Below are 144,179 nucleotides of genomic sequence, written 5' to 3'. Positions count from 1 at the left end.
ATTAATCAAACTGTTAAAGTTAAACACAAAGAAAACATATTAAAAGCAACAAGGGAAAAACAGCAAATAACACACAAGGGAATCCCCATGAGGTTAACAGCTGATCTTTCAGCAGAAACTCTACAAGCCAGAAGGGAGAGGCAGGACATATTTAAAGTGATGAAGGAGAAAAACCTGCAACCAAGATTACTCTACCCAGCAAGGATCTCATTCAGATTTGATGGAGAAATGAAAACCTTTACAGCCAAGCAAAAGCTGAGAGAGTTCAGCACCACCAAACCAGCTTTACAACAAATGCTAAAGGAACTTCTCTAGGCAAGAAACACAACAGAAGGAAAAGACCTACAATAACGAACCCAAAACAACTAAGGAAATGGGAATAGGAACATACATATCAATAATTACCTTAAATGTAAATGGGCTAAATGCTCCCACCAAAAGACACAGATTGGCTGAATGGATACAAAAACAAGACCCATATATATGCTGTCTACAAGAGACCCACTTCAGACCTAGAGACACATACAGACTGAAAGTAAGGGGATGGTAAAAGATATTCCATGGAAAGGGGAATCAAAAGAAAGCTGGAGTAGCAATTTTCATATCAGACAAAATAGAGAGGTTAGAAATAAACTACAAGAAAAAAACTATAAAAAACACAAACACGTGGAGGCTAAACAATATGCTACTAAACAACCAATGGATCACTGAAGAAATCAAAGAGGAAATCAAAAAATACCTAGAGACAAATGAAAATGAAAGCACAGTGATACAAAACCTATGGGATGCAGCAAAAGCAGTTCTAAGAGGGAAGTCTATAGCCATACAATCTTACCTCAGGAAACAAGGAAAATCTCAAGTAAATGACCTAGCCTTACAACTAAAGCAACTAGAGAAAGAAGAACAAACAAAACTCAAAGTTAGTAGAAAGAAAGAAATCATAAAGATAGAAAAGACATAAATAAAATAGAGACTAAGAAAACAATAGCAAGGATCAATGAAACTAAAAGCTTGTTCTTTTAAAAGGTAAACAAAATTGATAAACCTTTAGCCAGACTCATCAATAAAAACAGGGAGAGGACTTAAATATATAAAATTAGATGTGAAAAAGGAGAAGTTACAACTGACACCACAGAAATACAAAGGATCATAAGAGACTACTACGAGCAACTGTATGCCAATAAAATGGACAAGCTGGAAGAAATGGACAAATTCTTAGAAAGGTAGTCTCCCAAGACTGAACCAGGAAGAAATATAAAGTATGAGCAGACCAATCAGAAGCACTGAAATTGAAACTGTGATTAAAAAACTCCCAACAAACAAAAGTCCAGGACCTGGTGGCTTCACAGGCAAATTCTATCAAACATTTAAAGAAGAGCTAACGCCTATCCTTCTGAAACTGTTCCAAAAAATTACAGAGGAAAGGAGACTCCCAAACTCATTCTATGAGGCCACCATCACCCTGATACCAAAACCAGACAAAGATGCCACAAAGAAAGAAAATTACATGTCAATATCTCTGATGAACATAGACACAAAAATCCTCAACAAAATACTAGCAAACAGAATCCAAAAACACATTAAAAGGTTCAGATACCATGATCAAGTGGGATTTATCCCAGGGATGCAAGGATTTTTCTGTATCCACAAATCAATCAATGTGATACACCAGATCAACAAATTGAAGAATAGAAACCATAGGTTCATCTCAATAGATGCAGAAAATCTTTTGACAAAATTCAGCACGCATTTATGAAAAAACTCTCCAGTGAGTGGTCATTGAGGGAATATACCTCAACATAATAAGGGCCACATACAACAAACTTACAGCTGACATCATACTCAATGATGGAAAGCTGAAAACATTTCCTCTAAAATCAGGAACAAGACAAGGATGTCCACTCCAGCCATTTTTATTCAACATAGTTTTGGAAGTCCTAGGTATGGCAATAAGAGAAGAAAAAGAAATAAAAGGAATCCAAATTGGAAAAGAAGAAGTTAAACAATCACTGTTTGCAGATGACATGACACTATCCATAGAAGCTCCTAAAGACACTACCAGAAAGATACTAGAGCTCGTCAATGAATTTGTTAAAGTTGTGGGTTTCAAATTTAACACAGAGAAATCTGTTGCATTTCTATACACTAACAACAAAAGATCAGAAAGAGAAATTCAAGACACAATCCCATTTACCATTGCATCAAAAAGAATAAAATATCTAGGGATATACCTGCCTAGGAGACAAAAGACCTGTACTCCAAAAACTATAAGACGCTGATGAAAGAAATTGAAGAAGACACTAACAGATGGAAAGATATACCATGTTCGTGGATTGGAAGAATCGATATTGTCAAAATAACTGTACTACCCAAGGTGATCTACAGATTCAATGCAATCCCCATCAAATGACCAATGGCATTTTTCACAGAACTAGAACAAAAAAATCTTAAAATTTGTATGGAGAGACAAAAGACCTCAAATACTCAAAGCAATCTTGAGAAAGAAAAATGAAGCTGGAGTAATCAGACTTCCTGACTTCAAACTACACTACAAAGCTATAGCCATCAAAACTGTATGGTACTGGCAAAAAATAGAAATATAGATCAATGGAACAGGAGAGAAAGCCCAGAAATATGCCCTCTTGCACTGTTGGTAGTAATGTAAATTGATACAGCCACTATGGATAACAGTATGGAGGTTCCCAAAAACACTAAAAATAGAACTACCATACAACCCAGAAATCCCACTACTGGGCATATACCCTGAGAAAATCATAATTCAGAAAGAGTCATGAACCACAATGTTTATTGCAGCTCTATTTACAATAGCCAGGACATGGAAACAACCTAAGTGTCCATCAACAGATGAATGGATAAAGAAGATGTGGCACATATATACAATGGAATATTACTCAGCCATAAAAAGAAATGAAACTGAGTTATTTGTAGTGAGGTGGATGGACCTAGAGACTGTCATACAGAGGGAAGTAAATCAGAAAGAGAAAAACAAATACCATATGCTAACACACACACACACACACACACACACACACACACACACACATATATATGGAATCTAAAAAAAAAAGGTGGTTCTGAAGAACTTAGGGGCAGGACAGGAATAAAGACTCAGACATAGAGAATGGACTTGAGGACACAGGGAGGGGGAAGGGTAAGCTGAGAAGAAGTGAGAGAGTGGTGTGGACTTATATACACTACCAAATGTAAAATAGATAGCTACTGGTAAGCAGCTGCATAGCACAGGGAGATCAGCTCAGTGTTTTGTGTCCACATAGAGGGGTGGAATAGGGAGGATGGGAAGGTGATGAAAGAGGGAGGAGATATGGGGATATATGTATATGTATAGCTGATTTACTTTGTTATACAGCAGAAACTAACACACCATTGTAAAGCAATTATACTCCAATAAAGATGTTTAAACAAATAAAAATAGGGACTTCCCTGGTGGCACAGTGGTTAAGAATCTGCCTGCCAATGCAGGGGACATGGGTTCGAGCCCTGGTCCGGGAAGATTCTACATGCTGCAGAGCAGCTAAGCCCATGTGCCACAACTACCGAGCCTGCACTCTAGAGCCCACGAGCCACAACTACTGAGCCCGCGTGCCACAACTACTGAAGCCTGTATGCCTAGAGCCTGTGCTCTGCAACAAGAAGACACTGCAACAAGAAGCCCATGCACTGCAACAAATAGTAGCCCCCGTTCACCACAACTAGATAAAGCCTGAGCACAGCAATGAAGACTCAACACTGCCAAAATAAATAAATAAATAAATTAATTTAAAAAAATTTAAATAAAAATAAGAATAAAAATTAAAAAAGAAAAAAAAGAAAACCCAGAAATAAACCCACACACCTACAGTCAATTAATCTACAACGAAGGAGGCATGACTACCCAACGGTGGAAAGACAACCTCTTCAACAAATGGTGCTGGGAAAACTCACCAGGTACATGTAAAAAAAAGAAATTTGATCATTCTTTAACACCATACAGAAAAATAAGCTCAAAATGGATTAAAGACCTGAATGTCAGACTGGATACTATAAAACTACTAGAGGAAATCCTAGGCAGAACACTCTCTGACATTAATCGCAGCAATATCTTTTTTGATCCATCTCCCAGAATAATGGAAACAAAGACAATAATAAGCAAATTGGACCTAATTAAACTCAAAAGCTTTTGCACAGCAAGGGAAACCATAAACAAAACGTGAAGACAACCCACAGATTGGGAGAAAATATTTGCAAATGATGTGACTGTCAAGGGATTAGTCTCCAAAATTTACGAACAGCTCATGAGGCTTAATATCAAAACAAACAACCCAGTCAAAAAATGGACAGAAGACCTAAATATACATTTCTCCAAAGAACTCATACAGATGGCCAATAGGCACATGAAAAGATGTTCAATGTTGCTAATTATTAGAGAAATGCAAATCAAAACTGCAATGGGATATCACCTCACACCAGTCAAAATGGCTATTATTAAAAAATCCACAAAAAATAAATGCTGGAGAGGGTGTGGAGAGAAGGCAACACTCCTATACTGTTGGTGGGAATGTAAACTGGTACAGGTACCATGGAGAACAGTATGGAAGTTCCTTAAAAAACTAAAAATAGAGCTATTGTATGACCCTGCAATACCATTCCTTGGCGTATATCTGGAGAAAAACATGTTCGGAAAGGACACATGCATCCCAGTGTCCATTGCAGCACTGTTTACAGTAGCCAAGACATGGAAGCAATGTAAATGTCCATCGACAGAGGAATGGATAAAGAAGATGTTGTGTGTGTGTGTGTGTATATATATATATATATATATATATATATATATATATATATATATATATATATATAATGGAATATTACTCAGCCATTAAAAAGAATGAAATAATGCCATTTGCAGCACCATGGATGGACCTCGAGATTGTCATAATGAGTGAAGTAAGTCAAAGAGAAATATCGTATGATATCCCTTCTATGCAGAATCTAAAAAGAAATGATACAAATGAACTTATTTACAAAACAGAAACAGATTTACAGACTTAGAGAATGAACTTATGGTTACCAGGTGGGGAGGAAGGGGGAAAGAGGGAGTTTGGGATCGACATGTACACACTGCTATATTTAAAATAGATAACCAACAAGGACCTACTGTGTAACACGGGGAACGCTGTTCAACATTATGTGGCAGTCTGGATGGGAGGGGAGTTTGGGAGAGAATGGATACATGTATATGTATGGCTGAGTCCCTTTGCTGTGAACCTGAAACTATCACAACATTGTTAAACAGCTATACTCCAACATAAAAATTTAAAAAAAGAAAAGAAAAGAAAAAGAGACTAGCTGGTTTAGGACTTTTTTTTTTTTTTTCTGGCCACACCGCATGGCATGTGGGATCTTACTTCCCTGAACAGGGATTGAACCCGTGCCCCCTACAGTGGAAGCATGAGTCTTAACCACTGGACCAGCAGGGAAGTCCCAAGACTGGCTGTTTTAGGGAATCAAAAAGCAAATGGGCTAGTGTGGATAAGGGGCAGGACATTTGAGGGGAAAGGGGCAGGGATGGATGGATTGAGAGAGGAAGCTGCTGCTGCTACACTTCCCACTTGTAAAGTGCTCAAGTTATTTTCTGCCCTCTTTGGCTGAGGTAAGAATTCGGCTTTGTAGAACTAAGGCCTGATACGGCTGTGTTTGTCACCACCACCTTTCCTCCCTCCATTCTCACCATGAAATCCACTGTGGTGACCCTCCCTCACAGCATCCCCACAGTTAGGCAGTGACCGAGAGGGAGGAGGGGAGCCATGTCTTGAAACTCTCAATCCAACAAGGCCCTGGCTCTGAGGGATGGGCTGAAAAGCAAGAGTTGGAGAGGGTGTTGGATTGTGGTAAGAATCTTCATTCCTCCTGGGAATTTCTGTCTAGTGATGGGAAAGAGGCATGGAGGCTGGGCCAAAGGGTGGGAGTGAGGGCTATCTTGGAATTTAGGATCATCTGGGTGCTCCACTGGCAAACTCTCATCAGCAGCAAAAGAGGAGACTGGCCCAATTCCCAGGAAGGATTCCTGGAGGCAGAGATTGTGGGAGAGGGGGGAGGAGATGTGGCTTGTCCCAGGGGGCTGGAGCCTCTGCCAATCCTGGCATAGGCCATGGACAAGCAAGCTCCTCTCTGAGGTGGCTTGCTCCCCTGCCCTTCCCCTTCACCCATTCCTACCCCAATCCTTGGCACCAGGGTGTCTGGAGAAAAGGGAAGAAAAATGAGTGGGCAGAAACAGCTGGATATAGCCAGGAACACATCTGGCCTCCCAGGCTGTCTTCTGGTTCTCACTTCTTCCTCCTCCCACACCCCTTTCTCCTTTGCAGACTTCTGATAGGATAACTGTTATGGAGATGGGGCAGGGGGAGGGGAAGAGAAAGTTTTCAAAATATTAAAGCGGGGCTGGGTTGGTTGGAATTGGGGGAGAGAGTTGTTGAAATATTAACTGGATTAACTGGTCTTGTGAGGTGGCCTCTTGCCTGGAGCCTGACCACCTAACTTCCTGTTTTCCCTCCAGCTGCCTCCTCCCCTCCCTCTGCTCTGGGCTGGAACTGTGCCCGGGGGAGGAAGGAGGAGCAGCAAAGTTGGCCCGAGTCTCTTGTCTGATTCCCTGCAGGCTGGAGGCCAGGACAGCCTCCCTAAGCAAGCAGGCAGGAACACATACAGTCTTGAATCAGATCGTTTCCTCTCAGTGCTTGCTCCTCTGGCCACAGCAGTAGCAAGAGGCTCCTGGAAAACCCCATCTCCTTGCCAGCTCTTCCATGAACACACCCTGGTCCTGGGGCCTCTCCATGCAGGAGCAGTCACAAACTCCAGAGGTGGCAGCAATGCTGGCTACACCACCCGTCCCAGTGTCACTGGCCCCAACGCCCAGCCAGCCGCCCGTCCCTTCACTGCCAGTATTCGTGGACCACGCAAAACAACCAAGTGAGTGAGCAAGTGCTGACCAAGGAGTGGGGGCAGTTCGGGGTAGGGGGTTTGAGGTTCCCAAACTGGAGGTGGCTCTCTGTGCCCTCTTCCTTTTTAGCCTTCAGGTACAAACACAGGAGGCCCCAGCAGGCTGCCTGTCAGTGGGTAGGGAACACTGAAATGTTGATCTGTGTAGGTGTTTTGACTCCTTTGGTTTGCTTTTCTGTGCTCCTCCCACCCTCTGTCTCTTTTCTCTCCCCCACCCCAACTCTGTTCTTACTCCTTTCTGTTCCCAGGCAAGGAACTCATTAAGCCCAAAGCAATTTTAGGGCGCCCAGTATAGAGTGCCCAGTAGAAAGATCCACAGAGGCTGCTGCTTCTCCTGCTAGTGCTGGTGGTGCTGGTAGTGCTGCCGAGGAGTGCCCAGGGCTGGGTGCCAGGGGAGTCGGAGTCAAAAAAAATTCATTTTATATCTGGAAATCCAAGACGCAAACCCAGAGTTAAAATAAGAAGCCTAAGAACACTTCACAAAATATTTGTTTGACCTTTTTTTTTAATGTGAAAGAAAAATTAAACTGACACAATTAATTGTTCATTAAATAGTTTACTAATGTTTTTCAAATATACAAATTTCCAAATATGATTAGAACTCACATTTTACCCTTTCATCTTTACTGACAGCCTTTTAAATTAAAAATATAATTTTAAAGCAAAAAAAAAAAAAAAAAACAACATCGCTGTCAGGTCTGCCGACCCCCCAGCCAGTTTCTCAAGTCAGGCACTTCCTACTCCCTGTGGAGGCCTAGGGATCTCTAAGGCCCTCCAACTTCCACTGTCATCCCTATCTTCACTCCCCATTCCCTGCCCTTAGCCTCCCTCAGCACCCCTTTTTTTATTCCCTCCCTCACCCCACCCCATCACTGTCCCAAGTTTTAAAGTGAGGGACAGAGGATTGAGAGACATCCCTGTCCCCATCTTGGCCATTTAGTCTGTGTTTGCCTGTCTGTGACTTACCCTGCTGTATACCGTGGCACAATTGTTCTCTCAGAGTCACCAGGCCAGGTGTCTCCCAAGAGCCTCTGAAAGACATCTGTTTCCATGCTAGGCTGGTTTTTCTCTTAGAATTGCTGGGCCCAGGAGAGATTCTGGTTAGCCACTGTGACCATACCTGAGAGCTGGCTCTCCTCCTGATTCCCGAAGACCCAGAAGGAAGAGACATCCCCAGCTCCATGCCTGGGGTAGCTTCTCTTGGGTGCCTGGGCTACCACATCACTTTTGTTGCCCTCAGCCCCTTCCCTGCTCTGTCCAAGCCTGGGATGGGAGAGGAAGGCAAGAGGACCCCGTCATAACCCGTCATCCCTCCTCTTGCTAGCAGATCCGAGCCAGCCGAGAAGCAGGCTCACGGTTGGTCATGGAGGGCTCGGACGATAAACTGATCCTGAACATGGCGGGCACGTGCCATGAGACCTACAACAGCACCTTGTGGGCCTTTCCAGGCACCTGCGTCTACAAGTTGACCGAGCCACCCCAACCTGGCACCCCAGCTGCTTAGGGTCCACCAATTCAAGAGTTTTTCTTTGACCCAAATCCTGAGCTCTTTGGCTATGTGCTGCCTATGGTACTCAGCAGCTGCACTTCCCTGCCAATGTTTGTCGGGATGTCCTAGAGGAGGGGCCTGGTGGAAGCACTGCTGGCACCTTGCTGCTGGCTTAAGCTGAGTGGCGAGGACACCCAAACCCAGGACTTCCTATCTTGGGAAGCCTGTGAGAATGCCCACGTGGATGAGTGCCTTCAGTGGAACTCCATTGAAGACCAGAGACTGCAGAATACTTGGAAGCTTGGACTGCAGAATACTCTGGGTGCTTCTTGAGCAAACCCAGTCTAGGGGCCAAGGTAACTCACTAACATTGTGCCGTTCCATGCTAGACATTTGTACTCCCAAAGGACCCTGCCAAGTTTCCACAATGGCTACTACACACTTGGCATGGTGTTTGGGACCTGAATCTGAACAGATGCCCAGGACAATTTGAGGGAATCTCCAAAAAGGGGGGAGGGAAGAGGGGTGGGAGTCTAGTTAGAGAGGTGGGATGGCTGGTAAATGGGGGTACTTCTGACATGCCTCTTTTTCCCCAGTGCTTTTCTATGATCTCCACACTCTTTGCCGTGTGTGCTCTGGTCACCTTCTTCCAGGAGACAGAGGTCCAGCTGGATTACCTCTCTGCCAACTTCCCTCCTATGGGACATAGGGTGAGGGCAGGGGAAAAAACAGCAGCAGAAGCAGCAGCAGCAGCAGCAGCAGCAGAACAACGGTCTCATTTACCACTGTGCCCCCGACCTGCTCTACGTGGAACTACTCTGTGCCCTTTGGTTTGGAGCTGAGCTCTTTGCCTGTGCCATTTCCTGCCCTGATAACGTGCGCTTCCTGTGTAGCCCTCTCAGTCTAGCCTACATCTTCTGTCTGTTCCCTGTGCTGGTGGAACGGGTAGTGGGTGACAAGGCTGAATGGCAACCCTGTCTCAGCCTAATGCTCAGGGCCATTCGTTCTCTCTATGTCCTCTGTGTGCCTTTCTCCTGATTTGGGTGGCTGAGATCTTATTCTTTGGCTTGCTCTTCCTCTATGGGGAGCTCTTGAGTATGTCCACCCGAGGTCAGGGTGAGCCTCACTTTGGAGACATTTCTACATGTCTCTGGTGGACTATCATAACTCTCACCGCTGTCGGCTATGGAGATGTCTACCCTCTCTCTGCTCTGCGCCAGCTCACTGCTGCTGTCACAGCCACTGTGGGCTTGTGCACCAGTGTCTTGCTGGTGCCTGTGCTTCTAGTCTGCTTCCAGTGCTATTATGCTGTAGCCCTGGCTCGCCAGAAACCAAAGCCCCCTGGGATCCTGTGATGGGACCAGTGGCCTAGATGGGTGTATCCCACCTTCCCTTCCTTCCTCTTGTCAGTTTTTGGTTACAGATAAGGATTTCTGGCTTTGGATTTGGCAAAGAATCTTTCAAGAGTAGTCCCAGGTCATGGCAATCCCTGCTAGTCAGGATCACCTAACCACGGCCTGAAAGGTAGACTCCTTCCCATCATCAGGGAGGCACCCTGAAGGAGGCAGCTTAGGGACAAGGCCAGCTAGGCTTCAGCTTCCCCCTGCCCCACCCTAGACTTTTCTCTTAATCCTAGAGTGACCAGGAGGGATAGAAGATAGTTCTTCCTGGACTGGTGCTATATCCCCCTCTCAACAAGTTCTCCCTTCCCATTACCTAATCCCAGTCCCCCAACTAGACTGTAGTCTAGATGGGGGAATTTTGAGTGATGGTAGCAATAGAATATTAACATCAGTCACCTATGGATATCATTGGTGATTGGCTGTGGATATCTGATTGGTTATGGGTATTGATGGTGAATGGTACCAGCAGTGTCCAGGCATAGCCACATTGTAACATTGCTCCCTGTACTGCTCCTGACACACGTGCTCCTTAGAATCATAAAGGGGCCTTTGAAGATTCTCAGAGACATTAAACAGATGAGAGTCAGTCAGGTCTGAACCCAGAGTAGCACTCTAACTCTATAACCTCCTCTTCATCCCATTTTGTCCTTCCCCACTCCTCCCCTCTCCTTCCCAACTCTGATTTTTAATAATGTTTTAGATATAGTATTCACCATCATTAGCCATGATACATTAGTCATTATTAGCCACGCTATTTCAGCTACAATAACCGTATATAGTCACTAATAGACACGAAATGTTATCATTGCATATTAAATAGATGGGAAGGAGGAAATTAGATTTGTTGTCAAGAATAAGCAAGTGATTTCCTCTTCAAGATTTTTTACATATTTTTGGATTTTTACTCATTTACAATTCTTCTTTTTTAAAATTTCTTCTAAACACTTTTCAGTACCCACAGCGGGTCTACCTCCAATCCTTACCGCTACTGAATATTCCCACCTTCCTAACTTTTCTTCTCCTCCCTCTCCTTTCCCCCTCCTCTTTCTACTACCTGCATGCTCTTCCCTCCTGGCTTTTCCTGTGGTGCCCACACCAATGCACCTCTCTTTGAACTGGCTTCCAGGAAGGAGAGAAGGGACCTACTCAGGTCTGACTTCAAGTCAGGTCACTGGGGTGTCTGAGGAAGTGCCCCAGGCAACTAGGCTGAGCTGGGAGGTTGAATTGAACTCTCACTGTTGCTGAAGCTGTGAGCGTAATTCTGTTTACAAAACTTTTAAATAAAATAGCCTTTGAAGTCTCCATTCCAGGGTCCATCCGTGGTTCCTCTGACAGTAGATTATGGGCACCAGCAGGGATACGGGTGGTGTAATAAACTAATGGCAAGATGTGTGGACAGATTATTTGATAGGGTAAAAAGCAGTTTCTATCTTTATTGTATGTGTTCCTCACAATAAACTAGTATTACTCAGAGACACCTTGACTAGGAAAGAAGAACTTTTTGTTTCTGGTGGGAACAGGGTTGGGAGAGGAAGGAGACAGGTCCAGGAGTTGAGGAAGTGTAATGGAAGGCTGGCTTTCCTGTTTAGGGCATGGTGGTGGAAACCCTTATCATAGGTGGGGAGGTTGAGGAAGGAGAGGTTTCCATTTAAGAAGCACTGAAAGAAGATCAAGAGTATGACAAAACATCAAAGACAATCTCTATCTTCTCATTACCTAGTAGTGAAAGATGTTGGAACAGTTAGCTGCTTTCAGAGACCATTCTAGTCCACTGCCCTTAAGTTAAAAATGGGAAAAATGAGGTGTAGCGAAGGGAGAGGATTTTCCCAAGGGCACGCAGAAGTACTGGCAGAGCTGGGAGTTCTGTCACTTCAGAGGAATACTGTATCAATCTTTGTTAACGCGCCAGCATCAGAATTGGATGATTAGAATTTCCAACCAAAAGTAGAGAAGACTGTATCCCATTGTAGGCAGCAGCAATGGTAGCAGTGGGATGAGGGGGTGGAGGTGGGGTTAGGATGTCAGGTAGAGCCTTGGAAGACCTCAGGGAAAGGCTGGGCCCTCTTTGGGTAGGAAAAGAATGTAACAGAACATTATAAAGAGAATGAGGTAAAATGTCAGGGCTGGGAGAAAACTGAGAGCTCATCAAGTCCAACACCCTCCTGTTTCAGGTGGGGAAACTGAGACCCAGAAACAGGCTGGGACTTGACCTGGAGCAGAACTAGAGCTGCAACCACCTCTGTCACATGAGAACACTGTCTTCCTTTGTGTTCCCCCCGTGCATTTGCATCGGATGGTCAGGCTTTTTAACCAAGAAGGAGGATGGGGGAGTATATGGTTTCATGACTTGCCTAGTACTTCTATAATGGAACATAGAATGACAGCAATAAAAGGCTTAGTCTGTGCCTATTTCTGTAACAGAACCGTATATCTGAATTCATCCTAGGCCTCCAGCACATAATGACCTGCAAGAATGAGTCCACAGATTGTCCCAAATGCAGTGAAACTCTAAGACTAAGCCCACAAATCCCTTGAACCTTAGGGCCTTCTCCAAATATTGAGCATTTTCCAGTATTTATTCTCCTTATGATTTAGGTTCTCATTTTTGTACTAAGGTCATACTGGGTCTTCTGCAAAGGCATGAACTGTTTCTATTCTGAGAAGGGCAAGAAGTAGATGGGGATGCTAAACACTTTAATGTGAGCATATGGTAGATACGTGTGTCTCACATGTGAAAACTTCTCAGTCACAGATTAACTTATACTCATCCTCACAGCACAGTCACACTCCACCCCCAAATACTGAGCCACATCACCCCAAATCTACATATTTTACCCATGACAGAGACCCCACTGGCCATGGCCTCTGTACAGCACTGGAAAGCCTCCTGCTACTGCTGGCTGGGAAAGAAGGTACAATCTCCCAGCACACACTTCTGTCTGGATCCCTCTCATTAGGGAGGGGCCAGAAAGTCTGCTGGCCAACCCTAGTTTATGTGTCTGGCTTTTTCTGGGGAAGCATCTTGTTGTCTTCTGTGTTCCACTCCTGCCTCTGCTCTTTTGGCAGAGTTGACCTCAGCAGGTCAAGTCCAGTTTGGCCTGTGCTTTCAGGTCTGACCTCTAGAGGGCAACCACTGCTAGTTTATGAGAAATTATTCAGGGTGTGGTCTCCCCCTCCCTTCACTTCATTTTTAGCCTTTGTAAAATTCTAGAACCACAGGTTATCAGAATCAGAGTGTATGGGACTTCTCTGGTGGTCCAGTGGTTAAGACTCCATGCTTCCACTGAAGGGGGGAAGGGTTCAATCCCTGGACAGGGAACTAAGATCCCACATGCCATGTGGCATGGCCAAAAATAAAAAACTTTAAAAAAAGAACTAGAGGGTGTGTTTTAGACAACTTATATTTGGATCCCTTTATGATATAGATAGGAGAAATTGAGGCCCAGAGAAGGGGTGAGACCAGTCTAAACTCATACAATGATTCAGTCTGGCAGTTAGAGCTAGAACTCAGATTTCCCAAATCTCAGTCCAGAACTCTTGAAACACAGCACTAAGCCTCTAATCCAAATGCCTCATTTTATAGTTTCAGAAACTGAGGCTCAGGAATGAGTTTGTCTAAAGTCATACAGTTGTTGTGACAAAGCTAGGACTGGAACCCAGATATTCTAAATTCTAGTCCAGGACTCTTGAAAGATAATGTTAGGCATCTAGATTACCCTGTACATTATAGATGGAAAGGGCTCAGAGAGGGAATGCAATCTTCCTGAAATCACAGAATAAATTAATTACAGAACCCAAGGCTGGCTGTAGAATAGAGACTGAAGAAAAATTGGGAATTCTGACTTTTAGTGCCTCAGAAGCTCCAGTGGCTTGGGGACTTGGTATCTCTGAATTAAATAGCAGATACTTGCAGTCCTTGCTTAAGCTGGACATTTAGTCCCTAAGAGGTTGGAATCTGGGGCACAGTGTGTATGTGTGTGTGTGTGGGGGGCTGTCCACCCCTGTTCCGGCCCCCCTTCATGGAAAAAACTCCTAACCAAAGGCTCACCTCATTTCTCCCCTTTCAAGGCCTCTGGTTTGAGAGTGAGAGGATGACTCATTCAGCGCCCACAGTTGCCCCTGCTGAGAACATAATTGCTAGCTAGGATATCACCATAGCACCCAGCCATCACATTTGCAGAGTGCTGTCTTGTTTTTGTCAAGGTTCTTTCCTATATTTTTCTTTCATTGCAACTGCTCCAAGCCCCAGGGAGCCAGATGAGGCAGATATCATTACTCCTTTTACAAAGAGAAACTGATTTATGGGGGCTGGTGAGGGGGGAAGTCTTGACTGAACAAGTTTAGAACAGACTGATCCCTTGATCCCTTGATTTCCAAGTTCCTTGATCAAAGAATCCCTTGATCCTTTGATTTCCAAGTTTCTGGAGTTTTCCACATAAACACCCAGAGCCCCAGAGGAAGCATCAGTGTCCCCCAACTGCCCTGATGGCAGCTCCCTCCCTCATTTATTCATCAGTGTCAGACACTATATTGAACTTTCACTGGAGACGAAGAAGATCTAGACCCTGTTTTTGAATATTCACAATCTGGGTATCTATCAAGTCTCTACCCGACCCATCACTATCCTCAGCCTTCTCTTCTCCTAGCAAAATGCTCTGAAAAGTGCCTTTCAACGGATGGTGTTAAATCAATATTATAATCTTTTCACAGTGCTTGATTAGGAGTCAGGAGACCAGCATTCTAGTTTAGTTCTTCCATTACTTCACTGTGGAGTGGTGGGTCATTCCTTTCCTGTTGTCTGTTTCACAACTGTAAAATGATAGGGCTGGGGAGTGGGAAGATGGAGCATTTGGGTGTTAAGAACCTCCGGCTCAGATCATCTAGGAGATGGAGATCCTTTGTGGTCTGTGAGCAATGCCCTCTCTTTGGGTGAAAAGCTGGAGGGTAGGAGCCAGCTGACTCTGCCATGAGACCCTTCATCCTGCTGCCTTCCTCCTTAGCTCTGTGAGCCCTTTTCAAGGGGAGGGGTGAGGGATTTGAGCTTCCTGAGGCCCTCAGAGGGACCTCATTTCTACCTCTGCTCACCAACAACACTCAGGAAGCATCAGAGCTGCTTTGAGTTAGAAGCTATTCAGCCAGATTCACCCCCTGGGGTTGAGGATGGGGCAGAGGCAGAGATAGAATCAGAAACAAAGAGACATAGAAGAGAGAGAGGCAGAAAGGAAGAGGCAGAGAAACAAATAAAGAGGGAGCAGAGAGAGAAGGGCAGAGAGGGAGAAGAGGAAGAGAGAGAAGAAAAAGAGACAGAAAGGTAGAAGGGGAGAGAGAGGGAGAGGAAGGGAGAGGGGAGGGAGGGAGAAAGCCAGTGAGAGAGAGAGAGAGAGAGAGAGAGAGAGAGAGAAGTGAGAGGGAGAGGGAGAGAGGCAGGAAGAGACAAAAAGAGACAGAGAAGGAGGAGAGAAGGAAAGAGAAAACAGTGAGGAGAGAGACAGGCAGGGGGAGGTGGCAGAGAAAGAGAGAGAGAGAATAATAGAGACAGTTGACATATCTAGTCCTTGATGTCCTCATGGGAGTAGCTGCATAAAATCCTGCATCTTGCAATAATGGAATCCAGAACTGGAAGTATCCTTGAAAGAATTGAGGCTGGAGAGGAGTTGAGACTTGCTTGTAGTCACACAGCAAGCTAGTGGCAATGTCAAGACTCAAACTCATGACTAGGATAAGGTAACTCAAAAAGAGGCTGGAGTGAGATTCCAGATGCCTGGGCTTTGTCAGTCTGTCTTTGCTGGACTGTGGGCAATGCAGTAACACAAGAAGAGTGCCAGCACATTGACTGCCCCAGAGGAGGCAGTAGCATGAGGGGATTTCGTCCTTTTCCCCCATCAGCTCTCCTCTGAGGACCAAGACACACAAAGATGTGAAGGCTAAATGGGGTAAGTTCTGTTCTCTTATGCAGTGCTTTTGGGAGCTTTTAGAGGTAGACTTCATGGAAGAGGTTACCTTGGGGTTGGGCCTTAAAGGATGAAAACATTAAAAAAATTTTAATGGCAAAGATGGAGTCATCCTTCTGAAAAATTCAAACAACCCAGGAAAATCTAACATGGGTAAGATTTTGATAAGTGCAGACGCAGTGGTTCTAGTCCAAGTGAATAGCACAAGGGTCAGGAGAGCTTGGGGTGAGCATGTGTAAGGGGCTGGGCAAGGTGCCATGTGCTTTCTGGAGAGCAGAGGGCATGAACAGAGGCAAGGAGCTCCAGGTTTTGGTCACCCCATGAATGTCAGGTGTCCAGGTTTGCTTGTGCTGACAGCGGAGAGAACAGGAAGGATTTTTGAGGAGAGATGAGGCAAGAACAGGGCTGAGCTGTAGAAAGATTCCCTCTGGCAGGCAGCCTGCCTCAGGGAAAGTGTATTAGTGGAAAGATACGCACATCAGGAAACCCTGATGGAAGATCTTTTCTGTTGTCTGGTGATAGACGGGTCTGATGCAGTGGAGTGGGAGTGGGTATGGATGTGGTGAGGAGAGGATGGCTTTCTAAGGCTTCTTTGGAAAAAATACTCTATAGGATTTGAATTAGGATGATTGTTGGGGGAGGAAGCAGAACAGGGGTTCAGGAAGTAGTCCCCCAGAACTCCCAGACAGCCAACATTTTTTGTAGCTTCCCATTGGAGCATGTGTGTGTGTGTGTGCACGCACGCATCTTTTTTTTTTTTCTGTGTGTTTGCTGCTCTGAGAGTGTATGTTTCTTTGTGTCTCCCAATGCTCACGTGCAGCTTCCTGCATCTGTGCATGGATGTGTGTCTCCAAGTGTCTAAATGAGTCTATATTTTCTGTGTGTTTCATTTAATCTATGCTGTGGTTAAATTGTTGGCTAACAGAATGACTTCACACTGTCTTATGCATTTGGGGGTGCAGGAATAGTCATACTTTTCCCTAAATGTGTTTCTGAATTCTACTTGCTAATCTAGGCTGTGATGAACTTGATTGATTAAAAGAACTATTTCAAATTGCCTGTGCTCCATGGCACAGCTACAGCTTGAAATCCAATTATTGCTGGCTGTAGGAACTACAATAATGTGTTTGGCTTGAGTTCTAGACAATAATTTAGGACCTCACTACCTCTCTATGCAAATGTACCCAGCTAAATGAGACCAGAATGAGAGAGTTTTTTGCAAACGGAACTCTGGCTCAATGAGAGCTCTCTGCTGCCTTGTGAATGAAGTGGGGAGGGTGCTGCAGCCCTGAAGGACCCCAGACACCTGATTATGGTTTGATTCTGCCTAGAGACAGAAGCATGGAGTCCACACAGGATTTAGGTCACTTACAGAGTTTAGACCATCCACTTCATTTTCTTTCCATTTCAACCTGGGAAATGGGGAGTCTTCTCATCATGCTTTCTTCTCTTCCCCAGGAGCCAGCAGTTCTACCAGGCACAGTAGACTGTCAATAAGTATGTGTTGCCTTGAATTGAATTATGGCTGTCTAGGCCAAGGCTCAAAGAAAAAAATAAATTTATCTAATCTCTCATAGAGGAATTACAACTTGAACCCTGGTTTCTGAATTTCCTGTCAAGAGCTCTTGTAACTATATCATCCCACTCAGGCTTGAGATAGCTCAAGTTCAGACCACTGGAGTGGATGGCTTATACTGCACTGACCAACGGTGCAACTGGGACCAGTTCCTTTTCCCTCTCTGGGCCTTAGTGCTGTCCTCTACACCAGGGAAAGTTTAGACTATGAGGTCTTGAAAGGGCCCTTAAAGTTCTGTTTCTAGGAATTTGTGACCAACACTGAGAAATAAACTTGTATGCCCCTGGGTGAGGTAGAGAGGGGAGGAAGCAGTTAAGGCCTGTCTCAGAGTCTATGTGTCATACCTTTCTCCCCTTCTCCTGACTCCGAATCTCCATTAAAAGAAGTAAAATAACTTTCCCGGTTTAGGAAATCTTGCTCTGACCCATAAGCCACTGGGCCTCTGGGAAGTGGGACAGCACGTCCGGTCTGTAGCCTCCAAAACCTTATAGGGCTAGAAAGGCCTAAGTGGCTGACCAGGCAGGTGGGGAATGGTTGGCCCAGAGAAGTTCTTCAGTTCCGGAGGATCTAACTCTGGTGGGGAAGGGGGGCGACTGCCACTTAGCCCTGGGCCAAGCCAGTGTGTTCTGGAAAGGCCAGGAATGATGTCATGGGACGCTTTGGGCTGCAACAACAGGAAACCACTGAGTGTTTACATTGGCTTGTAGAGCCCAGGCAGCCTGTTTTTTCTTCACTTCCTCAGTCTATCTGTTTCCTCTGATTCAAATACTATGAAGTGAGACTCACTGCCCAGGCCAGGAAAAGCGGAAGGGAGGACCTCAGGAGAAACAGCCCCCTTCCCAGCCCAGAGTGCTAGATGATTGGGAGGGAAGGTTAGCATTACTCTAGCTGGGGCCCTGCCAAGGACAGACCTTAGGATAGGGGAAGCAAGGTAGTTAGGACATGCTCTGAGTGGTCTACAACCATAATGCCTCCTCCATAATTATACTGAAGTGACTCTGACCCACCTCTCCAGCCCCACTATCTTTCACCAAGCTCCTAGGCAGTATGACAGGGTGGTTAGGAATGTGGTCTTGGTGTCAGGCGGACCTGGGTTTGACGGTCTATCTTACCACTCACTGAGAGTGAGTGTACAGTGGCTTTGCTTTTCCAAACCCTTACTTCTCTAGCCTCAGTTTCTCCATTGGCCAAATGAGGATAGCCACTACCTCACAGGGCAGTTCTGAGAATTAAATGAAATAATGTATGGTATGTATGGTGTCCAGCACAGAGTTAGCACTTGATAAATATCAGCTTTAATTACTATTCCTCAGACGTGCCAAGTTTTTTAAAATCTATCATAACTCCTTTATGCCATCTGAAATAAGATCCTTTCCCTTAAAGTGTGCTTCACCTGGTAGGGCAGAGACGCCATCTAGAACAGTGCAATCACCCCACTGAGGCCAGTGAAGGGGAAACAGTTTTCCCAAGGTTACACAGAAAATGAATTCTATAGCCATGGCTAGAACTACTACTAGAACTAAAACTTGGATTCTCCAGAACCGTAGCTCAGCTATGGTTCCAGTGCACCATGCTGAACTCAAAAAGCACTGACTGCTAGACCAAACCCTTAGTAGCCCTTATGATTCATCAACTGGTAATACTACTTTTCTCCAAGAGGATGTGTGTATTTGTGTGTGTGTGTGTGTGTGTGTGTGTGTGTAGTATGGCTACTGCTAAACTACAATACTAAAATTTATTGAGTATTATTATGAACACTTTATAAGTATCAACTCATTTCATCCTCACAACAACCCTTTAAGGTAGGTACTATTATTATTAGACCCATTTAATAGATGAAAATATAGGCTCTGATAGGTTATGTGATTTGCCCAAGGTCACACAGCTGGAAATGACAGGTCCAGGATGTAAATCTAAGTAGTCTGACTCCAAGTTGATAAGCACCTGAAATGTGGTTACTCTTATTAAGGAACTTAATTTTTAATATAATTTTATTTCAATAAATCTAAAGTTAAAGTTTAATAGCCACTTGAAGCTAGTGGCTACCATGTTGGACAGAGCAGGTGGAGGCAATACTGCTTCTCCAGACTCCAGAAGGATAGAAATCATATCTAATAAACTTTTGTGTCATGACAGTGCCCTGCACAGTGCATGGCAGCTCTGTTATGTTCATCTATTTAGCGAAGTTAGGAGGATTTTGTGATTCAGGCAAGAAGGGAGTCTATACTACAGCAGTCACAGTCAGGAGGGATATTTGAGAAATCATTGTTATCAACACTATTATCATAGGTAGCTAACAGGTATTAAATACTTACTATGTGCTAGGCAACTGTTCTAAGTGCTCTACCTGGATTAATTCACAACCTTATGAAGTAGGTATCAGTACTGTTATCATCATTTCCATTTTGCAGGTGAAGGCACTGAGGCACAGAAAATTTAAGTGACTAGTAAGTTGCAGAGCCAGCATATAAGCCAAGGAAAGCTGGCATTAGAACCCAATCTCAGCAATGACTCTGTACTGTGAAGAAGAAGATAGTATCTGTGGGACTCAGTGTTGGGTTAGATGTGGGGACTAAGAGCAGTCAAAGATGACTTACATGGTCTTTGGTCAGGGAATTCTGGGTAACCAGTAGGATATTTATGCATCTAGGGGACACTGGGGAAAAGGAAGAGATGTGCGGGGAGCAATATGAAGACTTTGGTTTGGTTCATAGTAGGGTTGTGTTGCATGTGGGATGTCCAAGGGAAGATATCCAGTAGATGGGTGGCCATGTGGGTTTGGAGCTCAGAGAAGTGTGCAGATCTATAGAGAGAATACTGGAAGTCATCAGAATAATAATGGTAATTGAAGTCACAGGAGTAGATGTGATCTCCCAGGGATAATTTGTACTGTTAACAGAGGCCAGAAAACACTACGTATCAACATGAAGGAAAGATTCTCTGATAGTGGAATTTTATGTAGAATGTATGGACTCCTTTTGAAGCTTGTTGTAAATAAGCAAGAAAAAGTAAAAGGAACAAGGAGGCCAGGGAGAGAAACTGAACATTTTCCCCTGTAGGGGAATTTTCTCTTCTTCCCCCAGTGGGAATGTCTTTCCCCCAAACCTATTCTTATCCACTAGTCTCTAGCTCAGACTTTGGCTCCATCATGAACACAATTGGGCAAACCCCAAACCTGGGGGTCATCTTTGACATTTCCATCTCCTTCACTTATCATATCCAATCTATTATCAAGGACTATTGGCTCTGTTTCTGTTTGTTTTTTTTTTTGCAGTATGCCGGCCCCTCACTGTTGTGACCGCTCCCATTGCAGAGCACAGGCTCTGGACGCGCAGGCTCAGAGGCCATGGCTCATGGGCCCAGTCACTCCACGGCATGTGGGATCTTCCTGGACAGGGGCACGAACCTGTGTCCCCTGCATCAGCAGGCAGACTCTCAACCAATGCACCACCAGGGAAGCCCCTGTTGGCTCTTTTTCCAAACTTGACCTCTTTCCCCAATCTCCGTTTCCCTGGTCCAGGCTACCATCAATTTCTGCCCATATGACTGAAATAGCCTCCTTCTTGGTCTTACTTACATTCTTGCCTCCTTACAGTCAGTTCTCAACCCAACGTCCAGAATGATAATGTTAAAACAAAAGTTAGTTCATGTTGCTCCTCTGCTCACAACTGCCCCATGGCTCCCCCAGCACACTCAAGACTTATAATTCTATTAAAGATGCCCAGCCTCTATCTTGGGCTCCAGACTCATGTTTAACACCTCCATTTGCATGTCTTGCTGGTAAACCAAAGAAGACTTTGGTTTACAACAGAACTTCTGTTTCCCTCCACCTCAAAGCCTGTCCTTCCACAGTCTTCCCTATCAAAGAAAGATGGCATCACTATACCCAGGTGTCATGTCAGAAATCTGAGTTATTTTTGTCTCCTCTTCCTCTATCACCCCCTCATTATTCAGTCTATCAGCAAGTCTTGCTATACTCAGAATATATCCCTAATATATCCACCTCTCTCCTCATTTACTTCCAACCGTTGGGTCTTAGTCCCCATCATCTCTCACCTGGACAACTGCCGTAGCCTCCTAACAGGTCTCCTTGTTTTCACCCTTGCCCCCTACAAACCATTCTCCACAAAGAACCCAGAAGAATCTTTGTAAAACATAGATTATGCCTTTTCCCTGCTCAAAACCCTCCAGTGTCTTCCTATCAAGTGAGAACCACAAGCCAAATTCTTCACCATGGTCCAAAGGTCCTACATAATCTGGCCTCTTCCAGGCTCTCCAATCCTACCTCCTGCTACTCATTCCCTTTCTCACCACAATCCAGCCCATGCTGACCATTTTCTGATCATTGAATGGTCCAAGCTCATTGTCATCTTCTCTTCCTTACTTGTCATCTGATTCACTCCTTCTTCAGGTTCAGATGGTCAGCGGCTCTGGGAGATTCCCTCTCACCTACCAGACTAGGAAATTCCTTTTGTGTTTCACTCTCACAGCATCCTCCCCTCTTCTTTCACAGTATTTACCCCAGGTTCAATTATTGGTGTGGTTATCAATTTAATGACTAGATTGTAAACTCTATGAGGACAGGTATTGTCTGTCTTAGAACTCTGTCCCACATGCCTAACACAGTGCCTGGAATATAGTATTCATTCATTTGCTCATTCATTCATTGTAGAAATATTTATAAGCACTTATTTTTTCCAGGCCCTGTTCTAGAAGCTTGGGGTACAAAACAGACATAAAGCCTCTGCCCTCATGGAGCTTGCATTCCAGTGGCACACACAGTGAGTGGCAGGTATTATATTTGGTATTTACCGGGTCTGTGATCCTGAGCCTGAGAAGAAACTGTATTACTTAGTTTATTCATTTATTCAACAAACACCTACTGATTATTTTCAATGAACCAGGAACTTGCATCCTTTCATTTTAATCCTCAAAACAACACTATGAAAGAGATACCATCATGAACCCCATTTCTAGGACAGAGTAACAGAGGTCAGAATGATTTAGCAACTCACCTTAGGGTCAAATAACTACTAAAGAGTCAAGTACAGGCAGTTTGGCCACAAGGCCTGCTAGCTTACATATCGCAGTATAGCACGCTACTTTATTTTTTAACATCTTTATTGGAGTGTAATTGCTTTATAATGGTGTGTTAATTTCTGCCTTATAACAAAGTGAATCAGCTATACATATATATATATATCCCAATATCTCCTCCCTCTTGAGTCACCCTCCCACCCTCCGTATCCCACCTCTCTAGGTGGTCACAAAGCACTGAGCTGATCTCCCTGTGCTATGCTGCTGCTTCCCACTAGCTATCTATTTATTTGGTAGTGTACATATGTCCATGCCTCTCTCACTTCCTCCCAGCTTACCCTTTCCAGTCCCCATGTCCTCAAGCCCATTCTCTATGTCTGCGTCTTTATTCCTGTCCTGCCCATAGGTTCTTCAGAACCTTTTTTTTTTCTTTTAGATTCCATATATATGTGTTATCATACAGTATTTGTTTTTCTCTTTTTGACTTACTTCACTCTGTATGACAGACTCTAGGTCCATCCACCTCACTACAAGTAACTCAATTTCATTTCTTTTTATGGCTGAGTAATATTACACTATATATATGTGCCACATCTTTTTTATCCATTCATCTGTCGATGGACACTTAAGTTGTTTCCATGTCCTGATTATTGTAAATAGAGCTGCAATGAACATTGTGGTACATGATTCTTTTTGAATTATGGTTTTCTCAGGGTATATACCCAGTAGTGGAATTGCTGTGTCCTATGGGAGTTCTATTTTTAGTTTTTTAAGGAACCTCCATACTGTTATCCATAGTGGCTGTATCAGTTTACATTCCCACCAACGGTGCAAGAGGGTTCCCTTTTCTCCACACCCTCTCCAGCATTTATTGTTTGTAGATTTTTTGATGATGGCCATTCTGACTGGTGTGAGATGATACCTCATTGTAGTTTTGATTTGTATTTCTCTAATGATGAGTGATGCTGAGCATCCTTTCATGTGTTTGTTGGCAGTCTGTATATCTTCTTTGGAGAAATGTCTATTTAGGTCTACTGCCCATTTTTGGATTGGGCTGTTTTTTTTTTTTTTATATTGAGCTGCATGAGCTGCTTGTAAATTTTGGAGATTAATGCTTTGTCAGTTGCTTCATTTGCAAATATTTTCTCCCATTCTGAGGGTTGTCTTTTTGTCTTGTTTATGTTTTCCCTTGTTGTGCAAAAGCTTTTAAGTTTCATTAGGTCCCTTTGTTTATTTTTGTTTTTATTTCCATTTCTCTAGGTGGTGGGTCAAAAAGGATCTTGCTGTGATTTATGTCATAGAGTGTTCTGCCTATGTTTTCCTCTAAGAGTTTGATAGTTTCTGGCCTTACATTTAGGTCTTTAATCCATTTTGAGTTTATTTTTGTGTATAGTGTTAGGGAGTGTTCTAATTTCATTCTTTTACATGAAGCTGTCTGGTTTTCCCAGCACCATGTATTAAAGAGGCCGTCTTTTCTCCATTGTATATTCTTGCCTCCTTTATCAAAGATAAGATGACCATATGTTCATGGGTTTATCTCTGGGCTTTCTATCCTGTTCCATTGATATATATTTCTGTTTTTGAGCCAGTACCATACTGCCTTGATTACTGTAGCTTTGTAGTGTAGTCTGAAGTCTGGAAGCCTGATTCCTCCAGCTCCGTTTTTCTTTCTCAAGATTAGCACGCTACTTTTGACACATCAGTTCTGGGCCTAAAATGATATGTGAGAACCCTTGCAAGGCTGCTGATACAGAGGGAGACCTTGAGAAAAGGCAGCAATGCAGAAAACTTCCAGCCTAGACCAGGCCTGATATGGCTCCTTTTGCATTCTCCACCTCTCATAGTGATAGGGTAGACCTCATAATTGGTTTCTATTTGACAGATGGGGGAAATAGAGACAGGACCAGGGAAAGGGTCACCTAAAGGCATATTGACTGTGAAGAAAGACACTGGCATCCTTTTATTTAAGGGCCCATAGGACAGGGCATTGAGGGTTAACTCCAGGAAGGGGGAAGGCAGTGGTAGCTATAGAACAAGCACTTGATTGTCACTCTAAAACCTGAACTCCTAGGGAAAACCGCACTTCCATGCCTTTATATGAGCATTGATCTCCAATTCCTCCTTACCTTTGGCCAAGTATCTGGAAGATAAGAGCCAGAGGAAATGGTTCAATGGTTCATCTTCCACTATAAAGGCAGATATAGGGAAAAGACTCCAACACTGAAAGAGGGATAAAGTGCAAGGACAGGTAGAAGGGGGCATAGCCCTATCAGACTGGTCTTCCCTGAAGTCTGTGGCAGAGCTCTGTTGCATAGCCACCTTCTGCTAAGTGACTCCCAATCCACAGTGTCGGGAAAACAAACAAAGGAAGTAGGGGAAGAGTTGGCAGTTCCTGGGTGTGGCCTGGGCTGTGCCTATCAGTGAGTATGAGCCTGTGCGTGGAGTCTGTTTGTGGGTAAAATGAAGACCGCTTGACGTGGAGATAGAGCAGGTCTGGGAAGGGAGGAGATTCAAAGGGGGATGTGGCAGAATAAGTGAAGAATCTCTGTGCCTAGTTTTGTTACCAGAACACAGTGGGTGGGAAGGCTTATTATTTATTTGTTTGTTTGTTTGTTTATTTTTGGCTGCGTTGGGTCTTCGTTGCTGCATGCAGTCTTTCTCTAGTTGTGGTGAGCAGGGGCTACTCTTCATTGCGCTGTGTGGTGGCTTCTCTTGTTGCGGAGCACAGGCTCTAGGCAGTGGCTTCTCCTATTGCGGAGCACGGGCTCCAGGCGTGCAGGCTTCAGTAGTTGTGGCACAGAGGCTCAGTAGTTGTGGCTCTCGCGCTCTAGAGTGCAGGTTCAGTAGTTGCGGTGCACGGGCTTAGTTGCTCCACGGCCTGTGGGATCTTCCCGGACCCGGGCTTGAACCCATGTTCCCTGCATTGGCAGGTGGATTCTTAACCACTGTGCCACAAGGGAAGCCCAGGGCCTATTATTTGCATGGCCTGTGCAAACATATGTGTATGTGTGTAAAGTGCCAGGGGAAGAGGAGTTGTACCAGTGTCTCTGTAAAGTCTGTCTGTATGGATGTGCATGTCAGCTTCTGTGTGGTATTCAAGAAACACTGGATACAGACAGTATGTCTAAGAGATGTTACATGCGAGGTGTACAAGAGAAACATGGGTGAAGTGAGCAGTGTGTGGTGTGGATTGTAGTGGTACATTGAAAAGTGAGGTCTTGGCAGAGAGCATGGTGCACTGGCTATGTGGTGTATACATGAGCTGTGGAGTGGTCTAGGTGCATCAGGCCCCTCAGTGGTCTTAGCCATGTCTTTTTTTTTTTTTTTTTTTTGCAGTACGCAGGCCTCTCACTGTTGTGGCCTCTCCCTTTGCGGAGCACAGGCTCCGGACATGCAGGCTCAGTGGTCATGGCTCATAGGCCCAGCCGCTCCACAGCATGTGGGATCTTCACAGACTGGGGCATGAACCCGTGTCCCCTGCATCGGCAGGCGGACTCTCAACCACTGTGCCACCAGGGAAGCCCTAGCCATGTCTTTTTGAACCTCAGCTTCTCTGCTGAAAAATGGGGATAATCCCCACCCCTACACAGGGTTGTATGAAAAGTCAGTGAGTTAATCCATGAGACGTGTCCAGCACATGATAGGTGCTCAAGAAATGGTTATCACCATTATTCTGGCTGCAAAGTGAAGTTGCTAACATCTGGATCAGAGCAGGGGCTCTTTAAATATTTGCCAAATTGAGGAATGAATGACTTTGTTTTGGTTTTGCCTGTTTGACATGAAATAGTCAATAACTAAATTAAGCCTTGAATTGGCCCATTATTTTGTCTATGTTGAGAGCCCTGAAGCTGGAGCCCTGGACTTTCAAAGTCCGTGGTGGGTGAGATGGGGAAGGGAGGAGATGGCTGAAGTCAGTCAGCCAGGCCTGGACAAAAACCAGGGAACGGACAGTGCTAGGAGCTGTCCAGGCACTCAAGGAACTGATTCCAGGAGAGGTGAAGGCTGTGAGGTGCCAGCACACAAGGGAATATTGTGAAGGGTGAGACACATCTAAATTCTCCATGCCTGGCCTGGATTCTGTTATTCCAAGGCAGCTCTTGAGTTTGAGGCTCAAGCCTATCGAGGACAAGGCAAAATTGGCCACCTAGAGAGCAGAGGGAAGGGAGAGGCAAAAACTGCTTGCAGAGTAACTACTCATTGCCATGAACTTGACCATATGTAAAGCATAGTTCTACAACCTAGGTCTCTAGGGTCTGGCCCAAGGCAGGGGCTCATGAAGTGGTCATGGAGAACAGAAACCACATAGTGCCAGAGTTACAACAGTGCTGGGCTATAAATTAGGTTTCCTGATTCCTTACTTGTTTGCCTATCATCTGTCTTTTCTCACAGTTCTTCATGACTGTTTCCCCAGTACCTAAAATAGTACCTGGCATGGAGGAGGTACTTTACAAATGGTTACACTAGATCACAGAAGTAAGAGTAGTACTTGTAGCTGTTATTTTCACTTTTCCCCTCTTTTTTGGATATTTTTTAATTGTGATAAAATGTGTATAACACTTGCCAATTTAACCATTTTTAAGTGTACACAGTGACACCATTACATTCAGTGCTGTGCAACCATTGCCACTTATCTATTTCTGAAAATTTTCCTTTAACCCAAACAGAGATTCTGTAACCTTTAAGCAAAAATTCTTTCTTCTCCCCCTCCCCCCAGCCCCCAGTAACCCATAATTTACTTTCTGTCTATGAATTTTCCTATTCTGGATATTTCATGTAAGTGGAAGCATACAATATTTGTCCTTTAATTTCTGACTTATTTCACTTAGCATAATGTTTTCAAGGCTCATCCATGTAACTGTGGCCTATATCAGATTTCATTCCTTTTAGTGGCTGAATAAGATTCCATTGTATGTATATACCCACTTTATTTATCAATTCATTTGTTCATGGACACTTGGAGTGTTTCTGCATTTCCCTATTGTGGATAATACTACAATGAACATTAGGATACAAATATATATTTTGAGTCCCTGTTTTCAATTCTTTGGAGTATATACATCAGAGTGGAATTGCTGGATCATATGTAATTCAATGTTTAGCTTTTAGAGGAACTGCCAAATTGTTTTCTGCAGAGACTGCACTATTTAACATTCCCACAGCAATGTAGGAGTGTCCAAATTTCTCCACAACTTTGCCGACCCTTACTTTCCATTCTTTTTTTAAAGCTTTTGATATTTATTTATTTACTTTATTTTTAATTCTGGTAAAATATATAAAACAATGTTTATAGTCTTAGCAATCTTTAAGTGTTCAGTAGTGTTAACTACATTCACATTGTTGTGCAAACTATCTACACAACTCTTCATCTTGCAGAACTGAAACTCTATACCCATTTAACAATAATTTCTTATTTGCACTTTCCTCCAGTCCCTGGCAAGCACCATTTTATTTTCTGTCTCAATGAATTTGACTACTCCAGATACCTCATATATGTGAAATCATACACTATTTCTCTTATTGTGACTAACTTATTTCATTTAGCATAATGTCCTCAAGTTTCATCCGTGCTGTAGCATATGTCAGAATTTCCTTCTTTTTGTAAAGCTGAATAATATTCCATTGTGTACATAGTGCACATTTAAAAAAATTGTTTGTATGTAGTTCATTTATTTTCCAAATTGAGGTATAATTGAGTTGTAAGATTATATTAGTTTCAGGTGTACAACATAGTGACTCAAAATTTATATAAATTATACTCCATTTATAGTTATTATAAAATAGTGGCTATATTCCCTGTGCTTTACAATATATCCTTGCAGCTTACTTATTTTATGCATAGTAATTTGTACCTCTATCTTGCCCCTTCCCCCACCATATCTCGCCCCTTCCCCCTACCATATCCCCTATCTTGCCCCTTCCCCCTACCGTATCCCCACTGGTAACCAGTAGTTTATTCTCTATATCTGTAAGTCTGTCTCTTTTTGGTTACATTGACTAGTTTTATTTATTTATTTTTAATATAAGTACTTTATTTTATTTATTTTTAAAAAAATTTTATTGGAGTATAGTTGATTTACAATGTTGTGTTAGTTTCAGGTGTACAGCAAAGTGAATCAGTTATACATATACATATATCCACTCTTCTTTAGATTCTTTTCCCATATAGGTCATTACAGACTATTGAGTAGAGTTCCCTGTGCTATACAGTAAGTCCTTATTAGTTATCTACTTTATATATAGTAGTGTGTATATGTCAATACCAATTTCCTAATTTATCCCTCTCCCACTCCCCTTTGGTAAGCATGTTTGTTTTCTATGTCTGTGAGTTTATTTCTGTTTTGTATATAAGTTCATTTGTATCATTTTTTTTAGATTCCATATATAAGTGATATCATATGATATCTGTCTTTCCCTGTCTGACATACTTCACTCAGTATGACAATCTCTAGGTCCATCCATGTTTCTGTAAATGGCATTATTTCATTCCTTTTTACGGCTGAGTAATATTCCATTGTATATATATACCATGTCGTCTTTATCTATTCCTCTGTTGATGGACATTTAGGCCGCTTCCATGTCCTGGCAATCGTAAATAGTGCTGCAATGAACGCTTGGGTGCATGTATCTTTTTGAATTATGGTTTTCTCCAGATATCTGCTCAGGAGTGGGATTGCTGGATGATATGGTAGCTCTACTTTTACTTTTTAAGGAACTTCCATACTGTTCTCCATAGTGGCTGTACCAATTTACATTCCCACCAACAGTGTAGGAAGGTTCCCTTTTCTCCAAACCCTCTCCAGCATTTATTGTTTGTAGATTTTTGATGATGACCATTCTGACCCGTGTGAGGTGATACCTCACTATAGTTTTGATTTACATTTCTCTAATAATTAGCAATGTTAAGCATCTTTTCATGTGTTTTTTTAGCCATCTGTATGTCTTCTTTGAAGAATTGTCTATTTAGATCTTCCATCCATTTTTTTGATTTGTTTGTTTGTTTGTTTTGATATCGAGCTGCTTGAGCTATTTGTATATTTTGGAAATTATTCCCTTGTTGATTCCTTCGTTTGCAAATATTTTCTCCCATTCTAAGAGTTGTCTATTCTGTGGGAGAAAATATTTGCAAACGACGTGACTCACAAAAGATTAATCTGTAAAATATACACAACAGCCCATATAGCCCAATATCACAAAAAGAAAACCCAACCAAAAAATGGGCAGAAGATCTAAATAGGCATTTCTCCAAAGAAGACATAGAGATGGCCAAAAGGCACATGAAAAGATGTTCAACATTGCTAATTATTAGAGAAACACAAGTCAAAACTACAGTGAGGTGTCACCTCACAGCAGTCAGAATGGCCAACATCAAAATCTCTACAAATAATAAATGTTGGAGAAGGTGTGGAGAAAAAGGAACCCTCCTACACTGTTGGTGGGAATGTAAATTGGTACAACCACTATGAAGGACAGTACGGAGGTTCCTTAAAAAACTAAAAATAGAGCTAACATATAAACCTGCAATCCACTCCTGGGCATATATCTGGAGAAAAACATAATTCAAAAGTTACATGCAGCCCAGTGTTCATAGCAGCACAATTTACAATAGCCTAGACATGGAAGCAACCTAAGTGTCCATTGACAGATGAATGGATAAAGAAAATGTGAGATATATATATATATATATATATATATATATATATATATATATATTGCAATATTACTCAGCCATTTAAAAAAATGAAATAATGCCATTTACAGCAACATGGATGGACCTAGAGATTATCATACTAAGTGAAGTAAACCAGACAGAGAGAAACAAATATTGTATGATTTTGCTTATATGTGGAATCTAAAAAAATGATACAAATTAACTTATATAAAAAACAGAAATAGACACACAGACATAGAAAACAAACATGGTTACCAAAAGGGAGTGGGGGAGGGATAAATTAGGAGTTTGGGATTAAAATATTCATACTACTATATGTAAAATACATAACCAACAAGGACCTACTGTATAGCACAAGGAACTATACTCAATATCTTATAATAACCTATAATGGAAAATAATGTAAAAAATTAATATATATATTATATATATGTATAACTGAATCACTAACAAAACACTGTAAGTCAACTATATTTCAATAAATTTTTTTTTAAAAAGAAAATTGTCTATTCTGGTCTTCTGCCTTTTTTTTTTTTTTTTTTTTTTGCAGTACACAGGCCTCTCACTGTTGTGGTCTCTCCCACTGTGGAGCTCAGGCTCCAGACGCGCAGGCTCAGCAGCCATGGCTCACGGGCCCAGCCACTCCACAGCATGTGGGATCTTCCTGGACTGGGGCATGAACCCATGTCCCCTGCATTGGCAGGTGTACTCTCAAACACTGCACCACCAGGGAAGCCCTTCTGCCCATTTTTTAATCAGGGTTTTTTTGACATTGAGTATTGTATTAGCTGTATATTTATTTTGGATATCAACCCCTTATTGGTCGTAACATTTGCAAATATTTTCTCCCATTCTGTGGGTTGTCTTTTCATTTTGTTGATGGTTTTCTTTGCTGTGCAAAAGCTTTTAAGTTTAATTGGTTCCATTTGTTTATTTTTGCATTTGTATCCTTTGCCTTAAGAGATAGCTTCCACCAAATTGCTACAATTTATGTCAAAGAATTTTCTGTCTATGTTTTCTTCTAGGAGTTTTATGGCTTCTGGTCTTACACTTAAGTCTTTAATCCATTTTGAGTTTCATTGATTTTTTTCTATTGTTTTTATAGTCTCTAATTAATTTATTTATACTCTGACCTTTATGATTTCTTTCCTTCTAAAACTTTAGATTTTGTTTTTTCTTCTAGTTCCTTTAGATATAAGGTTATGTTGTTTATTTGAGATTTTTCTTTTCTCCTGAGGTAAGCTTGTATCACTGTAATCTTCCCTCTTAGAACTGCTTTTCCTGCATCCCATAGACTTTTGGATCATTGTGTTTTTCTTTTTCATTTGTCCCCAGGTATTTTTTTAAAATTTCTTTAGTGATCCACTGGTTGTTTAAAGCAGTATCTTGTTTAGCATCCATGTGTTTGTTTTTTGTGTTTTTTTTCTTGTAGTTGATTTCCAGTCTCATAGTGTTGCAATCAGAAAAGATGCTTCATATGTATTCAATTTTCTTAAATTTACTGAGGCTTGTTTTGTTGACTAGCATGTGATCTATAGTGGAGAATGTTCCATGTATGCTTGAAAAGAATATGTATTCTGCTGCTTTTGGATAGAATGTTCTATATATACCTATTAAGTGCACCTGGTCTAATGTGTCATTTAAGGCCAGTTTTTCCTTATTGATTTTCTGTTTGGATGATCCATCCATTGATTTAAGTGGGGTGTTAAAGTTCCCTACTGTTATTGTGTTAATGTCAATTTCCTCTTCATGTCTCTTAATACATGCTTTATATATTTAGGTGGTCCTATGTTGTGTGTGTGTGTGTGTGTGTATATATATATATATATATATGTAATTATTATATTTTCTTGGATTGATCCCTTGATCTTTATGTAATGTCCTTTGTCTCTATTCAAATCTTTTGCTCATTTTTAAAATTGGACTTTTTGTATTTTTGTTGTTGACTTGTATGAGTTTTTGATATATTCTGGATATTAAGCCCTTAACACATATATGATTTGCAAATGTTTTCTCTTATTATGTAGGTTGTCTTTTCAGTTTATAGATAATGTCTTTTGATACACAAAAGTTTTTAATTTTCATTAAGTCCAAATTATCTATTTTTTTTCTTTTTTGGTTTTGGTGTCATATCTAAGAATGCCAATGGTGGTAATTCTTATTTAACTATTTGGTAGAATTCATCAATGACGCTACCTGGTCCTGGATTTTCCTTTGGGAGGTTTTTGACTACTGATTTAATCCCTTTATTTGTTATAAGTCTGTTAAGGTTTTCTATTTCTTCTTGAGTCAGGTAATTTGTATGTTTCTAGGAATTTTTCCAATTCATCTAAGTTATCTAATTTGTTGTTATATAATTTTTCATAATATTCTCTTATAATCCTTTTTATTTCTGTAAAGTCAGTAGCAATGTCCCCACTGTCATTTCTGCTTCTGGTTTCATGTGCATTCTCTCTCTTTTTCTTTGCCATTCTAGTTAAGGTTTGTTAGTTTTGTTGATCTTTTCAAAGAACCAACTTCTTGTTTCAGTAATTCTCTCTATTGGTTTTCTTTATTTTTTTTAAACAAATTTTATTTATTTATTTATTAAAATTTTTTTTTTTTTTTGCATTACACGGGCCTCTCACTGTTGTGGCCTCTCCCGTTGCAGAGCACAGGCTCTGGATGCGCAGGCTCAGTGGCCATGGCTTACAGGCCCAGCTGCTCCGCAGCACGTTGGATCCTCCCAGACCAGGGCACAAACCTGCATCCCCTGCATCAGCAGGCGGACTCTCAATCACTGCACCACCAGGAAGTCCTATTTATTTATTTTTGGCTGCATTGGGTCTTCATTGCTACACATGGGCTTCTCTCTAATTGTGGAGAGTGGAGGCTTCTCACTGTCGTGGCTTCTCTTGTGGAGCACAGGCTCTAGGTGTGCAGACTCAGTAGTTGTGGCACACGGGCTTAGTTGCTCCGTGGCATGTGGAATCTTCCTGGACCAGGGCTCGAACCTGTGTCCCCTGCATTGGCAGGTGGATTCTTAACCACTGTGCCACCAGGGAAGCCCTCTATTGGTTTTCTTTTCTCTATTTTTCTTGTCTCAATTCTAATCTTTCTTGTTCTTTCCTTCTGCTACCTTTGGGTTTTTTTATAGTTCCTCAAGGTGTAAAGTTAGGGTATTGATTATAGATTTCTCTTCTTTTTAATGTAGGTATTGACAGCTATAAATTTCCTTCTGATAATTGTCTTCACTTCATCTCAATAATTTGGGTATGTTGTGCTTTTATTTTAATTTATATTTAAATAGGTTCTAATTTTCCCTGTGATTTATTCTTTGATCCATTTGTCATTTAAGAGTATGATGTTTAATTTCCATATATTTACATCATTTCCATTTTCCTTTTGTTATTGTCTTCTAGCTTCATTCCATTGTGGTTGGAGAAGACACTTTGCATGATTTCAGTTTTTTTTTTAAATTTATTGGGGCTTGTTTTGTGACTTAACATATGGTTTATCCTGGAGAATGCATCACCATGCACTTGAAAAGAATGCATTCAGCCATTGTTGTGTAGTGTTCTATATATGTCTGTTAGGTCTAGTTGGTTTACAGTGCTACTTAAGTCTTCTGTTTTCTTGTTTATCTTCTGTCTAGATGTGCTATTTATTATTGAAAGTGGGTTATTGAGTTTTCCACTATTTTTGTACAATTATCTATTTCTCCTTCAATTTTGTCAATATTTGCTTTATGTTTTGGGCACTCAATTGTTTGGTGCATATACGTTTCTAATTATTATATATTCTGGTTGCATTGACACTTTACCAATATATAATTTCCTTTTTTGTGTCTTGTAATATTGTGACTTAAATTTTATTTTATCTGGTATTTATATAGCTACCCAGTTACTTTTGGTTACTATTTGCAATGGATAATATTTTTCCATCCTTTCACTTTCAATCTATTTGTATTTTTTGGATACAAAGTGAGTCTCTTGTAGACAGTATATAGTTGGGTCATGTTTTTTAACCACTTCATCAATCTCTGCCTCTTGATTAGTTAGTTTAATCCATTTACATTTAAGGAAATTACTGATAAGTAAGGGCTTACTTACCCTTTTGCTATTTGTATTCTTTTTTTGTCCCTCATTTTCTCCATTACTGCCTACTTTTGTGTTTATTTTTTTTTCATGGGGAACCATTTTGAGTCCCTTCTCTTTTCCTTATGTGTACATACTTTAGATTTTTTTTGTGGTTACCATAGGGATTATGTTTAACATATTTATATGTTAATAACATATTATGTGTTTATAACAATCTAAATTGAATTATTAACAGCTTAACTTCAATAGCATACAAAAACTCTGCTACTATACAGCTCAGTCCTTTTGTGTTACTGTTTCACAAATTACAACTTTATATGTTTTGTGCCCAATAACATATTATAATTATTTTTATAATTATTTTTATATGTCTTTTAAATAATGTAGGAAATAAAAATTGGAGTTAAAAGTATTAGCCTTGATGTTTACCTATCTATGGACCTTTATCAGAGATCTTTATTTCTTCATATGACTTCTAGTTACTGTCTAGTGTCCCTTCATTTCAACCTAAGAGACTTGCTTTAGCATTTATCTTTCAGGGCAGGTCCTGTGTTAACAAATTTCCTCAGCTATTGTTTATCTAGAAATGCCTCAATTTTGCCCTTGTTTTTGAAGAAGAGTTTTGCCAGGTACAGAATTCTTGGTTGAGAGGGCTTTTTTCCTCTCAGCATTCTAAATATATCATCACTATATCTTCTATCCTCAATGGTTTTTGATGACAAATCGGCTGTTAATCTTCTTCAGAATCCCTTGTATTTATTTACATGATGAATCACTTTTCTCTCTTACTGCTTTCAAGATACTGTCTTTTGACAGTTTGATCATGTGTCTCTGTGTGGATATCTTTGAATTTACTCTAGTTGGAATTTGTTAAGGTTCTTGATTTGTAAATTCATGTCTTGCATTAGATTTGGGAAGTTTTTGAACATTATTTCTTCCAGGATTCTTTCTTCCCCTTTGTCTCTCATTTCTCCCTCTGAGATTTCCATAATATGTATGTTACTCCACTTGATTTACTTCAGGTCCCTTAGGTTCTATTCACTTTTCATTATTCTTTTTTCTTTCTACTTGATAAATTTCACACTTCATAAATTTCAATTGTCCTACCTTCAAGTTCACTGATTCTTATTTCTCCCTGATTAAATATGCTGTTAAATCCCTCTGTTGAATTTTTTCAGTTACTATACTTTTTAGCTCCAGAATTTCCATTTGGTTCTTTTTTATAATTTCTATCTCTTTATTGATGTTCAAAACTTTTTGATACATCTTTCTTCTGATTTTCTTTATTTTTTTCTTCATGTTTTCCTTTAGCACTTTGAACATATTTAATACAGTTGTTTTGAAGTCTTTGTCTAGTAAGTCTTATGTCTGAACTTCATTAGGGATAGTTTCTGTCCATTAATTTTATTCCTTTTGAATGGGCCATACTTTCCAATTTCTTTGCATATTTTGTGATTTTTTTTTGTTGAAAACAGGACATTTGAATATTATAGTGTTATAACTCTGGAAATCAGATTCTCCTCCTTTCCCAGGGTTTGCTGTTTTGTTGATTGTTGAAAGGCTGGAGTAGTCTGTATGTTTAGTGAGTACTCCAAACTATTTTTGAAAGGATTGTATTCCTTGTCATGAATGGTCTCTGAAGTCTCTATTCCTTTAGCTCACGTTTGGCTAGTGTTTTGATAGAGATTTCTCTGAATGCCAGGAGCTAAAAACAAAATCAAATAACAACAATAAAAGAAAAGCACCCTCCCTCAGAAAAACCTGAAACACCTCTCCCAGTCTTTACAGACTGGTTCTGTGCTGGGGCAATCTAACACTTAGTCAGGTTTGCACTGAGCTGGGGTGAAAGTTAGTGTGGTCTGAATTCTAAGTTAGGCAAAGTAGAGACAAGTTCCTTGCATTAGTCCTTCAAGTGGACCTCATGAAACTTAGAACAAACATATACAATACTTTGCAAATAAGGTCTTCTCTGCTCCCTCTGGAACCAGGGACCAGGGTCCCACACTGGAAGCATGGGCTTTTACCACATTAAGACTGCTACCATACTGAGGAAGGGGTGGAGCAAGGGCATGCAAATGCCCCACAAATCTCTCCTACCATTTCCGGTTGCCTTTTTCTTGATTTAGTGTTCACTTGATTGCTAGAAACATTTGACTGCTTTTCAGAGTTCTAACAAAGTTGGTTCTAACAGTTTCTGCTTATTTGTTGATGTCTCTGTGGAGAAATGAGAGCTTAGAATTTCCTACTTTGCTATTTTGCTACATGATCTATAATTTTTTAAATAATAGCTTTATTGAGATATAATTCATATATCATAAACTTTACCTTTTAAAGTGTACAATTCAGTGGGCTTTAGTAATCACAGAGTTTTGCAAACACCACCATTATCTTAATTTTGAACATTCTCATCACCATAAAAAGTGACTTTATCAGTCACTTCCCATTTTCCACCTCCTCCAGCTCTAGGCAACCACTAGTCCAATTTCTGTCTCTAGGGATTTGTCTTTTCTTAATATTTCATATAAATAGAACGATGCATTATGTGGTCTCTTGTTACTGACTTCTTTCACTTAGTATAATTTTTACATAGTTCATCCATGTCATGACATGTATCAGTACTCTATTCCTTTTTTAAAAATTAACTCTTAATTTTGAGATAGTAGTAGATTCACATGCAGTTGTAGGAACTAAGACAGGGAGATCCTCTGCAGTTTTTTTTTTTTTTTTCAGTTACCGACAACTATAGTACAATATCACAACCAGGATGTTGACATTGAAACAGTCAAAATACAGAACATTTCCATTACTACAAGGATCCCTCATGTTTTCCTATTATAGCCACATTCACCACTCTCCTACCTCCACCCTCTTCTTTATCCCTGGCAGTCTCTTATCTGTTTTCCATATATATAATTTTTGTCATTTCAGGAATGTTAAGTGACTATAATTTTACAATATGTAGCTTTGGGAATTGACTTTTTTCACTCAGCATAATCTTTTGAGGTCCGTACATATTGTATGTTTTAATTGTTTATTCCCTTTTTACTGCTGAGTGTTATTCCATGTTATGGATGTACCATGTTATGAATGTTTGTTCAAACATTCACCCACTGAAGGACATTTAGGTAGTTTCCGATTTGGGGCTATTATGAATAAAGCTGTTATGAACTGTCGTGTGCAGGTTTTTGTGTGAACAGAAATTCCCACTTATCTGGGATAAATGCCCAAGAGTGCAATTGCTGGGTCATATGGTAGTTACATTTTTAGTTTTATAAGAAACTGCCAGAAATTGGGTCATCTGTAGAGACGTGGATGGACCTAGAGACTGTCATACAGAGTGAAGTAAGTCAGAAAGAGAAAAACAAGTATCATGTATTAATGCATATATGTGGAATCTAGAAAAATGGTACAGATGAACTGGTTTGCAAGGCAGAAATAGAGACACAGAGGTAGAGAATAAATATATGAACACCAACGGGGGAAAGTAGTGGTGGGATGAATTGGGAGATTGGGATTGACATATATATACTAATATGTAGAAAATAGATAACTAATAAGAACCTGCTGTATAAAAAATAAATAAAATAAAATTCAAAAAAAAGAAAAAAGAAAAAGAAACTGCCAGGACTCCCCTGGTGGTGCAGTGGTTAAGAATCTGCCTGCCAATGCAGGGGACATGGGTTCGATCCCTGGTCCAGGAAGATCCCACATGCCGTGGAGCAACTAAGCCTGTGTGCCACAACTACTGACCCTGAGCTCTAGAGCCCACAAGCCACAACTACTGAGCCCACGTGCCACAACTACTGAAGCCCACATGCCTAGAGCCCATGCTCCACAACAAAGAGAAGCCACCACAATGAGAAACCCGTGCACCACAATGAAGAATAGCCCCCATTCACCACAACTACAGAAAGCCCACGTGCAGCAATGAAGACCCAATGCAGCCAAAAATAAATAAATAAATAAATTAATTAATTAAAAAAAGAAAAGAAACTGCCAAACTGTATTTCAGAGCTACACTATTTTGCATTCCCAGCAGCAAGTGTATGAGTGAATCAGTTTCTTCATATCATTATCAGCATTTGGTGTTGTCACTGTATTTTTTTATTTTAGACATTTTGATGGGTTTATAGTGATATCTCATTGTATGACCTGAGCTATTTTATAGTGTCCACCTCAATGGGGTTCATGTGAGAGTTCATGTGTGTTAAGTGTCTGGCATAGCTAGGTAAATGCTAGCTATAATTATTATTACAAAAATGTCAATGATATAGTCCCCACCTTCAAAATAGTCATTATATTATGGAAGAAAATGACATGGACACAAATAATGTCAACCCAGATTGCTAAATGGAGGAAGCATGAACCAGAAATTAAGAGATCCCAGACTGGGGATGGAAGATGGTTGGGCAAGATTTCCTAGGAAAGGTGATTTTTAGCTAAGCTTTGAAGAACAAGTTAGTTTAGCTAAGCAAAGGGAGGAGTGACATGGATGCATTTCAGGCAGAGAGTACATATAGGGGATGGTGGCCAGAAGTTTAAAATGGCTGTGTGACAGGGAGATTGGGGTGGAGAAAAGCCTCCCCAACCAAAAGGTTGGGGAGGAGACAGTGAGGGATCGAGCAGGGACTTACTACAAAATGGAGTTTAGAATTAACCTCATAGGTACTGGGGAGCCATGGAATCTCCAGGAGTGACATTTGGCCAGGTTGGAGACTTTTATGGTGCCCCTTATCTCCTGAGGCTTCTTTCTCAGACTCCTGATGTCAAGGAGCTGGCTACTTTCTGGGTCTCCGATGGGCTGGCCATGCTCCTTTTTCAATGGTTTGTTATAAAAAGCTCTCTACATATTAGACATATTTATAATTCCTCCCTAACCCATCACCAAACAAAGCCCAAACATGGCCATAGACATGTAATTAATCACATCTCAGTTCTTATTAAGACAATAAACTCCGATTTCCATTTTTTAACCCCCTGCTCCTGTTTCCCCTGTTTTCCCCCAGGCCTCTTTCAGGCTTTCTTGCTTTCTCTTCCTGTTCCTGCCCTAGTGAAATTCAGAGAGCCTGGGTTGCCTCATTTTTACCAGGAAGTGTGTTTGCTTTAATGGTCTGACATTCCTTAAAGCTATTTGTAATAATAGGAACTCTTCTCACACTTGTAGTTTCTAATAGCTTATTCTCTTGTTAACCTCATGAGAACTCTGGCAAGATAGGTATTCTGTTTTATTAAAAAGGAGGCTGAATTTCAGAAGGATGAAGTCACATGCCCAAGTTTACAATGTTTCTGAGGCAGAGTTGGGCCTTAAACCTATGTGGTCCAATGCCTTAATAGATTAGACACCGCTTCTTCACCTTCTTGGCCAAATCTCTTTGCTTTCTCCCCACTGGTCCTTACAACCCCCAAAGGACAGGTTTTGGCTTGAAAGTTTCTACTTCTTATCCAAGGACTCTGACAAAATGACTGAGAAGGGGCAGTCAGAGAGGTATCCAAACAGGTCCAGAAGGGAAGCACATCCTTTCATCACTGTACACTAACACCCAGAGCCATGGTGGCACATCAGGTGAAAACCTTTAAAGGTCCCAGATGATGAACAGATTGTGGTGGCCCTGCTAATATGTAATTCAAAATAAAAAAAAAAATAAGCCATTGAAATCAGTGTAAAGAAGTTCATTAATATTCTGATATCTCATGATAACTAATTTGAAGTGTTTTTAAATATCAAATAGGAAAATGTTCTCACTTTAGAGGTCATTTTTTTGTGCACTGGCTTTGAGGGTGACTATTTATTGGCCCATCTGCAGTACATGGTGGGTGTGAGTGCCTGATGAGGGCTGCTTGTGCTGACGGCCATGCTTGCCTTGGTCTCTCTGTCTGTCATGGTCTCTGGGGGGCCCTCTCAGCTCCCACCCCTGAGGAACTGGGTTTTGTAGGGACTGCCTCAAGGGCTCAGTTCAGGCCTCTAGCTACAAGTTGTTGGCTTGATGAAGGAGTTTAGGACAGGACAAGGAACTGAGGCTCCCTCTTTTCTCTGGCTCCCACTCTCCCTTTTTCTCTGCCTGTCTCTGACTATATATATCTTTTTCCCTCTTTCTCTTTGCTTTTTTCTTGCCCTCTCTATTCAGTTATATCTCTGAGTCTTTCTCTTTCTTTGCCCTAGTCTCTCAGACTCAGTTTCTCCTTTATTTTATCCTTTCTATTTCTCTCCTTGTCATTCTGTCTTTCCTTCCCTATTTTCCTCATATTCCAGTGTTTCTTCCTTTGCTTCTTGACCTCTGTGGATGTGTGTCTTGGTCTCATCATCTCCCTATCTTTGTCTTATTTTCTTTCCCATCACAGAGCCCACAGGGACTTTTAAAGAGGTTAAGTTGCTATACCCTGGGCTTTTTCTCCAGAGGAGTTAGCGATGGAGACTTAAGGCTAAATTTGAACTTTTCAGGCTTGGGTGGGGCCCTCCAAGGAGAAAACTAAAGCAGGAGGGAAAACTGGCTTACTCAGTAATAGGATGGAGGCTGGGGTGGGAACTTGGCAAAAACTGTGAGTTCCAGTGTTCAGTCAGTGTCCTGGCCCTGTGCTCTCTAACTGAGGCCTTGAGGCTATTTTTGGAAGCTTTCAAAATATCCCAGAAGACTCCTACCCCCTCCATTCAGCCTGGGTTGTCAGAGGATTCATTGATGATAGAAGAACTAAGGCCTGCCTTCTATCCTTCCTGAGCTCTCACCGGGCCTGAGAAAACAATAGTAACACTGCCCCAGAGTGGAGTGTCATGGAGAGAGAGGGGAGTAGTCGCAACACATGATGAGACACTCAGGGAGCACAATGGAGGTGAATAAAGCACCTCAAACCCCAAGATGCCAAAGTATCCTATCTGGAAGGTATCCTAGAAGTCAGCTGGTCTTGCTCCCTCAATATGTATATATGGGGAAGACTGGAGAGGGCACTATTGATATTTCTCAAAAAGGAAGGGAGAAAAAATCTCTTAGATCCATTTCCATCACCTGTGCCCTAGTTTACTATATCTGTCATGGATTGTTGCAATAGCTTGTTTTTGTGGCTTCTAGACTCTCTCTGGGCAATCTAGCCTCCATACTGGCCAGAGAAACCTATCGTAATTTGGGGTTGGGGTGGGATTGCAGGAGTGTGTCACACCTGCTTAAAGCCTTCACTAGCTCCCCAGTACCTATTGGATAAAATCCAAAATCCATTAGTTTGACATGTAAGCCTAAGCCTGTTTGTTAGTCCCCACTTACCTTTCTAAATTATTCTCTTACTTGCCATGTTTCCCTTTGGAATGTTCAAACTCCCTGCCACTCTCTATATTCTCACAACCTGACATTCTCTCTTTCCCCTCTCCCAACATCTGTCCCCCCCTCAAAAAAAAAAACATTAACACATGCCTACAGGTAGAAATTAAAACAGCTTATTGAGCATCTACTATCTGTCAGGTACTGTGCTGGGTGCTGGGAGTGTACAGTGAATGAGACCAGAGGGGGAGGACACAGAGGGCAAACAGGCGATAAACATAAAGAACACATGGTAGTCTTCTCATTTTATGGATGCGGAAACTGGGTCTCAGAGAGAGAATATGATTTGGCCACAACATACAGCTAGTGCTGAGATCCCAAATGCAGATTTGTCTAACTTTAAACTTGGTATTATTTCCACTATTTCCACTACATACCTCCCTGAACCTGCTGCCTTCAAATCATTTCCTTCACCTACCTGTCTTAGTTCTCAAAATTACTCCATTAGAATGGTATTTTTGTGGGGTAGCACTTGCTTCCAAGAATTCCCTATCAACATGTTAGGACAGTATACCTGGGAGCCTGAGAACACATAGGCGGCTATTAGCATTTCTCAGTTTACTAGGTTTAATCTCTAGCAGGAAGCAAAGGAAAGCAGGTGCCAGATGCTGAGTTCTGATGGAAGGCAGAAGAACGGTATAGTAGCCAGAATGAGGGCTTAAATGTATTGGAAGTAAATATGGATTAATATTTTTATAAACTTGGCAGGACAAGACAGAAATAACAAAACAAATATTGATAAGGTTGACAACAGAAAAAAAAATTGCGTTGTGAAAAATTAAAGTCAAAAGACAAAGGAAAAACTGATGACATATTTGAAAGATATTTGACATATAAGGGGGTGATATCCTTAATTATAAGGAAATTTTCTAAATCAATGATGAAAAGAGAACACCTCAGGAAAAATTGAACAAAGGATATGAGTCAATTCACAAAATAAGAAATATATGACTAACTTAACATGAAAAGATGCTCAACCTCACTAGTAATTATATAAATGAAGATAAAGATGAAGGAATTTTCTTTTTGCCTAGCATATTGGCAAAGATTAAAATGATTGATACCCAGTGTTGGTGGGCATGTGGGGATAAAAGTACTTGCATGCACTGCTCATGGAAATGAAAGTTAGAACAATCTCTCTGAAGATTATTTGGCAACATGTATCAAAATTTAAAATTTGCTTACCCTTTGACTCACTGAGAAATAAATGTGGACCAGTGTGTAGAGATATATGCATAAGTTTATTCATTACAATGTTGTTTGATAATACAAAATTAAAAATAACCCAAGTGTCCTTAGATAGCAGAATGCTTAAATAAACTATGGTACATCCATGCAATGAAACACTATGCAGCCACTTAAAATAGTGAAATAGATTTATATTAGTTGACATAAAAGGATGCCCATGAAATACTTTTGAGTGAAAAAAAGCAAATTATAAATCATCATGTAGAGAGTGTAAATTATAGTTGGTGTGTGTGTGTGTGTGTGTGTGTGTGTGTACACACACACACACACATATATTAGCTTTAAAAGTAGTTTATTTCCTTCTTCAGAAACACATGAGCCTTCTGACCATTGTGCAAGACAACACAAATATATATATATATATCCTGGACTATATTAAGAGAAATATCATTTCTAGAAGAAGTTCAGCTACACCTTGGGCAGAGTCCTCCAGGCTCCAGCTTTGGGCATGGTTTGTTAACAGGCACACAGACAAATGATAAATGACAAATTGAGGTCTATCCAGAGGGAAGTAAGTAGGTTAGAAGGGACCCAACTCAGGGAAATAAGTGAAGGTGCTGGAGCCAGAGAGGATAAAAATTCCAGGGAAACTGATTCTGGCTTAAATAAAATAAACTTTTTAAATGCTCTAATTCTCTTGTGATTGAGTAGGCTGTCCAGCTAGGTATGGGAAGTGAGCTTCTCACCACTGGAGGTAAGAAGAGGGTCAGGGAGTCAGTTAGGTGGTTTCCAAGTCAGTTCCCCTCTAGTTTTTGAGTCTCACACTTGACAAATGTGGACCTGCATTGCCTGCCTGAGACGGATGGGTAAGGCAAGGGCAGGAGCCCCTGGGAATAAAGACTGGTGGGACCTGCGTTGAGTTAGAGCAAAGACCACAGTCAGCCTGGCTTCCCACCCCCAGTCCCTTGGAGAGATCTCCCCTTACCTCTCCTGGTCTCTCTTCCCCATTAGCCCTTTCCTTCTCCTACAGCATCTGACCTGTGGAGACTACAGGGCTTCCAGCAAGGAGATTGGAACTCCTACAGCCCTTCCCTCCTTCTGGGTCAGAGAGTTTAAATTGGTTCCATTGTTAGGCTGAATAGGTAGGCGGTTACCTAGGTGGTGTGATTCCAAGGGCACTAGGCGGATCCCCTTGTTTTAAGAGACCTCCCCAATGTCTGATTTTTCACCATAGTGCTTTGTCCTTTGAATCTTGAATGCTTTCCAAAGTTCCTTTGCAAAAATGCCAATAATTCCGGGAAGGGGATCACCTTAAGCTGCCAGGAAAAGGGGAGGGGTAGGGAAGGGCTTCTGCATTCTGCAGAAAGCCTCTTCTGAGAGTATCTAGAGAAGTTTTGTACGCTGGGAAGCTAAGTAAGGCAGAAGAGGGGAGGAGGCCTTTGGGGAGGAATTTTTCTATCCAGGGGCCCAATCTACAGTGTAGTTAAAGCTTAGAACAGCTAGACTCAGTAGCTTCTAGGCCTGGCTGCACGTTAGAATCACCCAGAGAGTTTTTAAAAATACTGATGCCCAGATTTCACTCAAGCCAGAAGATTCTGATTTAATTGGTCTAGGGTGGGGTTCAAACATAGTTATTTTTGCAAGTCTTCCCAAGTGATTCTAATGTGCAGCCAGGGCTGTGAACCAAGTTAAGAGAAGCCCAGTCAGATATAATCTAGTTTGGGGGAGAACAGACAGGGCTAGATCAGCCTTCTGGTTCTCAGTAGTGCAGAATCATGTGGAAGGGACAGTACTACCCCTCTGCCCCCCAGCTACAGCCCCTTGCCTCAAGGGTGATTAAAGGCAGGAGGGCTAGTTACTTGTGTAGATGACCAAACTTTCTGGTTTTCCTGGGACTTTTCTGATTTTAAAACTTTTCTGATTTCCCACATCCCCAGCAAATCAGAAAGGGTGGCCACCACAGTGTGACTGCAAGTATTTAAACCTTCAGTCATTTATTTGAGCACAGATTGGGACAACCACTTCTTTTTCTCCCTCAGTTTTCTCTTCTGTGAATCAGGAATAGTCTTTGAATGTTTATGCTGACTCTCTCACTGGCTACTATAAAATGGAATAACATTAGTGAAAGGGCTCAGTGATCTGTAAAGCACTGCATACAGTACTGGATGGAATGTTATAAATAATAAGCACTACCTGCCAGGCCGTAAAGGTCATAGGATTCTTGCCAGTCAAATCTGTAATGTCCATTGTGGTGATTGGCTGGCTCTCATTTATCCTTTTCTTCTCTCCCATGGTTTTCTTAACCTCTTCTTTCAACATTTAAAAAATTCTAGGATATCAGAGGTGGAAAGGACCACTGACACCTTTCAGTCCTATCCCACCATTAAACAGATGGAGAGACAGAGGCCTATGGGGTAAAGTAACTGTTGATCAAGATCATACAGCTTATTAATGCCAGAGCTGGGATTCAAACTCAGCACATCTTGATGCCCAGCCCCTTCATTCCAGAGTTACATAACATTGTCCAACCACCTCCCTGACTCTCATAAGCCCATATGTCCTTTATGAGGGCACTGTATTTAATTTTTCCCATAAACATTGTCTGAGTACAAAGAGAAAAGGAAGCTCAAGGGACTATAGAAGTTCAAGGCAGGGGAACCAAATTCAGCTTGGGGAAGTGGCTATGGTCAGGAAGGGCCTCTCAGATGAGATGAGCTGAGAATTGAAGAAAAGTAATAGTTCTTCAGGTAAACAGGGGTGTGTGTGTGTGGGGGGGAAGCCAGCAGGGAAGGGGCATTTTAGGCAGTGGGAAAAGCAGACCCAATGGCCCAGAAGATTCAGAAAACATGGTTCTTCAGTCCAGTCCAATGGTGGGTGTGACTAGAAAGCAAGGTGATTGGTAGCTGGACAGATGAGGCTGGTCATATAAATTCCTACTAAGAAGTTTGAACTTTAGTCTGTAGATGTCAGAACACCATTGAAGGGTTTTACGCTTGTGTCAGATGTTTAACTCTCTTTAACCACTTTTAACTCCAGGGCAAATAGAGAGGGATTAACAAAAACAATGTGAGAGTTAGTGTTATCCTCAATCTCAGAACAAGACACTCACTTTCCTGGCCCAAGTTGCTGAGTAATGGAATGACACCTAGCCCTGACTCATCCCTGGGATACTGGACTGGGAGGAGGCCCAGCTCCTGTGTGGAGGTTCAGCCTCACCCTCCCCTGTGTGGGCTGAGTCTAGGCTGAGCCAGATAGACTCTGGGCCCAAGCTGGCTGGCCTTCAGGCTGTCTCTCAAAGAGTGTGCTTCCTAGGTTGCTCCAGGACAAGGGGCCCAGGGGCCCTGGGCCTCTCTACCCCTGGCAGTTCTGTTCCCTGGAAATGCATCCCCCAAGATCTCTGCTCTGGTTCTTGTTCCAATCTGCACTGGGGGAGTGTTCCCCATCTGTATTCTGGGCTTCATGTAATGATCCCTTCAATTCCGTTCCCTATAGCACAAGGTTCTCTTTCTTTCTCCCCCATGGAGTTTTCCTGAAGCATGTTCATTCACTGACAGTCTAATGAGGAAGGCAGACAAAAGTAATTATAGGACAGTGCGAGAGCTGGGTGTCCAAAGCATAGTGGTAACACAGAGAAGGAAGGCAGTACCTGTGGTGGGGGTGGGCAGCTTCCCAGGGAAAATGACATATGGCTTGAGATGTAAAGGTTGATAGGGGTTGGTCAGGGGGAGAAAGATTATAAAACTGAGGGAACAATAGGCTTGAAGGAACAGAGCTTTGAACTGACCTAGGGATGATTAGGTGCGGCTCCAGCATAGAGGAAATGCATGGTGGGGTTATAGGGAGGACAGAGAATGCGGGAGGAAACATTGACATAAGGCTGCTCAGCTTCCTCCTGGGCCTCTCCACTTGATGGTTCATGGATACCTCAAACTCACCGTGTCCAAAAACTTCATCTTCTTGCCCCACAAATTGGTCCTCTTCTAGAGCTTCTAATCACTGAGTCCTAGTAATTCTACCTCTTTAATTTCTCTGTAATGTATCCTCTTCTCTCTGTTCCTAAAACTACCATCCTAGTCCAGTACTGAAAAATGAATATGACTTTTCCCATTCTACAAAGAAAATTATGTGACTGATCATGTCTCCCTTTTCATATGGAGTACAGGATGCTCAGAGCCAAATTCACAGCTCAACTGTGTCAGCCTTAGTGGCTTCCATATCTGTCCTCTATTCTTACTAATTTATCCTCCTCTCTCACGATCAACAAGGTTCCTCAATTTTGTCTTCTGATTCTAATGTCTGTCATCCTGATTTAAAAATTGTATTTATTTATTTTATAATTCTATTGCATTTCTGTGGTGAGTTACCTCAGATCATTTATGGAACAAATTGAGAACTGGATGAGTTGACAGATGGTTGGCCCACAGGAGATAAAATATTTCAGATCCTCATTATTTTCACCTGAACTATTACAATAGCTTCCAAACTGAGTTCTATATCTCACACCCCTATCTCATCCCCTCCAATCTGTCTTCCTCTGGCCTGTAACATTATTCTTTCTAAAAGCAAATCCTGATCAAGTCATCCCCCTGCTTTAAAACCATCAGCAGTTCCTCATTGCCCTGAGGATAACATTAAAGACCCTTAGCGTGTGTTGCAAGCCCCTTTGGAAACTTACCACCTTTCATTTATTTGTACTCATTGAGTACCAATTATACTATGTGCTAAATACTGTTCTAGGCACTGGCATTCAATAGTGATCAAAAATATGTACTGTTCTTGCCCTCATGGAACTTACAGTCTATTTGCAGAGACAGACATTAATCAACTCAAGACTCAAATGAATGTATACTTACAAACTGTGGTCAGTTCTCTGGACGAAGGGTGGCTAGTTCTCTGAGGACATATGGCAGGGGGCCTAAGTTTTAGAAGGTTCCACAAGAAGTGGTATTTGGTCTCAAAGAAGGAATAGGTTGGTGTTAACTAGGTAAATTGTGAGTGTGGGGAAGTATGTGACCCCTGCAGAACAAATAGTATGCAAAGGTCTTTGTAGGGGATAGATTGGAGGAAGCATGATACATTTTAGAAACAGAAAGAGAACTCCACTGTAACTGGGATGCAAATAGCAAGAGAGAGAGTTGGTTGAGAGGCTGTAGAGGCAGGCAGGAGCCAGACCATAAAGGGCTTTTAAAGGCCATGACAAAGATTCTGTTCTTCATCATAAGAGCTAAGGGAAGAAGCCACTGAAGGTTTTTAAACTAGAGAGTGACAGGATCCTATTTGCATATTGAAAAGTTTCCTCTGACTGCTTTGTGGAGAATAGATTGGAGCAGAGCCAGAAAGGATGTGGGGAGATCAGTTAGGAACCTGCTACAGTTGTCCATTTGACTCAGCTGGAACCAGGGTAGTAACAGTAGAGATGGGGAGAAGTGGACAGATTTGAGAGCTATTTATGAGGCCCATTGATAGGACTTGGCAATGGACTGAAATGGTAGGGGTGAAGAAGAAAGAGATGTTAAGAATGACTCTTAGGTTTCTGAAGGAAGACAGGTTTGAGAGGGAAGATAAGAGGAATCCAACTTTTGGAAGTGTTGAGTTAGAGGAATCTGTAATGTGGAGCCTCTTGACACATGACCTAGTGCTCCAGCCTTATCAATCTGCTTGCAGGTTTCTAAATTTCTGTGATCTCTCTTGCTTTCTTCACTTTATAGATCTTGTTCCTTCTGTCTGATGCACTACTTTCATTACTCCCCCACCCCATCCCCACTTTCCAGGAGGAAGGAGTAGCTAGAAGAATGTCTCTAAGGTGTGAATGTACAGGGTGTGTATGTGTGTGTGAATATAGAATAACCAAGTGAGTGCAGTAGTTAAAAGTGTGTATCCTGCGTCAGAGCATCTGGGCTTATATCCTCTCATCTTCAGGTGCCAGTGACCTTGGGCAACTTACTTAAACCTCTCTCAGCTTCAGCTTCCTCATGTATAACACAAAGATAATAATATTAATGATTTGAGGTGGTTGTGAGGACTAAATGAGATAATAATGCATATCTAGTACTTAGCAAGGTATCTGATACATAATAAACACTCAATTTAGATTGTATTTACTGTTGTTGGGCATTTGTGTGTGTGTGTGTGTGTGTGTGTGTGTGTGTGTGTGTGTGTGTAGTGGGGGTTGGGGTGGGCATGGGCAAAGAAGACACCAGCCTGATAGAGAAATCCAGCTGCATTTAAAGGGGGAGAGATGAGTCTGGAAATGAAAGGTATAGGGCCTGGCTGTGGACAGAGAGAAAGTGCCAAAAATCACACTGTTCATAAGTCACCAAAGGAGCACTCACATCTAGGCCAGGATGCCAAATCCTATGACCTTTCTACTTAACTTAACTCTTTTCTTTCACTAGAGGGAAAATGAAGAAAAAGTGCTTGCTAAAAGGCAGGGTGTATCACTTCAGCAGGGAGATGGTGGAATGTTCAGGATGTAGTCTAAGGGAAGAAATAAGGTAGGTCCAGCATATGGGATATTGTGTACAAAGGAATGGTGGAGGTAGGCAGTAGTTAAAAAAATAAAATTATTACTGGGTCTAGTGTCTGGTGAGCTGGACTCTAGTTTCAGCTCTTATACTCTGGCTGTGTGGTTTTGGGCAGGGCTCATACCTTCTCTGAGCCTTTTCATAGTAGGGCTGGGAATCTCTACCTTGTCAAAACAAGGAATAAATGAGATAATAAGATTAACATGTGGGAAAACAGACTATAACCACCACCATCCACAAATAACATATGAGCATCATTGCTAACATTGCACATGGCAGATAGCAGGAGCTCCAGAAAAGGTTCATGGATGAAAATCAGCATCTGTGTATAAGAAAGTGTGAAAAAGAACATCTGTACATTCCTGTGTGGATAGACAGGTGGCTGATATAAAGTTCAAGGGCTTCCTTTTCTGAGAAATAAAAGATGTAAGTGTTTCCAGGCTTCTAGCTTCTTTCTCCTACCAAACACTGGCTGGGAAGTTATTGGCCTCTCTTTGGGCTCAGCCCCTTGAAGAGAAGGCCACCCCACACTGAGGGGCATTATGGAGGGAGGGTTTGTAGGGCATAAGGCATGCCCAGGCTCCATTCATTATCAAAACCAACCAATATTAATTGAGATCCTACTCTGTGCCAGACACTATACTGCATGCTGGGACTACAATGGTAAGCAGAACCTAGTTCCTGCCCTCATCAAAATTATGGTCTAACGGGGAGTTTAATAGTTTTCTATGGCTACTATAACAAATTAGTACAAACTTAAAGACTTAAAGCAACACTAGCTTATTCTCTTACAGTCTGGAGGTCAGAAATCTAAAATGGGTCAGCAGGGTCACATTCTTTTCTGAGACTCTGGAGGAGAATCCGTTTTCCTGTCTTTTCCATTTTCTTGAGACTGTCTGCATTCCTTGACTTGTGATCCCTTCCTCCATCTTCAAAGTCAGCAATGGCAGGTTGAATCCTCATCACATCACTCTGACATCTTTTCGTGCCTTCCTCTTCTGCTCTTCCACTTATAAGGACCCTTGTGATGACATTGGGCTCACCTGGATAATCCAGGATAATCTCCCCATCTCAGTGTCAGCTGATTAGCAGCCTTAATTCTATCTGCAACCTTAATTCATCTTTGTCATAAAATATAACATATTCACAGGTTCTGGTGATTAGGATGTGGACATCTTTGGGGGGGCATTATTCTGTTATTCTGCCTGCTGCAGAGAGGTAGACATTAAATAAGTAAATACATAGTTAAAGTACATTATTGCAAACTATAGTAAGGGCTGAGGAAACAAATCTCTGAGAATAAAGGGTTTTGGGGGGGAGGTGGGGACAGAAGGCATTCTACTTTAGAAAGGATGGACAAAGAAAGGAATTATATTTAAGCTGAGACCTAAAGGAAAGGTAGGAGCCAGCTATGCAGATAGCTAGAGGAAGAGTGTTCCAGGAAGAGTGTATCAGGCAGAAGGAAAGGCATCTGCAAAGACCCCAAAGTTGAAAAAGTATGACACTGAATGGTAAGTGGAAGTAGCCCAAGTCCAACCTTTCCTAAAGAATGGGAGAGCTCAAGTAGGAGCAGAATACCTCACAGAAGTAAATCAAATAAATGCGATCAGGTGAAGGGGTTTCATTACCTCCACCTCCATTCTCCATGTAGTCTATGAGGTCAGAGCCATAAGGATGAGAAGCAGCCCCCCTAGACCAGCAGGCAACCCCATGAGCCCTGCAGTGTACTATGCTGATTCAACTCCCTAGAAGATGGGGACAATCAGAATGTGGAGCACCAAAGGGCTGGTGTACTTGCAGCTCAAGGACACATCCAGCCAGTGGGTAGATCCAGACAGAGGCTTTTGCCCAGGAAGCCAGGATGATCTCATCTCAATGGCAAGCATCATCAATCAGGCGGCCTGGAGTTGGACAAGCTTCTGGGAGATGAGGAGAGAATGCAAGCCACAATCCTTGACGTCAGGAGCTTTGGCTGGAGATCTGGAATTCATGTCACAGGAGAAATAAGACCTATTCAGTTTCCAGATCAGCTGCTAGACAAGAGAGCCCACGTTTTTCCTGGGTGTCAGATACTCCGCTGAGCCATGGTAGGTAATTTGTCCAGGTTTGTTCTCGGCAGAGAGACTCACCAGCATGCTTCTGTACCTTTATTCCCCTCCCCAAGAACCACTCAGCTTCTATTTCCAGGAGATATCCCCAAAGCAACAGTACTAACTTGCTTGATCCTTATTGCTCTTGAGTTCGGAGATCCAGCAGAAAGAGCACTGGCCTGGGACTCAGGAGAACTAAGTTTTTCCCTGAGCAAGTTCATTTGCTTCTCTTTGTCTTTATGTCCTCACATATAAAATGGGGACATGTACCCTAGATGACGTTAAAGGTGTGATATTTCAGGATTCTGATTTCTGTTTTCATCCTTTCACAAGGATGTGAGAGAGTTGGGATTAGGAAGTGATGAAGGACCGGGCCAGTTCTAAGATTCAGCGTTTCTATGAGTTAAACACAGGGCTCTCTCTTTTCTCCCAAACATTCTGACACTCAGAATAATTGACCAGAGGTCTTGGGACATCTGGCAGTACATTTGAGGCTTTGTTGATCTGAGGAAAGTAGAGCCAGACTTCTCAAGCCCCCAGTTCCAAAGCCTTGGAGAAGGGGAGGCTGAAAGCATTGAGGAGTGGTATTTGTGTGAGGGGAAGTGGAGAACAGCTCCTCTTTTTCCCCTGAGGCATTACATCCACCAGCAGCACATCATCTAGAGCCACTGGGGAGGTTCAGGAGCACATGATGTGTCTGGTTCTGAAAGGCATGTCCAACCCAGGGGAAGGCCCTGCATTTTCCCCATTGAGAAACATCCACATATGAGCTCTCATCTGCATGTATACACATGGCTGGGTTGAACATACCCAGTGCATTGGGGGGGTGGTAGGAAGAAGGGGAAGGGCTCTCAAAATATAGTTAGGGATGTTTGAGACCTACATTTCTCAGGTAAAAGAATGTTAGAATGTTTTCCGGTCTGAGACTAGGGATTAAGGAAAGTAAAAGTATTTCAGGAGGATGAACCTACATGTCACTGACTTGGAAATACACACACATACATGCAAACGCATAAACAGGCAAGTATGGGAGCATATAGACAATACACATATGACCAAACAGAGGCACATCTGGACCCAGGAAAACCCTGGAACATGCATTTCTACCCCAAATAAACACAGCTATGATCATCCTTTTTCCACTGCAAGTACCTCATGGTTTGCAAAATACTTCTCATGTTCAACCTTATATATCTTCTTGACAACAATCCTGGAAGGTATCAATTATTATTACCTCAATTTTTACAGATGAGGAAACTGAGGCTTGGGGTTAATCAATTGATTTGCTTAAATTTATTGAACTAGTAAATGGCAAAACTGAGGCTAAGACCCGGTCTTCTGGCTTCAAATTCAGTGCTCTCTTATACTATCTCAGGCTGCATTCTAAGTGGCACTTTCTTTCTCTCTCCCATACACATACAAAAATTCATGCTGCTATCTTGCTGCATATATGCCTATCTCTATATGCTACAAATATGCATTCACATTTTCTGAATGAATAAAATGGATGGATGAATAATAACGTCAAATGGCTTAATACATATATAGATACATAAAGCCACCAGCAGAAGGTGCTGAGCAGCACTTTTATGGAGGCCTCAGTAATGAGGGGAAGAGTCTGTTCAAACCCACGAGTTATCCTTCCTTCTGTTCCTTTTCCACTCACCTATGGGCTCCTTTTACAGAGCATAGGAGCTTTCCATGACGGGCCAATGATTTCAATTGGCCCTGCTGAGATGAAACCTTTGATCCCCATACCTCAACACTTAGGATGTGGGGAGTAGTGGAAAGAACACATTATTTCTATGTATCTTCTCTGTCTCTCCCACCGGGCAATGAGCTCTGTGAGAGTGGGGATTTCTTCCATCTTTTCATGTCTATATCCCTGGGGCTTAGTACAGTGCCTTGCGTATAGTAAGCACACACACACACACACACACACACACACATTTTCTGAATGCATTTAAAAAATGGATGGATGAATAATAAAGTCAAATGGCTTAATTTCAAGTCCTTACTTGTAGTGTGATCATGGCCAAGTGCCCTAACTTTTTTGAATTTCAGTTACCTTACCTGTCAAATAAGGATTGATACCTACTACCTAAGTCTACCTAAGTTTTTCTTAGGAGTAAATGAAATAATGATTTGAAAATAGCCCTGTTTTCACTTGAAGGTTTTTAACATGCTGGTTTCATAGACTCTCAGAGTATAGCAATCTCCTCTTCAACCACCTACAGTGTGTAGTCATTCAACCTTTGCTCACACACTTCCAATTATCACTTCAGTATTCACTGAGTGGCCATTTCCAGTTTTAGACAGATATGACCATAAGGACCTTCTTCCTTGCATCCATCATAGCTTTCTCTGAGCTCTGCCCTTTGGGGTCATATGGAGCCCGTCTGTTCCTTCTTTCTTAAGGTGGACATTTAGCAGTCCAAAGACATAGACGACATCCCCTTGAATCTTCCCAAGGTCAAGCAACCTCAGATCCTCCAACTATTCATGTGTCCTGGGCCCAGCTAGCTCACATGGACATATACCCCAGTGTGTGTGTCTCCCCCTTAAAGAGGGGTGCATAGCAGGATACAGTCATCAGATGGGCTCAGACCAGGCAAGCAAAAGGCAGGACTGTCCCCTTCCCCCTAAAAATTAGCCTTCTGAGTTTGAATTAACTCTCCTGGCAGCCACAGCTCACTGCTAACGTTCACATAGTTTATTAACAAGTAAAACCTCAGAGGTCTTTTTAGCCATACTGCTGCTAAGTCACAGCTTTCCCATCTTTTCCTCACAAGGTTGATTATTTGGACCCAAGCACAACCTTTACATCTGTTATCCTTTTAAGCTTTAACCATCATTCGGGTTTGTCATAAACTTTTTGGATCCTGACTCTGTTGCCCAACCTATCCACATTCCCTCCCAGATTTTTTTCTTCCTTCTCTTCTTCCTCCTCCTACTCACCTTTCTTTCTTTCTTTCTTTCTTTCTTTCTTTCTTTCTTTCTTTCTTTCTTTCTTTCAGGCTCACTGAAAAAATTAAATAGTATAGAAATGTATATATTAAGAAGGAAAAATTCTCACTTTACTCTCCTCTAAAATCCCAGTCCCCGTTCCAGAGGTAACAACTAGTATCAATTTCATGTGCATCTTTCCCCTTTTCTGGGGACTTACAAACATATTTATAAAAACATAGATATTTTAATTCATAAATGGTATCATACTATTCACACTGTTCTGTGATTTCAGAGTAGATTTTAAAAGAAGTCTTTTCATAGTAGTTCATACTTTTAAAAGGCTGAATAGCATCCTGTTGTATGGCTATACCATGTATATAATCAGTCCCATAGTGATGAACATTTAGGTTGTTTCTTTTTATTATTATAGTATTGTAGTAAATGTCCATGTAGATGCCTCTTTGTGAACAATAGAGTGTTTCCCTAAGATAGACTGGTAGTAGAGCTGGCACATGCACACACCGCCCCCCAACCCACCCACCCAAATAGAGCTGTGAATGGGGGGAGGAGTAATGAGATAGGAATAGAAGGCTCTATTCATTGGTCTTGTCTCCTAACAGGAGAATTTGAGGCAGTGTAAGGGGGAACTTGGGCCTTCAGAGAATCTGGACATAATACCAGTTGATAGGCCTCTAGGGTCAGACATGAGAATAGTAGATCCCTCTCTTTAGTTGAGCAATCTATCCTGAGCTCTAAAGATATGCCTGGAAGTGTGCTGTGCTCCTTCTGCATGGAACACAAAGTGTGATCCCTTCTGGGGGACAACTACAGCCCAGCCTGGAATGGAGGAAAAGAAAAAAAAAAGCAGCAGCTGACAAGACAAAGCAGAATGTGGGCGGGAGGCCAGATGAGCACTGCAGACCTGGGCACTACAGGAGCTGGGGGGAGGCAGAGAGCACAAGGAGGGCAGGAGAGATCAAAGGAAGGCTTTGTGCAGAGACAAGAGCGAGCACACCGGGCTGTGTGCATGCGGTGAGAGTAGCCTGGCTCGAGCGGAAAGGCTGTGCTGAGGAGCTGTGGGAGCAAGAGAAGCCTGCAAAGGTTAAGTGTGTGTGTGTTGGGTGGAGGGGGTCATCTGACATGTTTGAGCACAGGTGAAGGCTGCATTTCTGAAGATCACCATGGTGACCATGTGGAGGATGGCCTGGGTGGGGCAGCCTGGAGTCAGGGAGACCAGGGAGAGCGGTTGAGGGCTGACCTAGGGCACTGGCAGCAGAGATGGGAGGGAGAGAAGCTGTGAAGGACAGACAGACAGAGAGCAGGGCCTGGTGATCCGATGGTAGGGGGGAAGGCGGAGGAGAGAAAGATGATGACATCGTGCATACAAAGGACGGTGCTAACAGCAAAACCACCAACAAACACAGAACGGTTGGGAAGGAGAGCTCCTGGGGAGGAAGAGGGTGAGTACCCCTTGCAGAGCCTCACATAGACCCGGGCACCCAGCAGGCACCTGGTCACTGCTGGAGGCATGGGTAGGATGGACAGATGGATAGTTTCCTTCTAAGTGTATTGAGTTTGAATTGTGGGTTGTTCACAGAAGGAAGGGCCGTGTGCTCAGCGGGCTGTTTTCTCTCTGGGCCCCATAGGCAGACAGGACACATAGTTGTGGTTGCTGGTCACTGGCTGCTGGGGGTAGGGCTGGGAGCTAGTGACTCCACTGGGAGACCCTCTCTGCAGGGCTAATTTCACATTCCAAGATGGCACTGGCTCAAACTGAATTGATAATGGCTGGCTGGGGGAAGCTCTCAAAAAGCTTCCAGCCTTACTACTAAGAGGAAAAGCCAGAGAGAAACTCTCTTCCCTCTCACTGTGGTCCATTTGTATGATTAATAATAAATATTCCCAGGCACTTTATATTGGCAAGATGCCATATTACCACTGTTTATCATTACACACCCACTCTCTCAAGCTGTCTAGTCTGACCACTGAGGTGCAGGGGTGATATGAATCTTAAAATCCATCTCCTTCCTCGGGTTTGCCTGGTCACAGCTAGGGACTGAGAAGGTTACAGGTCAGGCTGGTGGAAAGAAGGTGGACCTTGGACTCACAGGACCGGGCCCCAAATCCCAGTCCCACCATCAACAAATTGTGTGACTTTTAGATAACTCCTTAGACCCTAAATTTCCTCATTTCTACCCTTAAAAGTTCTTGTTAGGTATTGAAATGTCCTCCCCACTGCTCAGCACATAAGTGCCTCATTAATGTTATCTTCTCTTCTTTAAACCAAAGCCTAGCTTTTGTTTCCAAGAAGTAGGTAGAAGATTGAGGATGGTTAAAAGCAAGTCTTCTCTACTGCTGCAGTTTCTACTTTCAGCCATATTATACCAAGAGGACCTCTTCCCTTTGGGGAGACAAGAGTATATTCTTCTGTTTATTTTCTTGTTTGTGTAAAGAACACAGCTAGACTAGTGCTTGGGCTGCTGATCCAGGGGAATTAAGAGAGAGAGAGAGAGAAGGACTCTGAGTGCATAGCCTTAAGCTTATGTTTGTCCTCACCTCTCTGTTACATTTCTCTTCTATGAATGAAGGAGAAGAGCAACTTAGAGGCTTAGTTAATTCCTTACCCAAGCATCAGCCAAGAGCAATTGTGTGGAGTGAAGCGGAAGAGATCTAATTTAGATGTAAAGAAGGATTTTCTAACAATGATGAAAATGAAAAGCAGCCCTCAGAAAGTTCTGAGTGAAGGGGAACTTTTAACTGTTACCATCCAATGGATTGGGGAGGAATGCTTCTTTAGTCAAAGTAGTCTTGGGATTCAGGACTGCGCCCTACCCAGTTCCTCTCTGATATTGCCTCTCCTGCACTATTGTGTCCTCTGAAAGAGGAATACCATTTAGAATGCAGAAGCTTCTTTACTGCAGTGAGCTTATATCTTGAGTGGGAAGTGATTACAAGTCCAATCTCATTTCTCTTTTGAGCTTGGCATAAGCTTTCACATAAATCAGGCTTACTCAGTTCCTGCTTGCCATTTCCTTGACTCTGACATCCAGATGTGGGGCAGCTCTGGAACAGTCCCAGCCTCCGAGGAATCCTGAGCCTTTCCACTTGACCCCATGTATGGCCATAAAGCACAGGTCAGATTTCTCCTTTTGTATCTCCTACCCCCTGATTCAGATCCCTCCCTCCACCCCAGCTTCTTTGGACTCCAGCTTCAGAATGTCCTTGTACTGCCCCTCACCTAGCTCTACTGCTTGAAAAATAGTTGCCTGTTCCTCCTTGATCTTTGAATTCAGCTCTTCTAAAAACCCAAGTATCTGGGCTTCACTGGTGGTGCAGTGGTTGAGAATCTGCCTGCTAATGCAGGGGACATGGGTTCGAGCCCTGGTCTGGGAGGATCCCACATGCCACGGAGCAACTAGGCCGGTGAGCCACAACTACTGAGCCTGCGTGTCTGGAGCCTGTGCTCTGCAACAAGAGAGGCCACGATAGTGAGAGGCCTGCGCACCGCGATGAAGAGTGGCCCCTGCTTGCCACAACTAGAGAAAGCCCTCACACAGAAAGGAAGACCCAACACAGCAAAAATAAATAAATAAAATTAATAAAAGGCAGAATAGGTGATAGTGTGCCCCGAGCACACTATTAAAAAAAAACAAAAACAAACACAAAAAAATGCAAGTGTCTTCATACCTCTTACTTCCCTCACCCAGCCAACATATGTGGGGATGTTTAGCCCTTACTCCCATGTCTTCTCTCTACAAACACTGGCATAAACCTCATCATATCTAAAGCTAAGTATCGGGATTACTCTGGCCCCAAGAAGATTGAGCTAACTCAATTCACATGGGATCATGGTAGGGTGTGGGGTGGGTGGGGGAGATTAGTTCTGGCCATATAGGCATGAAGTGTTTTACAAAGAGGTGAAAACAAAGGTGTGTTTCCCTGGCCATCTTGAAGAACAAGAGAGCACCTCAGCTGCCTCTGCTCTGCTTTGGAGACATGGAGATATCAAATATGGGTCCCTCCTAGCCAGGAGGTTTCAAGTCTAAGCTTCAAGCAATGTCCAGCTGCTTGACTATAATCACCATAACAAACTTCTGTCTGGTGAAGTGGCGGCAGCACTACTCCTCTGATTCTAGCCTTCAAAAATTCTTGCTTGTATTACGGAAACAGCTTAACTGAGCTCTTTGTCTTCTTTATTACCCCTGAATCCATTCTCCACACTAGTTGCCTGATCTTGAGTAATTTCTTTCCTCTTTTGGATCCTCAGTTCCCTTGACCTGAATGGGGGCTAGACTAAACAGTCTCCTCCCATTTCCCCACCCTTCTCCCCAGGGGGCTAACCACCTCCTCTCTCAGCCTCTCTTTCCATCAACCTCCTTGCTTCCCTACCCTTTGACTTCCCTTCCTTCACTTGAACTCCTGTGTCTCTTTTCCCTTTTAATACTGTGTTCAGATGCTTGACACTCCCTAATCAGGTCTCTTATGTGTGTGTGTTTGGAGCAGGGGGTGTGTTGGCATGGGATGTGGGGAATGACACACAGGGGGTTTCCACTTTCCAGGATGGACAATGAAATTTGGAGTTTCCAATCAATTTCTCCTCCCGCTTTAGGCACTTAGCCTAGTTCCAGGCCCCCGTGAGCTCTAGAATATGAATGAGGGAATCAGTGAGTTCCTTGAACTCCTGGGAGAAAAGGGCCATGACAATGTCAAGGAATGTGCTTGATGCCATTGCTACCCATGCTGCTGAGGCTTTCTGGGGAGTGCTGCTCTTCCTTGGGTCAACTGCTCAGCTCCAGAAAATGGTTTGGGCAGGGGACTTTGTTTTCCCTAGCACATATCAATGGATTTTGACAGCAGTGAGAGAAGCTGAGGCACATTGATGCATGGACCCTGTTGAGCTGGGAAAGCAGAGTAGAGAATAGGACTGCTGATTCCTGAGAGCAAATGCAAGGCCAGTCTTTATGCAACCCTGCTAGACTCATCTATTGTCCTAGGAAGTCTACTTCCTTTGTTATCCTTTTATAATGTCAGAGTGGGAAAGGACCTTGGAAGCCCAGGAGTTCAGCCCTTTCTTGTTACAGAAAGGGAAACTCAAGCCCAGAGAGGGGAAGGGACTTACCCAAGGCTACACAGTGATCAGAGAGTGAGTTAATGGCAAAGCTATGACTAAAATCCAGGTGTCCCGACCATCCCTCTCAAATATCCTTTTCACTGCCCCAAGCTGGCTCATTATCCCTGAGGTATGTGTTACCCTACCTCACAAAGAATACTCAGACCATGCCTCCGCACAATTACCAGTGGATAGTAGAAAAAAGAACTATGGACCGTCACTTTCAAACTAAAGCTCAGACTTAACTAGATGATCGTTACAGTCTAGAACACCTCTATCCTGGGATTCTGTGAACTTAACAAGAAGCAGAAAGGGTTCTGGCAGACATATCTCAAAGGAGTGGACTGGGGATGCATCTAACCTGGGGGAATTATCAGACAGTGAATCAGGCATCAGTGAATGTGTTGTGGGGGCTATAGAATCAGGATTTGAAGAAGTTGGAGACTGGGATTTGTAGGAAGGAAAGTGAATAGAGACAGATATGGGAAAAAGGAGCCCAATTCTGATAAAAATGAGGGTTGAGCAAGGATGGGGATGAAAAATGATGGGAAAAGCGATATAGAATCCTACAGAAGAGAATCAATGAAGTGCTGGAGAAGCTGAGGCAGTTTAGCCAAGAGAAAAGAAGTTTCAGGGGGATATGGGATCTTCAGACTTCTGAGGAGTTAGGGACAGCAGGGGATTTGTGTTGTCTCAGGGAGCAGAGCTGAGATCCATAGGCGGAGCCACAGAGGAGTTCAAATACACACGGGAAGAACTTTCTGAGAGTCAGAGCCGTCTTGAGTAGGAACGGGAGAGTTTTCACAGGTAGTGAGCTCCCCATTAGTGGAAAGTTGCAGTCAGGGCTGTAAGCCTCTTTCCAGGGTGCGGCCTAGGGCCCAGCCCGACTTGGGGGTGGGGCCGAATGGCCCGGATGCTGAGGGCCAGAGGCCGTGAAGGGGGTGGGAGAGGGGCAGGCAGGCCCAGATGAGGGGTGGGAGCCCCCACTGGGGCGCCCAGGCCCAGCCTGGCCGCCCCCGAGTAGCTGGTGTGGCCAGGCAGGGCAGGGCTGGGCTGGGCGGGGCGAGGCCGGCGGCCGGCTAGAAGGCGGGCGCGAGGGCGGGGAGCGGTGCGGAAGCCGGGCCACATAAAGGAGCGGGCGGTGCGACGGGGGCGGCTCTTTCCTGGGTGGGGTTTGTGAAGTCGTGGCCCGTTAGCAGGAAGCGGAGCAGTCGCCCCGACGCTGGCGAGAGACCTAGTCCGAACCCCCAGTCCCCGGAGTCCGAGCCTTGTGTACTGCGTTCTCAGCGCCGTCCGACAGCTCCCAGCCAAACTTCACCAACTCCGCCGCCTTTTCCGCCACCATGCCCAAGACGGTGAGTGCCGGGGATGGGCGCTTCCGACCCCGGGGGCTCTTGCGGACCCTCATAGCCCCTCGCCGATGGCCGGGGGCTTGGGCAGCCGCGCGTCCGCTCGCGATGCCGCGCCTTCCGCCGAGACCAGGCGTGGGGAGGGGCGGCAGTGGAGTCCGGGTCTGGCGCGCCCTCGCGGGTAAAGGGGTCCAGGGATAGAAGTGTGGGCCGGGCGGGCCGGTTTCTTTCGCAGATTCTAGTTCCGTGTGTTTGGATTGCCACAGTAGGGAAGGCTTCCTTGGGGGCCCAAGGTCTCCTTTTACCCCTGACGGGCCCTGGGCGCAGGGGAGAGGACTCTGGTTCGGAGGAGGACACTTACCCCAGTCCAGGAATTGGCGCTTTTATGGGGCGAGAATGCCACTGACCAGGAGGGGCCATGGGAACCAAGAAGCAAGGAGGAGGGTGGGAGCTGCTCAGGGCGGATCCCGTACCCCCACTCACCTTTCCCACAGCCTCCCCAGGCGGCTTCAGCTGTTTCCCACTAGGAGGGGAGGAGAGAGTTGTGGACAGACTCATCAAGGCCGCTTGCTCTTAACCGGGAGCGCTAACACTTCACTAGGCACCAGTCTGAAGGGAGGCAAGAAGACTTTGCGGGCGGGGCGGGCTGGACGCGCGCGGTTGGGGGGCGGGTCGGGGAGAAGAAGACTGGTGTCTTCCTCCTCTCCACTCGCCAAATCCCTGCCTTTCCCATTACTTACTGGCTCTCTATTTCCTCCTATCCACTCCCGTACTATTCTGTGAGGTGTGGACTCTCCTGTGGGGCCACACCTTTCTAGGGTGGTGGTAGCTTCTAAGGATCTGGTCTCCACCCTACTGGCTGTTTTGAGAAGAGAAGAAGCCTCCTGGGAGTGGGGCCTAGGGGGGGCCGGATGCCCAGGAGGGAGGGGGGAGGGGTGTGCCTGAATAATGAGCCCTGCTTGCTTTTGTGCAAGTCATGCCAAATGGCTGCTGAGGCTCTTCCCTTGCTCAGGAAAGCTGGGTGACCACCCTGGCTTGAGTCCCTTAGGCCAGGCAACTTGTTGCACTGGCTTAGGCTATGCAGTTATCCCAGATTCCTCTCCCTAGGACTGCCTGAGCCTTGTAGAGCTGAGATGGTGACTAGTAGCCTTGAGAAGGACTGAGGGTCCCTGAAAGAGAGGAGTGGGGGGCCCAGTTCTTTTGGTGTGTGCTGAGCTTTAGTTGCCACGTTGCTGTGTTCCAGCCTTACTGCAAAGTCATTGTTGCCTTTCCAGAACCTGTCCTTCAAAAACACCAAGTTTTCAACAAGTGTGTACTTCTACCATCTCTTTCTTTTCAGTTGCTAATGGTTTTATGACATGGGGCTTTTCCACCCCCCACCCCACCCCACATACACACAAAGTGAGACAGAATGGTTTTGAAAAGGGTGGGAGGACAGTCTCTGCTATCACAGAGGATTATAAAAATCCTTCCAGGAGCCTCTCTGGTTTTATCTCTCTGTGGTTTACTCTTTGACTCCTCTTCAGATGTGGCTTTGCCTAAATAGGTGGGTGGATCTCTGGGAATAGACTGTGCCCCACAACCGCTTTTCTTTAGTGACATGTCTCATGTTCAATCCTGAGATATCTCTCATTTATGTGCAACTTAGTGGGCCTGGACATTATTTCAAAGTTATCTAAACCATCCTATCTCAGTCAAAGGTGACAAAGAAGACAACATGGTGATCTTTTTCCTGCTGTGGAGAGATTGGAGTATGAGCTGTTTGAGGTCAGGCCTAGGGTACTGAAAGTACCTGAATACTGAAAGTAGTTTTATCCAGATTGACTGAAACTTGAATCATGTTGGAAGGAGAGGACTGAATTTTGATAGACTGGCAGATTTGGAGAATTTCCTATGCTGTTTGGCTCGAGGAATTGTGGTGCCCCAAGGACAATGGTGCTTCAAGGACAAAGGACGACCCTGCCTGAAAAAGTTTCAGCGTTACACCCCCTACCCGACTCTTAATCGCCCTCCCCACCATGTTGCGATGGTTACGAAATTCCTGAGCCCACCTGGGCGACGCCCACCTGGGCAATGGGACCTGTCCCAAGTAAGGAATGGTCAACTTTTAGGAGAAAAAACTATATCATGCCTGTTAAGACCATAGAATCTTAACCTGAAAGGGATCTCAGACACTATCTAGTATCTCTCTCTCTCTCTCTCAACTAATGAGGATATTTAGGCCTAACAGGAAAGAACTTACCACCTAAGGGCACATGGTGACAGAACCAAGATCGGGGTCCGTGCTTTTTTCTTTTTTTTTTTTCTTTTTGCGGTACACGGACCTCTCACTGTTGTGGCCTCTCCCATTGTGGAGCACAGGCTCCGGACGCGCAGGCTCAGCGGCCATGGCTCACGGGCCCAGCCGCTCCACGGCATGTGGGACCTTCCCGGACCGGGGCACGAACCCGTGTCCCCTGTATCGGCAGGCGGACTCTCAACCACTGCGCCACCAGGGAAGCCCGGGGTCCGTGCTTTTTGATGCTCATCCCATTGACCCTCTATTCTCGCTCTGTGAAGGATTTTTGAAGTTGAGCCCCCTCTCTTGCTCAAAGCAAATTGCCCCCTATTCTCAGGACTTTCTGGTCCTCAGATAAAAGGAAGTGGATGATTTGGGCAAAGTAACCAAGGTTGGCATTTGTGTGGTCTCCTGGTGAGAGTTCGAGGTATCACAAAGTGCCTCGTTACTTTTCTCATTCCTTATCCCAATGCTGAGGCATCCAGGGGCACACTAGTTCACTGCATACCAGCTAGTAACTTTAATGAAGAGAAAAAATTCCTTATTCTCTATTCCTTCTTCACTAGTGTGCTTTAGGCTATTTCTGGAGTATGACAGATAGGGAAGGTAGTGGAAAAATCAAATCCATTCATTCATGTGAATGATGTCTACAGACTGTCTAGGGTTAGTTTCACTTTTACAGCCAATTTTCTCCCTTAGTCACCCAGCTACCTTTAAATCTGTTAAAACATGCCCCTCTACACGCCCGTCCCCCCAACCAATTCTTGGTTTCTGTGCTTCGTCTTGCCAGTTTCCTGAGTCTGCTTTAGTAGCCAGAATGAAGAAGTTTATTAACTACTGTCTATACTTTGTGGTGATGATAAGACAGTTGTAAAAAAAAAAAAAGGGTTTTTTTCCCTCCCTACCCTCTTTAACTTTTTTAGATCACAAAGTCTTTGGGATTCTTGGATTCCCTAAAAAGTGATTGTTTTGAATTTTCAAGGTGTTCTTGAATTTTTGGTTTACTAGAGTCGAAAAGGCTCTTCACAGTTGTCAAGTCCAATTGTTCTCATTGTATAGATGGCGAAACTGAGACCCACAGATAGGAGGGACTGACCTAGAATGATGCAGCAAGTCAGTAGTGAAGCTAGGATTTGAATCTGGGACTTAGTTAGAGGATCAGTCTTGGTAAAACCTCTTCAGTTTGCTGAGTTTTTAGCTCTAGCTCAACAGGTCAGGGGAAAGGTGATCAAATGGTCATTGATGGGACCATCCATGTGAGCAGATGTAAGGAGTCCAGCTCCTTGAAGTATTTGAAGGCTTCTGGGTCTGCATTCAGCTAAACTTTAACAGGGGCTGTGTGGACTGCTTATTCTCTCTGCCATTCCTAGCATTACTTGAGGCACTCGAGTGGCACTAAAGTGGTACTTGCTGAATAGGAGGCAGAATATCAGTCTCTTAACCCTTCCCTGCCTGTAGACTTCAGGGGTGGACAAAGGATCAGGAATGGAGGTTATGTGAGAGAGACTGACTCTTTGGATCCTGCATTTGTCCACTTCGTCGGTTCTCCAGTTCACTTGGCCCTCTGTGAAAGTTTAGATGATAGAGCAGGAACCATCTTGGGGATTTCCTTTAGGCTTCTTCTTGAATAGCTCTCTGGTCCGAGAGGGGCTAGTGTGGCAAGAGAGCCTTTATGGGACCCTCAAAGGTGCCAACTAATCTATATTCTATCATGTTAGGCTTGGAGAAGGGAAGGTTGCTGTATGAGTGGGTGACAGAGATGGTATTGATCACAAGTCTGCTAACTCTTCATTATTATCTAGCTGCCTGTAATAATAGCTTGTTTTAAGGGTGTTCTTTTTTATTTTAAACTTTTTAAAAAATTTTATTTAGTTTTGGCTGCGTTGGGTCTTCGTTGCTGCATGCAGGCTTTCTCTAGTTGTGGCGAGCAGGGGCTATTCTTCGTTGCCGTGTGCAGGCTTCTCATTGTGGGGTCTTCTCTTGTTGCAGAACACGGGCTCTAGGCTCACGGGCTTTAGTAGTTGTGGTGCGTGGGCCCAGTAGTTGTGGCCCATGGACTTAGTTGCTCCGCGGCATGTGGGATCTTCCCGGACCAGGGATGGAACCCGTGTCCCCAGCATTGGCAGGTGGACTACCAAGCACTGTGCCACCAGGCAAGCCCTTGAGGGTGTTCTTCTTTTCTCTTTTTTCCTTCTCTCAGGAGATTGCTTTACTGAATGGTGGAGCTGGAAGGGACATTTAGAGGTCATCTGGTATATTTCCCTGACTCCAATTCCAATTCTGTCTAGAGGGATGAGATGAGTTGACAGCTACATTTATTCTGAAATCTTTTCTAACAGTGTTACTTGGCAACAGGATATCTAGGTCCCTTTGTATCTTCCTGGGAATCCCCGTCACTGGAATTTCAAAACTCAAGGTCCCCAGAAGGGAGAATATCTGGCTACCAACACTACTAGGATTGGGTCTTTTTCATGGCTAGAGTTGCTGAAAATTGGCATCATTACAGGTTGGGAACAGTCTGTTTCTGATCTTTCAAAGATAGAACTGAGTTTATCATGTATATCTTTCCTAACTCATGATATTTTCTCCCTGCTACCTCACTCTACTCTTCTTCCCCAAAAGAAAAAACAGTACAAAGGTGATCTCTTTTGGGGCAGTCTGTTGGTCAAGTGAAGGAGGTGGTCTTGTTATGATTGACTGGTTTTGCTGTTCATCCCTCCTCCTATTTAATGCTTGATAGAGCTGAAAAACTTTTCAATTCCAGGTTCTGATTTGTGGTGCAGGCGCAGTCACTTGGAGGGTTAGCTCAGGACTCCATTGATTTGGTAGGTGGGTGTCGGGAAATGGCAGGTAACACTGACCTGATAATTTTTCTTCTTCTCTTTCCATGTAAGAAGAACATCTTCCCTGTCCTCAGTAAAGTGATCCAAATGAAGTGGGCCTTTAGGCAAGGTCTTTCTTCAGGCCCTCAGTCTCTCCAGCTTGTCATGAGAGAACTGTACTAGTAATAGATACATTCTAGGGACCCTTCCAGTACCGATGTTCTTGAAAGCCTTGATGGTACAGCCTCAAGCCTCCCATTGGTACATCTATTCCTTCAGACATCCTTTCCTTAACATTTGAGTGCCTTCTTTGTACCAGGCACTGTGCTAGGCTATGCTGAGAATACAAAGTTTAACAGCACTTGCTAAAATATATCTTCTTGTCCCCCTACACGTCTGGAGTGCTGTTTCTTCCTGGGTACTGGGTTCAGAATAGAGAGTTTCTAGCTTGGGAATTGGTTTGTCTCATTAGTAGCTCTGACACGAACCCTGGCATGAGTGTTCTTGGCTGTTTCCTCTTGAGGCTACGGACTATGGCCTATGTCTATGGGCTATGTCTGAGGAACAAGAAAGAAACCAACTGAGACTATATTGTGAAGGCTGTGGGTTGACTGAAGAGCCTCAGACAAGCACTCAGAAAACCTTATGGGTTTCCCCCCATTTCTTCTCCTTGCCTGTCACTGAGAGGCCAAGAAGCTACTGAGTTATATTTCAAGTTTACTTTTAACCTGTTGAGTGTGGTAGTTAGATATACTGGTAGACAGTGAGGACCTGGTGGGCATAAACCGACCTCCTAAGGTATCTATCACCAATGAGCTGAAGGCTGGCTGTTGTGGGGTGCAGCATTTCAAATGCATCTGTATTTACGATGACCAAGAGCTTCCTTAGCCTTAAGCTTCCCTTTTAGCTGATTCTTCTAAGTGGTCTGGGTTTCTCACAGGAGTGTTTTGAATCACAGAGCAAAGGAGCTGGCCTTAAACTTTGTAGTTTAAGTTTAGTTTATATTTTAGATGGGGTTACCAAAGCCCAAGAAACAGAAGTGATTTGAATGAACTGGTAATAAGGCTATGACTAAAATCCAACTTGCCTGGTCCCAGATTAGGGGAGGAATTTTGAATGTCTGCCTTTCAAATGGCACTTGATGCAGTGTGCTCAGTGTTTTCTCCCTTTGTGCTGTGGGTGACTTGACCATAGTGTTAAAATGGTCCTGGGAAGAGCAGTGGTTCTGAGTATGTAGAGCTCATCTCAAAGGTTACTTTGTATGGAGATAATTGAGATGGTTCAGGCTCTGACCTTGCTTTTGGGATTCTTTGTAGCACTTCCCAGGAAGGTAAGTGTTTTGCTTTGGCTGTAAAGTGTGGTGAAAAGTAGATATGTGCACTGAAGGGAGGTAAGGAGAGGAGACTAGCTATGTTTTCCTGCTTGAGGCTAGACTTCACAGTTTTAAGAATCTTTATTTAAAAAATATATATATATATATATTTATTTATTTATTTATTGGCTGCGTCGGCTCTTAGTTGCGGCATGCGGGATCTTTTGTTGCGGCATGCGGGATCTTTTGTTGCGGCATGCGGGATCTTTTGTTGCAGCGCATGAGCTCCTCGTTGCAGAGTGTGGGCTTCTCTCTAGTTTTGGCACACGGACTCCAGAGCGCTCGGGCTCAGTAGTTGTGGTGTGGGGGCTTAGTTGCCCTGCAACATGTGGCATCTTAATTCCCCGACCAGGGATCAAACACACATTCCCTGCATTGGAAGGCGGATTCGTAACCACTGGACCACCAGGGAAGCCCCAGTAAGAGTCTTTATTGAGAAGAGTTATTTCTTTTCCATATTCATACCTGGAAAGGTTAGCCAGCTTGTTCAGGATCACATGAAGTTGGTAACAGTTTTTTTTTTATGATAGCTATGATTATCCTTACCAAGTAATTAATTAATTAATTAATTTATGGCTGTGTTGGGTCTTTATTGCTGCATGCGGGCTTTCTCTAGTTGCGGCGAGCGGGGACTACTCTTCATTGCGGTGCACGGGCTTCTCATTGCCGTGGCTTCTCTTGTTGTGGAGCACGGGCTCTAGGCACGTGGGCTTCGTTAGTTGTGGCACACGTGCTCAGTAGTTGTGGCTCGTGGGCTCTAGAGCGCAGGCTCAGTAGTTGTGGTGCACGGGCTTAGTTGCTCCATGGCATGTGGGATCTTCCAGGACCAGGGCTCGAAGCCGTGTGCCCTGCATTGGCAGGTGGATTCTTAACCACTGCGCCACAAGGGAAGTCCCTTGGTAACAGTTTTGAAAGGAGAACTTGGCTTTGCTGATTCCCAAGTTAGTGGTCTCTCACTGGACTTGCCTGACTTGGAAGGATGACTCTTTCACCCATGGGACACAGACGTCCAGAGAATTGGCTCTGTGGTGATTACATTAACAATATGGCCACAGTGGAGTTCCCCTAAATAGCTTCTGCTGTAGGAAGTTTCAGTCAGTGGGTGACTCACTTCTTCTGGGGCCTCAAAATGACTTTTTTCTCTTCCTGCCTGCCCCTCACCCAAGTTCCCCACTTTCTCTTTGCCATTTAAAATTTTGAGCTCTGACCTCTTTGTGTTCTGACTCAGTGCTCCAGCTTGTCTTGTTCCTTGAGTTAGGTGAATATTATGGTACTTTCTTCCACTTTGGCGACAGTATTTTCTGCTTTGAAACCATTTGAATACAGACTGGAGTGTCCTGGCCTCAACCCTCACTACTCACCTTTAGGTTTTGTAGGCCAAGGCTGATGAAGGTAGCTAGCCAAAGAAAGGACTTTTTAGGCCTTTATAGAAAGGGAACATAGAGTACTGGTGAAAAGCACAAACTCTAGAGCCAGACTGCTTGGATTCAAATACTAGCTCTGTGATCAGCTAGTTTTGTAGCCTTGGGCAAGTTACTTAACTTATGTGCTTCATTTTCCTCAACTGTAAAGTGAAGATAATGGTAGTAGTATCTCATAGGGTTGTTGTAAGGATTAAACAGGGCAGTTCCTATAAAGTGCTTAGAACTGTGCCTAGCATCTATCTAATCAGTGCTATGCAAAAGTTAGTTATTATTATTTATGGAACTACTATATGCCCAACCCTGTGCTAGGTAGGATGGTAAGAATGAAGGCAGGCAGCTGCATTCTCACTGTTATTTGAGTGGTTACTAGGTACTATTTACTATAAGGGATACAAATAAATGAATGGAGGATACAATTGCTGCCTTCATAGATCTCCTGTTTAACTGGAGATTTAGGGCTAACTCACTTAAAAACGGTTTGACAAAAGTGTGTACATGATATTTCCTATAGATTTTGAGAAGAAGGGAGTTTATTGGGACATGAACAGGGCCTTAGAGGATGTGTACACTTGGGGGCAGTGGCTTTTATGGGTGGGACAGTGATGTAGTTTTGGTATGTGGGTGTAAACCAAGTGGCCCTAGGCCAGTGTTCTCTTGAAAATGAGTTTGTCTGAAATGAAGGAAGGCTTGATGTGCTGATTGTTTGAAGGGATTGTGGATTGTACAAGCCACAGAGTACATGTCAGCATAGACCAAGTTTCTTTTTATAGGGTCAGTTGGAGCCAACAGTCCTGTCTCAACTGGCAAACCCCTTCTGAAGGGATCTGTTGGGGGAGACTCTACCTTGGGTTTTCCAGAATCTGGTGAATTAACTAAAACAAATTTTGTTGTCTTTGTTGCCCAAGTTGGTATGTGAGCAGCTCCTTCCTTCATGTTTCCATGTGAGCTAAACCAAGGAATAGGGCTTAGTGATTACTCTCTTTAGGTCAGCAGCCTAAAACCAGCTTTTAGTTCTCTCTCAGTGGCTTTGCTATGAGATGGGTATTTGAGAAAGGATGGACATGAGGGGAGGATTTCTTCGTGTGTGATTGTGATAGGTTGAAGAGTGTGGCATTTTCTGGCCAGGACCCAGCTGGAGCATCTGGGCCTTAAACTTGAAGAAAGAACTTTTGGGTAACTTTCAAAGCACAGCTCTTTGGCTGTGCCTGATGACAGAACCAGATTTGGTGCTCCTTTCAGTGGGCTCGTTGTGGCATAAGGTAAGTGTTGAGTTAGCTCCTAGGCCACTGGTATGGTGACCTACCACTGTGTTTGCTTAGTAGTAATGCTTTGCCAGGTAGCTCCTGTGATAGGTGACTTCAAAGGTTGAAGTTTCTTCCTGCCCCTGGTGACCCTTCTGTGTGGGAATTTGGTAGATATTTTGTGTGGCCAGGGTATCAATCCGGGTCTAATGAGAGAAAAGTTGAGATGTGGGCATTTGGTCATATGTAACAAAGTATAATCCTGAGAAATCCTTTCCTGGATATTTATTTGGCAGATAAGAGGGGGAATAAGGCATACCTATCAGGCTTGGTCAGCATTTCCTTCCCTATCTTTAGTCCTGGCCTCCCTTAAATACCTGGGAAAGGTCAAGGCTCGTTTTTCTCCACTGAAGTATATTTGGTTCCTGATCTTACTGTCTTGGTCTAATCTGCCCCTCGCCCCTCCCACACCCCTGTCCTTTTTCAGAAATCTCAGCCTGAAGGTTAGATGAAGTATACCAAGAGTATATCTGTATACCTGTTGTATACCTGTTGTAATCTTTAACTGGGGTTGACTAATCTGTGGTATGCAGTTGGAGGGTGGGGGTCAAGGTAATAGCCAATTTGGTTGTCTTTAGTTAAGGTGTACAAATCTTTGCTATCTTCAGGGGTTTTAAGTGAGCGAAACCTCTCTCCAATTATCCTTGCAGATATTCCTGGGAGATTGACTAACCCATAGAAGTTCCCTTGTTGAGAGCAAAAGTCACTTAACATTTTATGTTTGAATTTTTCTTTTCTCTAACTTGAAAATATCAACAATATCAGAAATATATAACTGGAGTAGAGCCCTTTTCCTCAGGTTCCTTACTCTTCTTGGCACCTGGGCCTTGGCCGATCTAGCGTATGCTTGGTGAGGACATCTGCCACTTTGCTTCAGGGTTATACTATACCTCTCTGCTGGTACTTGGAGAGGTGCTCCAGCAGGACCTGAAGAGGGCCTGGGGAAAATTTAGCCTTAGTTGCCTTTCTTTCTACCATAGCCTGGGCATTTTCCTAAGGTTGGGAGTTTGCCGCCTGGCCTTAGGCCAGTTGCCAGAGGAAACCAATGACTAAAGGCTTCCTCCCTGCGACGTCAGCTTCTGGAACCTTTCCTGATGATTCCTTACCAGTCAAGTATGCCTTATTTGGCTACATTTTCCCCCCTCAAATGCCTTTGCCACCTCAACTAGTGCCTTGTTCTTCTTTGGTACAGGGAACACCTTCCTCATGTTTATATAGTGCCATCTGCAAACTTTTATTTTCTCCTTTTTTAGGGCTTGTTTGGAGCAGGAGGTGAGGCTCTTTGTTGGGGCCAGGGTGGGGGCCAGTGAGAAAGGAGAGAGGAAGATGAGAGAGCTTTGGAATGACTGTGATTTCTCCACCCTGCTTTCTTATCTCTCATTGCCCTCCTTGCCCTGCCTGGTCACCTCCCTCTAGCTTCTTACTTAGATCTCTGATAGCCTAAGAGTAGTTTTGCTGGGCCTGGAAAGGCTCAGAGAGTGGGGGTGGGGTGGGGCGCAGTTGGGCTCTCAGCATCTGAAACTACTCCTTTGGAGTAAGTAAAGCCTTCCAGTTGCTGCGTTCTTTACGTGTGCCTTTCGTATGCCTAGGCTTCTCACTTGACTTTCCTGAGCTGGCTGCGTCCAGCATTCTTCTGCCTCTTATCTCCAGTCCTGAGCTGTCTAGCCCTAGCTTCGAAGAGCTCAGCTTTTGACACAGCTCAGCTTGGAGCACTTGTCTGGAATTTTTTTTTTAAATGCTTTTGAGTAGAAATGGTACAACAAAAAGAATAACAGACTGAATCAGGATATTTGGTTTATAGTCTTTGCCTGTGTGACCTTGGGCAGGTCACTTTTATGGGCCTTAGTTTTCATATCTGTAAAATGAGAACATTGGCTTTTTCTGACATTCTGATTATTTGTGCCTAGTCTTTTTTTTTTTTTTTTTTTTTTTTTTGCGGTATGCAGGCCTCTCACTGTTGTGGCCTCTCCCGTTGCGGGGCACAGGCTCCGGTTGTGCAGGCCCAGCGGCCATGGCTCACGGGCCCAGTCGCTCCACGGCATTTGGGATCCTCCTGGACCGGGGCACGAACCCGCGTCCCCTGCATTGGCAGGCGGACTCCCAACCACTGCGCCACCAGGGAAGCCCTGTGCCTAGTCTTTAAGAAGATAGTAAGAGGTTCTTGGAAAGAGTGTAACAGAACAGAGAACAGTGACTATTTGGAGAAGTTGCTCTTTCCTCTTTAGAATGGTATTGGGAGTGTCATTTCCCCCCCAGCTATCAATGTGTAAGTAGCCCTCTCTATTTCAGTGAGTTCTCCTTAGGCGTATTAGATCCACCTACCACAGAGCTTGCCATGAGTATCCTGGCTTGGAGAGACAACTGTTAACTGAGTGCCTTGGGGGTGGGGCTTTGGAGTTCAGCCTGCAGAGTACAGTTGCTGGCTATTTTGGGTCATTGGTGACTCCAGGAAGAATAGAAGACCCTTGAATTGGTCATTGTTCCAGTAGGAAAGGAGAAGACCAAGAAACAAACCAAAACTGAAATGCAAATGAGATTTGACTTCCTCTACTCCCTTCCCCCACAACATCCCTCTCCTTAGGGTTATGAAATTGCTTTTGGCTGAGTCTTAAATTGCTAAGCTCCCCTTCCCCTTCTTCTGTTGGAGTCACCGGTGCCTTTGTTGCCCCTGGATCGGGAGAGCTAGGTGATGTGGTCTTGGGTGGAGTGGAGGGGAGAAATTTCTAGTGAGGGAGATTGACATAGGCCTAGTGTTCAGCCTTCAACTTATCCTGCGTTTTGTGAATATGGCTTCCTGTGGTGATAGACCTGTAGATGAAAGGGGAGGGATTTCTGAATTTCCCATGAGGGAGTGATAGGCTGATGAGGCATAAGCTAGTTCCTGGAGATGGTGTGCCCTTGGCTGGATCTGTTTTCACCCTTCTTCTTCCTCCTCACTGACATTTTGTACAGTGCTTGCTTGTAAATCAAGAATCCCAGGCTGTATATCAGCCACCTAGCAGTTGGCCATGAACATGATCTTCACCTGCCCTGAGCCTCCTGGAGTGAGGGCAAGATAGAAGTCTTCTTGGCGTCTGTCTTCTCTCCTTTGGGAATAAGTTTCTAGGGCAGTTTAATCAGAGAAGACTTAGTTGGGTAAAGCTGGACAATGCTTTTGGGTGGAAGATTCTTCTCCAGCATTGAGCTGGAACGGCCTCTGGAGCATGCAGGAGCTTGCTGCTTGGAGTAGCCACCTTGCTGTTAGCCTTTCCTTCCTAGGGGCCTCACATGTGTTGTTAGGGATTCCAGTCACAGTTGGTAGATTAGAAATGCTGTTGGTGAGGGAGAGTAGGGAAACCGGTAGAGGAGAGAGAAGGGGAGAAGGAAAGAGGAGTCAAATAGAAGAAGAGGGGTTATCTTTATACTTCTCCTTTTTGTAAAACCCAACATGGCATATGACAGAGTTTAGCAAATAGAGGGAGACATGTTCCATAAGTCCACCATTTTAACATAGCAGTTATTGTTTATGTGTATTTCTCATCACATCTCATATATATACCTTAGTTTTCCATGGTATAATCGTATTGTACATAAAAAAATCTTACTTCTTTATCCCTATTTAACATATCACTAAAAACTTAGGTAAATGCTATTTAGTTTTTAAAAATGAACATTTTAATGCCTTTACAAAATTGCATCCAATGACTATGTCATAATTTACTAACCATTCCCCTTTTGCCGGTCATTTAGATTACTCCCAGCATTTGCCAGTATTTATAACACTGCGGTGAACGTGAACAAGAGAAAATCTAAACCTCTTAGCATGCTATATATGGAGAGCCCTTTGATACCTGGCTCCATCCTAGCTCTCTCTCCGGACTCAGGTCCCACTTGGCCCCACATGTACACTATGCTGTAGCTTTGTGGGATTAAGTTTCCCCAAGTAAGCCATACCTCTTATATCTTTCACCTTTAGCATGTGTTTTTTTCTTTCAACTTGAAATGTCAAGTGTCTCTTCCTCACCTCGCCCCACTCCATGACACCTCCACTGGATACTTTCTTTAATACTCCCAGGTAGTATTAGTTGTACTATCTTCCGTGTGCCCACTGTACCTTGTAAGAATTTCTGTTATGATACTTACCATGTGGTATTGAAGCCACCTGGGCTCCCATACTTTTTCCTTTAGTAAACTTGTGGATTTGAAAGTTTCAAACTCCTCCTGCCTCAAGAAGGGACTGTTGTTCAGGTGGAGATGGTTAGGGATGGGCAGGCCTTTGAAGAATGCATAGTCAGTGACAGACATGGAGAAGGGGAAGCAGCAGTAATGTATGCAAGGGATCCAACAGTTTTGGATGAGCACCTGGTAGGACATACTAGGTACTGATAATAGAGAAAATACACGTTGGAGAAGGGAAGATGCATTAGCACCTATAGGGTGGAGAGCCCTGAGAGAGAGTCTTGCTGGCCTTGACACACCAGAGTAGACTTCTCAAACCATTCCAGATCTCGATTTCCCATCTGTAAAATGGAAAGAGTAATAGCACCCTACTTCTTAGGGTTATGATGAAGATTCGGGCACTAATACACCTGGAAGTGCTCTGTGAGGTGTGGGGCACAGGGGAGGGAGGGTAGGTCCATGACACCCCATAATTTTTGTTCCAGTTGGCCTTTTAAAGTTCTGTTCTATGTGTGTTGCTCATCAAGCTTCTGAGCCCATAACGTCAGATTATAGAGTTTCCCCGAGCAAGCATTCCCATAGGTGCCCCACAACCTGATGCTTTTAGTGGGAGGTATGCAGGGAAGTCCCTATCTCCCCACTTACCTGGGCAACATGGCTCCAACTGGCCCCAGCACAGCCCTACTAAAAAATGGCCACAAGTGGCCGGGGAGGGAGGTACCACCTTCTCTTCAGCTCTTTAGCAACAAATGAGTGGTGCTAGAGTAGAGGGTTTCCTAACATCTCTTCAGCTGGAGGTGGAAGTATTTATAGAAGCTTCAGTGAAACTGGGCACCTTTCAGGCCTTCTGGCCTCAAACCAGCCATGTACTGTTAGAAGGACAGGACTCTGTGTCTGTCACCGACTATATGCTCTTCAAAGGCCTGCCCATCCCACCTGTCTTGGGCAAATAGCTCATGGGGAACATTCAAGGTTTTGGATAGAGATTCTCCTCCATCTAGTGTGACTTTTATTTTCTCCACATACTACCCATGGCTTCTTGCTGCTGTCGTGGCCATTTGAAAACCCCAAATCCACCTCAGAATTTTATGTTTTATAAAGGAAGCAAATTACCTGAATCTATGGAAGATCTGTTTGTCAACTATAAAACACAACAAGGGGAAGAGACTTGCTCAAGGTCATGTAGAGAGTCAGGGGCAGAAGCAAGTCTTTAAGCCAAGACTCTCAGGAGTGTGTTGTTTTCATTCTATCAGCTCAGCCCACTGAGAATGTAAGCTTCTTGAGAACAGGGACAGTTTCCCATTTTATCCCCAGTACCTAGCACAGCGCTTGGCATAGAGGAGGTGCTTGACAAATATTTGTTGAATAAATACATTAATAGCTACTATTGTCAAGTTGGAATTGTCTTGCACAGACTCCTTTGGTTAGGTCTACTAGAAAGCCAAACAACAATTTCAGGGACCCACTGGAAATTACCTAATGTGGACCCAGCTGGGCCCTGGCAGAGTGGAGCTAAGTAGTGCCAAGAAATGGGGAGGAGTTTTCCCTCTTGTGCACCTTGAAGAACCTGTTTACCTGTGTGTGAGTGACCAGCTTGTTCATAGCTAATTTCCATTCCCTTTTCCCATGTCTTCACACAATGCAGTAGTGTTCACACCAAGGGAGAATATTCAAATCAAAGTTTTTAGTGGATTTTAACAGGTAGCCGTGCAAGCATTTCTTTCTGCGTTTGTGAAGCAACCCAGAGTTTGGCCCTAGAGTACATATTTGAAGCATTACCCAGCTTTTAAATTTTTTTACTTTTTTGTATGTGTGCTGCTCATTGTGGCATGGCCAGCATTGCAGGACTGCATTGTGTAATCTAATCCTGAGAGGTTTGTACTCCCAAAGTTTAAGGATTGAGTTGGCTCCTCTGCTTAGAGATGGGTAGGGCCAGACACAGATCAGGAAGGACAGCAGGGAAATGCTGTAGATCATCATGTTGGGGGACCCAGCAGCCATGTTCTGCTGTTGCTGCTGTTGTCACCACCACTGCCACCACCATCACCCAGGCTGCCTTAGGTCCCAGACTGCATATCTTTGCAGATTTTAGCCTGTTTTAGTCAAGGTAGGCTAATTTGGGGAGCAATAGGAGGTATTCTTCCTCCCACACATTCCCTTGAGAGAGGGGTATGGCCAGCATTTGAGAGGTATAGGTTTAGGCTTACTAGATAGGGTTGGGTGGCCTAAAACAGCAAGAGCCTCTGAAGGTTATCTAGTCTTTAAAGGACTTTTTCCATCTGTTCTTATAGTGCTGAGCTAGACACCGTACGAAGAATAGAAACCGACATAGTCTGTGCTTTTTGGTAGGGAAGACTTAAATAAAACCAGACTTTATTTATTTTACAATTTTTGATTTGTGTTTTTTCATTGTGAGACTAATACGTATTTGCTGTGAGAAATAAAACAACACTGAAAAATACAAAATCCCCTGTTTTCTGCCCTGACTCTATTCTCCAGAGAGAACCAACATTTATGTGACCTAGTTAGTTATATGAACTTAGACTCCTTTTTAAATGCATTTATACACATATAACTTTAAATACACACATAATACAAATCCATACTGTTCTGCAACTTGTTTTTTTAAACTTACTATGTGGTGGCCATCTTTTCATATCAAATCAGATTTTAACATCTGTATGGGCTCATTAATAATCAAATGATCAAGTGGGTGGAACACTTAAAAGCACTTAAAAGCATTTCACAAATGAAAAGGGCTCATATTCTTCATTGAATGGAAAATAAAGAGAACATTGTAAGGGCTGCCTGCCTGAGAGAGAAGGCTTTCTGGAGGAGGGAGTTGTGGACCCTTCTGTTGGGATGAAGGATAGGGTGATGAAAGCTGTTCCCCTTTTCAAGCTCAGTAGGCCCCACTTTTAGAGATTGCTGTGATTTCACCCATGCCTAAGTGATCTGAGTGGAGTGATTGGTGGTAGGGTAAACCACTTTTCTGTGCTTAACGTGGCCCTCTCCCTCTTCTGTGGTTTTGCCAGTTTGGGGTAGTTGGATTCCAAACAGTACCTGACTGAGAACCCTGTTCCTCAGAAGACCTCTGGCTGCTATAGCTATCTGAGGTTGAGGAAAGAAGCTGTGTGTGTATGTGTGTTTTGTTGGTGTGCACATGCCTTTCCAGTCTTCCCCAGAGAAGAGCAGTGAAGCTGGATTAGAATCCCCTCACCCTGTACTTACCAGGGATCTTGTCCAAGTGGCAGAAAAGTGGAATTTTGCAGAGTGCTCAGCTATAGCTGAGACATCCAGTTGAAGAGCTGAGATAGATAGTGATTTTTGAAATGCAAATAAATACAGTTGACCCTTGAACAATAGGGAGGTCATAGGCTCCCCTCCACCACCGTGTTCTGCCAGTCGAAATTGCATATAATTTTACAGTTGGCCTTCCATATCCCTGGTTCTACATCCGCATATTCAACCAACCAACCACAGATTCAGCCAACTGCAGATTGTGTGGTACTGTGGTACGTTTTTATTGAAAAATACTCGCTTATAAGTGGACCAGCACAGTTGAAAGCCATGTTGTTCAAGGGTCAGCTGTACACAGTATATTAAAAAAAAAATCTAGCCCAGTGGCCACTCCTACTCTTAGAAGCTTTCTAGCTTGAGGGTACTGATCGAAGCCAGGCCAGGCAAGGAGAAGCAGGATTACCAGAAATGCAGGCTCTCTTCTGCTCACTCATGGCATGCCCCACCCTTCTCTTGTCTTCTTAGTTCCCAGACTTTCACAGTGGGTGGAGCAGAGCTTATGCTGGCCCAGCCTTTAATCCTAGAGCCTCTGCCACCAGAGGTTGACCTTGATTAGGCCAGGCCTACTACAGGCCACTGCAGGCATTATTCCTTCCCCTTTAGACAAACAGGAAGCTGCCTGCAAATTGGGTGATTGGAGCTTTCTGAATCCTTGTGGGGCAGGGAGAGCAAGGCTCTGAGGTCAGACTCTAAAAAGGGAAAGGGAATGACATTTTAAAGAATTTCTTGCGCTACTTGAGAAGGCTTGGATCCAAAGTATCTTCAGGAATTTACTGTAGGTCAGGCTTGTAGGAAGATATGGGTTTCAACACTTATTAGCTGTGTGACCTTTTGGAAGTCCCTTAACCTTAACCTCCCATTCTTCATCGGTAAAGTGGGGATGATAATCCTCAGTGTTGGTGGGAAACTTGGATAAGAATACATTAAAAAGCCCTCGAATGTTAGTTCTATAGAAAATCAAGCATATAGGATTCAGGTGCTCAGAGAAGCGTAAGTCATATTTTCACACCCTCTGTTGACAAAAGCAGTACAATGTGTTCAGTGGATGAAAGACTTTCACCTCACCATTAAGAATGGTTATGATCCTTAAAAGGGTAAGCCTCAGTTATCAGGAAAAGTTCACTTCTGTGGAACAGATCATTTATAGACCATTTGGGACGAATGATGCATTGAAATATAATCGGCTCTCAGCTATCCATAACAAAACGTTCTTCTCCTAGCTATGTGTGGACTGCCTGTCCTAAGCCATATGAGCCCAGGGAATGCAAACTCCCTTGGCTCTTCTGATAGTCCAAACAAGACATAGTTAGTTACATAAATATTTCCAAAAAAAACTCGAAGTAAAGTGGTTAGATTGCTACTGCTGAGTTATCCACAGGGTATTATTCTTACGTTGATGTGGATGACTGACCTTAACCAAAAGAATAATGGTGAACTTTGGCTTCTGGAGCAAGGAAAGTGATGGGCTTCTACTTCGCAGATCATTTATGCCCTCTGTGACCATCCCTCCAGCCTATGAACTCAGGTAGGTGTGACAAATTTATAAGACTGGGATTGGGAGAGAGGCAACCATTCAAAGGATGGAGCTAGGAAAGACCATGTGTGAGATTGCCCTATATGGACTGTTATTCCAGGGAGGATTGGAACAGTTCTCAACCCCGCCCCGCCCCCCCCCCCCGCTGGGATCTAGCCTTTGTCAGAAAGAGGCAAGACTGAAGAAATCTTGAAAGAACTACTAGAGACCTCTCTGGGCAAGTTCCGCTGGAACCTCTAGCTGTTGAGCAGCCCAGAAAAGGGAAGTTTTTGGTTAGGAATCTGGGAGGGAGTTATAAGTTTAGGGGGTAGCTGCCTGTTGTCCAAGTAGTTCCCTGTTTAAAATGGCCCTGTCAGATGTGAATTGAAGGAATCCCTTTATAGGTTGGCTGGCATTGCCCTGCAATTATTTTTCAGTGTTCCTAGCTGTACTCACCCCATGTCTGGACCAAAAAGAAAGTCCCCAACACAAATGCTGATAATCTTTACATTTGCGATATGCATTGTAGTTGTCAAAACCCTCTTTACCACTATTATTATTATGTCATTTGATATTCATTAACTCTCTCCAGTTGGCAGGTTAGGAATTATTAACCCCGCCTTTTCATATGGGGAAACTGAGGCTCAGAGAGGTTAAGTGACTGCAGAAATCACTCAGCTAATGAATAAGGAACACAAGAGTTCAGTGGCAAACATTAGACTTTAGTTTTAGACTTTGCATGGGGTAGGGGGTGTAGAAAGGGGAGATGAGTGTTGTTTCATAAAGGCCTGGACTTAAGCTCTAGTCATGATTAGGCCAGAGTTTTGAGACTAGAAAAGAAGTTTCAGCTTTAAACATCAGGTCCTTCCCCTGTTCTAATAGTTGCTCAACCTCCCTTTAGTCTCTCCTAAAATATCATGAGTGAAGAATAAAGTTTAGAGAGAATTGTAGTAGTTGGGATCTGTGTGTGGATGTCCACCTGTCATGTTTGTGTTCTGCCTGCTTGGGGCCTGGCCTGACACTTGTTTTGTAGCTGGCTTCGTATGTTACCCTTCTTGCTAATGTCAGACCACTGCCTTCAAGGCTGGTTGAGCTTTCCACCTGGTTGGGCCAATAACTTACTTGGCTTTACGTTGCTCTTGGACACATAGATGCTGCTTGTTAAGAAGTGAAAATTGTTTGGGGATTGCTTCTGCCTAGCTAATGTAGAGTCTTGTTTGGACCTTGGCGGGAGCATTAGTGGAAGGGGTACTGGGGAATTGTGGAAAGAGCACTCTTCTGGAGTTGAAGAGCTGGAGGTTAGTCTGAGCTCTGCTGCCAGCTTCCCAGGGCAATCTTGACCAGGCCCTTGCCCCTTTTGGGACCACAGTCTGTTCTATGAGGAGTTGGTTTGGCTAATCTCTGAGCACCATTCCTGCTCCTCAAGTCTGTGATTTATTCAGAGATGTTACATTCCCTCAACAATGGAGGCTGGTCTGCCCCACCTTGGGTAGGGGGATTGTGGCACACATCTCAGAAATGTTCTCATTCTGTGGGATACTGGGCCAAATGGCAACTCTACCAGCTCTGAGAGGTTGGGAGTGATCAGCTACACCTGGCCTTAGAGGAGAACCCTTCATAGAAAGGCCTTGGGAATGTTATGGAGCATAATTGGGTAGACGGTTGGGCAGGCAAGGGTGGCAAGAGTCAGACCTGGCCTGATCTAGGTAAGGAAGGAAGAGGTGCTCTGGAAAGGTAGTACTTGGGCAGCCCCCCAGAAACAGGCAATAGGATGACATCATGAGGTGTAGACAGTTTAGTGTAGTCTCTGGCCAGATGGTTCCTGGTCACAAGTAGTTGGAAAGCCCTCAGGAATGTGACACTGTCACTAAGCAATGTGTCACTAGAGCAGTCAAAGGCTGTGGAAGCCGGAGGAACAGCTCTCCCTTGTCACCATTCCCGTTGTGTAGAGTGTGAGGTCCTTAAAGTTGGGCCATGGAGACCAGATGTGGCAATGGAGAAACCCAGTTTCTAATGGCAGATAGGCCTGGTCTTTTAGAAGAAGGAAAAATCATAATGCTTGCTTAATGTCAAAGCATGTGAGGTTGAATTTACTAGTGCTGATGCATTTGAATCCTTTTCTTGTGGATTTGAAGCAAGGTTGGGAGAAGGGGGAAGTTTGAGCTCATGACCCTAGTGGCCCTAAGGGCTAGAATGAAGGTGGAGTTTAACTGTTAGGGCTGCCCTTATAGTAGGGTGTTGAGTTCTGCATGGGAACAGCCTTCTGATCCATTGGGGAAGTCCAGCTTGCCTATACAGTTAGTTGGTCTTGGCCAGCTTGTGGAAGCATGTTGGAGACTCTGATTCATGTTTTGGCTTAGGGCTTTGGGCATCAGTATTTTTTAAGAGCTCCCGTAGGATATTCTAATTTTGGGCCAGGGTTGATAACTACATCCCTAACTGAAGCCTCTCCATGTTACGTCTGAGAAAACTGAGCCTAAGAAATGGAGCCCATGTCCATGCCAACACAGCATGAATATAGCTAAGCTGAGTTGAGACTTTGTCTAGGGCTGTTTCCACTCCATTCATAGCTGGAAGTAAAGGTGGCCCAGACAGCTCAATTGGGCATCCTCTAAACTTGGTTATTGGGCCTGGATGAGATGGGAGTTATGCACCACTCCCCACCTCAAGTACTAGAGGAAGGGGTGAGGTTCACAGAAACTAACTGGACCCCAGGGAGGTAAGCAGCTCTCTTTAGAGCTCGAGTTCACTGGCTAGGCATGTGCATACCAGTGGTGGTGGGAGAGAAAGGATAGGACAGGATGGAAAGTGAGTAATGCTGTGGACACCAAGGCATTCAGTTAGTGGGAACATTACAGGGAGTTGGTGAGTAAGAGCCCAAGGACCTGGTGACTTCATTCCTCAGTTCCATATAGAAGTGCTGGGCTGGGACCCTGCCTTGTGTCCAAGGCAAGGTGCTTTGGAACTGAAGACTGCTGATTCTCCACTTCCTGCTTCAGCTGATTGGCCTTTACATCTGACCAGGTCCCAGCCCTTGCTGCTCCTGTACTTTCAGAGTACACCAAGCTCTCTCATAAGCCCTGGCACCATATCACAGTGTGGTCTTTTATTATTTCCCACTGTTTTGTATGTGGCACCCCAATTAGAGAATAAATTCCTTTTATGATTGGAAAGGAGGCTTTGCTCCCAGTCTTCCCAGGAGCACAAGAAGGTGCTTAGTTTGGAGAGCCAGGCAGTGCTAAGAGGGTATCTTGGTTTCTTTTCTCCTACCAGCCTCCAAAGGAAATTTTTATTTGAAGAGAAAGGTGACTGGGAGCTTCAGGGTGGATATAGCACACACTGCATTCTTTGGGATCCAATAATTACATCTTTTCACTACTAGATGGGGAACCCTTTGAAGTAGGGGCTTGTCATAATCTCTGTATTCTCAGTGCCCAGCACCCTGCCCCACACTTTGCAGGTGCTCAATAGCTGCTGAATTGATTTGAAGGCATCTCTTCTCCTGTTCCCTCCCTTGAGTCAGGCTAGATTGCCTAGAAGCCTTCTGTCTCCTGGGGGAAGAATCTGGAAGCTAGGGAGGAGGAAAGGGCTGCATCTGAGCATTAGCTGTTGGTGTATCCCTTGTATCCAGAAGCCCACAGTTCTTAGCAGTAGTTGACTTTTAGAATACACATACTTTCACACATATGTTTTTGTTTTTATTTTTTTTCTACAGGAGGGGTAAGTATGAGGAGCCAGGGCATGAAGTGGGAGGTTAGAAGGTGGGCACTCCTGAATGGTTGTTTCTTTTCACCACTTCCTTGTGAGATAAGTGCTAACTGGACCCTGAAGATCCTAGACCTCGTCCAGAGGAGAAAGGCTTGTGTGCAGTGTTGGCCACTAATGGAGGTCTTTAGCCTTGGAGCTTTGTGGTTGGCATTAGTTTAATTCTTAGCTGTCCCTCCCGATGAGTTTGGCCGCTCCAACTTGATTTTCTTTTATTTTCCAAATGTTTTCTAAGGGGATAGGGAGGGAAACAAGCCACATATGTCCCTTTGTTTCTTTAGCCCTTAATAGGCCAGCTAGGAAGGTCCCCTTCTTCTTTCTTCTTCATGCATGCCTCTTGCTCTTCAAGGCCAGGGGTTTGAGCCAGAGGCCTAGGGGCCCGGCAATCCTTGATTCAGCCTTTGGTCTGGGGCCTGCTATTGAGGGGGGTCAGCTTGGCCCAGGTCCTTTCTGGTATCTGAATGAGCCTTTGGGGAATAGATGGTTAGTGGTCTAAGCTTATTACCCTTTTTTCCCCCCACTGCCTTTACTTAGGAAGGGAATAGACTACTGTGTATGATGGTCTGGTCCAGTTTTCTTTGGTTAACTTTCAGATAAGACTCTTGCTGCCCATCTTCTGTGGAAAGTAGAATGTGAAGAGTGCTATTGGTCCAGGTTTGAGACCTTGCAGATAGTGAATGGAGTTACTAGCCTAGTCTAGCAATTAGCAAACTTGCCCGTGAGGCCTGATTTTGTATGTAATGTAAGAATAGGTTTCATATTTTAAAAGCATTGGTAAAAAGAAAAAAAAGAGGAATATGCAACAGAGACCATATGTGGCCCATAGAAACAGTTTGCCAACCCCTGGTAATCTATGCTTTACACTACCAAGTTATTATATACCAATTTCTATTTTTTTTAAGATTCCAAAATCCTTTATTTATTTATTTATTTATTTATTTATTTATTTATTTATTTATTTGGCTGTGTTGGGTCTTAGTTTATGCATGTGGGATCTTTCATTGTAGCATGCGGGCTCTTCGTTGCGGCACGCGGGCTTCTCTAGTTGTGGCACATGGGCTCTTGAGCGCGCAGGCTTAGTTGCCCTGCGGCATGTGGGATCTTAGTTCCCTGACCAGGGATCAAACCCACGTCCCCTACATTGGAAGGTGGATTCTTAACCACTGGACCACCAGGAAAGTCCCTATTATATACCAATTTCTTACAAACTCATGGTTCCTCTTTCCTGAGCCAGGCACATGGTAGGCCTTTGACTCCTGATTTATGATTGGGATGTGTGTAGCTAGTCCCTTCTGTGTTGGTTACTAACTAACCAAACCACTTTGTCTCCTTCTGGTGTGTACTTGGTGTCATAGTCACTGGGGGTTAGAATTAGAATTGTATCCTTGGAGGGGAAAGAACCCGATAGATGATGCTCTCCTCCAGCTCACTGTTCCTGTGTAAGACTTAGCTTTTCATCTCAGATGGCCCCAAATCTGATAAGTAAGCAGCTACTGTTGATGGTAATTAGGGAGATTTGAAAACAAAATCACAGAAGTCCAAAGCTGTGTTCAACAGGGGATTCTGGAGCAGGGGCTGACTCTTCCTGCTCCTCCCCGCACACTTCATCCCTGGCTTTGATGAGCCTCCTAAAATCAATCCTGGCTTTTTGAGAAGGTGCCCCCTTTGTGCTCTTTCCAGACTATGCTTGAACAGAAGGAATCCTGGGTACTTTTGGAGTAAGATACTGAGACCGTTTGTTGTAGGGGTGATATTAGAGCCTAGCTTTTACCCAGACAGGGAGGCATTCCCAGCTCTATCTGGAGCCCTTACATCCAGTGTTCTGGAGGTTTGCATTTTGTTAACTGTTGTGTGTTTATGTGGGTATATGCCTATTTGGTCACCCATGCCCATTCTTGCCGAGCTCCTGGGAATCCTGTAATGGAGAGAGTATGGTGCCAAGGCTGAGTCATTCTCCTGGAAAAGCCAGGATTATAAGAGGTGTTGTACCAGATCTGCTTTGGAATGCTTTCTCTTTTCTCCTCTGCTGTCCCCACCCTTCCCCAAACACACCTAGGATTGTAGATACCCACCCAACTCTAGGCTACTAGGCCTGGGAGACTCAACCACTGAGCTTCCTGAGGGGTGACCAGGGCTGCTCCTCCTCTCCCCTTCCTTTCTGTCCCCAAAGCCCTATACCTCTACGCCCAACAGTATAGAAGACTTGTGGAATGTGTAAAGATGTTCCTACCCTTAGGGACTGAAGCATGTTTGTGAATAGTCTGTGAGCGAGGCTAGCTTAAATGGTTTTAAGGCGACAATTAATGGTGAGCATTGCAAGTAGAGTTGCCTCAGGTTTTTCTCCTGACTTCTTTGGGCCAGTGTCTGGTCGGCATTGTTCAAGGTGACTTGAGAGAAAGGAAGATGGTAGCCATAAGATAAATTAAGTGGGCCAATTATGTAAAATTATTTTCTTTTTTAAAAAAAATATTTATTTTTGGCTGTGTTGGGTCTTCGTTGCTGCACGTGGGCTTTCTCTAGTTGTGGCGAGCAGGGGTCACTCTTTGTTGTGGTGCGTGGGCTTCTCATTGCAGTGACTTCTCTTGTTGCGGAGCACAGGCTCTAGGCGCGTGGGCTTCAGTAGTTGTGGCACACGAGCTCAGTAGTTGTGGCATGCAGGCTCAGTAGTTGTGGCTCGTGGGCTCTAGAGTGCAGGCTCAGTAGTTGTGGCGCACAGGCTTAGTTGCTCCGCGGCATGTGGGATCTTCCTGGACCAGGGCTTGAACCTGTGTCCCCTGTGTTGGCAGGCGGATTCTTAACCACTGTGACACCAGGGAAGCCCCTGTAGAATTATTTTCAACCATTATTTATAGCTGCATGACCTTGGGTAAGGTATTTAACCTTCTGAATCTTAGTTTTCCATCTTTAAAATAGAGATAAAAAATGACACCCACTTCCTTGGAATTTATGAGAGAGAAAAGAGCGCATGAACATGAAAGTATACCTAGAAGGGTGCCTGGCATATTGAAGATGCTTGATAAAAGCCCCTTTTCTCTTAATTTCTTTCATTGTATTTTGCCGTCTTTAAGTATTTGAGATCAAAGAATTTTAGGACCCTAGTTAGGCTTTTCCTCTAATTTGTAAATGGGCTCCCTGCACTGCACTACCTTCCACTGCAGCCCGTTGAGGGGAAACAGTCCAAGAATTTGTGTGGGTGAATCTGTTGCTCTGTGAAGGAGAACCCCAGCTCAGGAGAGCCTTGAAAGTCCCAAGATGAGGGAGTTGGGTATTATGAGACCCAGGTTAGACAGGATGGTTTTGGGATGGGAAGAAGAGAGAGTGTGCAGAGGAGACAATGGTTAGAGGAACCCTTACTCAAGAAAGCAAAACAGTTTGTGAAATCATTGGGTCCCCACCCCTTTGCAGAAGCTAGACAGCCATAGCTGAGGCCCACCCCAAGCCCTTGCTGTGCTGGTAGCTTTCACTTCCTGTGTGTGTGTGTGTGTGTGTGTGTGTGTGTGTGTGTGTGTGTGTGTGTGTGTGTGTGTGTGTGGTAGGATAGGGTGCAGGGGGATCTTAGTCTGGTCATCCTTCCAGGTCTATCTGTGGGTAGACAGGTTTTCCATATGGACTGAAAGTGGGTTGTAGTAGGATCTCTCAAGATCTGGAGAGTGGTTCCCTCAAGGTTTGTGGAAGCTAGGGTAGGGAGTGCTCATTAAGCTAAGCTGGTACCTCAGTGAGGCTGTGCGGAATAGAACCAGCTTCCTACCTATATCTTGTATACTAGGCCACCTTGTCTGGCTTTGTCTTCAGGGATTTCTGTCTCTGCCTGTGGCATGCCTCTCCCCCACATCTGATGAGCTGGTGTTTAATACTGTGGTGGTGGAAAGCTCTCTAATGTATTTTCTTCTGATAGTTTCGGGCAAGAGGGTCAGAGAGCTGGGAAAGCAGGACTTGATACTTAACTTTGTACTTTTGGGAGGGATTTCACATATTGTATGTTTTCCTGTGGCATTTGAAGGGCCTACACTCTGTGTCCTTGTACAGGCTATTTGTCTACCTGGAATACCATGAGCTTCCCTTTCCCTTTAACATCTTTTTCCTGTGAAAATATTATTTGTCATTCAGGACAGGTCTGCTCTTTCTCTAGAAACCTGGCCTCGTGCCTTCTCCATTATGGCCTGGGTGCCCCTTTATGTTTCCACAATTCCCTCTGATTATCTCTATCACTGCTCTTGCTGTACAGCACGGTAATTCCCCATGAACTTGCAACCCCTCCCCAACAAAAACACTCTCACACGCTTGCTCACTCACTTTCACAATGCACATTTGCAAGCATTAGAATCATCTCAAGGCCTGGTCCATAGTGGTGTGTGAAGCAAGCATGTGTATATATGTGACTGTGTCAGGGGTAGAGGTCCTTTCTGAAACACCTGAGGTAGGTAAGAGGTGGCCCTGTTTGCTTTTCTAGGTCTTATTAGAATTGTAGGTACAATTTTAGGACTCACTTTGGATTGTGGAACAATATCTATTGCCTGGGCCATAAGAGAGGCTGCCGGGTAATTTCTATAGAGATTCTGGTGGGCCTCTTTCCTGCTGCTATGGAAAGAAACTAAACCAGAGTTAGGGTGTGGGTGCTTCTTACCCTACCCGAAGAACTCTGATGTGTGTATGTGTTGGGAGTGAGTGGTTTCATGCATGCTCAACCTTACCATTAGGGGATACAAAGATTGTAAGTTTCTGGTGGTAGGGGTGCTAAAAACCCTGGTATTGTTGGTTGGATAGGTTAAACAGTTTTTACCGGTCTCAGTAAATTAGCATCTGAGCTTGTGGTTTGGAGGGCAAGATGTGGCTTTATCAACTCAGAAAATACAGAGCCAGCATTTAAAGAAGTTATGTTAATCTACATAGGGACCAAAATTAATAAGCTGGATGTCATGTCCCTGTTCTCTTACTGACTGCCCCCCTCACCCTGCCCTAGGACTTTCCCAAAACAATGATAGATCCACAGAGCTCAAGGGCATTATTTGGGCTCTCTATACCTCTGCTTCCAGGAAGGTTACCATGACAAAAATGAAGACTGTGGCTACAAACAGAGATACCTAGGGCAGGTGTGATGCCAGACACCACTCTTCAGCCTTCAGCACATCCACTGGAGGCAGGTGCTAAGAGTTGGTATTTTCTTGAGGCCTATATGACAAACCCTGTTCCTTGATGGGGGCAAGAGTTAGATTGGGCTGCAAGATTAGGTGTCGGAGAGCAGTAGGCTGGTTGGGACTGGGGACGACTTGTTTAGGGGTAGTCAGTCAAGGTCTCCCATATAAATCTAGCCTGGGATTATGCTGCACTGAAGGTCTGCACTTAGTGAGGCAGTGCTGTGGAATGGCATCTGCCTTCTGATTTCTCACCCTGGATGAATGAGGAGGCCCTCCCTGAATATTCAGATGGAATGTTCAACCGCATTCTTTGCTACTTATAGTCTGGGAAGGGAAGACAAGGGGGGATCCAGGGTGTCAGCTGGTCAGAGAGTAGTGAAGGGAAATTGAACAATGAGTGGGCTCAGACTGTGGTACCCCCTCATCATCCCTTCCTCTGATCTTGTTGGGGGAGCTGTTCCTATTGGTCTGAAGTCATTTTCTTTTATCCAGTGGCCAAAGCCACTCTAGGCCCATTAAGACCCTGTGCAAATCATGTTGCTTTAGCAGAAATGCTGATACTGGCATCTAAAACCCATGTGTAGTGAGACTTCAGTGATGTTTGGGAGCCTTTAAAAAAATATGTTTACTGATTTTTGCATCTCATGGTTCATTAATCAAGGAAGAGCATTGGCATGTTTTCTTTCAGTTTCCAAATATAGAAGTTGCCAATTTGTGTTTTCTCAGAAAATTCATTTTTCCAGAAGTACTTTGGACCATCACCATCTTTCTCTAGGCATGGGTCCTCCAGTGTGGAAGGTGCTCCCGTGGTTAGCTGGTCACCCTTCCTGTCCCTGTCTGTGAAACTGGGAGATTACTGCAGATTTTTCAGCTTGATCAACCAGGTTACTCCAGCTCCCTCCCCAGTCAACGAAAGCCTCCTCCAGGGAGGGGAAGTGTGGTAATGACATTATCTTTCCCCAGGCAGCCACGTGTTCTCTGAGAACAGGATGTGGGGAGGGCTGGGGCCCAGTCACAAGGTATGGGGGAGGGCGCGGGAAAGTGGGCTGGTAGTGTGGCCATGCGGGTTGGTGCCTGCCTCCTTGGCTTTGAGAGGCGTGAAGAGCCCCTCTATTCTCGAGTGTTAACTCGTGTACACCCACCCACCCATGGCATGTCTGTGTTCTTACTCTAAGAAAGAACTGTAAACACCTGTGAATGAGACCCAACTCTTCAGGTTGGAGAAACTCCGTGGCAAGGAGTGGGTGGGCCCAGGCTGCCCGCTGTATCAGCCCATGCCTTGTGACTCCTGCAGCCATAGGCCATTTTGGCAAGGTTTTGTCCGGGGAGCTGTACCCCAGTAGAGAATGGGGTTGTTTTGTTGCTTTACCCCAGGCCCCAGTCACTCCCCTCTGAACAGATGGCTGCCTAGAACACTAAGGTGATTTGCATGTTCAGTTTCCTTTCAGGCCCCATCCTCTTCTTTTCCCCGCCCCCACTACTTCTAATGGGGACCTTTGGAGATGTGCTGCCTGGGGTGGGGAAAAGAGGATGTAGCTAGCTTCCTGTGCAAGGGAGGGTGGGGCGCCCGCCTTCCTGCCTGTCTGCCCACCCGCCCAGCTGCCAGCGCTTGAGGAACTGACTGTAGAGTTAAGTTCAGAGTCATCAGAGGCAGAGGGGCTTTCTGGGCGTAGGGATGAGGCTTTGCTCTTGTTGGTCTCTCATCACAGTTCTCCACCACGGGGATTGCTGGGCTCCCTTTTCCTAGAATCACAAGGCAAAAAAGGGCTTTTAGAGACTAACTGGTCCAATCACCTCATACCATAGATGGGTAAACTGAGCCCCAGGGAGTCTTTAAGTCCTCTAAGGAATCAGCAGAGTTAAGATGAGTAGAATTTTACAAGGTTAGAACTGGGGCTCCCTCCCTTCCCCCAAGCTGCTAGTCCAGTGGTTTGCAAACTGTATTTGGCCAAGCTGCCTGGGGAGCTGTAGCCATCCTTCTACCAGAACAATTCTACTTTTATGTACTTTATATCCTGAAATTTCATGAGATTTTCTGTTTGGGAGAATGAAGAGGCAGGAAGCTGCTAAAAAAAGTAATAAAACTGAAAACCACTGATCAAGACCTACCCAGTACAGTTAGGGACACTCCAACCTAGAGGGGGAAGGAACTATCTCAAGGTTACTGGTCCACTGTTTTTGGCTGGTTGCTTCCAACTAATGGTGTGGCTCCCTCCACTACAAGAAAGACTGTTCCCATCCTGTGCTACCTTGATCTTCTCCCATCCCAAGGAGAACCCCTCTTGTAGCACCCTGAGACAGAGCTAGAGGCCAGAGGCCACTAGATTTCTTGGATGAAATAAATGATAGCAAGTAAGCCTTTGGAAGGACTCTCTTGCAACCTTAAATAAGAGAAACTTGGAAGGGCAAAGAACAGTGTGCTTGCTAGTAGTTGAGGAGACCTGGGTTCTAGTCCTGTCTCCTTCACACTTGAGCAAATTGGCCATTTACCTCACTGAGCTTCCATTTTTCCTGTCTATAAAATGGTGCTCATCTCTGCTCTGCCTTTCATACAGAGTTGAGTTCAGTGAGAGAATGCATGTGGACAGTGTCTTTTAAAGTGTAAAGCACTGTGCACATGGGGTTAGGATTTTTATTGTATAAGGGTGAGCCAGAGGTCCTGGATTGGATAATGAGGTTGAAGGAGAAAGGAACTAAAATGTATCAAACATCTAATACATGCTAGGTGCCAAGCCAGGTCCTTTCCTATGAGTAAAGGAGATAATGCTGTCCTCACAACCATCTGTGAGGTAGGCATTGTTACTCCCATTTTACTTTCAGGAAAACTGATGCTTCAAGAGATCTAGGGACTTGCAGCGCCCCCAGGGCTTCCTTCCAGGACCCACACTCTCCGTCATGTATTTGTAAAGAGACCTTAAGAAAGTGCTGTGGTTTCCTTTGGGGATTTCCAACCCATTCCCTGCTCCACTCCAGCCTCTCTCCTCTGGTGGGGATGAAACTGTCTCTTGTTGCCTTCATGTCTCAGTCCTGGGCTCTTTACCTCTTGGTAGTACACCAGGTGCACTTAGGTGCCCTTTGGCTGTTAGTTGATGTAGGAACCCTTGGGTCAGCTCCCCTTTTTTTTTTTTTTTTTTTTTGCGGTACACGGGCCTCTCACTGTTGTGGCCTCTCCCATTGCGGAGCACAGGCTCCGGACACACAGGCCCAGTATCCATGGCTCACGGGCCCAGCCGCTCCGTGGCATGTGGGATCTTCCCAGACCGGGGCACGAACCCGTGTCCCCTGCATCGGCAGGCAGACTCTCAACCACTGCGCCACCAGGGAAGCCCGGTCAGCTCCCTTTTTGTTGACAAGGGCTTCCTACTGCCCTGGGGTGCTGGTAGGAAGAGCCTGGGATTTGTTGCTAGTTGGACAGACCTGGCTCTTGGCCAAGATCATACAACTAAAAGATGGCAGTTGCTTCCCTTCATTGAGATCAGTTTCCTCGTTTGTAAAATGGGCCTAAAGGTGGCTTACTTCACGTGTGTTTCATGTGCTGGTAAATGTTTCACAACAAACTCTCTGGTGAAGCCATGATTTGAACTGTTTACTAATCCCTGTGGTGGAAATACTCTCACCATTGCCAATTTCAAACTACCAATACAAGGTCTCTGAAGGAGGAGTTGTACAGAGTGGCCCATGATCAGCTCTAGTACAAGCTGGTTCCAGTGCACTGTTATTCATCACACCTATCTTAGAGTCCCAGGCTCACTCCCACCCTCAGTCTATTCACATCTATATGCAAATGCAAGACCCTCTCACCATGTCTTTTCTGTTCCCCAAGTTCCCAGGGCATCCAGGAAAGAGAGAGTATCATTTAAGGTCAGCTCCTTGCCTGAAAGTTCTCCCAAGAGAAAGTGCTTAAGGGGCAGAGAACTTGACAAGATTTTGATTGGGGCCCTAATTAGAGTTTTTTTTTTTTTTTTGTGGTACGTGGGCCTCTCACTGTTTTGGCCTCTCCCGTTGCGGAGCACAGGCTCTGGACGCACAGGCTCAGCGGCCATGGCTCACGGGCCTAGCCGCTCCGTGGCATGTGGGATCTTCCCGGACCGGGGCACGAACCCGTATCCCCTGCATTGGCAGGTGGACTCTCAACCACTGCGCCACCAGGGAAGCCCCTAATTAGAGTTTTTGATCAATGTGTTTTGGCTGCTGAGGTATTTGCACCAGTTGTTTCCTCCCACTGGCTAATTGTTTTTTTTTGCGGTACGCGGGCCTCTCACTGTTTTGGCCTCTCCCGTTGCGGAGCACAGGCTCTGGACGCGCCGGCTCAGCGGCCGTGGCTCACGGGCCCAGCCGCTCCGCGGCATGTGGGGTCTTCCCAGACCGGGGCACGAACCCACGTCCCCTGCGTCGGCAGGCGGACTCTCAACCACTGCGCCACCAGGGAAGCCCCCCCACTGGCTAATTCTTAACTAGATGGGAAGATAATGGAAGGCTCTGGACAGTGACCTGAGGCTATGGTCATTCCAGAAAGCACTTAGCTGTCTTCCTTTTTTTTTTTTTTGGCTGCGCTGGGTCTTCGAAGTGGGCCTTTCTGTAGTTGCAGCCTGCAGGTTTAGTTGCCCGGGGGCATGTGGGATGTTAGTTCCCCGACCAGGAATGGAATCCCACGTCCCCTGCCTTGGAAGGTGGATTCTTAACCACTGGACCACCAGGGAAGTCCTGCACTTAGCTTTCTGATTGGAATTCCAAAGCTTTCTCCTCCCTCTTCTGCCTGCAGAGCATCCTCTCCTGGGTTCTAACCTAAAGGTTCCTGCTATGAGGATCTCTGGGCCAGGAAGCATTTTGGAGGACCCAAGCTCTGGTCTGACCTCTCATTTTATCTCAACAGCATCTGTGTCAGGTGATGTTTCTTTAAATTTCCCGGAGGGTAAGAATCACTTGGGACAAAGCTACTACTTCCCAAGCTCCTCCTCTGGAGAGTCTGTTTCAGTAAGCTTGGAGTGGAGTCCAGGAATCTGGGTTTTTAAACTAGTGCCCCAAATGATTCCCAACAGTTAAGTTTGGGAAACACCACATTACCACTGCACAACCGTCTGCCAGGTGGATGTCATTATGCCCATTTTACAGATAGGATGATTGAGAGATCATGGCTTGTTATTGGCAGAGCTGGATGCTGCCCTCAGGTTTTTAGAGTACAAAGCTATGTTCCTTCTACAAGAGAGAAATTGCTTTAGTACATAATAGTGTCTGTGGTGGTGGGAAGTGATGATACTAGGTAGGGAGGGGCAAGGATAATTCCTGCCCTACTTTACAAATAAAGAGACCAGGTTGCAGAGGGCTTTGGGGGCAGTAGCAGGACTGACTGCATTCCTGATCTTTTGTGGAGGTGAGCTGCATTCAACTCTGGAGAGCCACTCACTAGGCTCACCGGCCTAGATGTCCCTGTAGTTACTGCTCTCTACTTGGCTTTGTTTCCCTTCCATCAAGCATCCCTCTGGCCGTATTAATACCAGCACATGAGAGGCTGTATTCCATGCCAGAGGTTCCCAAACCTGGCTGGCCTTGGAATCACCTGAAGCTCTTAACTTCTAATGCCCAGGCCCTGCTTCTTACATAATAATAAATCATGATCTCTGTGGGTGAAGCCAGGGAATCTGTATTTTTAAAAGTTTGTGATTTTTCTGGATAACAGCTGAAGGACTTTGGACGTCTTAGTGTGTTGTGTTGAAGGGTTGGGAACTTGTATATATTGATGGGACATGTTTGGAGAAAATGGCAAGGCAGAGCCTAGAACGAGGAAAGAAGATCAGGCAGCCTTTAAAAGGACAAGGTAGCATAGGCGCTCTGTTGTATTCTTACTCCCCTCAGGGCTCTGCTTCTTGGGGGAAATCCCCATCCCTCCCAAGAGAGAAAACATTTAAAATAATTGAAGGATGTGTGTGTGTGTACCTGATGTGCATGGCTTCAAACTGTCTAGCCAAGTAGAAATCTAATCACATTTTTAGAGTTTGACCCCACAGTCAAAGAGTCCTTTATGCTAGAAGGGCTCTCTGGAGGTCTCCTTGGGCAATCCACAGCCCTTAGGTGCAGTCGAACAGGTTTTTGTTTTAAATGATTTCAGAGAGGTAGTAGAATATTTGTAATAATATGGCTAAAAAAGGAGGGGTTAGTAATCATCACATTCTACTTAGGATATACCAAGTACTTTCATGTCTGTTATTTTAACTTAAATCTCCCAGTAACCCTGTTGTGAGGTTGATGTTATTAGACCCATTTTATAGATTAGAAAACTGAGTGTCAGAAAGAGGAAGGTCAGAGAGACTCCAAAGCCTCTTTCTGCTATACCATGATTTGTTCCTCAAAGAACTGAGCCCATTATTTCTGGGACGAGGGCTGCAATTTTGTGAGTTCCTCAGATACCAGGTTTGGCTGTTGGCTTACCAGCAACGTTGGCAGGAAGCTGACCTTAGCTTAGCTCTGGGGTTGAAAACAGAGCTGCTTTTTTTTTTTTTCAATTTTTATTGGAGTATAGTTGAGTTACAATGTTATGTTAGTTTCAGGTGTACAGCAAAGTGAATCAGTCATACATATACATATATCCACTCTTTTTTAGATTCTTTTCCCATATAGGTCACTATAGAGTATTGAGTAGAGTTCCCTGTGCTATACAGTAGGGCCTTATTCGTTATCTATTTTATATATAGTAGTGTATATATGCCAATCCCAATCTCCCAATTTATCCCTTCCTCCCTTTCCCCGCTGGTAACCATAAGTTTAGAAAACAGCTTTTTGATTTACCCTGGAAGCCTCCCCTTGCTCCTGCATAGTTGACTGATCCTGGCTTCAGCAATTTTAATACTGAGGAGCACAGGACAGGGCAGAAATCCCATGAGTAATGGATGGAACTCAAGCTGAGACTTAGATCAGCTCCAGTGCCTTTCAGAGCTGGGATGCTGGAGGTCGCTGTGATGTGTTCTTGAGCACAGAAAGTAGAGCCCTCTTCTGGTGCTCTGGGCAGAACTGGTGTCTCCAGGCAGCTGCAAACGGTCTGTGTTTCCAGTCTATAAATACTTCCTGTGAAACTTGTAGGCAGGAAGCTGGGTCAAGCAGGAAACTGAATCTAGAGACTGAAGCCCAGTTGGGTGGGGCCCCAGAGAGGGGCTTAACCCATTTGAGAGACTTATTTTATTAATGATGGGCCCTCTTTCCTTTTATTTCGGCAGCTTCAAAGTTTTATGAGAATTGAAGAATCTGTTGTTCTTGGCTATCTAGATATAAATCCGTTCCTCAAATTCCCTGCCTCTTTCCCTGCTGTGTCGTCTCCACCCTCTCTGTACCTCCCCACCCTGTCCCAACCTCTAGCTTGGGTCTTGGCTGTGACTGTTGCCAGGGACCTTCCCAATCAGTTGCTATCCAAGTTTTTGCAAAAAAAACTGTCCTAGAAACAAGGGATCTTTGAGTTTCCTTCCATGCTGTTATAAAAGGTTTAGTCTCCCTAGAATGGGTGATGGTGAATGTATCAGAGCCTGAAAGTTAGGCTTGCCCTCTGTCATAAACTAGACTTCCATTCGGTGTCAGCTTGGAGTTTTTCATGGAAGCAAGCTGGTCCTGCCTCCTCCACATAGTCTTTCCAGCTCAACAGCCTGACGTGTCTACTGTTTTCCAAGTGCTAGGATGTTTCTATTGCTTATTATGGCCAGTGGTTCAAGAGCCAGATTTTTTTTATTAGAGTATAATTGCTTTACAATGGTGTGTTAGTTTCTGCTTTATAACAAAGTGAATCAGTTATACATACACATATGTTCCCATATCTCTTCCCTCTTGCATCTCCCTCCCTCCCACTCTCCCTATCCCACCCCTCTAGGCAGTCACAAAGCACCGAGCTGATCTCCCTGTGCTATGCGGCTTCTTCCCACTAGCTATCTACCTTACATTTGGTAGTGTAAATATGTCCACGCATCTCTCTCTGTCACAGCTTACCCTTCCCCCTCCCCATATCCTCAAGTCCATTCTCTAGTAGGTCTGTGTCTTTATTCCTGTCTTACCCCTAGGTTCTTCATGACATTTTTCTTCTTAAATTCCATATATATGTGTTAGCATATGGTATTTGTCTTTCTCATCAAGAGCCAGATTTTTAATCCTTGCTCCCACACTGTCCAGCAGCTGTGTGACCCTGGGCCAGTGCTTCCCCTTCCTTGGACCTCAGTTTCCCGAGCTGTATATTGCAGAGTTTGAATCAAGTGATCTCTAAGGTTCCTTTCAGGTCTGATAGTTGGGGATTCTGGATTATTTATTCTTTTGGAAAATAGGGATGAGAAGTTCAGAAGGGTTTATTCTGGAGGTGCCAGATGAGATTCTAGGATGAGTGGATTGAAATCTTGAGGAATTTAAAGAGGAGGAATGGCTATGCTAAGGAGCTTGTGGGGCAGCCCCCTGTGCCTTGGAAGGAGAGATGTGCTGGGGTGGGGGGTAGGGGAGTGGGTGGTGTTTGGTCCTGGGATATGGTTTGGCTGAGCTGATTTTGAAAATAAGACCTGGAGTTAGGTATAAATGGTGAGAAGCTAGTTTCCTTCCTGACCTTCATGTGTTGAGAAGAAGAGGGGGACTCGACCTCAGTCTGAGTTTGAGCAAAAGGCTGTGCAATTAAGGCTGGATTAATGGGGAAGCTGTAGCTTACTAAGGTAACCTCACTGTTTCTGACCTTTGACCTTTTCAGCTTTGTTCTCTGTCCTGAGCTCTCCTCCTATAGTGACAATGTAGTTATATTCTCATTGCTATGAGGGGTTAGTTTTGTTTGGGGTTACTCCTCTAAGTATATGATAACTGGAGGAGTAACACCCAGTGTCCAGTATGCCCTTGTCTCCCAGTTGAAATGCTTCTCAGGGAGCTTTTGGAAGGCAGGACTGGGCCAAAGCAAGTGAAAGGGGACCCTTGTCTCCCGTGCCTTTTGCAGCAGTTGGAGTGATTAAAGAATTACTGCTGACCCATTAAAGGTATGGGTGTGCATGGGGTTGGGTGTGGTCTCCTTTCTAGAACCTACTGGAAAAAAGCACAGGCATAGGAAGGGTTAACCCTAGGCAGGTCTTGCCAGCTGTATTAAGGGTCTGGAAATGGGCAGGAAGAGGTCAAAACAGATAACTGTACCAGGTACCACTTCCAAGTCCACAGGGAAGAGACTGAGTTGCCGGGAAGTGAGTGAGTCAGTGGAGGAGGAGGAGGGGAAGGGGGAGGGGGAGAATGCCTCCTAGGCTAGAGATTCAAAGCAACCCTTGTTTTACCCCTTATGGAAAACAGCTGCTGGAGGCAGTGCTGTCATCCCAAGAGGCAAGACAGACCAGGCCCTGCCCTGCCCTGCCCTGCCCTGGCCCCAGTTCTGGAAGCAGGAAGTGGTGGGCGCTAGAGCCTAAATAATGGGGATAGGCAGTTTGAGTGACACTGTGGTGACTGCTGTCTGTCCAGGGAAGATACTGAAGTTCTGGGGTTACCCTGGTAGGGCTTGTCCTGCCTCTGGCCACCCTCCTACACTTACCTTTGCCTTCTCCATAGCAGCAGGGACACTGAAAGCCCAGAGGAGTTGGGCCTTTGAAGAGAATGGCGAGGTGGCAGGTGAGGGGTGATGTCATTGAGCTCAGCCCCAACTGGGCTGACTCATAAGCTCTGCCCTGGCAAGGGGGCCTTCCCAAGCAGTGCTTCCCAGATGTGCCCAGGCTTCCTATGCTAAAGTGTTTGGGCCTTAGCCAAAATAGTTGCCAAGGCGGTGTCTGAAGTCAGCAGTGAAATCAGTGTTACTGGAGAGGTAGGTGGAGCCAAGGATGGTGCTCTGGGAATGTCCAGAAAACTTGTCTTCACCACTTGCTGGCTGAGTAAATGTGGTTTCAGTGATGTTAAGTGAGACTGTGAGTGAAGGGGCTTGGCACATAGTTGCTATACAGTAAGTGTTCATTTCCATCCTTCTGTTACCTGCCTCTATGCTCGTCAGTTTCCTTATCCATGGCGTGGGGCTGGTAATGCCATTTGCCTTCTGTGTACAGGTCAATGCTTCAGGCAAGCCACTTGTGATTATTCGACTCTCTCTGCTTTGTCCTCTGTCTCCCCCAAATTCCCTTCCAGGAAAGAGCCATCTTATAGTTCAGTGACATGGGTGAGTAAGAGGAAACTTTGCCCTGATCTCCTCACTGTGGCCCAGGTACTGTTCATCTGGGTGCTCCTGGCCCTAGGGAAAGAGAGGGTCCCTTATTTGAAGCTGGCCAGGTTCAGAGAGCAAAGTACCCCAGCTGTTGCAGCCAAGGCAGAGGTAGCATGTGGCCTGGTTATTTTGTTTCTTAGGCCAGCCAACTGGGGACACAGGAGAGATCCCAGTTTGTTGAGGGCTTTGGATGACAGTCCACTGACATGGGCTTGTTAGTGTCCAATGAAAGGCTTGGTGTGGGAAGTGTCTGTGTTCAATTGTTCAATAAATAACAGTGGATTTATTGTTCTTGGGCTAGGGGTGGGAGGGCTAGGGTGTATGAGAGGGTGTCACCCCCCCCACCACCACACCCAGACTTTTTTTTGTTCCTTAAACTCTAAATGTTCTCCAGAGACACCGTTTTCAAGGACAGGCTTAGACAGGGCGTTAGTTCTCTGTTGGGGACCACATCTTGAAATGCTACTCCACCCAGGCCAGCTCCTCCACTCCTGCTGAGCTGAGGGGGCTGCCTGGGAACTTTCTGCTGACTTTGGAGGCTTTATTTTCAAGTTCTTGCCTCTCAAACTAGACTGCCCTCTTCTCCTCATTGAGATTGAAGAGGCCAGACCCAAAAGGAAGGCAGTGGGTGCCCACTAGGATGAGCATCCAGTGGGCCCCATGTGGCAGCGTGGCAGTGGATCTGGGCCTGAAGCTCCTTGTACACATTTGGGTCTCAGATTCCTCTTAAGGAAAACAAGGGATATTCTTTGATCAACACTCCTGCCCTATACCTATCACCTTCAGCCCCAGTCATGCTGTTACCCTTACTACCCGCTACCCCTGACACACAGAAGAAAAGGAGAACGCAGACCCATGACCCTGTCTTCATGACCCACATTTTCTTCTGAGTTAAGTGATGGCAAGAAGAGAAGTCTCTTTGTGTTTGCTTTTCTTTCTAATTTTTTTAAACCTAAGAATATTTGACTCCACAGTGAAGTTCAGGAAACCACAGGCTGCTTTCCCTCGAGAAGCAGCCACAGTGGAATGACAGAGACTCGCAGCGGAGATTCTAGAGAAGTAGGTTCCAGTTTGGTTTCAGCTGGACAGCTTCAGATTTGAGGAGAGCCCTTGTTCTGGGGTGATGCTCTATTAGGAGGGAGAAAGCTGTACAGTACTAACCTCTCTGACATGCTCATTCCTAACCCAGGCTGAGTTCTTTTCTACCAGTTGATTTATTTAAGAAACATTTATTTACCAAATCTTCAAGTTAAATATTTGGACTTGTGGGCCAGCGCCTGAAGATGATAGATTGGTATGACCTGTGATTGACATGATCTGTAAGAGACACTGAATTTCCTTTGAAAACTCTTCCCAATAGTGTGAATTAAAGGGAACTCCTGGGACTTCCTTGGTGGTCCAGTGGTAAAGAATCCGCCTTCCAATGCAGGGGACACGGGTTCGATCCCTGCTCAAGGAACTAAGATCCCACGTGCCGCGGGGTAACTGAGCCCATGTGCCACAACTACTGAGCTCCCTCACCTCAACTAGAGAGACTGTGTGCCGCAAACCACAGAGCTCATGCACTCTGGAACCCACACGCCACAACTACAGAGCCCACATGCCCTGGAGCCCTGCGCACCACAACTAGGGATAGAAAATCCACATGCCACAACTAGAGAAAAGCCCGTGCACCACAATGAAAGACCCCGCCTGCCCCAACGAAGATCCCGCGTGCCGCAACTAAGACCCAACACAGCCAAAAATAAATAAATAAATAAATAAATAAATAAATAAATAAATAAATAAATAAATAAATAATCTTATAAATAAAGGGAACTTCTAGCTGTGGAATGTTCCCTAGAGCCCCACCCCTTTCCTTGGTGTCCTCCCTGGGTGCTTTCTTCTAAAAAGCCCTATTCTGATTCTGCCCCACCCTGCTTAGAACCTTCAGGGTGGCTGGCCACTCTCAACAGGATTAAGGCCCAGCTTTCTAGCATATTTTTCCAGGCCTTCCACCTACCTTCCTGGTCTCTCTGCCCACTCTTCACCTTGCAGACCTCATTTACCCTGGAGGAGACCTGCATGCTTTTTTTTTTTTTAAATTACAAATGTGTTTTTTTTAAATTCAAACAGAAAGTCACAAAAATTATAATCATCCTCATCAGTTCACTCAGTCCCATGTAATTAATTTTTTTTCATCTTGATCCTTTGTTAGCACTTTTATGAATTAATCAGTTTTCCATTAGAGTTCTGAAAATGCTTATTCATTCAGTTCAGCAGTATAGACCTGCAGGCTTTTATCTCTGTCTCCTTTTAGGCCGTTGCACATATTTCTTTCTCTACCTAGGACATTTGTGTGCTCTTCCCCCCAATTCCCACACTCTCCCCTTTTCAAAATCCAGGTTATCCTTAGAGACCAGTGCAAATACCACTTTGAACTGTGGTTCCATATTTCCACAAAAGGTTTCTTCTGTTCTGGTATGGCACTTCTCAGGGTTTCCCTTGTATATTATAATTTTCCTGTTATTCAGTGAGTACCTTGGGGTCAGGGACACGTCCTATAGCTCTACTGCAACCATAGTTCTTTAAACATACTATTCCATTAATATTGGGTAAACGGAAATAAATTTATAGGAAGCTCCTTAACCTGGAGTCCTTGAGCCTCCTTGAAGTCCATGGATATAATTTGAAGTGGGAAGGATCTATGAAGTTGGATGGAGGAAAATTACATATTTGTTTTCACTAACCTCTCACTGAAATTTAGCCCCTCTTTCAATTATGAATGTAGGCCAAAAAAAAAAAAGTACCTATGACTTTGTCACCAGTGGAAATCTAAGATACTTTTGTATCACAATTTACTTATTATAGATTTCTCAAAATATCATTTCCCGAAGACAAAGTTGAAATTACAGTAGTAATAATTAATAAGACCCAGTGTTAGGTAAATATATAATATAATATAATAAAGAAGTACATATTAAACTTTGGTAACTATTTCAATATAATTGGTCTCCTTGTATCTACTTTATTTCATGCATTTACAAATATTCTGAGAAGGAGGTCCATAGACTGCACTAAACTGCTTGGACAGGTCCATGGCACAAAAATGTCAAGATGTAAAATGTTCCTACCTCTGATTCTGTATACTGTGTTATATCTACCTCTTATATCCCCTTGCTTAGTACTGTTCATTTAGCCAATATCTTGTGAGTACCCACTGAGTCTTGGATACTAGAGAGGTAACTCTAATTAAGACAGAAACCTTGAGGTGAGAATGAAATATTTCAGTGCACTAAAAGGGCCACTGTCCCTTTTCTACTCTTTCCTATCCCTATCAAGTCATTGGTGTTTTGAGGGCTCCCCTGACTCAGCTCAAGGGTGATTTAAGGCTAGATGTTGAGGCCAAATTCCAGCCCTTTGGGCCTCATTCTCCCTACCTTATGAGGGCCTATTCTATGGAGGTCACTGTATTGGCAGGAAGCCTAGGTAACACTGAGTCAAAGTGGCTAACCCTGCCCGTTGTCTCCCACTGGGGTACTTGCCTTACTTGTTCCTGCCTTCATGGCCTTTCCTGTCCCATTGTCAATCCTGAAATAGATTTCCTCCTTGGCTCCCTGGTGAGATTTATTTACAAAATTGTTCCCCAGGCCTGGTCCTCATCAGAATTGTTTAGCTGGCAAAATTGCTGTCTGGCCCTCTCTTCCCTGCTAGCTGACCCCTGTGCTCAGGAAGGGCCCATAGGTGTCAAAGACTGATAAGGCCTAATGTCTTACCCACTCCGTGGGGATTTGCATCTTTGACAATTCTATTTTTAGTTCCCTCCCAATAGTATAAGTAATATGTGAGCATCTTAGAAAATGTAAATTAGTTTTTTTTTTAATTTAAAGAATGGAGAATGCACTCATAAGATCACTACCCAGAAACCAGGACTGACTAGCACTTGGGTATGGTTCCAATAACCTCTGTATGCATACTTTTTACAAAGTTGGGCTCATGAAATCTTGTCGCTTAGTCTTCCTTACTTAATATTACTGAATTATTTGCCTTGGGCATGAAATAGTCTTTATGAATATTTTATATGACCATGTAACAAGCCATCTTGTAGCTATACCATATAGGTTACTTAAGCAAAATGTCCAACAACAAAAGAAAACACTTAATCTTTGATTTCTTTTAATGGAGACATTTTACACTTCGGTGTAAGAAGAGTTTGGTGTATTGGTTTAAATTGTGAGGCTTGGACTTAGATCTGAATTCAAACCCTGTCTTCCCCACTTACTAGTGATGTGACTTTAGGCAAATATCTAAGTCTTCATCCCCACTGTGGAGATAATACTCTACTTCACAGGGTGATTGTTGATATTAAATGGGGTAGTGCATATAAAGTGCCTAGTGAGTAATAAGTCTGGATACATGAAAGCTGCTGCTTATTATTGCTATTAATACTATTACCACCACCACCAAGCTTTCAGCCAAAGAAACATATCTCTATTGATGGAATTTCAGCTATCATTGACTTTGGCTAGGGGATCTCTTCTTAAAGGTAGAGGGTACTTTTTCTAGTGCCTGTGAAATACTGTGTGTTTCCATCTGGGCCTGTCCCTGTTCCTTTTCTCTCTGCTGACTTGGCTTTGGGAAGTCAAGCACCTCTGTGCTGCCCACACCTATCTCTGTTGAGGCCCCTTTCCTCTCTTGAGCCTGGGGAGACCAGTGAGACATAAATACAGGAAGTGTTAACAATGTAAGTCAGTATATAGAACCATAGACGTCAGCACTGAAATGGTTGTTGGAGATTGCCTAGTGTAATTGACAACCTCCACCCCCTGCACTCCTGCCCTTGCACATATGACGGTAACTAAGGCCCAGGAAGGGGATAAGACTTATCCAAGGTTGTAGAGTGAACAAGTTATGATGCTAGGCTTAGAATGCAGTGTTCTTTATCCTGCCCTTAACTTGCCTCTGCAAAGATCAGTGCTGTAGATAATCCAGGCTATAGATCAGAGGTGGGGAGAGAACGCTGTGGGCTTGGAGCTGGCTGGTGTAGGTGGAAGAAGTACAGTCAACACTTGTTTCCTCTTGATAGTAGGTTGATTTGCATTCATTTGTTTGCCCCTTGGTAAGCATTGCCCTGTATCTATGGGTTTTTTTGTCTTCAGGAAACTGGTTGGGAGCAGGGGCTAGGTTATTGTTTGTTTCAATAGTCTCCCTTCCTTCACACCAGTATCTAAATGTCTGAGGTTCTTGCATCTTAGTTCCCTCTCCTGTGGTTGAACAGAGACTTGTCCCAGGCTCTGCTGAGCATAGAGCCAGACAACTAACTTGCCTCCTTTGATCTCATCCTAGATCAATGTGCGTGTGACCACCATGGACGCAGAGCTGGAATTTGCCATTCAGCCCAACACCACTGGCAAGCAGCTGTTTGACCAGGTAAGGGAGGGACTTGTTGCTCCTTAGCCCCCCACTTCTCCCAATAGCTTCCACCATAATACCCACTTTTGGGGAATCTCTTCTAATCACTCCTCCAGGATAGGTCAAAACAAAGGCTGGCCTCAGCCTTAATAAGGAAGGAGGCAAAGTTTAACTTTGGCAGCCTACGCCTTGATGGCTCCGATTAATCCTATCCTTGGTGCTGAACATGGGAGAAAAGAGAAGCAAGTGGGATATGACTGTGTTAGATACTTTTAAAATGTCAGCATGCAGAGCCTTTCTCTCAACTCTGAAAGATGTAAGTGATCTCTATCTTGATGATGACTCTCAGAAATTAAATAACTTAATTGCACTCAGCTGGTATCTGGCTGGTATTTGAACCCCATGTTCTTGTCACTACAACATGGCCTCTGTCACATTGTTTTTTCTTCCTAGTAGAAGGAAACCAACATATTCTCCCTGAAGTAGTGTGCTCTATGTACATTTCCCTCAAGGAATATTGGGACTTAGGATACCACTGGGGGTGATGAATGCAATAGGAGGATACCTCAGCTCCTGTAATCATGCCATGGAGATAATTCTGAAGTGGTCATTCCCATCTCCAATCCAAGGGTTGTTCCTTTGCTGTGAATCACCATTGTCAAAAGGGATGTGCTATATAATAGGCAGGTGGGGGCCACACAATCTGTTAGCATTCAAAGACCCTCCAGGGGCCAAAGGAGTGTGCCATCTGTGACCAGACTTCTAGGAGTAAAAATGGGATTCCCATTTCCAGAGATTGGAATCCCTCCAGGTGGGCCATTATCCTATTTCCACACCCGCCTCTGGTGAGGTGGGAATCTAACATTGTCCTGGATGTTGGGACCGCATGTCCCCTTAATGGATTTTCCAGGCCCTCTTGCTTCCCTTTCTCCTTTGCTCTCTGAGTACCTCTGCTGTCTGAGAGCTTACTCAGAGTTGGGAAGGGAAAGAAAGAAGGAGATTATATTCAAATGAGATCATTCTGTTACTATGAATACTCCTGACTGGTGAGGGGAGAGGATGGAGATGGGGATGGTGCAAGGCTGTTTTCCATTCAGATCTCTACGTAAAAGGAAGGAAAATATGCCTAGAAATGTGAGGACAGTTTGGGCATGTCTCCTGAGTCCCTGATGTCATGTGATAGAGTGGAAAAATTGTTGTCTATGGCTATTACAGGTGAAAGTTAACATTTGTCCAGGGCTTACAGTATGTCAGGTACTGTGACAGACATTTTGTGTACCATATCATTTGACTATCACAAGGCCCAATGAATGCAGGAATTAGTACTGGCCCCATTTTACAGATGGGGAAATAAAATCTTCATATTCGTAGCTAGGCCTTGGAAAAATTATTGAACCTTTCTGGGTTGGTAGTCTCATTCCTCTCCTGGCCCTGCCCCCCAAAAGTGGGTCTAATACCTACCTCACAGGCTTTTTGTGAGGTTATGAAAGAGTATGTCATTTGTATCTCACTTGCTACTCAGAAAACTTGTTACAGTGGTTTATAATTATACAAAAGGATAAATTAGAAATAGGAGAGAAAGGCAATAAGAAAATACAAATAGAGAAGTGAGTGTTATGTGAAGCATCTGGCATGTAGTAGAGATGTAATAAATGATAGCTTCCAAATGCTGCAACACTTCTTGTCTCATTAATCAGCTAGAGTTGGGAGATGGGCTTGAAGATCTTCAGCATAGCTAACTTTGGGTCTAGCTAGAACTTGCTTCTTCTCTGGAGTTTGTTTTGTATCGAATGGTGAAAGGTAGTAATTGATATTTAATTTAAAAAAGGCAAATTAGTCAGAGGAACATTTAAACACACATTTACTACAATTAATGTGCTGACATTCACATAGTTCACAAGTGATTACAATGCTCGTCTGGAATGACTGAATGCATTTTGATTACATTAAGGTTTTGCATTCTCCCTTTGCATGCAGGTTTTATATTGGAAAGCTTTTCAAGGGACAGCCTGGTGAAGTCGAAAGGGCACTGGATAGAAAGTTGGAAATTTTGGGCCTTAGGCCTGGCTCTACCACTAACTCTCCTGATACCTTACGCAAAACTTTCCCCTCTTTGGGCCTCAGTTTCCCCATCTGTACACTGTCTAACTGATATCTCAAATCTGGTTATCTCTCAGAAATTTATCTGTGGCATTTATTTCTGTATTCCATATCTTTTCTTTCCCATTTCTAACCCCACTATTTGTGTTTCAGATGACCCCTTTCTGTAAAAAGGAGGGAAATGCTTCACTTGAGTATGATCTGTAATTGGCATATGTCAGGGGGTGGGGAGGGGAAGGATACCTGGAGGGGGGACAACTCTTCCTAGATAGGCTTCTACTGTCTCTGGGACAAAAGGGAGAAGGTGTCCATATCATAGGTAGGCTGTTGGGCCCTTTGCTTCAGACAGCAGTATCATTCTGGGCAGCAGCTGTAGAGAGGAGAGTATCAGCCAATGTGGATTTTATAGTCCAGCTGGGGGCCAGAGACTCCCTTGGCCTCTACCCAGACGCCTTCCCAGAGCCCTGTTTCTATACCCCACCTCTCTCAAACAAATGACACCGTTCCCTGCCTTCAACACTGGGGGCTTTGTCCATTTGCATTGGAGGGCGTTGCTGTGGAGGGTGAGGAAGGCATAATTTAGAGCCTAGAGCAGAAAAATACTTGAACAAAGGGGTTTATTAACTTTGAAAATCCACAGGGCCAGATAGTTCTTTGTTAGTGTTGGTTTGGTTTGCGTACTGTGGGTGTGGTTCTGAGGGAAGCCCAGTTGGTAGGGAGCCCTGGCCAGATTGGTGTGCTAGTTCTGAAAGCTACTGCTTCCCCAAAAAAGCCCTTGAGAGACTTGAATCTTTCATACTGGTTGGGGAGAGGAAAGGGAGGAAACCAGGAAATTCATGATTTCCCACCAGGAAGTTCAGTGTTGTTTTGAGAAGTATGATTTAGTGAGCACCTACTATGGACTAACCTTGTTTTAATCCTTGTAGTGACCCTGCCTATGAGAGGTGAAAAAACACACTCTAGATTATGTAGTTAGTAAATTGTGGTACAGTACAGAGTTTCAAATATAGCTCTGACTGTAAAATGATACTTTTCCCTACTGTGCTACTCTGTTTGGGGTGAATGAGCCTGTTTGGCTTGGAGAAGACTCAAGAGAAGATGTATTCTCTGTCTTGAGATCACTGAGGGACTGTTGTAGGAAGGAGGGAGCAATCCTGTTCTGTGAGGTCAGAAGGAGCAGAGCTGGGATCCCATAGGTGAAAACTACAGGAAAGAAACATTTCAACTCTGACACAGAATTGAGCATCTGGCACTCTCGGGGCCAAGGCCGGTCTGGATGGAAATCCTCAGAGGTTCATGTTCACAGGCCATTGGGGGATTTGATCTCTTCCCTTCTTCCCTCTCTCTAAGTTGATGAGGCATAAGGAAGGAAGTCCATTCTGTCTGACCTCTGAGATCCATCATTCAGGGAGATCAGGGGCCTAGGAGGAAGGAGCTGGACTCCTTGGGAGGAATTGACAGAAGCTCTGGGGCCATCCTGGAATCCAGCAGTTGTCTGGCTGATGACCAGAGAGGAAGCTGACTGGAGAGGAAGCACCCTCCTTGGCACCAGCGATAAATAACAGGCAACAATGGGAAGCCATAGCTTGAGGAGTTACAAGGCCTGGTGGGAAAGGGAAGTGGGGCCCATAGTTCTTCCCGTTTGCCTTTGTTCCTTCTTGTGAGTGTGTTCACAGCTAGGGAGGAGAGAGAACACATTTTGTTACAGCGATTTTGTCACTTAGCCCCATTTCTAAAGCATGAGGTTCTTCCGAGGGCTCTTGATTACCTAGGTGCCACTAGGGGGCAGTGCTGCCATAATAAGTTCCACTTTAAGAACCCTCTGCCTGGCTCCTCCTCAGCCGTGGTCTCTATTCTAGCTCTATTCTAGCTCTACCTGCCCCCTCCACTTAAGGTTTTGAGCTCTAGAAGAGAGGTGAAATCTCAGAGCATCCATCCATTCATTCATCTGTTCATTGACTGATTCAGTATTGACTGAAGGTCTACTGTGTCTCTAGGAGAATCTCTAGACCTATCAAACACCATCTCTGTCCTTAAGGAACTTGGAGTTACTCACCTATGGAAACAGAGAAAAGTACATGCAACTCTCCTCTCACATTGAATGAAACAAACACCCTTGAGGCTCAGGTTGTGTATAGAGGTGGTATATAGAGCATGGGATTTGGTGTCAGCCGTGGGTTCAAAGTCTGTCCTGCTATTCAGCCGTGTGACCTTGGATGGCTTGTTTAGCTTCTTAGGACTTTACTTTCCTCAGTGAAATAGTAATCACACTAATCTCAGAGATTTTATAGTCTTATTTAATCCTCGAGTAAGTAAAGTGCCTGGTGCATAGCAGGCATTCTAATGTTGCTTATTCTTATTAAGGGCTAAATAAGTGGGTGGAATTTCCCCTGGGAGTTCAGATAAGGGAGCCATGGAATCAGGATGCTTTTCTGGCTCAGTGAAGGCCTTAGGATTTGTCGACTCTGCATTGAAGGCAGCAATCCCTTCTTCTCTTTTTTTTAACCATTTTTGTTTTATAAAATAACTAATATCTATTATTATAATAATAGTATCCCCATCTTATAGATGATGAACTGAGGCTTAGAGAGGGGAAAATACCTGTTTAAGGTCAGATAGCTAGGAAGTAGTATAGTGGCTTGAACCAAAGCTTATAGCATTTGCAATTTTCCCAGTGCCTTTTGTCAGCTGTGTCCTCTGTGACCTCCTCTTTATTTGCCTGTTTCCATTCTAAGAACAAAGTTTGGTCCCTAAACTTAGAACCCTAGCTGAATGGGTTCTGTGTTACTGAGCAGGTGGCCACTTGGGCACAGGCAGTGTGGGGTAGCAGAAGCAGTGATGGTGGCAGCCCTCCTGGAATTTTCCAGTTGTGCACTGATTTGCTTTCAGGTGGGTGGCTGATGCAGCTGCTGCCAAGCCTGTAATGGGATCTCAGTGGGCCTCAGGTGTTTGGGCATTGGTGCAGTTTTGCACATAATTTCTCATGCAGTTTTCCTCTGAGGCTCAAGCCTTGCTTCCCAATCCTGCTCTGGGCTTCTGAAGTGACTGCTTATGTCACTAGTTTATTTACTCAGGTAGATGCATAAGGGATATGAGGAGGGGTGCTTTGGTTTCCAGAATTGACCTAATCTCCCCTCCCCTCCCCAGACCTCAGACGTAAGTAGCCTTCACATGCAAAAGAGAGGCAAAAGGGAGTTCTTGCTTACATCCAGATGCTCCTGGTAATTAGTGAGGATTTTCTCAGAGGCAAATCTCTTTCCCTCACTGGACCCCAGTTTTCTAGTCTATGCTGCTTGGATCCTGCAATGCTCCAGTCTGTTTGGGGGGTTTCTATTGTGTGGCTGAATAGAATCCACAGCCAGTGTCTTACAAACTGAAGTCCTAGCCCCTCTAGGTGAATGTGGCAGGTTCCAGGAGGTACACAGAGCCGTGGGGTGGATGTGATTTAGTATCTTGGCGCATCAGTTTTACTTGTAGATAATATCTATTTCATTATTAAAACATGGATATTTAAGGAGTAGAAAGTAAAATTTGCACAAATGATTAAGGTTAAAGCTTCAGGCTTCAAAACAATTGTGGCTTGCAGCCATCTTCTTGTATCTCACACTGCCACCCCCACCCCACCCCACTCCCGTCCCCTGGGTATATGCATTCATTATCTTCTGCTGCTTAAGGATTTCTTCCATGGCAGCTTTGAGAAATACTAGCTCAGGCCAGATGAGCTGGCTCTCTGGAATCAAAGGGAGCAAAGAAAGACATTTTTTTCTCAGGGATGCAGCCATTTCTCAGAGTGGAATGGTAAGGACCCGTCACTGGAGCCACAGATGTTGTTCCTGGAACCGGGACCTAGACACTCTTTCCCACTAGAAAACAAGGTTTCTGTTTCCTCTGGAGTAAGGTCTCAGCTGGAGGCAAAGCTGGAAGCAAGCTAAGCTTGGCCTCATTTCCATATTTCAGGACTTTGAAATGGGGCCAAGAGTTGCCTGATCAAATGATTCCCAGCGCCCTGTGGACCTTAATTGGAGTTTTCCTTATAGCCTGGGGTCCAGGGGTCATCTGTTTTATCCTTTGTTCTTTTTCAGTCTTGATTCTGACTTCAGACCATATTTCCTTCCCCCCACACCCTCACTTCCTCACTTTAGGACTTCAGTGGAGGCTAAGAGACATTGCTCATCTCTCCAAGCCCTACAGCCTAAGGAAGTGGAAAATTTATATGCATCTGATTTCTCTGTATTCATAAGGGAAGAGGCAGTGCTCAGAGAGATTAAAATGCCTTGCTGATCCTGAAATCTTTCTTTAGATATCCCTTTAGCTATTACTCTATCCTCAGAGATACTCTAGATCCTGGAACTGTTTTGGCTCCCATGATCCTCTTCTCATCACACCCCTAGCCATCCCACTAGTGAAACAGACAACATGGTGCAAGAAGAGGCTAAGGAACTTAGTCCTGGGACCTGTGGGACTGGCTGTGTAGTCCGTGCCTTCCTCACTCCCTTTTAGTTCTGGGGTCTCTGAGCCTCTACAGCTGTGCCGTTGGTACAGACAAAAACCAGTTGCTGCCCTACTAGTTTTGTTCCCAGTCTGCCCTGCCGTGACCTAGCATCCTGGCCCTAATGGCCCATTTTCAACATCTTCAGTGGGTCCCTTTCATTCTTGGGGCTGAATTGTTTCTTGGAACTTATTTCTTTCCACCAATTGTACCTTGGCACATTATTATTTTGCAGCCTGGTGAAAAACCATTAGAATTGTTAATTAAGCCCTATCTTAGATATAGGATAAGAGGTGCTTTAAAAAAATCTTTCCTGTCCACATCCTCTTCCTCTATCCTCTGCAAAAAAGCCAAAATCACATTTCAACATGACTACTTTGTTGTCATCTAAAACCTGGTAATTCCTACTGCCTATTGACTTACAGTCAAGGACTCACCTTGCCATTGAATCCTGGAAGTCTTTTGATCTTTCCTCATACCCTGCACCTTCCTTCATTTATTTTTTCTAAGCATGTTCCTAGTTACCCAAGTTGGAAAGAGGTAGGTGGGAAATTGGGTTGTATTTCTTGGTAATTTACAAATAACCTAATTAGTAGAACGGTAGAACTTGAAAGCAGAAAGAGGTCATTTAAGCCACACCGTTCGTAGTAGATGGGGAAGCTGGATAGATGAGGAAGCTGAGGCCCAGAGAGGGAAATATGCTACCTTAAGATCACACAGCAAGTTGGAGACAGAATTGAGACTTCCACTGAGGTTTTCTGATACCTGATTCAAGCTAGAAAGGGAAGGGTGATCACCATGCATACCCTGGTGAGCAATGAAGGTTAATGACCTCGGGATATGGCTTCTCTCCAAAGCTGTTGTTGACTGAGTCTAGTGGGAAAGCCAGGAACTATATCTAGATGCAGAGGTAGTCAAAGTTCACTGTCTGGCTGGGATATCTGGGCCAAAAGAGAGACAAGGGAGTTAGTCACTTGGGAACCCCAGAGCTTCTAAGATCCTTTGAGCCCTTGGCATTATGATATAGCATGCAAGAGAAAAGGGTATAGGTTTTGGAGTCATACAATTAGGATTCTAGTCTAGGCTCTACAGTTTTAGACAGGTTGCCTCTCTAAGCCTTATTTTCCTCATTTATAAAATGGAGATAATAGCTATCTCATGGTTGTTCAGTGTTTGGTACCTGGCACATAACAGGTACTTTAATAAACATGATCCACTTTTTCCTTGGGACCTCTGAAGCTCTAGATTGTAAGCTCTGGGAGTGACTATGGGGCCTGGCCTTGGATGTGTAGTGCAGACTTTGGATACAGTGCAGTGTGTGTGTGTGTGTGTGTGTGTGTGTGTGTGTGTGTGTGTGAGCGTGCGTGTATGCGTTTTGAGGGGAGATACTGATTTATTCACAGGGAAGACATAAGCAACACTGGGTCCTTGTTACCTGTTTCTAAGTCCAGGTAAATTTCTTCACCTCAACCACCCCCCCAGCACCCCCCCACAATAGAAGAAAATATAAAGAAGACTCTGATGCCAGCATGACCTCATTAGGATGTGGCTCAGCTTTATTGCCTCTATCCCCAATGGTGGGCATGCTGGGTTTGAGCCACCAGCCAGAACTATTTACATGCTAATGTCGGGGACTGGAAAACAGACCCCATCTGTCTTCTCCTGGCTGGCCTCCCTTTCCTGCCCACTGCTCAGCCAAGATGCCCAGAACACCACGGGGCCCCTCAGCTACTACACTGAGGTACTCACCCTGTTTCCACCCTCATTCCCACTCTCAACCTGTGTGAGTGGTAAAGGGGAATCATGACTGAACTCTAATCAGGACTGGAAAGAAACATCTCAGCCCCTAGGCACAGCACAGCTTTGGGGTGTATAGATACCACAGTCCCTGCTCTGTCTCCTCAAACATTCTTTATTTGGACATTGTAAATAGGACTCAGTCTGAAGGGTGTGGGCGTTATTCCTAGTTGCTAAACATAAAAAAGTAATCCAGGAGAACAAGATTCAGGATTTAAACCAACAGTTTTTACCTTCAGCTTTTAACCCATCCTGGGTGTGTGAAGCTGCATGGCATAATTGAGGGGGCGTGGGGGGGGTGGCAGAAAGTACTGGATTTGAATGGGTTTGGAGTCAAACAGACCTGACTCTGCTACTTACTAACTGAACCTTCACTTCTGAACCTTACTTTTATTATCTATAAAATGGGCCCAATTGTAATTATATCATAGTGCTATTGTGAAAATTCAAGGAGATAATGGCTATCAAGTTATTGGTGTGTGGTCGTGCTCATAAGTAATCGATCCAGTCCCTACCTCAGCGAAAGTACTTTGTTCAGAGAGATGTTGACATCGTTTCTTAGCTCCTGCCCAAGTATATTTTCTTGCAAGACCCTGGGACCATGTGAGCTCCACATTTCTGTCCTCTGTGCCTAGCACAAGGTAGGCACTCAACTAGTGGTTGTTTTGTGTTTTGTCTTTCAGGTGGTGAAAACTATCGGCCTGAGGGAAGTTTGGTTTTTTGGTCTGCAGTACCAGGACACTAAGGGTTTCTCTACTTGGCTAAAACTCAATAAGAAGGTAATTGCTTATCCCATTTTCAGGTTTTGGAATTCACTCCTCTACCAGATCTTTCTCAGGGGTGTAAAATATGTTCGCTGGCAAATGCAGGGCATCTAGGGCTCAGTTTTTCATGAGTGAAAAATTCTGATCGACCAGTAGATCAGAATAAGGGCAGACCTCTTGCTGTCTCCACTTGGACTCCTAACAGTGAGAATGGCCAGTGTCCAAGGAGGATGGGACCCACTTATGGACCATAGCCATTAGTAGCTCTTCAGGAGGGGATTGGTATCCTTTTTTCCTTTCCAAACTGAAGGGCTTTAGGAAATTTGTTAAACAGAGAGTCATAGACTATTAAACTGGAAAGAATCTTGAAAGTCTCATAATCTTATCTTGTCCCTTTTCTTGCCTGTCAACTGATGCCTGAGCCCCATACAGATGTGTCCTTCTTTCTTGATTTTCTATCTCAGTTGAACTCCAAGTGGGATGGTTTAAGTATATGTCCATTCAAACTCTCCACCTCCAAGCAGCATCTCTGCAGGGACATGGCAGTTCTCCATCTCATTATCCTCAGACTGGCTGACTTTGTCCTTGGAGGTCTCCATACTGTCCTATGGCTTATTTTCCTGACAGTGTCTAGGGGCTGGGTGCCCCACCTTCTGCTGGCAGAGTCTTCTTTTCACAAAGAGTGGAGACTTCTGTTGGAAAAATGTGGAGCTGCTAATAGCCAATTTCAGGCTTTAAAAGACAGTCTGATTTGTGCTTTTGCCTATAGCCAATTCCCAGACCTCAGTCATACATCCTAGTCTTTATTTTGCTGATTTATGGAGTTGGGGGAGCCTTAAAAGAGGAGTTTCTTAAGCCTACTTTCAGAACGTGGGGGCAGCTGGATATATTGTCAGATGATGATGGCTTAAGGGCTTATGACTATCAGTGGGTGTTAGGTTATTTCAGGAAGAAATTCCCAACAGGAAGCAATTATGGATATGGGATTGGGTCCCCAATGAAAGTAATGTGTCTCTTTTCTGAATTACCAGGAGAATTGCCACCCAACTCTTTGGGATTATCCAAATTGATGACTTTTCAGTGTCTTCTCCCCACCCTACAGCCACTCCCCCACCCCTAAAGTCTATTTTATGAGAGACCATAATCCCATGCTGCTCCCAGGTGACTGCCCAGGATGTGCGGAAGGAAAGCCCCCTGCTTTTCAAGTTCCGGGCTAAGTTCTACCCTGAGGATGTATCCGAGGAATTGATCCAGGACATCACACAGCGACTATTCTTCCTGCAAGTGAAGGAGGGCATTCTCAATGATGATATTTACTGCCCACCTGAGACTGCTGTGTTGCTGGCCTCCTATGCTGTCCAGTCCAAGTATGGTGACTTCAATAAGGAAGTCCACAAGTCTGGCTACTTGGCCGGGGACAAGTTGCTGCCACAGAGGTGAGGTGATGTACTGGCCATCTGCCCTGGTCAGAGTGGGCTGCAGCCCAAAGCTGGCTGATCCCTATTATACAGAGGTTGCCAGATCTGTCCTTCTCCACTGGGGTCTGTCTGAAGACCGTGTTATGCTGCTCAGACAGACACATTTGCATATGGCACCATACCCTGTTGTCATTTCTCTGGTTCTCAAAATAAAAAGCTTTTTTTCCTCCTCTGTTTGCCTAATTACAGGACTTCATTGCCCTGGAAACAGGTGCTTATATAGAGAACCAGAGATGGATTAATTCTCCTTGCCCCGGTTCCATTTTCTCAATCCTTTTCACTGATTTAGACCTCTTATATCAGAGGTTCATAGGAGTGAGAAATACTTAAGCCAGGGATGTGGGGAGCTCAAACAGTCTTTTAATATTGATAACCAGTGTACAGAGATTTCTGCTTTTGTAAACTTCAAAATTGAACATTCTCAAACACTCATTATTCTTGTTTTAGCATCACAACAACACACAAAATGAATAAGGCAGCACAATCCTTATTAGCTCAGGAAATAGATGTTCAGAGGTGCTCACTCTGACCTGCTCAATCTCCCACAGCTCATTTAAGGTGACCTAGAACCCTAGTCTCTTGATTTTTTTAACCCCACTGCATCCATTCGCTATTTTCATAGGCTTTTGGATTGGAAGGAAAAGTTCTGCTTCATTCTGGTAGCCTCAGTCCCAGTGGAGCTGTGGCAAATGTACAACTCACCTGAAGGTATTAGGGATAGTGGCTGTGGCCTGGGACTCTACCTAAGTCACTGCCATAATGTCTGAGATAGCATATTTAAAGCAAGCCTTGTTTATGATCTAGTAGATCTGGGAGGTTGAGCCCATTATCAATAGTTTCTCCCAGAGCCATTTGGGCTCAGTTCTTTGTTCTGTAGCCACAGGCTATAATCTTATCCCTGAGCAATAATCTCACAAATGCAAACTGTTGGTACCACAAAGATCTAGGAGAGCACGTGCATGCCTCCACGAGGCCCGCTCCTACTCTTAGCCCCACAAGCCAGCACAGACTGTTGATATGTTATTGCTCTGCTTAGAGACCACAGCACATTATTGGGTTTTCTGGTTAAAGGTACAAAGGAAGGTGTTCCTATTGTCTTTCTTGGTCACCCATTCTGTATCTCTCATACCCCTCAGGCAGTTCCCTATGTCTAACTAATACCTCCTGCTGTAATTTCAGTCTGCTTCTGGTGTAATGACCCCACATTCTTTTTGCATCAACCACTTAGGGAGCTAAGTAGACTTCCCTTTACCCCTGCTTTTGGACTTTGTGCTTTAAACTACTCACCATGCACTGTCTTTCCAGAGTCCTGGAACAGCACAAACTTAACAAGGACCAGTGGGAGGAACGGATCCAGGTGTGGCATGAGGAGCACCGGGGCATGCTCAGGTAAGCCGGCCCTAGCAACTGTGGGCTCTACTGCCCCTGCAGGGAGAATGAGAGTTGGTTCTGGAGAGAGAAGAGGCAAAGGGCTAGGAACACTGGAGGACGTTGGAGAGAGAGAAACAGGAAATTAGAAATGGAAGGCAAATCAGGGCCATTATAAAGCTGTACTTTTTGTGAATGATGGCAACAGATAGCCCAGAGAGTTTTGACCATAAAGAAACGGAGGGGATCTCAGGATCCCTAGGGAGCTTCTGCGCCACCAGGGTCTCCTCCCCAGGAATGAAATGAAGAAGGAACTCTATAAACATGGCATGCCATCTGGGAGTTGTCTAGTTGAAGAACAAATCTTACCATTTTGCCATCACCACCTCATCTGGGCTCTGCTAATAATGTGCCTGCGTACGAGGCTTCTGTGATAGCTAACATGCCAGAGGCCAGCAAGGGTCAGCCCGCCTTTATTCCCCTTGGGAACCTCAGACCTGCGGCTCCTGTGAGCATGTTTTGGCAAAAGTCATATTGTGCTCTGTTCGCCATCATCTGTTCACCTTCCAACCTCTTTCCCACCCCTTATAGCAAGATTCTTGTCAGAAGTGCAGTACAAGTAGGCTTTCTGTCTTCCTGGGTCTGATTCACAGGGTCCCCTATATTCCCTACCCCCGCCCCACCCTGCTCTCTTGTTTAGGGAGGATGCTGTCCTGGAGTATCTGAAGATTGCTCAGGATCTGGAGATGTATGGTGTGAACTACTTCAGCATCAAGAACAAGAAAGGCTCAGAGCTGTGGCTGGGAGTGGATGCCCTGGGTCTCAATATCTATGAGCAGAATGACAGGTATAGTTCAGAGCTTACTTAGTTTTTTGGGCCACTTTGACACCTAGGATTTGACAGAGTAGGATTATACTTCCTGGGTCCCACCTATATCATTCTTCTTCTACCTAGTTTAGACCAGTCCAGATGATTGTACAACCTCCCTCAGGCCTCTAAATCTTGCACTGACTAGACTTGCACTGTCCACTATGGTAGCTTTTGGCCACATATATCTGTTGAGCACTTGAAATGTGGCTGCTCTGAATTGAGATGTGCTATAAGTATAAACTCCATACTGGACTTTGAAGTCTTAGTGTGAATAACAGAATACAAAATGTCTCACTGATATTTTTAAAAATATTGATTTACATGCTCAAATGATAGTATTTTACATATACTGGGTTAAATGAACTGCTGTTATAGTTAATTCCACCTATTTCTTTTTACTTATTTTCATGTGGCTGCTAGTAAATTTAAAATTACATGTGTTGTTCTCATTATATTTCTGTTGGACAACACTGGTCTAAAACCTACCTTGTCACGATTTGTAATTAATCTCCTTTGCATATTATGATTAAGTGCCTTTTGGCCTATAATCCCTCTTGCTACAGCCTTACCTCACTAGCTTATTTTTTTCCTTGGATTGCTCTTTTCTTATATATATATATATATATATATATATATATATATATATATCGTTTATTTATTTCCATGTCGGGTCCTAGTTGTGGCACATGGGCTCTTTGTTGCGGTGCACGGGCTTCTCTCTAGTTGTGGCATGTGGGCTCCAGAGCACATGGGCTCAGTAGTTGCAACATGTGGGCTCAGTTGCCCCGCAGCATGTGGGATCTTAGTTCCCCGACCAGGGATCGAACCCGTGTCCTCTGCATTGGAAGGTGGATTCTCAACTGGACCACCAGGGAAGTCCCTTCTTGGCTTGCTCTTGATGAGGATGGAGATCAGTATATTATTGTTTTGTGTAACTTCTGAGTCTTGGAACTCATTATTTACCTTCTCCCCAACTTTTACAACCTTGGGTAGAAGAGTTCCAGTTAAGTAGGGCTGGGGATTCTTGTGAGAGATTGTTACAAGGTCCGTGCCTCAACAAAAAATAAAATAAAACAAACCTCAGATATTGGGACAAGGGATATGTTGATTGTGGTATCAGGAGGTCCTTTGTGCACCCTCAATGCTGGCAACTGACCTGGCGGCATGTGATGACACTGACTGAGCTGGCAATGAATCTACCTCCTTAAGGGAGAAGTTGGTGGTGGGGAGGGCAAGGCACCAACCCTCTAAGTCCTTCTTGTCTTGCCTTTATCCTAATGTTCTTGGCATCCATTTTTACAGACTGACTCCTAAGATAGGCTTCCCCTGGAGTGAAATCAGGAACATCTCTTTTAATGACAAGAAATTTGTCATCAAGCCCATTGACAAAAAAGCCCCGGTAAGTGACTCCTCCCACTGGCCAACACAGGTACTTGCCAAGGCCTGGATAATGCTAAAAGCAAATGTGTCATTCTATATTTCTCTCCCTTTTTTGGCTTTTTGTGTGTATGTGGGTGGGAATGGGAGGCACAAAAGGCGATTGGCAGTGAAAGGGGATGCTGATGCCAAGAAATGGTCAGGAGGCATCCTATAACTGGTGCCACACTGCTACCTGTGTCTCAGGAGAAGCATGGATTATGGAGAGCCACAGGCAGTCTAATTACTGCCTCTTAGCCACTGTCTTTTACTTCCCTGAGGCTCTGGGGTAGAAACAGAGAGTACATCTTATCTTTTAAAGCCTCTAGGCCCTAGAAAGTGGAAACTGTTAATGTACTCGATTTATATTTAATTGCGGAGAAAGGACAGAGACAGGAGAAGTCCAGATCCAAAGATGATTCTCCAGGTGTTCTTTTTGTTATAACTTTGCTGCTGTCCTCTCAAGGCTTCTCTCCAGAGCAATCCAAAATCAAGGAAGTGCTTTCAGTCCAGTCATTCCTCTAACATGCTTGCCACACCTGTCACCTACTCAGTTGCCTGTGGCTGATGAGACTGGAAAGCTGGTGCTTGGGAATAGGATAGAAAACTGAGCTGAGAGTCTCCTCTTTTGATGTACCTCACGTCCAACAAGGGCCAATGGCCATGCTGAACCAGACCTTTCTCATGAGGCCTCAACCATTCCTCTCCAGCTCCAAGGTCTCTGAACTTGCCCTGCTAGGAACTTTATACATGTTGTCTCTTTAAACCCTCAACAACATTGTCAGGTAGGTAGTAGCATACCTATTTTATAAGTGATGAAATTGAGTTTCAGGGGGACGGAGTGATTTGCCCAAGATCACACAGCTAAAAATGATAGAGCTGGGATTTACACCTAGGTTGTTTGACCTCTGGTTCTTGTGCTTCTTCTACTGAACCCCAAGCTATGTGAGACGGTACTAGTTTGGGTTCAGTGGCAGAGGAGCTGGTGGTTAGCCCATCAGCTGGTGACCTTGGTCCAGTGGTATTTGTAGTAACAAACTCAAACTCACTGGATTTTCTTGTGTGTGTGTGTTTTTTTTTTGTTTTCTTTGTTTTTTGTTTTTTTGTTTTGTTTTGTTTTTTTAATACTGCTGCTGTGCTCAACTTTCATCAGAAAAAGGTAAGTAACAAAGCCAGCTGAGATCAAGGGCATATTTAAAAAGCAACAACCAGGATAATCGATGTTCAGGAGATTTATATATTCATGTATGCGTTTACAAACTGCCTTATTCCAAACAGGATTTAAGGGACTGGGTCTAGGATATGCTTTTAGGAGATTATAGAACCAGTCCAGCCCACCCATACTACACTCACCACGGTATTATGCAGGGATTATTGGGCCTCTAAGAGAGGCCCCTGAGACCCAGCAGGATATCTAATTAGCAGATAAAGTCAGTTTCTATCTTTCAACTGCATTGAGGGTATTTTAGGATGTTTTTCATAAGCAAAGGTTGAAAGAAATTGTGGCTCGGTGGAAAGAGCACTGGTTTCGGAGTCAAGAAGCCTGGGTTCTAGTCCTGGGTCTGCCACTAACCTGCCATCTGACCCTGGGCAAGTCACTTCACCACTCTGATAATTGGTCTTCCCATCTGTAACATGATCTTTCCAGTGCTTTTGGACTTAGCTTTTCAGAAGGCAGAAGCCCACCTTCATCTGTCCCTCTAAACTCTTTCTGACTGCTGGTTTTCCACCAGGACTTCGTCTTCTATGCTCCTCGGCTGCGGATTAACAAGCGGATCTTGGCTCTGTGTATGGGGAACCATGAGCTATACATGCGCCGCCGCAAGCCCGACACAATCGAGGTGCAGCAGATGAAGGCACAGGCCCGGGAGGAGAAGCACCAGAAACAGATGGAGCGGTAGGTGACGTGGAGCTGAAGTAGGGGCCAGGGCTGTGGCAAGGAAGCTTCTCAGAGGTGCCAAGCCTGCTAAAGGCAAGGCATGAAGCCACCCTGGTACTGGGGGAGAGAGAGCTGTACAGGGATACACCCCTTCCATTAAGTCTCAGGCATCCCCATCCCCAGGAGGCAGGCATTTAGAACCCTAGGATTTCAGAGGCTCATAGGAGGGAGGGGCATTTCATAGTTCCCCATTATCTATGACCCTCATGCCATTGCTCTTCTAGGTGGACTCTGGGTTGCTCTGGGCTATCTGACCAGTATAGCAGCAGTAGCAGAAGGCTTCATGCACATTTAAACCTGGACTCTAGGGTTTTTGGAGTGGAATTGGGCAGAGCCACCAGAATTTTCCCTACCAAGCCCTTTTGCACTGCGGCCCCTTGCTACTCAAAGTGCATCGAAGCTCAGCAGCATCAGCATCAACTTTGGAACTTTAGAAAGGCAGTATTCTGAGACCTACCCTGAAGCTGCTGATTCAAAATCTGCAACTTAAGATCCTAGTTGAACATTTCTTCAAAGAAGATATGCAAATGGCCAGCAGGCACATGAAAACACCCTTAGTCATTAGGGAAATGCAAGTCAAAACAACAGTGAGGTACCACCTCACACTCACTAATATGGATATAATAAATGAAAACAGAAAATAACAGTTGTTGGCAAGGGTGTGGAGAAATTGGAACTCATGCTCATTGCTAGTGGGAATGTAAAATGGTTCAGCTGCTGTAGAAAACAATTTGATGGTTCCTCAAAAAGTTAAGTGTAGAATTACTATACAATTCCACAATTCCGCTCCTAGGTATATACTGAAAAAAATTGAAAACAGGTGTTCAAACAGGTACATGCACATACCTGTTCATAGCGGTGCAATTCACAATAACCAAAAATTGGAAACAGCCCAAATGTCCATCAGTGAATGAATGGATAAACAAATTGTACAGCCATCCAATGAAATATTATTCAGCCATTAAAAATTTTAGAACAAAGTATTGATGCATACTACAATGTAGATGAATCTCTAAAGGATTATGCTAAGTGAAAGAAACCAGACACAAAAGGTCACATATTGTATTATTCCACTTATATGAAATATCCAGAATAGATAAACAGAAGGCAGATTGGTGGTTGTCAGGGGCTGGAGAGAGGGGAGATGTGGAGAAACTGCTTAATACCAGGTATGAGGTTTTCCTTTGGAGTGATGAAATGTTTTGGAACTAATAGAGGTAGTGGTCATACAACATTGTGAATGTATTAAATGCCACTGAATTATTCGCTTTAAAATGGTTAATTTTATATTATGTGAATTTCACCTCAGTAAGTTATTCGAAAAATAAGATCCCTGGTGATTCCTGTGCATGTTAATGTTTGAGAGCACTGTTTTAGTAGATACTCTGTCATAAAGGGTTTGGAACCTCAGGAGGCTTCTAATCTAGTAGGCTGGAAAATGACTCCGTGTATGAGAGGTTAGACACCAAAGTTCACATTTATTCTGAAAAAATGATATTAGGGGCAGTTTACAGAACTGGATCTGGCAGGAACCTGCCCTCAAGGACCTCACAGTATAGTAGAAGAAAGGGAAAAAACAGTATATCTATATAACGGTTCAAGGTACAAATGCTGTGTCATTCATTCACTCAATATATATTTATTGAGCAGTGAAAAAAAAAAAGACAGAATTCTCTGCTCTGCTCCCATGAAGCTGTCATTCTAGTGGGAAGAGACAGCCAGATCAAATAAGCATATTATATGGTATGTGACATGATAAGAAGTACTATGGAGAAAAATAACAGGGAGGAGGGAGGTGGAGAAGGATGGGCCAAGTATTCTGAGGGGTCAGAAAGAGGAAAGACATCTAGCCAAGGGAGAAAAGAAGGCCTCCTGGAAGAGGTGCTGGGGCAAGAAAAAGCAAATACTTATTTTAGATTTACAACAAATTACGGGGAAAAGGAGCCTAGAGCTGAGCTTCAGAGGGCGGGCAGAGAACTGATGCCCTAGCCATAGGGATCACCAGACTTGAACCACAGTATATCAGCACAGATCCAAAACTTTTCTCCCTGTAACTTTATAAGGTAGATAGGGCAGGACTTATTTGGCCATTTTACAGATAAGGTTACTGAGAGCAAGAGCAAAGAAACGATGTAGCTAAGGTCACCCACTGATTACGCACTGGGTAGTGGACAAGCTGAGAGTCCAGGTTGGGTCTCCTGATTCTGGGACAAACTGACAGGGCCCTGAGCATACCGGCCCACGTAGGGCTGTGATGTAAGGACAAGAATGTAGAGAGAAGGGAGAGTGGTCTTGCCTCACAAGCCCTGAGTGTGTTGGATGGGTGGGGGCTGAGGGGCCAGGGCCAGGGAGCCTTGGGAATTCCAAGGCTTCCATGTGGCCTTGCTATCCTGTTCCATCCCTTCTTTCTCCTTTCCTAGTGCTCTGCTGGAAAATGAGAAGAAGAAACGTGAGATGGCAGAAAAGGAGAAGGAGAAGATTGAACGGGAAAAGGAGGAACTGATGGAGAGGCTGAAGCAGATCGAGGAACAGACTAAGAAGGCTCAACAAGGTGAGGCTTGGAGTCACCTTGGAGACTGGGTTTTCCCACAGTCTGACTCTATGAGCTGGAAACGCTTCTGTCTGAGCTGCAGACTCAGGCCATATGTTCCAGATATGGCTAAAGAATAGAGGAGTGATGGAGCAAGAGGAAGAGTGCCTAGAACTTTCTGCCAGCTGTGTCATGGGGTGAAGCATTTCCAAGAAGGAAGTTAGGTGTCCCTTCTTGATCTCTGCACTTTTCACCACCTTTCCCCTACCTTCTCTTCCCAGAACTGGAAGAACAGACCCGCAGGGCTCTGGAACTTGAACAGGAGCGGAAGCGTGCCCAGAGCGAGGCTGAAAAACTGGCCAAAGAGCGTCAAGAAGCTGAAGAGGCCAAGGAGGCCCTGTTGCAGGCCTCCCGGGACCAGAAGAAGACCCAGGAACAACTGGTAAAGCTACAAAATGGGCTGGGATTATGGGACCTGAGTTTTCTCTTCTGTCTGCCTACCTGTTCACAGCTACCTCGCTTGCAGGACTGGTTCTTTCCAGCAGGGTAACTGTCAGCAGGCTTCCAGCAGATAGCTCCTTCAGAAGCAAGCTGAGAAGTCATTTTGCAAATACTCTTCCCTAACCCTTACTTTTATTCTCTTTCTTAGCAGTTGGGGATTTGAGCTGATGACCTGACAAAGGAGAGAGGGAGGAAGGAAGTAAAGGGATTCACACTTGATTGACTAGCTACGTGTGTTACAAGCTATACTAGCAACTTTTCCCTTGTCCTTACTTCCTTATTTCCTCTTCCTAATAACCCTATGAGATTACTCCTTGTGGGATAATATGCCCAGATAAGGAAATTAGGGCCCAGAGAGGCTGAAGAGACTCATCAGAGGTCACACTGTTGTGAATGAGGAAGAATGAGAAGTCATTTCTGCCTCTCTTTTAAAGGTTTGCTCCCTAAAATCACGTGTAAAACTGTGTGTCTATACACTTTTTTAGGGGAGAAGTGTGAGCATCTATACTTTCATTACAATTTCCAAGGGTTCTGTGACTCAGAAATTAAGAACCTGTGTCCCAAATTCCTTGACGTATGCTCTTCCCCTGTACTGTTTGGAGTGGGAGTGCAGGAACCTAAAACCTAATTCTCAAGGGGAAACGTCCTCTGGGAAATTTGCCCAAAGTGTGAGGGCATGCATAAGCTTTATTCCCTTCTTCAGATCACTTTGTGACACTTGAGTGTCATTCCTATACTTGTCCTGGGAAGAGTCTTAGTGGAGCCCTGAGCATTGTAGGATAACAGGAAAGGGTCTGCCACTTCAGGCAGTGACACAGTGATCTCCAGAACTTTACTGAGGCCCTAACTGTGCAATTGGCAATACCAAGAGGGAGAGAGGGAGAGAGAGAGATGAGGAAGAGCCAGAGAGAGCAGGTTGTTTGTCCTCAGGTCTATAGTCTAGGCAGGGAGCTCTGACTTATAAGGAAATAGTTTGGAGTTAATAGGGTGCTGTAGTAGATCTGAGAAATGAGTGTTCCTCTGGGCTTCCTGGAGGAAGTGTGGTAAAAAGAGCCTCCAGAGCAGCAAGCAAGTGGAGCAGCAAGTTCCCTGTTAGTTCTCAGGGGATCTGGGGTTGAAGACACCTGGGGCCTGAGGACCAGAAGGCCCACCTCTCCTAAGCTTCCAATTGATCCACAGGCCTTGGAAATGGCAGAACTGACAGCTCGGATCTCCCAGCTGGAGATGGCCCGACAGAAAAAGGAGAGTGAGGCTGTGGAATGGCAGCAGAAGGTAAGATACAGTCCCTAGGACAAAGCAGTGTGGGATGGGGTATCATATGCAAAGACTCCAGTTCCTTAGATTCTTTTATTTATTTATTTATTTTTAACGATAATACCTGGAAGTACTTTTTATTTTATTTTTTATTTAAAGAATTATTTTATTTTTTTAACATCTTCATTGGCGTATAATTGCTTTACAATGGTGTGTTACTTTCTGCTCTACAACAAAAGTGAATCAGCTATACACATACATATATCCCCGTAACTCCTCCCTATTGCGTCTCCCTCCCAGCCTCCCTATCCCACCCCTCTAGGTGGTCACAAAGCACCGAGCTGTTCTCCCTGTGCTATGCGGCTGCTTCCCACTAGCTATCTATTTGACATTTGGTCGTGTATAGATGTCCACGCCACTCTCTCACTTCTTCTCAGCTTACCCTTCCCCCTCCCCGTGTCCTCAAGTCCATTCTCTACTTCTGTGTCTTTATTCCTATTCTGCCCCTAGATTCTTCAGAACCATTTTTTTTTATTCCATATATATGTGTTAGCATACAGTATTTGTTTTTCTCTTTCTGACTTCACTCTGTATGACAGACTCTAGGTCCATCCACCTCACTGCAAATAACTCCATTTCATTTCTTTTTATGGCTGAGTAATATTCCATTGTATATATGTGCCGCACCTTCTTTATCCATTCACTGGTCAACGGACACTTAGGTTGTTTCCATGTCCTGGCTATTGTAAATAGTGCTGCAGTGAACATTGTGGTACATGACTCTTTTTGAATTATGGTTTTCTCAGGGTATATACCCAGTAGTGGGATTGCTGGGTCGTATGGTAGTTCTATTTAGTTTTTTAAGGAACTTCCATACTGTTCTCCATAATGGCTCTATCAGTTTACATTCCCACCAACAGTGCAAGAGGGTTCCCTTTTCTCCACACCCTCTTCAACATTTATTGTTTGCAGATGTTTTGATGATGGCCATTCTGACCGATGTGAGGATTTGGGTTTCTTCATGCTTCCATCCTTCCTTGACAGTGGGTATCATGGGAGAAGGAGCTCAAGGCTTTCTCAAATACTTCCCAGAACTCTCCAGTACCCCCAGGGAATTTGGTACAGTTACTCCTATTATACAGCTGAAGGAACTCAGGATCAGTCAGACAAAGTGACTTGGCCTACCTGGTGCCTGCTTTCTGCTGGGCCATTCTAGGCACACATAGGAATGCTGCAAGTTAGCCTGGTCTGACTGCCAGTCCTTCTCTTCCTCTGTTACTGGACAGGCTCAGATGGTACAAGAAGACTTGGAGAAGACCCGTGCAGAGCTGAAGACTGCCATGAGCACTCCTCATGTGGCAGAGCCTGCCGAGAATGAGCAGGATGAGCAGGATGAGAACGGTGCAGAGGCCAGCGCCGAACTGCGGGCTGATGCCATGGCCAAGGATCGCAGCGAGGAGGAACGTACCACCGAGGCAGAGAAGAATGAACGTGTGCAGAAGCACCTGAAGGTATCGAGGCGGACCCAGAGGGTCATGGAGACCATGTGTATTGACTTAGTAGCCCATGGCCTTCCCTAGATCATCGGGGCACGGGAGCAGTAGAGGAGCCTGTCTCAGTGCTGTGTGGGAGCTTGAGCATTTCTCAATGAGAGTTTTAAGGGAGGGCACCTCTCACTTACTTTTCTTTTATTTTTTATTATTTTTTTATAAATTTATTTATCTTTGGCTGTGTTGGGTCTTCATTGCTACGCGTGGGCTTTCTCTAGCTGTGGCACGCGGGCTTAGTTGTTCCACGGCATGTGGGATCTTCCCGGACCAGGGCTCAAACCCGTGTCCCCTGCATTGTCAGGTGGATTCTTAACCACTGCGCCACCAGGGAAGTCCCACCTCTCACTTATTAATCAGAGCCTGGACCGCCTCTTCCTTTTTTTGTTTGTTTGTTTTTTTGCTCCGTCCTCCACCCATATTCCATTTACCTCATATTCAGAAAATACTTAGTTGTCACAATTCCTACTTGAATCTCTTTGGTGTATTGTTCTACTCTCAGGATTCTGTCATCAGTTGATCTGCTAAGTTGGTGTTCTTTTTTTTTTATTATTATTCTTGCCCCACTGCAGTTCTAACAGGGCTGGAAATGGCTCTGAAAAAATGTGTGTGTCTGTGTTTTTGTGTATAAAGAGGGGGGCAGGGGTGGGGGAGTGAGAGAGAAAGGTGGTGGAGAGGGTGGGAGGAAGGTAAGAAGGAAATAAATCAGGAAATACATCTGGTTAACGAGGGGAGGTAAAATGAGAGGAAGCCATTAACCCCTTATCCCCTTGCACCCTCACAGGCCCTCACTTCAGAGCTGGCCAATGCCCGTGATGAGTCCAAGAAGACTGCTAATGACATGATCCATGCTGAGAACATGCGACTGGGTCGAGACAAATACAAGACCCTGCGCCAGATCCGGCAGGGCAATACTAAGCAGCGCATTGATGAGTTTGAGTCCATGTAATGGGCACCCAGCCTCTAGGGACCCCTCCTCCCTTCTTCCTTGCCCCCACACTCCTACACTCTTGCCTAACTCACACTGTGCTGGAGCCACTAACTAGAGCAGCCCAGGAGTCATGCCAAACATTCAGTACAGCCATGGGACCAAACCTAGCCTCTCAGCCCTCACTCACTTCCCTAGGCAGAGAGATGGCCCACTATGGTGATGATGGGACCCTCTTTTTCTTCTATCCCAGGTGATCTAGCTTTCTAGAAGAGATCACTTTCTCAGCTCAGAGGCACTTCCCACTTGATTTGGGAAATACCCCCATATTTACTGTTGCTCTGCAGGAGTCAAGTGTAGTACATTGAAAACTGGCCCCCACCACTGCCTTACTCTTCATGGTCCTGTGATTTGCAGAATTGGAACATCACAGGGTTTGGAGAAGGAGGCGGAGCCCTGGCTATATGCTCTAGGATGTCAACTGCCCTAGGATTAGGCCTCCCAGTGTCCATTCCTTCTAGAGTTATTTAGGCTTTGTAATGATTGGAGGCTAAAAAGATGTTCACTCATTCTTCTCTCTACCTCCCAGATTGGGCCTGTTACAAACTCGGTCCCAGTAAACCTTGTCCCTGAGTTCAGGGACTTAGTTTCTCTTCAGGGTGATATGGGGGAGACAGTGCCTGCAAGAGGCTTCACCAACATCCTGGAAGGCCGTTGGCCATTCTGTTCAGACAAGATTAGGTAGAGGATCTGCCCCTATGCCTTATGGGAGCCTAGACTTGTTCCAAGTGAGCTTTATGGGCAGAGATACCCCTTACTGATCATTCTGTGTTCCTCTTCCCCTCTTGGGATCTGCCCCTCCCCACTCCAATCCCCAACCCCCCTCCAGGTAGAACAGTAGGGATGGTTACCCCCAAACCCAGCCAGCCCCATCCAGGACTCTTGCTAAAGGGAGGAAATATTCACACATGGCTTCAGTATTTTACCTGCCAGGGGTCCCAGACCACTTCTCTCTTCAGAGTTACCTGGACCACAGCTCCTGCTTCAGGGCCATTAAGGCCTTGGTTTGGTGAGCCCTGGATCTTGATGTCAGTTGGCTCAACTGGTGAGTGGGTGGAAGAAGCTGAGTATGGTGAGAGAAGCTTGTGGCCCAGATCCTACAGTTTACACCTCTCCAAGGTGGTGATTGGGTCCTGCCTCTGTTTAATAAACCTCTAACCCAGGTCTTGCCACCAGCTGTGCTATCCCTTGGAGCTGTAAACCAGAGAGCTGTTAGGGGCTCTGGCCTGGTCCTTTTCACACTCCCACCTCTTTCTTTCCACCCAGAAGCAGCCTCCTCCTCCTCTGTCTCATGTGTGCTCCTTTTCTTTCCACCAGTATTATATATTTTAGTGGCATCTAACTCAATATTGATTTCTGCGTTTCTTGCTAATGCACCCTTAGAAGATATTAGTGTTGGGACAGGATCATTTTGGCCTCATTCCCTTACCACCCCTACACCTAGGAAGCATATACTATATTGTAAAAGAATATTTTGCCAGGAAAATTAATGTAGGAAGCTTTCAGTATTAGTGATATCACCTGTCACTGTAGGTCATACAGTCCTTTTTTAAGGTTCTTGGTATTTGGTTTTATTGTTCCTATTTTTGCCTTCTCCTCAAAGTTCATTCCCCAAGGGGCCCTACTGTCCTTCCATGCAGTGCCCCTAGCCCAGAGCCCATGGCTTTGATCCCTCCCTCCCCTTGCCTCCTGCTTGACCTTGCGGAGTCTTATGTGCATTGCTGTGAATTATATTGACACTCTCTTGGTGATACGCCCTATATTGGCTAAATTCAAACCTGGAATTGTGGAGCAATCTAGCTGCCTTAAAGGTAGTACCCCCCGCCCCAGGGAAGCTGGGGAAAAAGGTTAGATTTTATATTCAGTTTTTGTGTGTGTGTATTTTTGGGGTTTTTAAAATTTGTTTTTGGAGGGGTTTATGCTTAACCAATGTTCTATTTCAGTGCCAATAAAATCTAGGAAGACTTCACTGTGACTTGATCTTTCTTTATGGCATGAGTGGTGGCTGTAAGATACTTCACTGTAATTTGCACTCTGTGAACCACTTTCCTATCCCTGGTCTCATTTCATTCTCACTTCAGTCCTATGGAGAGTGGATATGACTATCCTCATTTTATAGAGGAGGGAATGGACTTGAAAAAGTAGAATAACTGCCCAAGGGCCCAGGACTGTATGACTTAATAGCCTGTGCCCTTTCCATAGCCCTAGGCCAATTTTTTCTGGTGTAGATGGGCCCTGCATTGACCATATGATGCTCCTGGGCTTGTTTGGCATTGGAGCTTTGGGGCTGCTTGTGGGGGGCGGTTTATATCTCTGGACTCCCCCTGGGGTGGTCAGGCCCTATCCTGTCTCTTTTCAGGGAGGCCTCCAGGCTTGCTCACCTACTATCCTCACTTATTGCAGTGCCAGTGAAGGTCAGAGAAATTACCTTGAGCACTGTTGCAAAAGGTAGTAGAGAGTGGAGTATGAAGTAAGAATGGAGAGTAGTATATGTATGTACAAAAGATGTTGTACTTTATGGTTTATAAAACATGGCAATTTTGTAGCCTAGATATGGTTATCCCAGTTTTACAGACGAGGAAACTTGAGACCCAGATCAGCCTTCCAGGCCGTCTTGGACCTGGCATACTCTTATTTACCAGCTCCCTTCTTGATGAGCCAATACTTGCAAGGAAAAGTAAGTATGTATTCTGTGAGCTTTAAATCCTTACGACAACCCTTTGAGGCAGTGGCTCTCAAACTTGTCTGCATATTAGAATCTTAAAGATTCCAAAGCCTAGACCACATCCTCAGATCAAGTTACAATCTCTAGTAGTGGGACACAGATATCAATGTATTTAATGATTCCAAAGTGTAGGTTTCCAGCAGTTAAGGAAGTGGGCGGAAGCCATCTGAGAAGTAGATCTAGATATATAAGAGAGCAACATGAGAGATCCTTGCAGTGATACTCTATCTTGACTGTGTCAATATTAATATATTGGTTGTGATGTTATACCATAGCTTACAAGGTATTACCATTGGTGGAAAGTGAATAAAGTGTACATGAGATCTCTCTGTATTATTTATCTTATAACTGCATGTGAATCTACAGTGATCTCAAAAGAAGAAGATTTAATTTTTAAAAGGCGTGGTGGTACTCCTGGGTATATATCCAAGAGTAATGAGTGCTTCTGTCCACCAAAAGACGTAGCAGTACTATTTGCAAAAGCTCCAAATCTGAAAACAACACAAATATTCATCAACTAGAGAATGGACAAAACTATAGTATATTCATACAGTGGTATATTGCTCAGCAGTAGAAATTAAAGAAAAATCAACTACTGACACAACAATATGAATGAATCTCACAGGTAATATCTTGTATAGAAAAAGAAAGTAGACACAAAAGAGAACATATAATTCCATTTATGTCAAGTTCTAGAGCAGGCATGGTTGTCTGGAGCTGGGGTGGTAGGGATTGACTGGAAAGTGGCACAAGGAAACCTGAGGTCATGGAAATACAATTGGTTTGGGTGGTGGCTACAGGGTACAAACATGTAAAAATTCATCAAGATGTATGTAAATTACAAATCCATAAAAAAGAAAAGATAAAGGGGGGGCTCCCTTGCTGCAAAAGTTTGAAAATATCTAGAATAATGGTTCTCAAATTTTACTGTCTATTGGAATCACTTTGTGGGCTGCCTAAAACAGATTACTAGACTCCACCTCAGAGTCTCTGATTCAGTGGGTCTAAAGTGGAACCTGAGAATTTGCATTGATGCTGCTGTTCCAGAGGCCACACTTTGAGAGCCACTGGAGTCCAGACTAGACAAATACTTTCCTGAGAGAGAAGAGACTTGTCTAAGGTCACACAAGCAGTCAGACAGATAGGGGCCTAGAACTTGCTTCCTGACTCTTCGGTGGGCCTTCAAGGCCTAGGTCAGGCCTTCTCTGTCATCCAGGAGTAGTGCTCCATTGTTTGCTTTACTATATCCCTTAATTATAATATCTGATCAGGAAGGGACCAGAGAGATTTCTGGATCTAATCCCTTCTCCCCATTCTGTAGAGTGGGAAACTGAAGCTCAAGGATCAAAGGTACTTGTCCACTGTCACAATGGCAGGACTTAGCCTTGAACTATCTCCTGTATCTGCCCCAGACCTGTACACAGTCTACCATGGGACACCCTTACTGTCTTACCTGCTTTGTTTCCAATCCTCCTCCTAAAGATATCTCCCCATCCCACATTTACATATCTGCATAGGTGGTGTTTCTTGAAGCCTTTAGTCAAGATCTTAAGGAAATAGGCCACACTACTTCTAGATCATTTTCTAGAGCTGAAATGGAGGGCTCCAAGCCTGTTGCTCTTTGAGAACATCCATTACCTTGCTTAGATTAGGGAGCATTCATGACTCTTCAGAATTTGACTTGTCTTTTCTTCCACTATTCATCATCGTCTATCTCCCCCGCAGCACTTTACATTCTAGACATAGTAGAACCTTCCCAGCCCCTCAACATCTCAGATTTGCTCATGGCTTTGTAATAATAATTGTAATTATAATTAATGCTTACTAAGTGCTTACTGTATGTCGGACACTCTTCAATGTGCTTTATAGTTCTTCATGTTATTTTCACATCTCTGAGTCAAGGCCAATTATTACAGATGAGGAAACTAACGCACAGAGAAAATAAATAAATTGTCAAAGGTCACACAGCATGGAGTGACAGAGACAAGATTTAAATATTTCTTGGAGCCTCACATTCAGAATGTCTAATAAGCAAATATATTCTCTATATTGTCACCCTACTCTGCTTATCCTCATCTGTTCCCCTCTCACTTGGTGGCACCACTATCTACTCATTTTTCCAAAATAAGAACCTGGATATTTTCCTTGACAATTCCCTCTCGTCTTACCATGTCCCTGTTCCCAGTCCTCCTGCCTTTAATACTGCTCCCTAAATAACTTTTTTTTTTTTTTTTTTTTTTTGCGGTACGCGGGCCTCTCACTGCTGCGGCCTCCCCCGCTGCGGAGCACAGGCTCCGGACGCACAGGTTCCAGACGCGCAGGCTCAGCGGCCATGGCTCACGGGCCCAGCCACTCCGCGGCACGCGGGATCCTCCCAGACCGGGGCATGAACCCGCGTCCCCTGCATCGGCAGGCGGACTCCCAACCACTGCGCCACCAGGGAAGCCCCCTAAATAACTTTTTAATGCCACATCTCCTTACTCCTCTTCTGGTGCTGGGACGATTGTCATGGCTTCCTCACTAGATCTCCTGTCTACCTTTCTACCCTCTGCTGCCAGCCACCTGCTAGAAACCCCTATACCTTTCTCATCTTCTTTGCTCAGATTCTCCTACCAGGTTGGTCCTGGTCCTTATTTTTGTTCCTTTAATATTCTAAGCTCATTCCAGTATCAAGGCCTTTAACTGTCCCACTATCTGCAATGCTCTTCCAATGCCTGGCTCCTAATTGTTCAGGTCCCAATTCATGGAGTCCTTCCTTTCCTACCCTATCTAAATTAGTCCCCTACTCCCAACACATACACACCTACAATAAATAAAACATATGACTTCTTATATGACAGATACTGTTCTAAGCACTTTATATATATTAAATCATACTCATTATGCTTCCATGAGGTAAATACTTTTATTACCTCATTATAGATGAGGCAGGAAACTAAGGCACAGAGAAGTTAAACAGCTATAGAAGGTGTGGCCAAGATGGTGGAGTAGAAAGACCCTGAGCTCACCTCCTCCAATGGACACACCAAAACCAAAACTATTTACAGAGCAACTGTCTGTGAGAATGATCTGAAGACTAGCAGAAAAGATTTTCCACACCTGAAGATTTTTAAAAGGAACAAAAACAAGATGAGTGGGAGGGGCAGGGACATGGTATAGTCAAGACCCACACCTCCAGGTGTGCAACCCACAAATGGGAAGATAATGACAATTGCATAGGTTCTCCCCAAGGAGCAAGGGGTCTGAACTCCACGTCAGACTTCCCAGCCCAGGAGTCTTGCCCCAGGAAAGCAAACCTTCAGAACATCTGGCTTTGAGGCCAGCAGGGCTTGCATATCGGAGAGCCAGAGGAAACAGAGACTCTGCTATTAACAATTTTACATGCTCCAAGTCCCAGTGCAGAGGCAGTAATTTGAAAGGAGCCTGGGTCAGACAGACTGATGATCTTAGAGAGCCTCCGAGAGAGAGGGACAGCAATTGAGAATCTCCCTGGGGATGGAGATGCTGGAGGTAGCCATTTTGGGGAACTCATTTTACTGTGAGGAGACTCATGCTGGCAAGCACTATTTTGGAGTCCTCCCTCTAACCTACAAGTGCCGGAGGCTTACTCACCACCAGTGGGCCAGCACCAACCCTGAGTCCCCTGGGCCCTGCAACCAGCTGCACCAGGACCAGCCCTGCCTGCCAGTGAGCCAGTGGGCCAGTGACCATCACATGAGGTAGGGCCTGGCAGTCAACTTGGCTGGTGGCCATCTTCACCTACCGGCACAACCACAGTAGTAGGCCTTGCCACAGAGAAGGGCCCATGCAACCAACATGGAAGTTACCGCTAGAGCATATAGCTCTGGTGACCAGAGGAGAGTATGCTTCTGGGCCTCATAGGATGTCTCCTACATAAAGCCACTTCTCCAAGATCAGAAAATGTAACAGACCTACATAATACATAGAAATAAACAGAGAAAAGTAGGCAAAATGAAGAGACAGAGTACTATCTTCCAAATGAAAGAACAAGACCTAACCTCAGAAAAAGAAAATAAATGGAGATAAGTAACCTACCCAAAAAGGAGTTCAAGGTAACAATCATAAATGCTTAATGAACTTGGGAGAAGAATGAATGAACAGACAGAGAATTTTAACAAATAGAAAATACAGAGAAATAACCAAACATAGCTGAAGAATAAAATAATTGAAATAAAAAATACACTAGATTAGAGGATACAGAAGAATGAATCAGCAAACTGGAAGGCAAAGTAGTTGAAATTACCGAAGCTGAACAGAAAAAAGAAAAATGGATTTAAAAAAATCAGGATAGTTTAACACACCTCAGGGACAAAATCAAGCATACTAATTTTGCATTATAGGGGTCGCAGAAGGAGGAGAGAGAGAGAGAGAGAGAGAGAGAGAGAGAGAGAGAGAGAGAGAGAGAGAGAGAGAGAGAGAGAGAGATAGGAATGTACAGGGAACATATTGGAGACATCATAGCTGAAAACTTACCTAACTTGGGAAAGGAAACAGGCACCCAGGTCTAGAAAGCACAGAGTCCGAAACAGGATCAACCTGAAGAGGAAAACACCAAGGCACATTGTAATTAAAATGGCAAAGAGGGAGGTCAAGATGGTGGAGGAGTAGGAGGATATGGAGTTCATCTCTCCCCACAAATGCAGCAAGAATAAATCTACAAATGGAACTGTTCTCACAGAACACCTGCTGACCACTAGCAGAGGACCTCAGACACCTAAAAGGACAAGAAATATCCCCACATAACCAGGTAGGCCAAAAGAAAGAATAAGGGAAAAGGAAGAGGAAAGGAAGTGGGACAGGACCTGCACCCCTGGTTGGGGGAGAGCTAAAGAATGGGAGAAGTTTCCGCAACTGGGGAAGACCCCTCACTGGTGAGGAGATCAGATGGGACAGAAGGGGAGCTTTGGGGGCTTGGAGGAGAGCACAGCAACAGGTACGTGGCAGGTAGGACAGAGTGAGACCTACACAGATGGTCTGTGCCACAGCTCTGCACACCCAGGCTGAGATGGGTGTCTGCCAGTGCACAAGGGGGATGGATGCTGGAACGTGGGGTTTGGAGAGCAGACGTGGGGAGGGGACTGCTGTTGGCTGTGAAGAGACAACCTGGGGGGATGAGAGTAAGGAAATCTGTAAACAGGAGTGCTCATGGAGGAAGCCCAGACCACCATAGAAGCAAAGCACCATTGTTGTGTGAGGTGCAAAGGGTGGGGCCACCATTCCAGCTTCTGCCCTCAGGTGCTGACCCCTGCCTCCATGGGCACTAGGGAGGGGTCCCGCCGGAGTACGCTTACACGACCGCAGCCAACGCCTCCTCTGCCCCTCCCCACCTGGGCAACATGCTAGCCCCGATTTCTGCCTCTGCTCCCTCCTTCCTGGGCAGCCTGCTTGCCCCATCGCCTTCGCAGCTCCCGCCCACCTGACAAGCTGTGTGCTCTGGCAGACTTTGGAGCAGATGCCAGTGGGTGGCCCACATGCAGAGGTGAGACTGAAGCTACAGCTGAGTCCCAGAGGTGGTGTGACTAAGGAAGGATAGCTGAAATCTCTCCTCCCACCAGTGTGAATGGTAGAGTTATAACTCTGCTAAAGGCTTCCTAAATTCAGCACCTGCACAACATCCAAACAGACAAGTGCTTCTGCAGCTGAGATGGGTCTGGCTTTAGCAGATGTGGGATTTGTGGACATGTACACATGGGGGTTGGGCCAGGCCAGAATTCGAGCTACTTCTATAACTCCCATAGCAGGCCCAGGTACATGATTACTGCAGTCCTGGGACCTGACCACAGTGATTCTGCACTGGTGGCCTGGTGAAAGAGTGCCTGAGAGACACCAGAGCCAATTGCCAGCATACCCATGGTGAAAGGACTGAGACCAGTCCCAACAACAGTGTACTTTGTGAGCCAGCACAATGGGTGAAAGGAGACACAACAGAGCACATGCACAGCTGAACAGCTCCAGAGGAAGAATTCTCAGTGCCTTCTCTCCCAGTGGGAGTGCTCCAATCCCACCTACCTGGCAACACAGATCAGAAACACAGTAAAGAAACAGAACTGGGGGCCACTACTCCAAAAACTAAGGAGCAGACACTGTCCCTGATAGGGCAGTGACAACCACACAGCAAAAGGGAGGCCCCGCTCAATATCCAGGGTAGGCTGTGGACACCAAGACACCAGTCAAACACCCTATCAAGGGAATAATGACCAGCACACACTGAGGAAAGAGGTGGCAGTCATCCATACTAAAAAGAGCTCTTGACCAAAAAAATAAATAAATAAATAACCCCATGCGGATGCAGGCTACACAGGGACATTTCCTCTTGGAGAGCACACACAAGGCCTCATGTACAGTGGAACCCAGCAAAAAGCAGTACTTCCATAGGAACACAGGTCTAGACCTACATAGGGGTCTTGGAGCATCTCCTGGAGAGGCGGGGTTAGCTGTAGCTCACTGTGGTGGCAAGGGGATAGGTAGTGGAGGCCCCAGGGAATATTAATCACTGTGAGCTCTCCCAGAGGTACCTATCTCTACACCAAGAGCTGGCCCCACCCAACAGACAGCAGGCTCCAGTGCTGGAACATCTCAGGCCAAACAACCAGCAAGACAGGAACACAGCCCCACCCATCAGCAGACAGGCTGCCTAAAGTTGTACTAAGCTCACAGACACCCCAAAACACAACCTTTGACATTGCCCTGCCAACCACAGGGACAAGACCCAGCTCCACTCACAGGAGGGGAGGCACCAGACCATCCCACCAGGAAGCCTGCACAAGCCCCTAGACAAATCTCACCCACCAGGGGGCAGACAACAGAAGAAAGAGGAACTACGATTCTGCAGCCTGTGGAAAGGAGACCACAAACACAGTAAGCTAGACAAAATGAGAAGACAGAGAAATATGTCGCAGATGAAGGAGCAAGATAAAAACCTACAAGAACAACTAAATGAAGAAGAGATAGGCAAACTACCTGAAAAATAATTCAGAGTAATGATAGTAAAGATGATCCAAGATCTCAGAAAAAGAATGGAGGCACAGATTGAGAAGATAATACAAGAAATGTTTAACAAAGACCTAGAAGGACAAACAAACAGAGATGAACAATAAAATAACTAAAATGAAAAATAAACTAGAAGGAATCAATAGCAGAATAACTGAGGCAGAAGAACGGATAAGTGAGCTGGAAGATGGAATGGTGGAAATCACTGCCACAGAAAAGAATAAAAAAAAAAAAGAATGACAAGGAATGAGAACAGTCTCAGAGACCTCTGGGACAACATTTAACACACCAACATTCGAATTATAGAGATCCCAGAAGAAGAGAAAGAGAAAGTGTCTGAGAAAATATTTGAAGAGATTGTAGTCTAAAACTTCCCTAATATGGAAATAGTCACCCAGATCCAGGAAAAACAGAGAGTCCCATACAGGATAAACCCAAGGAGGAACATGCTGAGACACATATTAATCAAACGAACAAAAATTAAATACAAAGAAAAAATATTGAAAGCAACAAGGGAAAAGCAACAAACACCATATAAGGGAATCTCCATAAGGCTATCAGCTGATTTTTCAGCTGAAACTCTGAAGACCAGAAGGGAATGGCATGATATGTTTAAAGTGATGAAAGAGAAAAATGTACAAACAAGAATACTCTACCCAGCAAGGCTCTCATTCAGATTCGATGGAGAAGTCAAAAGCTTTACAGACAAAAAAAAGCTAAGAGAATTCTGCACATCCAATCCAGCTTTACAACAAATGCTAAAGGAACCTCTCTAGCAAAGGGGAAAAAAGCGGTCACAACTGTAAATGAGAAAATCACAAGTGGGAAAGCTCACTGGTAAAAGCAAACATACAGTAAAAGCAGGAAATCATCCATACACAAATATGATATCAAAATGAGCAACCATGAGAAGAGGAGAGTACAAATGCAGAAAATGGGAATTGCATTTGAAATTGAGACCAGCAACTTAAAACAACCTTGTATATGTATAGACTGCTATATCAAAACTTCATGGGAAATGCAATCCCAAAACTACAATAGATACACACACACAAAAAAGGAAAAGCAACCCAAATACAAAAAGATGGTCATTAAGCCACAAGAGAAGAGAACAAAAGAGGAAGGGGAGAAAAAAGCCCTACAGGGCTTCCCTGGTGGTGCAGTGGTTGAGAGTCTGCCTGCCAATGCAGGAGACGCGGGGTCGTGCCCCGGTACGGGAAGGTCCCACATGCCGCGGAGCGGCTGAGCCCGTGAGCCACGGCTGCTGAGCCTGTGCATGCGGAGCCTGTGCTCCGCAACGGGAGAGGCCACAACAGTGAGAGGCCCGCGTACCACAAACAAACAAACAAAAAAACCTACAAAAATAAAGCCAAAACAATTAGAAAATGGAAATACGAACATACATATTGATAATTACCTTAAATGTAAATGGATTAAATGCTCCAAACAAAAGACACAGACTAGTTGAACGGATACAAAAACAAGACCCATATATATGCTGTCTACAAGAGACCCGCATCAGACCTAGGGACACATACAGACTGAAAGTGAGTGGATGGAAAAAGATATTCCATGCAAATAGAAGTCAAAAGAAAGCTGGAGTAGCAATACTCGTATTAGACAAAATAAACTTTAAAATAAAGACTGTTACAAGAGACAAGGAAGGACACTACATAATGGTCAAGGGGTCAATCCAAGAAGAAGATATAACAACTGTAAATATATATGTACACAACGTGGGAGCACCTCAATATATAAGGCAAATGCTAACAGCCATAAAAGGGGAAGTCAAAAGTAACACAATAATAGTGGGGGAATTTAACACCCCACTGACACAAATGGACAGATCATCCAGACTGAAAATTAAAGAGGAAACACAAGCCTTAAATGGCATATTAGACCAGATAGACTTAATTGATATTTATAGCACATTCCATTGAAAGCACAGAATACACTTTCATCTCAAGTGCACACAGAACATTCTTCAGGAGAGATCACATATTGGGTAACAAGTCAAGTCTCGGTAAATTAAAAAAAAATTGAGATCATATCAAGCATCTTTTCTGACCACAGTATTATGAGATTAGAAATCAATTACAGGGAAAAACATTGTAAAGAACACAAACACATGGAGGCTAAATAATATGTTACTGAACAACTAATGGGTCACGGAAGAAATCAAAGAGGAAATAAAAACAATACCCAGAGACAAGTGACAACAAAAAACACAATGAATGAAAATGTATGGGAAACAGTAAAAGCAGTTCTAAGAGGGAAGTTTATAGCAGTACAGTCTTACCTCAGGAAATAAGAAAAATCTCAAATAAACAAGTTAACCTTACACGTAGAGCAACTGGAGAAAGAAGAACAAACCTAAAGTTAGTAGAAGAAAAACATCATCAAGATCAGAGAAGAAATAAACAAAACAGAGATGAAGAAAACAGTAGCAAAGATCAATGACTAAAAGGTGGTTCTTTGTGATGATAAACAAAACTGATAAGCCTTAGCTAGACTCATGAAGAAAAAAAGGGAGAGGACTCAAATGAATAAAATTAGAAATGAAAAAGGAGAAGTGACAACTGTCACCACAGAAATACAGAGGATCATGAGAGACTACTACAAGCAACTGTATGACAATAAAATGGACAACATAGAAGAAAGGACAAATTCTTAGAAAGGTCCTACCTTCCAAGACTGAACTAGGAAGAAATTGAATATATGAACACACCAATCACATATACTGAAATTGAAACTGTGATTAAAAATTTCCAACAAACAAAAGTCCAGGACCAGATGGCCTCACAGTTGAATTCTACCAAGCATTTAGAGTAGGGTTAACCCGTATCCTTCTGAAAGTCTTCTAAAAAATTTCAGAGTAAAGAACACTCCCAAGCTCATTATACAAGGCCACCATCACCCTGATACCAAAACCAGACAAAGATATCACAAAAAAAAGAAAATTACACGCCAATATCACTGATGAACATTGATGCAAAAATCCTAGCAAACCAAATCCAACAACATATTAAAAGGATTATACACCATGATCAGCTGGGAAATATCTGAGGGATGCAAGGATTCTTTAATATGTGCAAATCAATCAATGTATACTATACTTAAGAAACTTGGCTGTTCTTTTCCTATTCATGATTTCTGTACTTATTTCCTTTCTATTCTTTAGGATTTGTTACTATCACTTTTGATGGATGCTAGTCTCAGCTGAGGACTCTTTGGAAAAAGGTCTGTGCCACGTATGAGGGACCGTCCAACTTTGGAGGAATCAATCCCACCCCAAATATGTTGGTTCAGAATATTCAAGGGAGATGCCTGGCAATTTGTAATTGAAAGAACTCCCACTCCAAGCGATTGCAAATATTAGATAAGTTTTGGAAATGATGCCTAAAAGAAGATATTTTGAGAGGGAAAGTGTACACAAGTTGTCTGCCCCATGATCTATGTCCCTAATTGTGCAGTTCCCCAGTCAGCACCTAGCCCAGAGCCCCGTATCCACTTCCTGGTCTGACTGATGCCCTGCTCTCAGCCTGTATGTCTGGGAGGAAAGAAATCTCTGTCTTCCTGGCCATTGACCTTTTTTATTACCCATCTCATTCAATACCAAGCATCCCAAAGGAGCATGACCATGAGGAACATATTCATAACACCTGAGACACAGAAAATGTCAGTGGTCTATAAGATCTTTGAGATCATGTGGCCCAACACCTTTGCTTCCACTTTCCCCAACCCAACCCAACTCAACCCCCATTATACAGATGAGGAAGATGAAGCTGAGAGGAGAAGTGACTTGACCAAAGTCACATCCTAAATTACTTGCTTCTACTCAACATTGCTAATTATTAGAGAAACGAAAATCAAAACTACAATGAGGTATCACCTCACACCAGTCAGAATGGCCATCATTAAAAAGTCTACAAATAATAAATGCTGGAGAGGGTGTGGAGAAAAGGGAGCCCTCCTACACTGTTGGTGGGAAGGTAAATTGATACAGCCACTATGGAAAACAGTATGGAAGTTCCTTAAAAAACTGAAAAGTTGCCTTGATTCAGCAATCCCACTCCTGGGCATATATCCAGAGAAAACTCTAATTCAAAAAGATACATGTACCCCAATGCTCATAGCAGCACAATTTACAAAAGCCAAGACATGGAAGCAACCTAAGTGTCCGTCAACAGATGAATGGATAAAGAAGATGTGATATATATATATATATATATATATATATATATATATATATATATATATATATATAATACACACACACACACACACACACACAATGGAATACTACTCAGCCATAAGCAAAAAATGAAATAATGCCATTTGCTGCAACATGGAAGGACCTAGAGATCATCATGCTGGTGAAGTAAGTCAGACAGAGAAAGACAAATACCACATGATATCACTTATATGTGGAATCTAAAATATGATACAAATAAACTTATTTGCAAAATAGAAACAGACTCACAGACACCGAAAACAAATTTATGGTTACCAAGGGGGAAAGAGTGTGGGGGAGGGATAAATTGGGAGTTTGAGATTAGCAGATAAAAACTACTATATATAAAATAGATAAACAACAAGGTCCTACTGTATAGCACAGGGAACTATATTAAATATCTTGTAATAAACTATAATGGAAATGAATATGAAAAAGAATATTATATATACACATATGTATACAGATATATATGTATACATATATATGTAACTAAATCACTTTAGTTACACCAGAAACTAACACAGCATTGTAAATCAACTATACTTCAAAAAAAATACTTGCATCTAGTGGTCAGAGCGTCCACTTTTTATGCCAGTTTCTAATTGACCATTGCCTGTTTGGGATGGAAAAATCAGGCAGTTCTGGGTATCAATTCCAGCACTTGTACCTACTAACTGTGTACTCTTGGAGAGGTTATTTAATCTCTCAGAGCCTCCATTTCCTCCTCTGTAAGATGGAGGACCAATAATAATCCTAACCACACGAACTACTCAGTATATAGTAGGTGCTCAGAAAGCATTATTATTACTCTTTTTGGTCCCTTTCCCTTCCCTAAAACACACAAGATGGTGAATGTCCATTAAAGACCATTAATGGTGATGGCCACTAAAGGCCCACACCTTCATAGTCCCTCTCACACTCAAATTCCCAACTTTCCTCCCTTTGCCCTTTGAAATTTGAGAATGTCAGCCTTACTGAAGCCCAAGCAAGCTGTTCGGAGCTAGAGGGCTGAGAGTGATGTTCGCCTATCCCCTGGGTAGATTCAGTAAAACTTCAAATCTGATACTACCACTACAGTTTAATTCATCTTCCCAAGACAGGGACCTAGATAATGGTATGAAGGGATGTGGAAGGAGTGTTGGGACAGGGCAGGAAGGAGTGGCTAAGGAAGAGAACAGGTGATTGGCAATTACAGTTCCCCACACGGGACTACAGTAGTTGATGTATGTCAGGGAATAATTTTTACAAAGAAAGGAAGGGAGAGAGGGAAGGAGAAAGGAAGGAAGATGGAAGGAAGGAAGGAAAGAAAGAAGGAAGATGGAAGATAGGAAGGAAGGAAAGGGGGAAACTGAATGCAAAGAGAAGCTGGGTATGATACTCACAGTGTTAGGCTGTCCAGCAACCAAAGAGAGCTGGGATCTTCAGTGAGGAAGGGATCATCAGAAATTAGACCTTTCTCCTGTTGGGAGAAAAGATTATACTAGTGCCAAGCCAGGCAGAGCAGATGGCTTCTGATTATCAGGGATGTCACTGTCTGTCTCTTTCTTCTTCCCTCTCTCTAACACATTGCAATAATAGAAAACCCTGAGTTACCAGGAAGTTCTTCCTTAAGTACGGTTTAAATTCTTCTTGTGGCAGGAGCAGTTAGTTTCTGTCCCCATTAAGACCTTATGTTTGGAGCATGTATTATAGTTGAAAAGTGTCTTCACCTCTGTTATATCCATGATAGTCTCCACAACCCAATAAAGTTAGTACCATTATTCTATATGGTAGCTGAGGAAACTGAAGCCCAAAGAGATTAGGGTCCCACTTTATCATGGGTGGCATCAGGGTCAAGTCTGGTGTTTTTTGTTTGTTTTGTTTTGTGTTTTGTTTTGATATTTTTGTTTTTCTATCCTCCCCTCTCTAGGCAGGTATGGGTCATTTGCTCCTGAGGAAAGGTGGTAGATGCTCCAAAAAGAGGCTATTGATTTTTTTCTTGTGGGATGATATTTTGTCACTCCTAAGGCTTGGAAAAATTTCTCTTTCTCCTGGGTTGAGGGGCATACCTTCCTTAAAGTAACATTCCATCCTCAGATATGCCTTGAGTCTCAAAACTTACCTTGGACTCATTAAATACCACTTGTTATAATATTGATGATAGTAGTAATGCACTAGTAAATGCACTAGGCACTTACTTAGATTAACTCATGTCACCCTCTCCTCAGCCCTGTGAAGTCGTATCATTATTATTTCCATTTTACAGCTAAGGACACCGAGTCACAGAAAGGTCAAGTAGCTGGAGTGGAGTGTAGGGCAGTAGGACTGGCCTTGATCTTAGGTTCTTATAGAAAGGGCTAAGAAAGGGCATGATGTGGGAGAAAGGAAGCAAACCTTGGCTGAATGTTGATATGATTAGTTCCTTGTTCTCAGCAAGCCACTGAGGCTTAGGGCATTGTGCTCATTGATAGTAGGGAGAACCCTACATTGGGCTACATCTATAGTTCTTTCTCTGACCACACTCCTCCCTATCACCCACCATCCCTATAACGGTGAATCTGAGATTATAATAGGGTTTTAAGGCTACTGAGCTCTGCTCTTGGTTTGGGGATACCAGACTAGGAATGCTCCCTGTAGACTTAGAGTTCTCTGGCCACCTTCAGTCCTTGCACCCTTGAATATTTCCAGGAAACCTATTCTTAAATGAGATACTGCCCCTCATCAGCACTTCCCATTCTGAAGTAAGGAAACAGTGACAGAACTAAGACTAGGACCAAGGCCTTTCTTTCAGAGGTTCCTTAAGAACAGAGAGACATACTTTGTTATTAGCCTGTTTCTCTGAAACTTGGGAATCTCTAGAGAATGCAGAGCTGCCCATCTAAAACTCTATCTTTTTGCAAAGATTTTACCAGGCAGTCCAACACCATGCCTGGCACAGGTGTTCACCTAAGTCTGCTGAATAGTACCAAGCTGAATTTGGAACAGGGCACCAAGGGCAATGGGGCATTTGCCCATGGTAGGTGAAGGTAGACCTTGGACCCTCTTTCCCATGGCCTGATCCCTTGGGAGTTGTGGAAATGAAGATGTATTAGTTGGTTGGTTTAGAAAGTAACATTAGAGGGAAGAATGAATCATTGAAGATGTGGCCCAAAGTCACTGAACAAACAGGTGGTATCATCGAAGGTGTGAACAGCTGAGGAAGTGTTAATAGGAATGTTTAGGTGTCTGCAGGCAGGCATAGGGACCAACACGCAGGTTCCTCAGTAGGGCCTATGGAGAATAAAGCGTGCCAACAGGCCTTATGTAATCTGAGGAAGTAGGGGATACTTTTGAAGATTTCACATGATGAAAACAAGAAGACTTTTATTTTAAAGCTTAGAATAAACAGAGCAGGATTTTTTCTCTGTTTTGTTTGCTGCTATATCCCCAGCACCTAGAACTTGACTCACAGTAGGTGCTCAGTAAACATTTTTAAAATCAAGTAATGAATTTACAAATACGGCAACTGAAACAGATTTATCCAAAGTCACACAGTGGCAGAATTGGCGGGTTGGTGGTTAGGAGACCCCAGGCCTCCACTATACTAACCTATAGGTCCTTTCAAGTCCACCCGGATAACCTGACACAATTCATCTTCCCTCAAGAAAAAATAAAATATACCTTTTTTGTTTCTCTGGTATAAAAATGATGCATGCTTATTTTGAAAAATACAAAAAAGAAGGAAATTACTTAGTATACCAGTTCTCAAACACAATCACGGTAAATACATTGCTGGATTCTCTTTCTAGTGATTTCTTTTCTACATATAGGTCTTTGTTTCACACGT

The 144,179-nt window shown here is 44.1% G+C and overlaps 2 protein-coding genes across 4 annotated transcripts; both read left to right on the top strand.

Annotated features, from left to right (window-relative positions):
* Positions 1-8,269: 8,269 nt before the first annotated feature.
* On the top strand, positions 8,270-9,855 carry LOC308609404 (voltage-gated potassium channel KCNC4-like; the record flags this gene model as incomplete). The annotated part of the gene is made up of 3 exons (XM_081223083.1): positions 8,270-8,498; positions 9,216-9,445; positions 9,553-9,855. The coding sequence occupies exons 1-3, from the start codon at positions 8,375-8,377 to the stop codon at positions 9,853-9,855; spliced, it is 657 nt and encodes a 218-aa protein (XP_081079209.1). The 5' UTR covers positions 8,270-8,374.
* A 50,732-nt stretch (positions 9,856-60,587) lies between these two features.
* MSN (moesin) lies at positions 60,588-128,376 on the top strand. 3 transcript variants are annotated; one of them, XM_081221686.1, is made up of 13 exons: positions 60,588-60,735; positions 103,294-103,377; positions 112,429-112,524; positions 113,671-113,945; positions 115,293-115,376; positions 116,056-116,202; positions 117,529-117,625; positions 119,376-119,539; positions 122,002-122,132; positions 122,393-122,553; positions 123,792-123,884; positions 125,153-125,377; positions 126,198-128,376. In XM_081221686.1, exons 1-13 carry the CDS (start codon positions 60,724-60,726, stop codon positions 126,360-126,362), a joined length of 1,734 nt encoding a protein of 577 aa, XP_081077812.1. In that variant the 5' UTR covers positions 60,588-60,723; the 3' UTR covers positions 126,363-128,376. The 3 variants fall into 3 exon arrangements, with proteins under 3 accessions (XP_081077812.1, XP_081077813.1, XP_081077811.1); XM_081221687.1 differs by lacking the exon at positions 60,588-60,735 and adding an exon at positions 65,813-65,832; XM_081221685.1 differs by lacking the exon at positions 60,588-60,735 and adding an exon at positions 69,815-69,884.
* The last annotated feature ends 15,803 nt before the right edge of the window (positions 128,377-144,179 follow it).

The sequence above is a fragment of the Mesoplodon bidens genome (genome assembly GCF_964165515.1).
Source record: "Mesoplodon bidens genome assembly, chromosome: X".
Lineage (NCBI taxonomy): Eukaryota > Metazoa > Chordata > Mammalia > Artiodactyla > Ziphiidae > Mesoplodon > Mesoplodon bidens.
This window is presented reverse-complemented; position numbering and strand designations above follow the sequence as displayed.

What these genes read in the sequence shown, in the direction of transcription:
- MSN (XM_081221685.1), top strand. Translation starts at nt 69,834, where the DNA reads ATGACAGAACCAGATTTGGTGCTCCTTTCAGTGGGCTCGTTGTGGCAT. An exon ending in GACAAGTTGCTGCCACAGAG is followed by an intron (nt 113,946 to 115,292) that starts GTGAGGTGATGT and finishes CTGTCTTTCCAG; the next exon opens with AGTCCTGGAACAGCACAAAC. An exon ending in GACTAAGAAGGCTCAACAAG is followed by an intron (nt 122,133 to 122,392) that starts GTGAGGCTTGGA and finishes TTCTCTTCCCAG; the next exon opens with AACTGGAAGAACAGACCCGC.